Source organism: Musca vetustissima, unplaced genomic scaffold, assembly GCF_032173495.1.
Source record: "Musca vetustissima isolate MV318-11 ecotype Yass unplaced genomic scaffold, APGP_CSIRO_Mvet_v1 utg3273, whole genome shotgun sequence".
NCBI lineage: Eukaryota > Metazoa > Arthropoda > Insecta > Diptera > Muscidae > Musca > Musca vetustissima.
In genome coordinates, this window is record NW_026887631.1 from 450,101 (window position 1) to 573,553 (window position 123,453).

A 123,453-nucleotide genomic window follows, 5' to 3' on the forward strand; every position below is an offset into this window, starting at 1 on the left:
TATTTGATTTTCAAAATTTAATCAATTTATCAATGATTTCACTGTTCTATAAAGAGAGAGAGAGAGAGAGAGAGAAATTAGATTTTCGAGTCTCCCACTTATCATAAAATGATTTTTTCCCCAATAACATAATTTTGATTCAAAATTCGAGAAATTCATTTCTGATCTTTATTTTTAACTATGACCACCGCCAGAGGGCGTTTCATACATATTTTAACTATTTTTCGTCTATTTTCTGAGAACAAATACAAGTTTTTCGGTAAAATTTATAAAAAAAATCTAATTTTTAATCAAAAAATTGTTATAGGGAAAAAACATGTTTTGAAAAGTGGGAGACTCGAAAATCGAGATAGACCTATGGCTACTTCACCAAAGTTGCTAGGGGCTGGATTTAATCGATTTTTTTCTGCTCCATACAAATTGGCCCGCCCTAATATATACTTGTGGCTTCTTTCCTTATTTAGAGTATAGAAAACATCATCTCTCGATATTAATATCAGTGAGATATTTTTTGTGACGTTTGGAGAGAAGCATATTGAAGTTCAAAATGGCGTCTGACTGCTTAAATCAGGTCTGCGTCAGATTGTTGCAAAGGCTAACAAAACTATCTTTTACAACAAAGCCCAGCTAATTCATGGCATCAACGTATTTTTAGAAGTGCTTATTGTTGGATACATGCCGTCCTGATTCAGCGACATACGGGAGGTCCCATAGAATATATTTTATATATGGTTTTTTATTGTTGTATTTGTAAACTTATGAAAACTAACCCTGTATATGGACATGCCAAGGCAATTGGCATTTTGGAGGCTACATATAAATGGTATTCCCAAAACGGTTGGTCAACTTTCATTTAAAATCACATGGTGCCCATGTTCCTATCTTCCAATTCTGTCCAAAGTAATCTGTGAGTCTCAGTAATGCATATTTTGCTCAATCACTATCGCATTGAGTCAAAAATGAGTTTCGTCACTAAAGATAATTTTGCGATGAAAACAATTCTATATTTTGGTAGAATAATTACCAAATTTGATTATTCATGTCCTTTGCCATGATGAAAATGTAGAGCTTTCTTACTGAAATAGTTGACAACCACAATTTAATCCTCATTATTGTCAAATCCGTATTGAAAACCCCTATGTGTATTCGATTCTGATTGTTTGTTGAGTTATGTATGTTGATATACATATCCCTTGCGTTTTGATTCGTATTTTATTTGGAATCCGTGAAGTCTGCTCCAAGGCTCAATCATCCCAATGGATCCAAGACCAACATTAAGAAAATGCCTAATTTCGATCTGAAGGTCAATTCACACTTTTATGGATCAACGATCTTTAAAAAGTTCACCCATACTAAATGAATTGTCAATAAATGAAAATGCTATCATTTTTCAATTGTTTTGGACCGGGACAGGTCATAAAGCTTTCTTTCCTTAAGTTCATATGCATATTTTAAAGATCTTCAAAGTGTATACATTTACTCGCAACGCACATACATACACACATAAAAAGCTCTTTTATTAATAACAAAGAGCCTTACACAGACTCACACACACACGTTCATACATATTTATATTGACAGTTTGTTGTATTTGGGGAGAGGACATTACATTTCATCTAAACGCAAAGACAACAAATATCCTTGAACAACAACAACAAACACACTCCAACCGAGCAACCATCCATATCCAGCTTCTACAACCATTCATCCATGTGTACGAATGTCTGGCTCTAATTTTGCATCAGTTGGACCATTAGAAGATATCCTGTGTATGCAAGTGTGTGTGTGTGTGTTTGTGTGTCCTTATCTACATTACGGTGTCTTAATATTATGTTGTTGTTGTTCCTTTTTTGTAGATTCCCTTTACGATGTTTACTCTTGGTCCGTCTATCCGACCCACGGACGCAAAACGACCACGCTTGATGGTCTTGAACCGACACACGGTATTCCATTTTCATCAATTGTCGTTGTCACCATCGTCCTTTGGTCGTCCGTTCTTCACATGGCAAGTCGAGGCAATGGCGTGGTGCTAGAAATTTAATCAACAATTTTCCCTCACTGCCAGCCCAGGTCTGGCAATTCGCAATAGCCTTCGTACCCCTGGCGTTGTTGTGTTCGTCGCCTCTGCATTTGTCTGGTCGGCCATGGATTTGTGTGCCAACAGAATTGTGTTTTTGGATGGATTGTTGGAACGAGCCAGGGTGCTCAGCTGTGTGTGTGTATGTGTGAGGGGTTGTTGGCCTGCGGGATGAGTCGATTTTTGGGCGCCTGTTATCCCCTTTGTATTGTTATCGTCGTTATTTCAAATTTAATATGTTTAGGACGAAGGATAGAAGTCGATTGCGGATCCAAGGCAGGAGCTGATACAGAAGCAACGACATCGACAATTGCAAATGATGAAAACAAGGCAGTGAAGAAGACTAAGGAGCAGCCGAGCAAGGATGCCATGGCTGGCTACTGTTCTGTCGAGGGGTTTGGTATCCTTGCCTTCCTCTTCTAATGTTTTAGTTAGATACACTATGTCTGTGTGTTCGTTTGTGTGTCATTGGTTTATTACGGGCTGTGTTGTATGCCACATCGTCCCCCTCTTGCACGGGTTTGCTTGTTCTTCTTCATGATGATGGTGGGTTGAATGTGTATCTGCAATCGCATCTGTATCCTTTTGCCAGTGAGTGAGTCACAGACATTTGCGACCTCACACTGACTAACCCATATGTATTTGTATCAACATACACACACAGACAGACAGGCCGACACCAATGGCATCATCCACACCAACACACACACACACACAATGAATATTGCCATACTGTGAATCAACTGGCATCCCCCAATGTTCGTTCGCTCGGTATTGTATGGTTTTTGGTCTCGGTTCGTCAGTCTGTTGTAAAGTCAGACCGACCGACCGACCGACCGACCGACCGACCGACCGTCTGTCAGTTGAAACAATTGGTATTGTCGTTGGTTGTAGTGACTGCAGACACTATGGGGGCGGTGGGTTGAATTGTCGGTTCGATAAATTCGTATTTTTACATTTTGCCTTAAATATGCTCGTGAGTGTGTTTGTATTCCGTATATAACTATGTATAATGGTGTGTGTGTCAGTGAGTGTGTTCATGTTATATTTACCTTGCTAGATGGTGAATAGGTTAACTCACCAACTCAATATCGTAACCATAGTCATCGCCGTCAACGTCACCGCTGCTGCCGTCATCATCTTCACCTTCCCCACCCCGGTGCCTTCCGCCTTGTGTCATAGTGTAATGGCTGCCAGCATTACCGAGTGGAATGGTTGATGTGGGCAGTAATAGTTCTGTGTCATTTGGTGGGTGGCATCTTTTTTTGGTCTGGCGCTGGATAGAAGGTCTATTAGGTACTACACATCAGTGTTGCCACTGAAGTTATACTTTTCGTCGTTTTGAAAATCCCTTAGACTATTCACGAAGATTGTACGTGGAGATATTCCAATCAGAAACCACAATTATTACATACCAGGTATTGATATTACCCATCCAAAGACTAAGCTGTTGAATTGTTGGTATATCTATATTGTGACTACCTGTGAGGCGTTCAGTGCACACTTCGATTGACTCCACTTTTTGAAAATCAAAGGCCTTGATATAGTCATATATTGCTATATATATATTTATATCTTTCCTGAATAATAAAGATTACATTTGATCGCCGCTTTTCTCAAGTTTTCATTTTAGGGAGTTAATCGATGTGTACACTGAGCGGTTCAAATATATAAATTATTAAGGATTTTGAAGATATATTCCAATAAATATTTAAATATCACCGAAAAATGGAAAAAAATCGAAAAAAAAGTTCAATAAGGCAACTCTGGCTGGGCTGCCAGCAATAGAATAGTGCTGTTGGCGATGGTGGTGGTGGTTGTTCTACGTTATATTGCGGCAGTTTCATAGTCAGTTCGACTGACGTGCAAGCTAGCTGGCGAACAGTCATTTCACTTCAAGTTCTACATTCATGTTCGTCGCATTTGCTCAAATTGAACAGAGAATATGAAATGTGAATGTGTGCGGTGGCAAACAACAACAAAAGAAACAAAAAAAAAACAGGGTTCCCAGGCATTATTTCTTGTCGTAATTCAATATACATTTCAATACACTGGGGACGGGGTTGATACGAAAAACACGACGTCACCCTGTATTTCTCTTTTTTCGTTGTCGTTTCGTTGGTTCAGTGGTTGATTTTAGTTTTTGCCATGACCGTTATTGAATTTTTCAGTTGTTATTGTTGTTGTTATTTTTGTGTTTAATGTTTAAAATGTAGCAGCACTCGACAACGCTGAACGGTGCTGCTGTGCGATGAGGCGATAGCACAACACAAGGAAAAAAAGCTCCACTTGGCAACCCTATGTACTTAAATCCAAGGATGCATTTTTTGCCTTTCAGTGTTGCAGTTGGAATTGAACAGTTGCTCGGTATTGGGTATATTATATGTCATTGTTGCTCCTGTTGTTCTTATTGTTCTTTATTAATTCTTTGAAATCTGCTTAAAAAACACACCACCACATTTTGACTGTGCAAAATACAACACTGTATGTGGATCAACACTTTTTCTTCTCGTATTGTTGAGAACTATTGCAGGGTTTTTTTCTAATTGCAAATATATAACAAAAATTGTACTTAGTTTAATTTCAAATTCCTTTGGATGAAGATGTATCCCAAAAACATGTTCAAAATTTGATTCAAATCGGTTCACATTGCTGGATTATTAAATAATAAGTTTTAAGCGCATAAATGGAAAATAGTTTCTAATTTGTAGTTTAAATTATCTTTTAATAATGTTATAATATTATCGTGTTGCAAAATTTTACAGACACAATATTATTTGAAGCCAAAGTATTTTTTTCTTAATGCCCACACTCATAAATGGTTATCTATTTCGTGGTTTCAAAAGTTTCAAAAGTCTGACATTGATGGAAATGGATCGCTTAACTAGTAGCCCGCCTATAAACGGTGTGCAGTAAATACGTTGCCATGCAGAATTATTTATTAACGGAGGCGTTGCCGGATGTGAAGCTCAACAGAACATCTTTCTTACACTGGCAACTTCTCCGAATCGTGTTTGCCGGATTTAACGTTTACACCATACAATTCACATTTTGTCACACAACGGCTATACTCACAAAACGGCCATACTCCTTCGTTGGCCATAGCAATGACATTAAAAAAGACTAAAATAATGTTTTCGTTCCATTTCATTCCCTAAACATCATCTGATTATAACCCAAAAATTGACCATAGCCGGAACTTCGTGTAAGGCGATCAGCGCGACATATACCCTACACAACAATGTTGTCAGGGTATTATAGCTTTGTGCAGCCCCAAGAGTTTGTAATGCCGCGAAATATTGGTCCTAGACCCACCTTTAAGTATACCGATCATATCTCGACTAGCTGAGTCGATCTGGACATGTGTGTCCGTCCGTCTGTCCATTATAATTTGTGAACACGAAATGACCGAAATTTTGCGGTCAATGAAGACCCTTATTGTTTTTGGTAAAGATCAATTAACTTTATGTTTGTCTGTTTTTCTGGTCGCTCTACAGGCCACAGTTATGACCCGAATATCACGAAATTGAAGGAAGGAATGAGCATGACTACTTTGAAGAAAATCGGTCAATATTTAGCGGGTGAAATTGACCTTGACTTTTGTGTGGAAAATTACAAAATTTTTAATATGGGGCGTATATACTTACTCCTGAAGGACATATACCCGAGAAGTTGATAGTGTATCCAAGGGGAGTTTTTGACCTTCAAATTGATACCAATTATATGGCTGTATGTACTCTGATGTGGGAGTTATGCGTAAATATTTAAAGAGGGCAGAAACGTTGCGCAGATCGCTTTGATAGTGTACATGAATTTCCGGTTATGGTCAAAGACGACGCCTATAGCTTTTGGTGAGTTGCACCCCCTGAATATCATATTCAGGGGGTGCAATGAACAGAAAACTTTTATTTTGTCAGATTTTCTAGTCCCTCTACGGTGAAGGGGATCTGACCAAATACATGGAACGACTGTTTAGATGATGATAGGTCAATATTACGAGGGCCAAATTAACCAAAACGTAAAGTGACAAAATTTTTATTTTATAGCGTAAATATTTGCCTCGAGAAAACCAGATTTGAAAAAGTTTAGTTTAGAAAGTGGAGTTGTTCACCTATAATCGGTGAACCAAACCAAAACGTAAAGTGTCAAAATTTTTATTTTATAGCGTAAATATTTGCCTCGAGAAAACCAGATTTGAAAAATGCCCAGTTTAGAAAGTGGAGTTGTTCACCTATAATCGGCTCAGAATTTAAAACCGCAGAGTTAGCTTTTCGTGGTAGTTGTGTAGGGTTTCATATGGTCGGCCAAGTCCGACTATACTGCTCCGCTTACAGGTCTCATAATATTTTCTAAGCAGGAATTTTCTAATTATTTCATTTAAGTGATGATTTTTTAAACATTTCTTTTGGCATAGATTTCTTTAAGTAAAATTTTCGACGAAAATAGGCGCCACCGCACAGTGGGAAAAATGCAGATCTAGCGCGCAGAAAATAAAAGTAGATGTTTTACTGTATGCTTATCGATATTTTTGATAAGAATAGATTTAGATGGACAATTTTAATTATGTTATGAAAAAATTTGGCAATTTTTATTTTTATTAACCCATTAAGCGCCGATTTTTTTTTGTAGAAAAAACTTAAATTTGTAGGTGAAAATTGCTATTTTGAAGTATTTGAAACATTTTTAAATAAGCAACATTTTTAGTTATAACTAATAGTACTCCTAAAATGGGAGCTTCTTTCAAAAATTCCGAAACATTTGGAGGGTAAAAAGTGGGGTAAGGGCGAATACTATTGTTATTATATATATCTTTATTATTGTTAATATTACATATCTAAAACATTAAATTATATATATTTTACAAAATTTAGGCGTTACTTATTAAATACTAATCACATTCAGAATCCGAGTTTTGATCTGAATTATTTGGTAGCATTGGATCCTCCAGTAGTTTAAGTGCCTCATTATATCGATGGTTAAGAGATGTACTACGAGACAAACTTGATATTTTTGGATCAGAAGAAAATAGCAACCTATTGAAAAGATCCCTCATTGTTTCCTCACGGCTAATTTTTCAGGTGGACAGTTCCCTGTAGTTCCGAAAGTCCTTATTTCTGGATTCCATGGCTACTTCAGACAACATTCCTATGGGCAAAGCTGCACATTTAATTATATCAGCTCCATGCACTAATATTTTGTGTATGCTTGAAGGCATATAGAACCAAGGGTATAATTCCACGAAAAAAATAAATGTTTCCTCAGTAAGTTTTTCAAATGAATCTGCGTTAATAGTATATCCACAGGCCATGGTTGAAAGGATGACACTACAATTTTTAATTAATTTTTCATCAACACCAGTTATAGACGATGTCAAGCCAGGTTGGCTAAAAAACGCCTAGCAGTATTGCCATCGTTTGTTGTTCCGGGTATTGACTTAGGTGTGTCAACAATAATGTGCATTACTTCCTTCAAATCATTAATGATACGTGCCATCCTTTCTTCGAAAAGTGGCCGATCGGAGCTATTAATTTTCCACCTTTTCAAAACCAGACGGTATGAAATGTGCAATATACATCCTAAACATCGAATCCTTGCATGTGAGGTCATTGGAAAACCCATAACAGGTATAATAAAAGTCGATAAACTCCACCTCCACGCACAAAATTTCCGTTTGCTTATAGCGAAAACCATATATGTAGGTAAAACCATATATGTAGGTAAAAACTTGTTTTTTTTTCTTATCTGCTATGCTGTAATCTATTCCAAGTCATATTTGATCAATTATTTCAACAAAATTCACAAAATTTTATTTTTATTTAAACAAAACCTTAAAAAAAGCTTCCTACACCAAATTGTCATTTAAAAAAAAAAATTGGCATAAATCCGAGAGTCGCAGGAAGTCGCAGGAAAAAAATTAGTATGATGTTCTAGACAGACACACAAGAAAAATAAAACAAAAATCAACGCTGAACTCGACTGCACTCCATACTAAACCCCTATTTTAATTGAAGGAATGTAAAAAAACGGACCTTACATATATTTAGCCCGAAACACCTAAATTAAAATAACTTATGGGTTATATAACTATACCATTTAATTAAATACCAATACTATATATCAAAAATGGACAAAATTTTATAATAATATATTCACAGAATGCACACGACCATCGCAATTTTATAGCCAAAAAATACCATTTTTAACATTGGAAAAAATTTCTATTTTAAATGTACCGTTATTCCGTTCTAGCTTATTGATTCGAATTATTTTATACGGACTTCAGTACTCTCAACACTCTACTTTAAAACTGCATTAACATTTTAAAGTTTCCTTCAACTTCATTTTTTTTTATTTTCTGCGCGCTAGATCGGTATTTTTTCCCACTGTGCACCGTTTTTAAGAACGTTCTGTAAAGATTACTAGAACTGTAATAGTTGATTTTTATAGAAAATTTTTTTCTTCAAGGATTACCAAAACAGTTAATTTGGATTTTTTGAAAGCTATTTCCTGATATGAGCCTCAAAATCTTGCCGCGAATTTTAATCCTCTTACATGTTGCGGAGGTGAAAGCCCGCAGCTTATCAATTTCTTTATTTTACTAACTGCCTTTCTGGATGCCTGATATGTTTGTGGAATTTCCGAAAGGAAGTATCCACTCCACTCTTTAAACCTGCCTTCATTCACTACTCATTCCTGCACACTGCTATTGTATTAAATACTATTAAGTAGATAGTTAATTTCTTTGTACTTGAAATAAAAAAAAATATATAAAAACAAATACTTCAAATGTTTTTTTTATTTATTGATGTCAAAAAATTAGTGAGGGTTCTCAATATTCGTTTCTTAGAAATATTATCTGCTTAGCATTTAATTGTAAAATCGTAACGACACACGTCTAACCCCGGCTCACAATGAATTTAAAAAACCCAAACGTTTTTGAGCAAAATTCACAGAAATACCAGGCGCCCAGAATAAAATAGCAAGTTGCCCGCCAAAAATAAAAATTTCGAAATTTTTTGGTCTGGCAACACCCCACCCGCGCAAAAAAAATCGAGCTCCTAAAAGTATGCTACAAATTTTGTAATTTCTTAGTACGGCGTTGCAAGATTAAAATTTTTCTATTTATTTATTTTTTGGGGGGCTACTTTCTATTTTATTCTGGGCGCCTGGTATTTTTGTGAAATTTGCCCGAAAAATGCACAAAACCAGATGAAAGAAAAATTGTGACGTCATTACATAAATATATATCGCACCCGTAGGGGCATGTGTACTTACCGCATTGGAATACGTAAATAAAAACAAACAATATTTTTAGTATGTTCGTTTTTTCATTTTTTTTATTAAACGTTTAAGAAATATGTCTAAATTAATTTTAATAAATAATTTTCTTAGCAACTTAAGCCATCTTTCCTTGTAAAACTTTATGATTGATAATAGAACATGATAGCATTATTCCAAAATATATAGTTAGGTTTACAGGTGGGCGGGCCTGCCATACCTTCAAATTATTTGTTGGTCGTTTTCGATGTCGTTATACGGAAATCCGAGCGTATACAAGTCACAATAACCAGGAATGAAAAATAAAAGTTGATTAGAAAATATATTTTTTGGGTTAAGGAATCATAGTATTGACCGATCAAATTTTAAACTGCGGCCTCACTATGTTGCCTCAAGAAGTTCCTATATAAGAATCGTAGGAAAATCTCTTGTGTAACCCGAAATAATATAGTCGGCCCCGTCCCCCTTTCCTTACTGGTTTCGCTTCAGAGTTTTCCACAGCCTATAACTTTTTTACCGATTGCTCGATTAACAAATACTTGTCAAGGCAATACTTGTCACGATTATATAAAACCTAAAGGATCCTTTTTCTTTTATCGTAGAAAGCTCCCTACTAACGCTTGGCCGTATTTTGTAGAACTATTAACCCAATTATTATCGTGATCCGCACAGCTGGTCATCCGCTTACATTTTCCAAATATTACAATTCGTAAAAAAAGTTATTTTAATTTTACCAATATATTGATACGTTCTGACGATTTGGCGATCGCAGCGTCATCTATTGATGCATTAGATTAAAATAGCGAAAATAAAAAAAAAATTAAGACTGGTTTTTGTGCCATAACTTTTGAACTACTTGGGGGTATTGTAATAAAATGTGTGCGGTATGAATGCTGATAAATCGAGCTATTTCGAATAGGCAGATTTTATAACATATATTAAAGAATGATTGGTAACTGATACTTCAAAAATGTTCGTTGGTTGGGCAAAATAATTTCAAAAGTCACTTTTATGACATGTGAAGTATTGACTAAAGCTGTTGTATGGCATATTCTCCGTTTATAGGACCTAATTCTACTGCAAACGATCTTAAATTGTGAATGGAAGCGGAATTTTTCGTAAATTGAAATAAGTCGGAACCAAATATGTTTTCGAGCTAATAGTCTAACAAATGAGACATCTATATCTTCAGAATATAAGATTTACATTTTAAGATGGGCCATGTTTTTTCGTTATTAAACTTATACGAAATTGATATTGTTAACTTCGTCTGTTTTATTTTTTTTTTGTTCATATTCAATTTGTTTATCACTTTTTTTGTTTCCAAAACTCTTTCACACAAATACCATGACGCTTATAGTAATTTCGTTGTTCCATTGGGTTTTTTGTTTGTCTGATATTCCATAGAAGTCATAGCGTCGGGGTGTATCACTCCGCTGTGTGCCGCTTGTGTCGTCGGCGTTCATTCGGCCTGGATGGATACAGCAACGCTCGCATACGTTCGTTCGTTCATCTGAATTCTTCGTTCCTAGTACTCTGAAAATAACACTCTGACGAATACGGCATTGTCGGACCTGAGGAATGTATCATCGCATGACGCATTCGATTCTTTGTCCATTTCGATTTGCTGTCGTTCTGTTGTTAAGTGCGCGAGTGAGTATGTGTGAGTGTGTAAATATGATGTATAATTGTTGCTATTGATGTTTTTGTTTTCGTTTACGTTTTACAATTGCCAGACGCCACCGCAACGGCATCAGAGAATGGCATTTCTATCTGGTTTTCGCCAATATCTACGTATGGTAACACCGCCACTTGGTTTCAGCAGTTAAGATGGCGGGATCATTATTCAATATTTAAAAATGTCACAAACAATGCATTTAAAAAATACTCTTCGAAGATTACTCTACTTTAGAACGAAATACATATTCTAAAAAAATGTGGATCGAACCTACAGGCCAAAGATTTACAGGGAAACTATGTGCAATTGTGATATGTAGTTAGACACTAAAATGCATATAAAACAAAAGTATTTTTGGGAAAAGCAATATTCTTAAGATATCTGAAAAAAATGTTTGTCCATGTATCGAACTCACTAATCTCACTTAGATAAAAGGAAGTTAAAGTTACCGAACGAATCGCAACATATCATTGTTGGTGATGTCAAGGAGGAAATTGGGGTGATCGAACAGATAATTTGCAGATGTTGAATGTAAATTATTTGTAGTTGATTGACAAATTCCGCCTTTCTGCTTGGTGCGCACGATAACCCTCGAAGGGAGTAACCGATTTTAACTTTGTTCATCGCAATAGTTCTTCCAAACTTAAATTAAATTCGAAGATGGGGAATATCGAACGACTCCTTCTGGTACCTCGTCGTATTTTTTCCAACTCTATAGCAAGTTTGAAGATGGGACCCATCGGTCCATTTGAGTAACCATTCGCAATATTGTACCAAAACCTACTTTAAATGCGAAGATGGGTTCTATAGGGCAACCTATTCTAGTGTCCCTCTACATATATCTTTTATACAACGAATAATAAAACCTGTGTATAAGTTCGCAGACTTCCGTAAACCATATGTTGAGGGTGTATGTCTGACGGCAACCCCGACTGACACTTTTTTACTTCTTTAATATATGCTCTTCATGTTTGGAAAATAACATGCAAAGAAGAGTTAATCTTCACTTCGGAAACATATCCAATATTACATCACTAAGTTGTTCTACCCAATTGAAATATATTTTTCTGTCTAATAGTACGTTTACATTTAACCGGATTTCATTAACCCAGTGGGTTTCAATTGTCAAATAAATTCTCATAAACCCGGTAAGCGGGTAATGTATATCCCGTTTAAGCAGCATTGAACTAAATCTTAATAATGTGTAATACTCTTTCCGAACTTGATCTAAGTTGTACGATGGGGCGTTTTGATCCACCCTTCTGGTAACTATATCTTACAAAAAGCGAATGGCGCCTCCAATTTGGTCCAAATGTTACTATGTCGTCTAAATATGTGGACCTCTATGTCTTAATAATTCTTGTAAGCAATGTAGTCTAAAATTAATTATTATGCGAAATGAATCTGCGATTTAATTTACTCAGACTCCGCATACCCAGTAAATTCTGTACAAAATATTACACAAATGCCAGGACAAGTGTACCTATCTGTCAGAAACACACTCGGTTGTTAAATAATTAATTTGTGGGATATTTACCACACACATATAACGTAATCCCTCAGACTTATTCTGATCTAGGGATCTATGTTAGAATATAAATAAGCATTTTAAAACATAAATCCTATTTTTATTTATAATTATAAGCCATGCTATATTGTTTATTCCATATGGAGTATAGATTATCTAAAACACAACTTCTGCATGCAGAGTATAATACTAGAGTTTCGTCATTCCGGAATGAATTAGTTAAAAAGGCCTATTCCTATTCTTTAATCGAATGCTTTTTCGCTCTCATTCCCTAGCTTATTTTGATGCAACCGTTTATCTTTCCGTTAATTGACCGAATTAACTGGCGAGTAACAAAGTTCGTAGCAATACAGGATTACGATTGTCCTCCAGCTCTATTCCAAACGTATTATATATCCTAATCATATCTATCACAATAGTTACAATATTGTGACTATCTATGGAGAAATGTGTTTTAAATTCCCCCTCCGATTCCGCAAAGACATAAAAGTATAAAGATAGGACAATTGATTCGTAAACAATTTTCAACAGATCAAACAATATTAAACGTTTTAAACGCTATATTGCAAGCTTATAAAACAAAGACATATTTTTTGAGTACAGATCTCTAATTCTATTTACATTTTATACACACATTATCGCGTATTTGCGTCTTTATTGTTAACATGCCTCTGTTATGCCTGACTCCCCCTGGATATTTTTTCATAAACTATTTTGTCAAAATTCATTTTGTCGAGTCTTTACGGTTTCTATGTCTTTGGATTCCGTTAATGAGGTTCTAGCATTTATAGTTGCCACATATATTTTTGTTTCTTTTCAAAAGGGATCAGTTCGACACTTCATGCTGATGTGTTAACACAAAATACAAAAATGGAATGTGGGAATGAATACCTTTATGACGTTGTGTGGGAACTACCAATGCCCTCTGTCGATCGATAAGGTTCCTCTTAGATGGGCCATTTTAACTTTCTTACTCCGGCTGCGAACAACAAAACCTTGCAAACTTGTAAACAGAACGAATATTCTACGAACCAGCCATGAAACATCATCATCTCCAAAAGCAAAAGCTACAACAACATCAATATCGTCTTGTTGTTGTTGTCGTCCATAACAAACAAAACGAAAAAATGGGGACGAAGTAAACTGCGCATCGTCGAAATAAAACTCAATAAAAAACAGTTTGTATTTTGGGGGAGAATACGACGAATTCGATGTACGTTATTTTGCGAATGGTCGAAATCTCAGCCTCTACGGATTTACTGCAAAGATGATAAGAGCACGAAAAGTTGTACTTTAAGTCATTGTCGCACTGAAGTGTAGTGTACACGGTAACCTTCCAGAAAATAATTCCGCTTTTGCCTTGGACAAAACTAGATAGCTTTGTGTCGCCGTACGATGATTTCAAGAGGCAGTAGCTAGGCACTAGCACCAAGAAGACATTGCGCTCCTCAATGATGCCTCACCACCATCATGCAAAACTTCGGTGTGGTGTATGGGAAGCTATGGTTCACATTTGGCAACTACACTGAACAGTCAGTGCAAATCGTTAAAGTATAGAAGGAATGGTCTTTGGTTTATTAAAGAAGACCTCGGGTGCAAATTCGGCACAGTGTTCTTTTGGAATATGTTGTTTTTGTTGTTAAATCCAATCGCTTCCAAATGTTGACAGGATTATATCGTATTAACAAGGATAAAATGATTTTCGATGTTCCAGTGAGAAGTTATAATAATTATCACTAAAATCTTGAAAATTTAAAATCGAGATTGGGGTGGTTCCCCTAAGAAAACCTTTACTTTTCATAGTTGAAAAAGTCAGAGCAAACCTGCAAGTCGGACATTAAGACTTTTCTATTCACTGTGCCAATATTACATTTTTCCGAGTTTATTTGTTTGTGCAAAAGTATACGCGTGTATCACATAGTATAGCAATCATCCATCCACTCATCCCACCCATCCGATGAGGTTCATATTCCAATTCGTACAAGAAAGTTTTTTTTTCTTCGTACTTGAACTGTGGATGGCTGACTGCTTGCCTGGCTGGCTGACTGGATGGATGGATGGCTCCATAAAATGTGTACTCGGATAGAATGGCATTTCCTTCAGATTGGGATATGACAGTGGGAGGAGGGTGGTGAGGTGAATATTTGAATGTGCTCATACTCTTTGGTAAGTTCTTCGCCCATGCGGCACATAGAAACGTTTGTTTGTCGGTCGATACGTATATATGTACGTATGTATAACATCGTAAGCAAGTACGTCCGTACGTCGTACATAAATGCTTCTTTTTATTCTGGTGTGTCTTGACATTTACGTTGGAGTGGAGTTACGATATTTTATAAAGTACAGTGGGATACTATTATTGTTGTTCAGTGGACTAGCATTCATCGGACATAGTTACCAACTTTTAGTCCACTACCTGAAAGATTCAAAATGCAATTGGGCGCCAATGTTGAGATGAAAATTTTATTAAATATGCGAGATTTGAAACTTCCAAAATGGGGCTGCTATGATGGTAACTGTAAATAAATATTCAAAATTATTGTTAATAACTGTAATTTATTATTTATTTCCGAAACTTGTTGCAAGAAAACACGATTTTGATGTACATTAAAAAAAGCGTTTCATTGATCACTTTTTTTAATAACAAATGTCTTGTATTATGATGTGTCTGTAATCTGTAATTTTTGATACCTATTGTATTTTAAAATTAATGCATTCATTTTTTATTTCTAAGTTTTTATAAAGTTATCATTGAAAACTTTTGTACGCTCTTGGTACGCAATTTCTTTTAAAAAGATCGCAAGAAATTATGATGTTCTCTCAAAAATGTTTAAGGAAAAATAATAATATCCGAAGACGTGTAAAAAACAACTTCGTTGAAAAATTGCGGAAACCTATTCGTCAATGTTTATTTTTACGTGCAAGAATGCTCCTCAAAATCCTTCTAATCTTATTCATCCGCACCAATGGAACATGGATTCATAATAAATATTATGCCCACAGTACCCATTTAAGTGAGTTTTCATTTTATTCTGATTACGAATGAGAAAAAATGAAAAAAATCAACATTAATGCCCGTTTGTACGCTCTCCCCTCCATAAGTTGTTTACTTGCTTTTGCTTGTGCCCTAGTGCTGGCTGGCTGGTTGGTTAGTTGATGCGACGTTCGTTGTTATATCTGAAAGAAAAAAAAAACTGGGGTTGGCTGACGTACGTACGAACCATCCACATATATATTCAGATACATACAGACATACTTGTGCGCGTGCATACACACAGCCATACCTACCTACTTCCATCTATATAAGTACAAAAATATCAATGAATGGTTGGATGACTGGCTGGTTTGTTGGTTTTGCTTTGCTGTGAAGTAAAGTTGGTTTAGTTCGTTTATTCGGTACGACAGACAGAGTTGCCAATGCTGTAAGATGTATTAATATTCGGATTCCTAAGATATTGATAATCACACCGTATTGTGATTTGGCGCAAATACGATGTATCAATAGGAGTGAAATCATGCCTAAAAAATAGTCCGGTGTACACATATTGCACTACATGAATTTCCCATTCGATTTATATGAAGTAGGCTATTTTCAAACAAATCTGATACACGACGGGTTTTATTAGATATATATTTTGTCAGCATTTTCAGAACAAAATTCATCTAAATTTAATAAAAATATTACAATGTTCATAGTTTAAACCAACATTTTATATAATTTTTATAACGATTCTCTCTATGAGGGGTACCTGACGGAGTGGATCGATACACCTCAACGTAGCATTGATTTAGTTTTTATTTAAGACTAAAGACTTACCATTCTTATCCCTAAGACGACTGCTGTTCAAAATGTTCATTTCATATTTAAATCGTATGAAGATAGCCTAGTGCTGTGGTTATAATAAATATTGTGTTTGATTGCCCTGATCTGTTGTGGTGGCAACCCTGGAATATTCAATGTTGTTTGCCTCGATGTTATTCTTCTCGGTCGCTCGATGTCGCTGGCGTTGTTGTTTTTATTTGTGTCGTAGAGAGCTGCTTTTATTACAATTTTTGTGATGTCTTATGTTGTTTTCTGAGTTTTTTCCTTCAGTTCGGTTCAGTTCAGTTTAACTCAGATCGTTCGTTTGCTTCCATTCGCTGAGTGTGGCTTTCATGTGCCGAAATAAACACACGAACAAGGGGGCCTTTAAGGGGCGCTATGTTTCGTGAAGTGAAACACTGATGTTTACATCAAAAGTAGTTTCAATGGCCACATCAAATTGAAGTAACCGACTTATTTCATCATAAAAGTCATGTTATCAGCACTTAATCTTCAGAAAAAATATAAACCACTGTCTTTAATTAACTGGGAATGTCGTCGGACAATGCCCTCTCGAAGTAAATATAAAAAAACTGTCATGCTCCATCCAAACATTGTTCGAACATCATGCTTCTTTTTTGGTCTTCGTATTTAATTTATGTTGTGGTAAAAATATTACAATGTGCAAAGTTTTGATAAAATCAGATGCTTCGTTTGCTTGTTGACACTTGTTGGGGGAGGACTGGATCTGGGTTTTATTAACATATTATGGAAAGTTCTCTGTTCGGATATGATCCAGGTTCGCTAAATGTGTTTATTACGAGGTGGATCCATTGGATACTCCCTTCAAAAGTAGTGGCGTGCACCAGCCAATCATACACCCGGACGGTGGATGGATATTCCCAATAGTCTCCAAATTCGCTGAAACCCATATGGTCCGAAGACGCTTGAGGTCTAAAATCTATATTTCGATTAGGCAATGTTCTTCAGAACAAACTGCAGAGTGAGTGTGTGAGCGTAACTGAATATTCACTATCGAAAACGACTGACGAAAAGAGAATAAGTGGTTACTCAGATCAGCTAACGTTTGTTTTTCCACAGTTGTGTACATCGATACTAGAAATCGTACAAAGGCCACCCTTATTTTGCACCTTGATAATGACGACACCGCCTCAGTGCTCTGTGTGATGTGCGCTTTAATGACTCGTTCCTTGTGCGGCCCTCCCTTATCTTTTTCGTTCCGTTCGAAGTGTATTGCTTGCTAGCTAGCTGGCTGCCTCGTTGGCTTGCCTGGTGCTTGTTTTTCCATGCCATAGAGTCGTCGTCGTCCATAGTTTCTTTCTTTCGATGTCGGGTTGTTGTCGTCGTCGTAATTTTTGTGTTGGTTTTTTTCCTTCTCTATGCCATCCAACTGCCAACCTCCAAGCATTCACCATAAATGTGGGATATACAGACTAACAGAAATACACACATACATATTGGCATTTGCTTGTGTGTATGCTTGTCTGTATGTATGTGCTTCATTTGTATTATTTTGTGCTCGTTTTGTTTTCTATTCGAGTTTAGGTTTCGAAAGATATTCACTTTAATGTGAGCACTCACGGGCTGGAGGGTTTTTTGTGATTTTGTTTTAAGGTCTTTAAGATTTGGAATAGTTTCTAGACCAAATGAAATGCCTGGGTTGGATAGATGGGGGTGGATATTGAGGGCATTGGAGAAATTCCCAATGTGGAATATACACCACATTGCAGATCCATTCGGAAAGCGAGAGATCACACATAAATTCATATTTCGTTCTTCATTGAAATGTTGAATGGTTTCTGTTATGTTTCGCCATACGGAATTCCATTTAAATGTGCATCACATTGGCGGGTCCTACTGTTACGATAACTGCTGGCATGTGTCGGAGCGTTATTGCATTGTGTGTTTAGTTGATGCGTCGTCATTAAAGGATGTACACATACTAAAAACAAATGTTTTTGAAGCTGATGTTATATAAAGTATTGAGATTATAATAAAAACCTGGCCTATACAGGATGCTATGCACACCCAATTCTTTTTAAAAGAATTGTCAGCAATTAAAAAAGCCAAATTCAAGAACATTATAACTAATGGTTTATATGTATGGATATATCAACTTTTTATTGTCGCATATACATTTTATATTTGTTTATTCTTTGTATTTCAAATAATTGGATTCCGTCTTTGTAACTAATGTGTCGTTAAAATATATTTCGGCTGTATTACTTTTATTAATGTGTATGGTAAGGGGGAACCGGACATGGGGAAACGTGGGTCTAGGACCAACATTTCGCGGCTTTACTAACTCTTGAGGCAACACAGGGTTATAATACCCTTACAACATTACATTGAGTAGGGTATAATAAGCTTTAACGAATAGCCTATACCAATTCCCTCCAAAAAAGAACGAAGTACGATATACATAAATGTTCTATACAAAACGTAGAGATTACTGAAAATAATCGTTGTATTTTTTGGCAGATATTCAGGTTTGTTTTGGCATATTATCGGTGTTTTACATGGGATGTCCATGCTGATAATGTATTGTGGGTTTACTATTACGGCTGCAATAACATATCTGATAATGCCGTGAATTGTTGATATGGACCACTCCTATCTCTTAACACGATTTGGTTTTGAGGACGACCATAGACGTTTTTAAATTCTTACATTCCGCTCTCTATGCATAATTTAATTTATATTCTCCGCACATAGGCATGATTTAATTTTAAATTCCCACACATAAGCTTGTGTTAATCCCAAATCTCCGCCCTTAGGCTATGTTTTATTCGTAGGCTCCGACAATAGGCGTGGTTTTATTTCTATGCTCCGCCCAAACGCATGGTCTAATCATTAAGCTCCGTGATTTTTATGTTTAAGCTTCGTCCATAGGCATGGTCCAATTCTTAACCCCCGCCCATAGGCGTGGTCTAATATTTATGCTTCACTCATAAACTCCGGCCATAGGTGCGGTTTAATTCATAAGCTCCGCTCTTTAATTATTAACTATTTTAATAGTTTGTAATTATGAAAAAGTCATTCTTTTCGACGGCCGAGCTGATCGACCGATCATTGTAACATCGGAAACCGCGAATGGCGATTCCCTTTAACTTTATTAGTAGATTAGTATTTCTAGAGTAAATGAAACATAAAATTTTCAAATAAAGGTGACCCCCCCCCATTCTCGGTGTCAAAAATTTAGTTTGAATCTACTCTTATTCAAGAATGTCCCTGCAAAATTTCAAGTGAAAATCTCAAGAACTCTTGAAGATATCGCCGATCGGTTCCAAATTTTACACGTTTCTCTGGGAGTATGTATCTATCGTATGAACTGGGATAAAGCAACTCGGTGAATATCTTCCTTATTTTTTAACTTAGTTTGCGGTCAAAAAACGGCGAATTTCCAAGAAATTTAGGCATTTCTCGACCTTTTAAAAATATGGGTTACGGCTTACTCTCTATTTGTTTAGAGGCTAGAGTGGCTACAACAGACAAATGGACTTGGTTAAATTGTCATAGAATTTTACGCTGGTCAAGAATATATACCGGTACCAATGAAAAAACGAACTTAATATACTCTCCATACAAGGGTGGAGGGTATAAAAATAGTCTGTTTGGTAATTTGGAAAGTTGGTGTTAATTTAACAGGATATAATTGATTTGGAAAAAAGGATCCCTATGTGAAGTGTGTGAATTTTAAAACGTACATATATTTTTGATGGGGGTGGACTTTTCGCATGAGAGTCTCATGCCGCTTCTTCTAATTTATAGTCTGATCTATTCCGATACCTTTTTTTGTTAAGGACATGCTTGTCGTTAAACTCGAGACTAGTCACGGTACTAAGTTTGGCAAGTATTTAACCTGTTCATATATTCACAACCACCATCAAACTGCAATTCCGTTCATCTTAACAACCACCACCACTCTGTGCATCTACTAACTCTGCAAAGATGGTCATGTATGAGGGTGATGGCCAAATTCACACACACACGCAGACTTTATGCAAAAAACAACGATGCCTTAGAGAAGCGGCAAGTTCATCCTGCATCATTGTAAACGAATGATTAGCCGAAGAATATGTTAGTTAAGCAACGCAGATGGATTAAAAAAAGTAATTTAGTTAATATTTAAGTAACCTCAACAAATATGTATAGAGGGCAATTTTATGAGGCTCAATACCCAACTTTGTTATAAGATTATTATAGCTTTGTGTGACCTCAACAGGTTATAGCTTTGTGTGGCCTCAACAGACTAACCTTGTAATATACCGATCGTTATATCTTCGTCCGTATATCCTTTATAATTTGAAAATACAGCACAGGCAACAGTTATGGACCAATCCTGGCAACAGTTTCCATATATGTACGTACGTTCGGTTCGGCTCAATGAAGATTATTATATATATATATATATATATATATATGTATATATATATTTGGTAATGATAGGTTAATATTTAGGGGATGAAATGGATCAAACATTTTTTTGTCTGCTTTTTTGGTCGCTCTTTAGATATTATTAATTACCCGATAACTACGAAATTTAAAATGAAGTTAGTTAGAAGTTAGCGATACACAAGAGGAGTGGTTGATTCGGATGCGGGAGTTATTGGTTAATATTTACGGGGGTCTACCCATTTTGCTATTTTTTAGTAGTACCATTACCACATTAGGGAGCATAGCGCTGATCGCTATGAAATTGTTCATGAAGTTCCTGTTATGGTCAACGACGACGCCTATAGTTTTCTATGGTAGTCTAATGATATTTGTTGGATGAAATGGGCCGAATTCTTTCTAGTCACTCTGGAGGTTACAATTACAAGCTTAACACCACAAAATTTCTACGGGAAAGGCAATCTGACCAAATAATTTTAATGAATGTTCTAATAATAATCGTCCAATGAACAAGATTGTTGTGTGAAAAATACAAAATATACATCTTATGGCGTAAATTTTCAAACCGAGACTGGAAAAGTTACCTGACTATAACATAAGACCTATTGTCCTTTAATATAAAGACAATTATATTATAGGTGTCATATGGTCGGCTCCGCTCATTGCTTTTAATTACATTATATTAAAGATCATATCTTTGGAAATGCAAATAAAGTTTTTCATAAATGTACATACATACATATGTAGTATGTAATTTGTTAAAATAAAATAGCAATCGTCGAAATAATATCTTCCTATTGTGGAATAAAATAAATCCCTATTATCTAGGTGTTATTAGCAGAACTATTTTATTAACCTTGCATAAGAACGTATTAAATTAGGCACGAGAATAAGAAATATTTTTATGCACATAATTATTATTATTGAAAATTGAAAAAGCTGTGACGGAAAATGAAAATGTTCATTTATTGTTTTTTTTTTTTTTTTGACGCAAGCTGTATCTAAACTAAATACGTCTTGTTCTGTATGAAATACCCAAGTTATAAGTCAAGATTAATAAATAGATAACCATGAAGTACTCAATTAAAAATAAAAATTTCGAATAGATGTGCATTATTATGTAAAACAATGGTCTACCAAATATTATTTTTGGTGGGCGATTTGGAAACTGACATGGGAATTTAGCTAAAATTTAATACTAGCTCCATCTATAGCAAAATATATAAATCTATGATTTACTTGTGAATGTTCTCTGTATGCTGATAAATGTCGCCATCTACATTTTACTATCAATAATGTTTTTTGTACAATTTTATTGAAGCTGTATTGGCAGCACTGTTCTATTTACTTTCGGCAGCACTTGGTATCACTTTCATATGTTTGCCAGTAAACAGCTGATAGAGAAGTAGAGGCGCGTGTGACTCGTGTTTTACGATTGTAACCAGAACGCATTTAAAATAAAAAAATAACAATGAATTCTTTGATAAAACAAACTGGAGCATTGGTACGTATCGTCCCTTTAAGTTTTATTTTGTTTTATTTACTTGTTTTTCTTGAAAACTAGATCCGGCCAATTTTAACATCAAAAGCATTGATACCGGCAATTAGTCGCTGTTGTTCCAACGAACCCCCAACTCGCACAGAGAAAAGTAAGGAAATAATGCATTTTCTGTTTTGAAGCTGTAACTAATTCATTTGTTTTTGTACACAGCTATTAACAACATTACCCTGTTGGGACGTATTGGTGCCGATCCCCAGTTGCGAGGAAACACAGAACATCCGGTAGTCACATTTTCCTTGGCCACTCACACAAATTACAAGTATGGTCTTGAGTTTTATGTAATTGATGAATTGAAAATAATTGATATTGTACTTTTTGCTCACCTCCAGATATGCGAACGGCGATTGGGCTCAAAGAACCGACTGGCATCGAGTCGTTGTTTTCAAACCAAATTTGCGTGAAACTGTAATGCAGTACCTGAAAAAAGGTCAAAGAGCCATGGTACAAGGAAAAATCACTTATGGTGAAATAACGGATCAACAAGGCAATCAAAAGACCAGCACCAGTGTTGTTGCCGATGACGTAATTTTTTTCCGAGAGACAGCTTAATAAGATTTGATTTGTTTTTACCTAGGTTAAGCATCATTCATAAAATGTTTCATTATTCGCAAAAGTGTATATCATTCATATATTTCATAAAATCTTAAATTACACGCTGAGTATGTACAAAAGTGGAAACAAAAATATATTTACATGTATATTTGAAAAATATTTCTAACGTTTGTAGTTATTTGTTGTGCACCTCGTGGTTTTTATGGGCACTTGTAAGTGGTCTTCGAAAACAAGTCTGATTCCATTTTAGAAAAGTGGTTATTGCCAACAATTTATCCGAAATCAAGTCCATATTCCGTTCTGTATTGCATAGAATTTCACGGTAACAATTTATAATACGAAAAACCTAAAATTATTCATTATCAAAAATAAAAATGTGTAATGTTTGTTTGATTTTCCAGTATTTGTTACTTAGTAACTTTCTTTGAGAAATTAATAAAGATTATACATTATCAAAGAAACAAAACAAACAATTTGTTTACAAAGTATTGAGTATGTAGATAGACTTAATAACGGCCTATAGTCAGATATGACAAATGATTTTACTTACAGTATCGTAAGTAGTCTGTTGTGCTCCAAAATATTCCTTAATGTTTTCAATACCCAAAGGAAAATCAGATAATTTGGATATTTTAAATGAGATATTTTCTAATAATTCTATGAGAACTTCCCGTTCAGTTTTTCGGTCATTTCTGCGGATACTACATATATCACAACGTGGCGAATTTTCCATTTCTTTTATTTTATCGACGCACTTTATCAAATCAGTTTCAATTACAAGTAGCTCCTCCTCGATGTTTGATATAGTAAATTTTAATATTTCCATGAAATTGTGTATTGTCATCAACTAAATAGAACGACTATATATTAAAAGCATTTGTTTAAAGTAACCGTTACCTGATTTTCATTTGTGTTAATTTGGCCAGTGTCATTGTTTACATATTGAGATTTTAGTAAATATTCCTGTTGAATTGATTCAGTTTCCAAAAATAACCCTCTAGTTAATATATCCAATTGTTGAAAAGTGAGAACATCCATGGCCTATAAGTATGCGAATTTATGCAATAGTCTTCCCTTTTTAATCGCCAGATACCAACCAGAACAGGATTAAAACTCAAAATATCTTTCACAATATCGTAATTGAAGTGATACACATGTATATTTTCGTTAGAACAAAACAATTTTTAATTTATTAATTCTAGAAACAAACAATTTTGACAGACAATGAAGACTTCAGGTGGCCTCGTCGCTTAACCCAGCAAATAAGCCTTGGGTACATCGAAATTATTATACATACATACATTTTTACATATATCGGCCAGACTACAAAAGTACTACTACTACGAATTTAATTATAACTTATGCGATATGGATCATTAAATAGCAAAATCGCCAGCGAACATTCCCAAAATTGTTCACTAATATATTACGCTGAGAACACTATTCAGGAATAAAATTTTTGAGCGTTGTAATTTGCTTAGAGTACTTTCCATATGTGCAATTACTAATCAAAGGTATTATCATAGGATTTGGGTCTTCATAATATTTGTAAAATTATTCTTTATTACAAACATGCAACAATATGAAATAGCAATGCTCGAGAAATTCAAACGCCTAAACATATGCAATGTATGCAAGTAAATCTCTTTTGGGGTATGTTTAATCGAGTGCTGAATTCAAATACAAATCAAATACCAATATAATAACGGGGTGTTCTAACATGATAAATATATGACTTAGTTTTTTAATACCAAGGAGCTATTTAAATGGGATTAAAGAGTTGAGATGCATAAACCCGGAATAACTTATCCACCATTTCAACCAATCGAGATATATGATGACAGTAGATACAAAACGAGAATACGATGAATATTAACAGATTTATAACAATTACATCGATAGAATTAAGGTAAGGCATTGATATACTGAATGTCTTGTATGGATTAGTTTCATTCTAATCAATGTTGTTCCAATTGAATATTGCTGGAATTTATATTTTTTATCCTTTCATGTAATAGGAAATTAAACGCCTTATCCAGAAATCTTACTCAGTATCCGGGACATTCTATCCTGTCAACAAAATATGTTTATACATTTTATAAATGCATCTCTTAAAGTGTCTTCTTGCGGGGATTTACAACAACAATAAGAAGGAGTAAATTACGTCTGAATTGTGTACTTTCCATAATAAGTTAGTCACTTCGTATTAAATTGCACCAGCCTGGATAAAACTGGAAAAAGAGCAAACTCAATTTAAAACTGTACGTGATCATTACTTTCTTACGCAAAGTATTTAATATCGCCACTGTTTGGAATACCCTAAAATGTTGTATATTAATTTCTAAATTTCTTAGGATTTTGTTATTCATTTCATTTATTTATTTTTCCAGGCCTCATGTTATAATGAAGTCCATGACGTCAGACACCATTGTGATGGGTATTTAGTGCGCATTTGAAATCAGCAGCAAGAAGCAAGTTGGAAAAAGTAAATTCAATTCATGTCTTACAAGAAATTGTTAATGTCTATTTTTAATGGGGCAAGAGCTACTTTGTCGCAATGACAAATGTAATCTATCAACAACTAATAACACTCGTGCTGCTATTTTTGCACTCTTTTTAACAAGTCTGGGACCATGTCTCCCATTCAGCGAAACCAGTTTTATTATTGGCGTCATAACACCTAAAACAAACTGTCTTCTAGTGGAGAGCGCAATGTGACCAAATATTCATGTGCCAATCGTCAGCTGAGAGTAGGAGGCTTGGTTGGTATTAGCCCCATAGAATAGCTCGTAAACTAATTGTAATTAACACTTCTTTTTGGCAAACAGAGAATGGAAACAAAGTCTCAAGCAGTCACACAATACAATGAGAATAACAACTGATCGCCAATAAATGAGCGTCGCTAAAAAAAACAAAAAACCCACATCGAACACGACGGCCAAAGATATTGTTTATTTCGTTCGCTGCTACTGTTGCTGCTTTCAGTGGAAGATCCACCAACAGCAACTTCCAGCGACCTGCTTGGTGTTCGACTTTAGTTGTGTTATATGTGCGTTAGGTTTCGCACGCGAATCGGTTGGCGGTTGGCTGTTTATTGGCCATTTCAGAGTTATTTGTTTTCCGTTTCGAGTTATGTTAGGAAGCGGATTGTGATAACCGAAAAAGTTACAATCGAACGTTATGTTCAGATTTAAATGATAATTAATAAGTATATTGATACTGTTGCCCACACAATAAACAATTGTAACTGGTTCGCGAGCGGGTCATCATCATATTTTCAAAGGTTTAATAACCCCGGAAATGTGATTTTTACAAAAAAAGAAAGAAACGAAAAACTCCTGTATCTGTAACAAACAAATAAACTTTATTGGTGAACTTCTAAAACAAAAAACTCAAAAATGGCTGTAGATTACGTACTTGAAGATTTGATGGGCAAATTAGGTAAGCTCTTCATCCGCGTTTCGCACATCTACGTTTGATTTATGGACACATACTAAACAATTGATTACAAAATGTTTTGCTTATCTCGCAAAGAAAACACGCACACACACAAACACAATGAGGAGGAAAGTAAGCCGCGAGAAGTATTTCCCTTATCATAATGACTGGTCTGCGGCAATAGAAAACAACTGACATGTTGCTGTTGTTGTTTGCTGCTGAAAAATGTTATCAGGGCGATTAACTTCCTTACTTAAAATATTATCCTAATTATATTTGCATGTTGCGCTTGAAAATTTCCATTGATCCATAGGTGGGAAAGAGAGTTGGCGGAATGCAGCAATAAACGCTTCGCAGCATCAATTCGTTGTGAAGTTATGGCCGCGTATTGCCAGCTAGCTTTGTTCTCATGTGACTTATAGCCTCTTAATCAATTCCCACACTTACAAATAAATTATCCCAGTGGTGACTGTTTCGGATTGTTAATGGAATTAAATTGAAGGCGCTAATTAGTAAAGGTAGCAACTAAATCAAATTCGCATGAATCGAAAAAGGCAAACTATTATTTTAAATCCCTGGTATAGACACCAACTGGAGATACCGACTAAAAGCGATTATTAGCACTTTAAGGAATATCACGTTTTCAGTAATTTTTTTGCACTTGAGAACAGAAAGATTACGAAACTCAACGTGATATATTGAATTTAAGTTTTGATCGGTACAATCGTCCTTAATTTCGGTGATATGTCGCCGGTCTCTGTTTATCAGTTTGTTGGATCTTGATACCATAAAAAGTATTATTTGATAAAATCAGTATTCAAGGGGTCTGAAATGGAGGATAGATGGAAGAAAAATATTGTAAAACTTGTCAAATCTCTCGTGTCTATTTATAGATGTATTATCAAGAGTGATGGGAATAAACTGTCTATAAAAATATTCCTTAGTTGGGAAAATACTGATAATGCCCAGCAGTTAAACTTTTAAATACTGGCATCCCTAATTCCACTTTATTTGCAATTAAATATTTAAACACATTTTTTGTTTAAACAGCCATTGGGTAAGAGGCGAGAATTCCAAGTGGTATCAATGAGAACGTGATAATAGAGTGAATGCTTCGGCGATCTCTTTTCAGATTAATTTCAATTAATCTATTTTCTTACATTGAGTTATCGCAAATTATGACAGTAATTGTTTTAGAGCTTCAACGATGGGAGGGGGCTTCATTTTTGGACACAAAATGCTGATCATTTCTAAGTGTGTGTACACGAATATTGACAGCTTAAGCTACGAAATTGATACCATTGCTAATACACTTCAATTCGCCAACGAAAAATTGTTCCACATTGATAACCAAGGGGTCAAATAAATTTAAGCACACAGACATGTTCGAATTTATGAGTCGTGTTTAACAAAAATAAAACAGCTCTTAATTCAAACCAAATACAAAGTTTTATGAAAAAAAAGAAAAACGTGTAGAAGAAACACTATTAATTATCAAACAGTATAGACAATCGCATGAATCATGTTTATGTTGCATCACATTTTATAGACCATGAAGTGAACGTGGTTCTCTGACGTTGCTACGTATTTATGAAAACCTAATTATTGCTTAGAGAAAATCCTGCTTCATTGCAACAGAGTAAATAATGCAAACAAACAATGAATGTCCACTGAACGGAGTAAAAATATGACAACGCCATGCTAAACAAGATAAAATTAAAATGAAATTAAAATAATTACATACTTTAATTATCGCATAAAACATAATATTGTTTTTTTTCTTCTGTTCATTTGTACAGCTATCAGTAAATGACCTTGCAATTGTCTATTGAACCATTCGTATACTCAGCTGAACCTCTCAAAATTTAAATTACACATTTGGCAGAGATTTTGTGAGGGGAATGTTTTGATGGAACAGATATGGATGATTGGTTTCCAATGCAAAACAAAACTATTGAGCGGGTGGATCTTATATCGAAAAAGTAATACAGAACCAATTTCATTTGTTTCATAATATGTAAAATAAAATACATTAGGCAATTTCATAATGGTGGTATAATTGAGAAAAAATGCCCCATATTCCCAGATTTGTGTGCTGAATTATTGGATACTTAGAGACATGTTCGCTCTGTGTTATATAGTTGTTACGAAATACAATGAAGTTGGATTGTTTTGCTAAGAAATATGATATTCCTTTACAACTGACACGGATTCAAGGAGGACATTTGTAATCACGTGACAACTTGTAGCAACTACAAAATACATATTGAAATGTCATTGAAAATTTAAATTTCTATGTGACAAATACATCTCTTTTACACACTTTTTCCAATGATCGATCCAATAAACATGCATAAATCATCTCTTGGCCTATTTTAGCTTATCAATTGAATTGAGTGCAAAGACTTTCAATTATAATCAATTTGTATGATTGTAGGCAAGATAAATAATTGATTTAAATATGTTTGCCATTCATACATACAAAAAAACATACGCACACAATCAAATATATTACTTATATACATATAAGGGTAGAATTGTTTATATTGGCGCCCAAAAAAAATCAATTTCGATGTCATTATTCATTGAATTTTGAATATTTATGTGCGTATGTATGTAGGGGCAATAATCATATTTACATAAAAAAGTTAAGCAATTATTTGCAAAAAGTCTACATCGAATGCTCAATCGAGCATTAAACCAAACATTGAATAGATTTTTGAAACGTTTTCGTTTGCGGTTGTCTGATATTTCATTTCATTACGCCAAAACCACAATGGCGTTGCTAGGGAAACTAATTTTCCGTAACTCAAGTAATATTATCAGAAGAAGAAGCAGAAGACACAATTATACAGTTGTAAATTGTCATAGTAAACAATGAATGCTGTTTAAATGATAAGTATACATCTGTAGGTTTTAGATATAATTACTAAAGTCCCGTAACGACTGTCTATAAATGTTAGCGATGAGCAAAAAATGTATAATTTGGGATAGAATTTTTTCTACAATATTCGTTGTGAGTTCCATCCTTTAGAAATATAAAAAATATATTGATGAAAAGATAAAGATAAATGCATCTAATTGTACAAATATTTATGTGAACTCATTTCAAAAAGTTAATCTAAACGATTAAACAATTTACTATTTTCTCTTTAAAGTAGAGGCTATCATAAAATCATGATTTGTAATCTGATAGTTTTTTTTTTTTTTTTTTTTTTTTGTTTCAATTAAAACTTCAAGCCGTTCATGGCTGACGTCTGTCTGGTGGTTTTCCTTTCTTCGCGGCATAATTAAACTTTGAAATGTCTTGTCGATTTTGAGTGACATATCGATCATTTAGCCAATCATAACTTGTTTATGTCTATTCCCGATAATCACTGAACATGAATATTTGTTCCAGATTGTTAGCATTTTCTATTGCTATGACCTCAAAAATGTTATTTTATAACATATTTATGAACTCTTATAAAATCCAACATACGTTTTACATACATACATGTATACTGTTTGACCATATTCCGTGTTGTTTGCTGTTATTACAATCTTTTTTTATAAATTCTGTTGATATCAGCTTATCATAGTGTAGAAATCACCTTGAAAAGTTCATTTAAATTGCTATGTGGGATATGTTGACTTCACACATAATCTCATTCAACAAGAGATTATGTTGTACTTGCAACATCTCTTGTGGTATGGAAAATACTTGACATTGTTTAAAAATATATTTAAATATGATGGTTCAGTTTAATTTAATATCACATTGCAGATGTCAAATTATATTCAACTTTTGAAATTACGTTTTTAATAATTTAATATTATTTCACCACCGTTGTAGTTGTTTGTTTTGTTTTGTTTAGTATTAAATTAAATACACTTGGCTAATTACCTTGCTGCATATAGAACGCATAACTGATCCTTGAAAATATTAATTCGTTTTATTACTTATTCACATTATTTGTACACTTTATTAGTAACATTGGCTAGCTGACTGAATGACTGACTGACTGGCCATCGAATAGCATTTTGAAAGTTGATAATTATGAATGAAATAAAAAAAATCACAATATAATCGACCATATACTAAAGATAAAAGGCTAAGTATTTGATTGTTTGCAAATCTGTTAGAATTATTATTTTATTACAATAACTGGACAACATTTAAACAAGCCTTAATAATAGTTGATATTCGAACAATTGAGCATTGCTTATCTTTAAACTTGAAAAAGGGTATTTTACACAAGTTTTGGTATTCTAAACGACAATTGATATGGTACTTGTATATTCGTCAATTGCATCCCCATTAGAGGATCCTGTTGGAGCAGTTCAAACAAAGTTGCATTGTCACTTGCTCTTGAAATCGATAACTGGAAACAAATACACAAAGACATTTCAAATGCGAATTGTGTGTGTGTGCGCTGCTCATGGTCACTGCGGTCTGTTCTCAAGGAAAATCGTTTCGACAGCTGTCTACAGTCCACAACAATACATGCGTCTGCTACACTTGAAAATCGTAAATCATGCGAACGAATATGCAATCGAATTGCTATTGGACGACTAATGCGAAATAGCCTGAGAAAATTTATTCGAAAATGACCGGCATGTGTAAAACTAAATTACAATTACAAAATTTACACTGCCTAAAAATTGATTTGAGGCAATTGTTGGTAACCGCATTTCGTTACACTTCGTAATACAATAAATTTAGAAAATTAACACATGTAATTATTTATTTATACATTTCTTGTCTGGAAACATGATATTGCTTATGTAACAACGATTATAAAACTATTGGCAGAAATATTTAAAATTTACAGACACATTCGAATACCGAACATGCCTGACCTAAGCTGGGGTGTGATGGGCGAATATTTGCAACCTATCTTCTTTGGGAAGGATTGGATATAGTCTGAGTAATTTGCTGATATGGATATATTTAGTAAAAAATCACATGTATTTTAAATAAGATGCTGAAGAGAAAATTGCATATTGTAGAGACCTAAACTAGAGGTTAATGACCATCTTTAAAGAAATTGTATACCACAGGTTCGGATCTTCCATTGAATATACGTCAGCGATTAGCAATGGCTTTGATAATGCCACATATGACATATGGCATAGAGGTATATTCCGGTACGACTGTTAGTAATATTGCCCGACTGAGAATGTGTTTTAACCGTATATTACGACATGTGTATCGTCTGAATGTACAAGATCATGTAACATCGTATGCTATTCAGTTCTTGGGATGCACTTTTGATAGTTTTATCAACTTAAGAATAATCTTACTTTTATTTGAAATACTAAAGTTTGGAAACCCACCTCATTTGGCTTCAAGATTTTCTTTCCTACATTCCACAAGAACTCATTCGCTTTTGTTGCCTCTATTCAATACATTAGTAATGCAAAGATCTTTTATGGTGCGCTCTATTAGATTGTGGAATACATCTATTCCTTATGAATGTACAAATTTCTCATTTTCTTTAGATAAATTTAAAAAATTAGCAATGGTGAGAGTTTGTTTCTATTTTTCTATTTTTTTTTTTTTTTCGGTAATGGTCTCATCCTTAACTATTTTTTTTTTCACCTATATATACTTCAAAAATTTGTTTTATTTGATCTCATCCATAATCGTGTTATAGTAAATATTTTATTTTAGTATTTTTTTAGTTATTAATTTGTTTTTGAAATACCTTAGTACAATATCGTGTGCCATACAATTGTAATATATCTATTAATCGAATGCGGCCTTCATTGGCTTATGGATTAAGCAATAAATGAAATAAATTAAATGAAAACACACAGAACATATTTTATGCGGTTTTTAGTTTTCTTATCTATTTTTGATTAAATCCACACATTTCGTTTTATATTTGCAGGGGAATTTGGTCGCTATCAGGCTTTTCAATTCTTCCTACAAGTTCTGTCCGGCCTTACAGCCGGTCTTCATATGCTGTCACTGGTCACTGTACAAGCTGTACCCGAGCATCGATGCTTCATTGAAGGTGTAGATAATTCGAGCTTTTCATACGTCCCGTGGAATTCGTCAGAAATTTTGGCTGCCATTCCTCTAAAGGAAAATGGTGAATTGGACTCATGCCATATGTATGATAGTAACAACAACACCGTTTCATGCGATGCTTACGTTTACGATCGAACATATTACGAGACATCACGGGCAATTGATTGGAATTTTGTATGCGAACGTCGTTGGATGGGAAGCATAGTTCAGACGGTTTTCATGTTGGGCGTTTTTACTGGTGCCGTCACCCTCGGAGGTTTGGCCGATAAAGTTGGCCGTAAAACGGTCTTCTGCTGGTCAGCCCTGTTGCAGTTGATTATTGGCGTGTCTGTTGCATTCATACCCGAATACTACTCATTTATGGTTGCTCGTTTCCTTTTGGGCATTTTCGGATCGGCTGGTGCCTACATCTGTGGTTTTGTGCTAACGATGGAACTGGTGGGACCTAGTAAACGTACAGCTTGTGGCATAACATTCCAGGTACATATACTAAGTATGACTTGTCTTGTCAAATTTAACCAAAATTGTGTCGTTTTAGGCTGTCTTTGCTGTTGGTATTATGTTGGTAGCTGGCTGGGGTGCATTGATAAAGGATAGACAATTGTTACAAGTTGTTTATGGTCTCCATGGTGTTCTGTTTCTGGCCCATTGGTGGCTTTTGGATGAGTCTCCCCGTTGGTTGTGGATGCAAGGTCGTGCCGCAGAGGCTGTTGATATTGTTGCCAAGGGCCTAAGAATGAACGGATCTGGCATTCCAGTTGACAAAGAATATTATGTACAAAAATCAAAGGCCCAACAGGCAGCCGAAGAAAAGTCCAGTGCTGGTCTAAGCGATCTCTTCAAAACACCAAACTTGCGCATGAAAACACTGAATGTCTGTCTCTGCTGGTTCGCCAACTCCATAGTCTATTATGGGTTATCTTTAAGTACTGGAAAACTATACGGAAATCCATTTTTGATATTGTTCATAATGGGCTTGGTTGAATTCCCCAGTTACTTTACCATTGTTATGGTTCTAGATCGATTGGGCAGAAGACCCATCACAAGTACATTGATGATTGGTGGAGGTATATGCTGTATAGTGGCAGCTTATATTGCTCAAGGTAGCACCACATCCACTGCTATTGTAATGGTAGGAAAACTTCTTATTGCCGGTTCTTTTGCTGTCATCTATAATTACTCGGCCGAACTGTTTCCAACTGTTGTGCGAAACTCTGCTATGGGCTTGGGATCTATGTGTGCTCGTTTGTCTGGCGCTCTGACACCACTCATTACCCTACTAGATTCCTTCGATCCCAAGATTCCTGCCGTCCTATTCGGCGTGATAGCGCTCATTTCCGGTTTCTGGGTTATGTTCCTACCAGAGACTATGAACAAGCCCATGCCCGAGTCCATAGATGATGGTGAGAACTTCGGCAAAGGTGATACCTGGTTCAGTCAATGCGCTGGCAGAAAACCAAACAGAGACAGCATCTACCAGGATGATCCAGAACAAATGGTGCCACTAAAAACTATTGAAAAGAAGTAGAAGGTTAATGGTAGCAGCGCCGCATTGGTTGCCATCCGACACTCACACACTCATACCACAGAAAAACTCAATTTGTAAGTGCCTTAGTCCATGTGTGTTCTTAAAATTTGTTGGACATTCCAATACATTCCCCTGTCTTGTTATATTTAATTTCTTTGTTATCATTTATGTAAGCAATCGCTATAATCTTATTGTTTAAAACATATTTTTATTGGATAAATATTTTGTACGAAATTAAAAAAAAAAAAATCATATTTATCGATTTAATGTAATTATATATAGATTTTTTAAATTAATATTTGGATGAAATAAACGTTAAAATGTGTAAAATAAATTCAGGTTTTATTATGTACGATGTATCCATTGAATGAACAATACTATAATTTATTTTCCCCGATTTAGGCTTCGTAATGATAATAGGTTGTGCGAAATTTGCTTTAAATCGGATAGTCCGTTTGCATCTTAGCAAATTTTTTACCTTTTTGTGAGGGAGGTACCAGAAAGAGTGGATTAATATTTTCCATCTTATTGATTTAACTTTGATAGAAGTTATACTGTGTGTGATGAAATTGTTTATACCCTCATAGCCATCGGAATTTTGTTAAATTCCCAAACAAATTTCGAATTATTTTGTATTAAAGTTATGTTCATATATTCATCACTACTAGTTTCAAATAATCGACATGTTATTTTAGTTAAACAAAATTATATATTAATCGATTTGATTTACATTAATAAATTGTTATTTCGCACGTTTCCGACAATACAGTGGGAAAGTTATACGAAATAATTTTATTTATTAAAATATTACAAATACACGGCATGGTTAAAACCATTCGAGAGGAAAGCCACTCGAATGAATCCGACTTTAGAATTCTTATTTAATATCTTTGCCAATGTTTCATATTTATTATCTTTGTCGATGGTATTTGTCCCATTACTTTGTCCCATTACTGTATCACAAAATCAACTTCTCCATCCCTGCCAGCCATACAATTAAGCAATATTGGATTCTAATTAGAAAACAGCCCTTAACATAAAATTCTTACCTTGAAGAAAAAAGCTCATGTCCCATTTCCTTACTCTCCTAAGCTCACGAGAGCAGTGGAGATCAAACGACGACGGCGCCGGCCACTGCGACGCAGCGATTGTTCAGTCGACCGAGGATAACACGAAAAACGTAAACAAACGAAACCACGAAATGACCATTAACAAAGAACAAATGGTAGACAAGAAAACATAGCCCATTTCATTTAAAACAAAATTGATATTGTCCAATATTTATATGTTTCAAAGGGCAAAGCTACGCACAAAACTTAAAACGTAATAAGTTTAACAGTTTTAATAATAATATCGGATTCACTAAATTGGTTTAAACTAATTATAAAAATTTTTCATATGATGGATCATTAAATTATTACCGAAATTAAAGAAAACACGACTCGCGAAACAGCCGAAATACAAATCGCGCCCGGCTGAAAACACAAAACAACTTAAGAGACAATCATTTTAGAGTTGCCCTAATCAATTTAAGTAGATCACAAATGGGATGATGGAGTAGATAATATAAATTTTACATACTGAATGAATTATTGTAAAAATATATAATTATTAATTGTATCCCATGGCTAAAATCGAATTTCGTCCGATTTGATGCTAATAATTTTATTCAAAATTTATTTGTCTTCCTAAACATAAAATTTTCTGAGCAAAGATCGGGTAAAGTGTAATAAGTCAAATATCGATTTATTGTATTTGAGGACCCTATCAAAAACCTTATGGGCGACATTTTTGTAGAATTGTAGTTCAAAACTCTCGTCAAGTTTTATTTATTTAAGATTTAATAAAAAAAGCACGAACAAGACGCACAAGGACTCAAGATATGTGGGCATTTTTTCCCCGTGGCAATAGAACTATTTTCTTCGCACATATTTAATGCAATCAACTTGAATAGGATATGAACTTGTTTTTTTCCACGTCATATTTGATCAATTCTATCAACAAAACTCACAAATTTTTAATTTTATTTGAATACAACTTCCTACACCAAATTGGCATTTTTTCAAAAAATTGTCATAAATCCGAGAGTCGCAGGAAAAAAATAGTATGATGTTCTAGACAGACACACAAAAAAAATTAACACTGAACTCGACTGCACTCCATACGAAACCCCTATTTTAATTGAAGGAATTTAAAAAAACGGACCTTACATATATTTAGCCCGAAACACCTAAATTAAAATAACTTATAAGTTACATAACTATTCCATTTAATTAAATACCAATACTATATATCAAAAATGGAGAACATTCTATAATAATATATTCACAGAATTCACACGACCATCGCAATTTTATAGCTAAAAAATACCATTTTTAACTTTGGAAAAAATATCTATTTTAAATGTTCCGTTAAGTTTACTCAAAACTCTACCTTAAAACTGCGTTAATGTTTTAAAGATTCCTTCAAGTTCATTTGTTTATTTTCTGCGCTCTAGATCGGTATTTTTTCCCACTGTGTGGGGGACCAGTGCATGAACTAGATTTTGTTGCGTAATAGCGTAATTTAGAAATAATTGCAAATATAATTATAAAATTTGATATTATATGAAATGTAGCAAAATTAACTCCATATCTTTAAAATTGATCTTTGCAATAATGAGAATAATTCATAGTAAGGAAATCTGATAACTGCTAATACATTTAATCCACTTTAGCATTTTGCAATTAATCGGTCCCGTTATTTGTCATCACATCATTGATAATGGCAACTCTATTATTATTCTGTCATTAGTTCATTGACATTTCCATTGCAACAGGTTGCACAAATTTTAATTTGGTCGACGGTTTCGCGAGTCGTGTTTTCGGTAACTGTTTTAAGAAATGTTAATTGTAAAGTGTTATTAATAGTTTATGAATCAGTAAATTTGTTTATTTTTGTAAAATATCTAATTTTAATGCGCTAAAAAAGACATTTTCGAGATGTCCATCTATTCTTGTGTTTTAATATCGTTCTGCCGACTTAATTGCCGAATTTGGTGTGTTCGTTCGTGTTTGTTATTTTTGGCAAGTGAAAATTTGTCTCTGTGGTGATTTTCGAAATATTGTAATTGCATTTTCAAAATATTTCTTAATTTCATTATTAAAATTTGTGTTAAAGAAATTGAAATATGTTTGGCAAAATTGTTCTGTTGTTCTTTTATTTCGATGGTCATGTCGGTGTGTGTGTTTCTGTTTATCTCGTGTTTTCGTCGTACGTTTACGCATTCGATGTCGTCTCAGTCGCAGTCGCCGCCATCACCGCAGCTTTAGGGAGAATCATTGATGCATAGGTGCCCAAAATTAAAATGCGTTAGTATGTGTGAGAGAAAACAGAACAGTACCGAACAAAATTGTGTGTACATTTTGGTGGTCGGAAAAATTATTGAAGAATTTAATTTTTGTTATTATATAAATTAAAATCATTATTAAAATTTTTTTATATGAATTACAAATTGTATATGTCACAAAAATCTAATAAAGATTATAAAGTAGAATATATCGAGATAATCATATTGTAATAATAAATATTAATATTAAATACTACGATAATTATCAAATATTTAATTCTTTTAAAAAAATAGCAATTGTTCTGTTGTTTTTAAAAATTTTTAAACATACAAAACGCATTTTGAATAATAAAATAAAAATCCAAATATACTGAAACACTTTTATCCCTAAGTGTTATTTCGTTGATTTTTTAGTTCTGCGGACTCGACGTCGTGCGCGCACCCCAACATGTGTTCATTCGTTGCCTGTCAAACAACGACTGACTGAAAGAGCATAACAATGCGTGTGAGTAGGCAGCTACTTTAAAGTATACTGATGGGCACCTATGCATTGATGTCAGTTGAAACTTCAAAGGTAAGTGAAAATGAATCAAAGTTTTTCTAATGCAGGAGTGCTCGGAAATCTCGATTTTTTTGGGAAATTTTGATCACAAAAATATATGAGTTTCATGGAGGAATTTCGTACTTCCCGCGATATGGCCCTCTGAAATTTCGCAATTCCTATGCTTATAACTTCTTCATTTATGGGCCGATGAAGCTAATATTGATATGTTTGTATATTTTCACTTAAATTGGTTTTAGTTACAAGTTTTCCAAAAAAGTTTATTTTATATTAAAAATTTGTTTTGATATCCGGCCTTCGTTCATCTGTCCTATGTACAGATGGAAAATTCGGAAAATTCTTTTTTAATTAACATGTTTTTCTAAATAGCCGCCAATATTTTCATCATTGGTCCTTAACTGACGAAGTTATACGCATATGAATTCTGGTCCATATCTCGGAAAGTATGGACTTACCCCATTAAAGTCATATATTTTCGCTATCAGGCAGATGAGATCTACCTGTGGCAAAAATGTCAAAAAATTCGGAGATGTGCATCTAAACTCAACTTAAGCTGCAACAATATTATCTTCAGTTTACATATGTCGATCTCATAATATATGTAGTGCAGTCTTTAAATCCATGTTAGATTTTTTTTTCAATTTGGGAAACTAGGAAAATATTTGTACTGGTACTGTATACACCGGCATATCTGAGTTAAGATTGTTTATGTATATGCAGTTTGTGTTCATCCCAGAAATTTGAAATTGATATTGATTGGTCTTTAGTTAAGTAAATACAATTGTTATTACAATTATTTTCAAATAATATACACAAGTTAAACATGAAAATATTTAACATATGGTCTGTTCCCGTACTGCAAGAATCTACTACTTTTTACTACGATAACGAATTTTCCTTTATGATATCGAAGAAAATAGTAAAATCGAGTAGATTCTTGTGGTACGGGACAGCCCAATTGTAAATTATGCCAGTGTTGTGCTTTAAAATTTGCAAATAATATACATTTGAGTTGTCTTTTTTATATAGAATTCCTAACAATACTACTACCTAATGAAAACGTAAGTGTTTTTGTGACCTCAATCACACTATTTTAAAGTCACATGCGATTTAGTGTATATTTGCAATTCCAATGTGGTCGAGTCGTAATATTACAAATAGTACATGTCAGTCTTTCAAACTAGTCGGACTCAAAGCAGCGTTTGTTTGTCTATAATATAAAAATAGTTGTCCAGTATTCTTTCAATAATAAATTACAGTTTTTAATATTGCTTTTGTTTTATAAGAATTTTGTAATTCCCAAAGATTTTTTACCTCAGACAGACAGGATATTTATTAATAGGTTTTCACATTTACTCGCAAATAAAAATATTGTTTTTTAACTAAAGATGTATGTATATTTAATTTTTCAGAATCAGCGCCTTTATTAATTCGTTCATATGTTAATGATAATACATATATTTTTCTGTTTTTTGTTTAAATTTAAAATCTTATAACAATTAATGCGAACTCAGAATCATTTGCAAATTATTGGCTAAATTCCAAAGGAAATCGAAGATAATAGTAATAATTCTTTGGATAGTTTAATTCGTTTTTTTTATTTGCAAACAATATTTCTCTAGTTTTACTTCTAATTCCTTTGGAAAGCACAGCGTACTATATTTCTGTGCCGTATTTTTATTTTTTGCTTCTATGAGTATGTGTGTGAATTTGTACAATAATAAATTACTAACTAAATAACTTAAACTATACACGAACCATTATGAGCTCTTGTTGTTTTATAATATATTTTTTGAGTATCTACATCAAAACAAAAGGATCACAATATCTAAATGAAATGGTCAATGCAGTTGCATTTGTAAAAATGACAGTATTAAATAAATTAAATAAGGGCTTTAAGAATACAACTAATTCGATTCGTAATGATTGGTTTTGGAAAATGCTCAAGGTTATTCATATTTGTAACTTGTTATAACTCTTAAACAATTTGTGTACAGCTTCAGTTTTAAAACAAACAGCCTCGTTCATACCTTTCAATTCCAATGCATGGTCTGGAAAGAAAGCACTATTCAATTACATGGAGACAGCATCTAGTGTTCGGGTTAGTTAAATAGTGCCAGTTCTCTTTGTGCATGTGGGAATGTCCTCCACTTGAAGAAAGAGTCCATACATACAGAAGATAATTCAATAATACCCTAAGATGAAAATGTGTATTTACGAATCTAGGGGAAATCCTTGTCTCTCTCCCACTCTTTTTCAATCAAAATCAATACAGACGTACGTTCATGCAAATATTGTTATTTACGCCCTTTCTGGACGTTTGGTTTGAACAATGGGCAACTTTGGACGCACTGCACTGTCAATAGTAGCTTCTGGCAACATGGCTGTGTGAACTACTATTGCAGGTTGGTCTTCAGTTTGTGGATGGAGTTCATGAGATTCTCCGGGCGTGAGACTGGCCAAAGCTGCCAGTAGATCATGGTTCACTAGCGGTTCATTTTCTTCCCTGGGTTCCCAACCAGCTGGTGGCGAAGCTGGAGGCGATATTAGGAACTGTTTCACTGGAGCTGGTGGCTGCAGATTTTTGTTCGATACGGGTGTTACCGGCTGCGCAAAGTAGCACGTTATCACTGTCTTCTTATTGAATTCATACTGATGCAGTTTGATGCGTGCATTTGCCGCAGCTATAGCGTTATCATAGTTAACACGTAAACGTCTGAAGCTGCGCAGCCATTGAAACGTCGCCGAATCGCAAAATGAACGGAACAGATCTTCCATTTCCTGCTTCAACTGAGGATTGGAAAAAACTTCTGAATGAATATTGGTGACTATAATAGACGTTGGCAAATCGTCGAACGAGTCGGGATCCACTTCCGGTTCGCTGTTACTGTCGACTTCTCCATCGGGCAAGGTGGGATGCTGACTGGGCAGACCATCCGTTGGATTTATGAAGACATCCTGATCGGGAGACAATTTATCAATGCTGGTAGAACCACTGCTGTTATGGCTCGATTTTAACTTGCAGTTATTTTTAGGTGGTGTAGATGTCATATTTTCTAAAAGGAAACACATAGTTTACATTATTCTTTGTTCTAATTTACAGCTGACAAGATTAACTCTACAAATAATTTTGTATTACCAACGGCAATAAGTTAGATTTATGCTGTATTTCCAACGTAAATCTGTTCATCATAGATCTATTTAAGATTTCGTTCATAATGTATCCATCCATAAGTGGGGATATTTGATACGTTACACCCAAACACATTCCCTTCTGTCCGCAAATGAAAATTGGAATTCCGTGCCGATTATTTCCATCCATAAATTTGGATATTCGATACGATACACCCCAATACATCCCCTCCTGTCCGCAAAATCCCAAAAGACAGACACCTCATTTGTGATGTGAATTCCTCACATATGATTTATGTACGTACGTACAAAATCACGTCAATGCACGAAATCGGTTCTAGAGCACCATCATCACCAATACATTGATGTGACTTGTTGAAAAAATCTTAAAAATAATTGTAAAACAAGCGATAGACGTCACATCGCCATTCAGCCGTCATCGTACGTACACCCACATACCACCCCCTCCCTGTTACTGGCGTTAAAGATGTGTCGTACTATTCGATCGATCGTCGACAATCAATACCAACCAAACCAATACATGTCTGTATGTATGGGAAATAATTTTGTTTTCAATTTGGAAGGACATCAAATACACACAGGACCAAGTCACATTTTACCGAACTTATATAAGCCGCGGACAATCAGACCCAAAATAAATATATCAAGCACACAATGACAATCTATTACTTACAGCCGCACAAATGCGATATACGATAATTATTTTCTTTTTATTGAAACGCAAAGTCAACAACAAACCGATGCAAAAACTATTTTATGGGTATGTTCAGTGACAGTAGGGCTGAATGTGGTTACCGAATACATACGAGTAGTAATTGGTCGACAAGTTATGGAATAGGAATATATAGTTGCGGGAAGCTTATTTTAGAAAATAAATCATTCGACCAAGATATATTAATAAGGTCACTAAGATAGCAATCGAAAACGGAAAACAGCTGTTTTTTCTCAAGTCTAATGTCAAAAATTTTGACTTTGTTTAGGTTTTCATAATGGAAGTCAATTCACAATAATGCATTTTGACAGCAAACATGAGAGGTATCGATAATCAGCTGGTCTCCCTTGGTGACCTTATTTATAGGCCATGCTTTCGACTATTCTTGATTGCCCTCTCCAGCATTTCGGGGAGATTCTCAGACATTATATACTTTGAGTACACATTCTTAAAAATCACAGTAAACAAATGCAATTTCTTCGTTTCAGCTCCCTTCGTTAAGTCCATCATATTCCCTAAGTGACAGCACATATGAACAACACCTATTGTGTAGTGCTGCCATTATTACTGACTTGCGGTATCCCTAATTTACAATTTTCTCCCCATGCATTTTTCTCAACAAAAAAGTTGACTTTTCGATCTTTCGATTTTGTCAAACTTGCTCAAAATTGATTTTTGAATTTTACCGACTAAAGGGCCCCACACACCATAGGGCATACATGAAAGCTTTTGAAGTAGAATTAGTAATTTTATGAATGTATGTGTGGGAATTTCATGCAGTACGAAAATCAAAATAATTTTGATTTTGAAAATGAACCCCTTTTAATCCGATGAATTTCGGCAGTACGGCAGTATAGTGTGTGGGGGCCATAATGCAAAATCGACTAAAAACTTTATTGTTGTCATCAGACGAAATAAAGTTCTGGAATATGTTATTTTTGGGAAATTAGTTTTTTTTTGATTTGTTGTGTTGTTGGACGAGTACCCAAAGTATTCATAGTTCACGGCTTAAAGAAGAAAATCGATTAATACAGAAAGGCGATTAATCGATTAGTCGAAAGTCGATTTACTTATCCCGACTTGAAATGTTTCCCTTTTACTAGCTTTACTATTAAACAAGTGAAAAAGCGTTAAGTTCGGCCGGGCCGAACTTTGGATACCCTCCACCACAGGTATACTGACAGGTATTTGAAATGAAAAAGTGGACCGATATTTATAATTTTAAATAGAGATATTTGGTACCCAATATGAACCCACTGTACCAAATTTCAGCGAATTCGGTTGAAAATCGCGCTTAAGAACCTCAAAATACCGAAAATTTGGGGTGCCCTTATATGGGGGCTACCAGAAAAAGTGGGCCGATATTTATAATTTTTAGTAGAGATATTTGGTACGCAATATGAACCCAATGTACAAAATTGCAGCGAATTCGGTTGAAAAGCGCGCTCAAGAACCCCAAAATACCGAAATTGGGGGGTACCCTTATATGGGGGATATCCGAAAAAATTGACCTATATTTAAATTTTTTTGTGGAGAGATTTGGTACCTGCTAAGAACTCAAAATACTAAATTACAGCCAATTCGGTGAAAAATACGATAAAAACCCAAAAAATACTGAAAATTAGGAGGTACCGTTATATGGGGGCTACAAGAAAAAGTGGACCTATATTTATAATTTTTTGTGGATACATTTACTACAAATTCGCTTGAAAAACGCGCTCAAGAACCCCAAAATACCGAAAATTGGGGGTACCCTTATATGGGAGCTATGCCTAAACGTGGACCGATATATCCCATCTTCGAACTTGACCTGCCTGCAGACAAAAGACAACCCTATGCAAAATTTCAGCACCCTATCTCAATTCCTTCAGAAGATAGCGTGATTACAACAGACGGACGGACATGGCTAGATCGTCTTAGAATTTTACCCTGATCAAGAATATATATACTTTATAGGGTCGGAAATGAATATTTCGATGAGTTACAAACGGAATGACAAAATTAATATACCCTCCATACTATGGTGGAGGGTATAAAAAGTACTGGAACAGACCATTTGTTGGCGAAGGTTTGCGTACGACGTCGCTTGAGTCTTGGCAGAACGACGATTAACAAGCGAATTTTATGAAGGCTGGAGTCTTGGAGGCTTCCCACTGTTCTTTTGAATCTCTCTCTCTCTCTTTTATTATTTTTTTCGTTTTTCCATATATAGTTCCTTTGCTCCATATAGTTCCTTTGATCCATATAGTACCTTTGCTCCATATAATAGTTCATACAATTTCTTTGCTCCATATAGTTCCGACTCCTACATAGTTCTTTTGAATCTCTCTCTTTCATCATTCTTTTTTTCGTTTTTCCATATATAGTTCCTTTGCTCCATATAGTTCCTTTGCTCTTTATAGTTCCTATGCTCCAAATAGTTCCTTTGCTCCATATAGTTCCTTTGCTCTTTATAGTTCCTTTGCTCCATACAGTTCCTTTGCTTCAAATAGTTCAAAAAAGGAACTGGATCAGAGAAAGGAATTATATTAATTAAAGAACTGGAACTAGTTCCGTTCGTTCCTTTCTCGGAATAGTTCCAATGAACTAGTTCGTTCCGGAAGTAAAAATGAACAGTGCTACCAAATTTCAATGAGCATTTATATCAAAACATATGGCAGTGCTGTTAAAAAAACAAATATTTTTAAGGATTGTGGACGTTTTTTAACGAATTAATAATAAAATGGAAGAAAAATAATTTTTTCAATAATATTATCCAAGTTCCTTGACATTATTGTTTATTAAATAATAAATTGATTTTGGTTTGCACAACGTAAAATTTTCTGTCAAAAAATGAAAACAAATAATTGACATTTTGTACCGCTAACGCTAAGAGTCTAAACGCAACCATAGAGTCTAGAGTCAGCGACAGTCGTTTGCCGTGTGTTTCTTATAGGCAACGGGAAATCGCGACGGCTGACGTTCGCGTCTAGCGGCATGACGGTAGAATAGATTTTATTCATTTTTGCTCAGCGTCATACTCAAAATTTCTCTCTTGCTCTCAATTGAGTTGCCATATTTTAGGTAAAAATCAACAGTGCTACCAAATTTCAATGAGAATTTTTAAAAAAAACATATGGCAGTGCTGTTAAAAAAACAAATATTTTCAAAGATTGTGGATGTTTTTTAACGAATTTATAATAAAATGAAAGAAAAATAATTGTTTCAATAATTTTATCCAAGATCCTTGACATTATTGTTTATTAAATAATAAATTGATTTTTTACAATATTCATATGGCTGGGGGGCCATTCCCATTCTCGTTTATTATTTTTTTTTATTACATTATTATATTAACTTTATTACAAATAAAATTATTTTTCTGCCATAGTTTTAGCTTTATATTATGTTAATCTCTCAATACATGTATAATTGGCCTTAAATGGCTTTCTTTGTATTGAATGTAAATAAATAAAAATTGAAATTAAATTGAAAAAAATTTTGGTTTGCGCAACGTAAAATTTTCTGTCAGAAAATCAAAACAAATAATTGACATTTTGTGCCGCTAACGCCAACTCTTCCGTTTGGTTTTCACGCCGGCGAAAAAGTATGACGCTGACTCGTGACTCTCTGGTTGCGTTTAGACTCTAACTCTTTTTTTTGGTTTTCACGCCGGCGAAAAAGTATGACGCTGACTCATGACTCTCTGGTTGCGTTTAGACTCTCTAGCGGCATGACGCTAGAATAGATTTTATTCATTTTTGCTCAGCGTCATACTCAAAATTTCTCTCTTGCTCTCAATTGAGTTGCCATATTTTAGGTAAAAATCAACAGTGCTACCAAATTTCAATGAGAATTTATATCAAAACATATGGCAGTGCTGTTAAAAAAACAAAAATTTTCAAAGATTGTGGATGTTTTTTAACGAATTTATAATAAAATGGAAGAAATATAATTTTTTCAATAATTTTATACAACTTCCTTGACATTATTGTTTATTAAATAATAAATTGATTTTGGTTTGCACAACGTAAAATTTTCTGTCAAAAAATGAAAACAAATAATTGACATTTTGTACCGCTAACGCTAACTCTTTCGTTTGGTTTTCACGCCGGCGAAAAAGTATGACGCTGACTCGAGACTCTCTGGTTGCGTTTAGACTCTTAGTTTGTTACTATAGTTGCCTGCCGTGCCACCGTTCACCAAACCGAAAAGACAGATTTCTTTATTCAATAACAACAATTTGGACAACATAAAATATGGCTAATGTGGAATCTATGATTGTAGAAGAAAAGCCCCAAATTAAACAAATAGATCGTGAGAAGGTAAACATTGAACTGGCAAGAGGGCAATTTAAGTTAAAGGGCACAGCTCGTGTCGTTCTTTACTGCAAGATACTTTTGTCGCCCTTATCAATCGAATGCGTTTGTTTTGCAAGGGAATCTATAAGAACCGGCAGTTTCTGAACAAGTCGAGTTTTGCCCCTCTTAAACTCAAAATACACTCTAGAAGCCAGGTGAATGACCGACCATGCAAAATATAACACTATTCGTTTTCTTTGCAGACATGCCCATTGCTTTTGCGAGTATTCTGCTCGACTGGTAGGCATCATTCGGTGTCGGAATATATGTACGGAAATGTTCCTACAAATGAGTTACAAATCTATACATGGATGGATGCTTCGCTGCATGAACTCACCTCTTTGGTTCGCGACGTTAACCCGGACACCCGCAAGAAAGGAACATACTTCGACTTTGCAGTGGTGTATCCTAACTTCCGAAACAACCACTTTCAGATGCGTGAAATCGGTGTTACATGCACGGGTCAAAAGGGTGCCGATGACAACAAGACGTTAGCTCAAGCGAAATTCTGCATCGGAGACTTTCTAGATATTTCCATAACTCCGCCAAATCGACTACCACCCATTAGACGCCAACGACCATACTAATATGTCTCTAGTAACCATTCATTTCATTCGTACAAAAACAACACTATGCCACTGTCTGTCTGTCTGGCATTCTATCGATCCATCAATATAATAAACTAGTCGTAAGGAATACATACACTCTTTGTCATATCATTTAATTTATGTTGAAGGTACTGTTTCAACGTCTGAATACGAACAATTTGTATGATAAATGGTAAGACTTTGTATGTTCTAAAATAATAAAACCTAAACTTTACAAAATATTATGGATACAGTGCTGTACTTATGAACTAGCATGTTATGATTGACACATCAGTTTCGGTAATTGACACCAGGTCTCTTTGACTTTTTCTTGCCCAGCTGGGTCATATCTATTTCAATGCCGTTTGGCAGTACGGCTTTGTTGTCGTCGTAGTTGATGAAGCTGTTCTCTTGATATTCATCGGTCTGGTCACGTTTGTTTGGGTCACATTTGATGCCAGTTTCATAGTGGTATTCGCGTTTGTTACCATCAGGATCAATGTAGCCATAAGTTCCCCTAAAATACAATTCAAATCCGTTTGTTGGGTTCGGTAAATAGGTGGGGGTGTGAGGTTTTACTTACTTTGTTATACAGTCAACGCCAATAACTTCTTCCTTAAAGGAGCCATCGTCGTTTTCATAGCCCCAAACGATTGTGCCGTCCTCATTCTCTTCACGCCATTTCCTTGTGGTTTGTGCGACAGGCCGTTGACGTCTGTTGTTTTGCTGGTTATCTTCTATTTGGTTTTGATCATAAAGTGGGCGTGATTGGATGGGTTTGGGTCTTGGTCTTTGTGGCACTTGAACAGGCTGGGTATCATACTGAGGTCTGGGTTCACGTACAGCAGTTGGTCGACTTCTGATCACGTTGGCACGTTCACGTTGTGGTATGGGGGCTTGAATTGGTGGTGGAGGTGCCTGTCTCTCCTGACTAAATCTGGGTGTACTAATGACATTAGAGCCTATGCCAAAATCGTTGAAATTGGGCTTCTGACTAGGTTGTACCGTTGGTGGAGGCTGAGTCCTATCTGGGAACCGAGTTGTGTATGACTCAAAGTCGATTGATGGTTCTGGCAATGCATTCACACTTGGGTCGTTATTCAAAAAGGCCGAAGCAGCTTGTTGGAATTGTGATTGTTGTGCTTGAGCTAGTTGTTGCTCTCGCAACAGATTTGGCAAGAACACATCGGGTGTTTCATCCTCCGCCGACTCAGTGACCGGTTTCGCTTCTTCAATGCGAGACGGTATATTTGCCGGAATGAAATTGTTTTGTGCTCTTAAAGTTGGTGGCCGAGTGCGACGAGCTTGAGGCGCAGAACGTGGTGCGGGCAAAGGTATGGCTCCGGGTATTAATAGACGTGGTGGTAGTTGAGCCTCAACCACACAACAGGTGAACAGAACTGCAGCCACAATAAGCAACTGAAATTGTAAAATGTTGGAATATAATCATTTAATCGATTGGATATTGAATAACAGTTTGATTATAATAACTGAATCGATTGGATACGAACAGAAGTACTCTTTATTAATATATAATGTGCCCATACACTTGAATTAAGAATTTACACGGGTCGGTGTTCGTTCTCTCGGTTTGACTGTTTGTCTAGTGTTATGTGTTTATTCACATTTGAATTTTGTTGATCTTATAATAGATAGTTTCATAAAAATATACATGTATTTATTTCTTGCATTGCATAAATTATAGTTGAGTGAGGGTATGGCCAAACATTTAATTTTTCTTATGGGCGTATGTTTTTATAACCCTTAGTGACCACCTGCTATGGCGTAATGCAATATGAATGAGTAGTTAATGTTTGTTGTATTTTTAAAATGCCATTAATGAGCACTGTTCATTGATGCATTTATTTCTGCATCACTACCGGCTACCATCGACGACAAGTGGACATCCACAGGTTTTTCTTGATTTTTCTTTCTTTCTCTTGTTTGAGGAAATATATAAAGATACAATTTAAATTGCAACGACTTTCCTTCAATGTCATTACCAGACATCGGTATTAGCTTGCAAGTTTTTGTTTTCAATCTTTGTGTGGTTTATTACCCCTTTTACCACGCACTATGCAATTTGAATTTGCAACATTCAACTTTCTTCTGGTCGCGGTTGTTAAATAAATTCACCAGTTGGACGATTACGTCATTGAATACCTGACTGGCTATCTAACAGACATGTAGACAGAATGTAAGGCATTGGAGCAGCAGATATTATAAAACTAGTTTAATCGACATAAAAAATGCTTGTTTGTTCCCTCCTTCCGTTTGCCAGCTCTTGCTAGTACTCCAATAAATTGCATTTCATTTTTGTGCAGAAATTTGGCGTAGTTTCATTTTCGATACTTGAATTCGTTCAGGTGGAAAATTTACCAGTAGATTGAGTAACCACAAACAAGGAACTTGATTTTCCATCAATGTAGTTGTTTGTTTTGGTTTTGTGTTTAAGCCTACAATTTGTAACAAAAATAATGCAAAGCTTTGTTTTGAATATGGCATTCATTTTGCGAATTGTATGTCCCACACCCATATGAAACTTGCGAAGAACTTCTTCTTCAATGAAACTGCAAAGTGTGGGTTTTGTTAAGATATTCATGATGAAATGGAAAATGATTTGCTAGCGAGATGTTTGTTTGATCATGCACTATGCTTGTATGAGTAATATGCATGAGCATTTGTTAGGATCTAAGATCTAGAACTGCAAGAATCTACTTGTTTTATGGATGTCATTAAATAAAAATAATTATTATTATAATTGTGTAATTGTGTTTAAAGGTAAAGTACAAATGACAAAATAAAGCAAACTTTGCAATTCTACGGTGGTTCTCTGATTAGCTTAATATTGGCAATTATTTTGCGTAAACAATTATCCAAACGTTTAAAAACAATCAGGTTTTTATAATAAAAAATAAAAGTAAACTGAATATGAATTTAAATAATTATGTTTACGCCGTTATATCACTTTTGAAATCATTTCGAAGGCATATAACGTGCAATAATTCAGCAAGGTAATACAAGACATATTTCTATTATTTTTTCCAATACATGCATTTTAATAACTATACCAAAAACGAGCATTCCACACATAGTTAACATCACAACGAACGGGTCAGCTATACAATTTATTCCAACCGTCTGCAGGCACACAGCACACCGACGTTACAATTTTATATATTTGAGTTTCAGTTGAATTTCAAATAACATAAATGAATTGTTTCGAAACTGGTTTGTTCAGTCAGATTTTCTTGGCATGTCCCGCAATTGTCTTTTTTTCTCAGTAATCGAAAGTGTTTTTGTATCAAAAGAATTTATAATAGGACACAATACAATCACACACAGTAATAATAACAGATTGTACAGACGTTCGATCAACTTTAGAAGTTATTATTCTTTTACAAAATGACTAATGGCTTAAGACTGCTAACATAAAAGTATGCGGAAGTATGGTGGGAAAGAGTATTAATTAGAAGTGTAAAGGAGAGTTCTATTGTTCGTAACAACTGTTTGTTAAAAAATGTTATACCCATTACTTTATTTTGCATAACAAATAGCCGTTTTAGTGTCAATATTTAGTTTTCTTAGCTGGAATTACATTTTCTGTTTTAACAAAACAGAGCAGTTCCATTTTCACGAATGACGCTTTATTATATAACATTTTTTCGTAGCAAACCTTGTTGCATCCGTTTTCTATATTAAATATGCACGACCATTCGGATGGTTTTACAAATTAATGTAGCAAAATGTATTAAAAATCATCCAATTGAAAACAACAAAAAAAATTTTCATAATTTTTAATGCATTTTACTGAATCATGCACAGTTAGTGGCTATAGAAGATTTGGGGAAAATGTAAATTAGATTTATGTTATCTTATATCAATCCTACCTTCCACATACACAAATTCAGCGACTGTTCGTATGTTCTCCTGTACCTAACGTCCAAAAAAATGAGTTACACATTTATTTCATAATACACTAGTATTATTGACACAGATCTTGCTGTACATTCTATACAATAACAAAAAGTTCGCAATATATCAGTCAATTTGTTTATGATCGCATTATACCGGTCGATGTCAAACAACATTTTTGAACTCACTTTCAACTAGCGAGCGAAACACTTGCGTACAAATCCAATAGATTTACCTTGTAATTGTTGTGCATAGTTTATTTTTTATTTTTCTTTAAGTTTAATGTGATCCATTTGCCTAGTTACGCTCATATGCAATTTTGAAAAGCATGTGTTTAAAATCTTCATACAGACATATTAATGGAGATACATTTGGAAGTGTGGACGTCCTTGGGTGTGTTCATAAAATATAACATTTTGTATATGTGTATTGCTCATAAACACAGACACTAACGTCATGGCAAATGCTATTCTGAAAACTGTAACAGTTACTGCACTATATCCAGCAGCTGTCATATTCTTAAGACATGCAGAAAGAAGAAAGGGGAGAACAGTTACAACAAAGACTGTAACTACTAACAACCGATTGTTTTGTTTCGGAGCCCAAAAACAAAAAATAATAAAAAATCTAGATCAAGAAAAACAATATTTTTAATCAGTTTCTTCGGGGCTGTGCAAGCCGGCATTAAAGTTCCACAGCAACAACCGATCTGAACTGAAGCAAAAACACTCCAAAGGTACAGAGAGAGGCAGAACATAACATTCTTTGGGCATTGCCGAGAGCTTTACCTTCGAACGGCCAATGTAAAATCTGTGGCCGGAACAGACAGCTGCGTGAATGCCAACAGCAATTGTGGAACACAAATACACCACTAATTAATCCACCGCTTAAAGGTCAATCCATTGAAATTAGTTTCATATTTCAGTTCGCACTGTCATTCATAGTACGCACGCTGGGTGTACGTATGGACCAACAAAACAAATTGGCTAAGTAGCCAGCATTTGGTTGCCGCCCCACTTCATGGATCTCAGTGTCGTTGTTGTTTTTGTTTGTGGCCAACAAACATTTGATTGGCATGATATCTTTTTGTTCGCTGTTACAATGGCACGACTGTGTGGCCGACAAGAAGTTGCAAAGAGTGATCAATGGCCAGCTATGTAGTTATTGGATTTATTATTGTGACCGCGTACTTCTGCATGCATACCGAACATTGTTTTGTGAAATTTATTGTTGTTTGTGGTTTCTTTGGTAATGTAATTACAAAAAAACAAGTAACTATCAGTTGTTGCTGTTGTCGTTGTTGGGACAGTTATCAGACCTTGGGCTGGGATAATAACAATTATAGTAAAAGAGACAATAAATCCGATTTGAATTGGCTGTATTGAGATAAAATTTTAATGGGCGCACTAATTACCGCTATCACACTCACACACACACACACACAATACACTTTATTCGAAATAGATTGGCTATTATTGTATTTTCAATTCTGTGTTTTGGTTAAATAGGTAATCAACTTCTTTGGCACTCCACACCAATGACCATTTGGGTCTGTATGAATAATGACGACTTATGCCAAAAAAATCCAATCCGGTTCAACATTCCACAATCATGACTTAGAACGGAGTAGCGAGTAGCCCAATGTTCGCCCAACACATGCACAAATCCGTTTTAGTAGTCCAGTTTGGAGTATTTGGGCCGTGCTGGCTGGTGGCTTATGTCTAATTAATTCTTACTTACCTGTGGATTTTGCAATATCATTTTGGTTTTTTTGTATGATCGGCGTGTCAGCGCTCTAAATTTGTTCAATTCACTTTTATTTTTTGGCTCGATCGATAACCGTTACCAACAAAACGCTTTGATAAAATGTCTTCCATTTGGTGCAGCTTTGCAGTTTTATACGTGGCTTCAAATGAGCGCGTCTAGTAACTGCTGTATAACAGCAACCAGAGCTTTTTAAACTTTTCGCTGACGTTGTCTTTCTTAGAGCCCTGGCTGGGTGTGCGCAGGCGTGCGACCGCATAGAGAGTTCACAAAAGGAATACCATTTTGCTCTATTTCGCTCATTTTGCGCTTGTGTCATAACGGTTTTTGTGCGATTTAATTTACTTTTTCTGAAGCTAATTTGCAAATTTATCCGGTGGTCGGTCATTGGGAACATTGTTATGAGTTAAGATATTTCATGTGGTATTGACGGCAGAGGTGATACAGTTCCCACCACAGCTATGTGCGTATTTGTTGTAAATTAAATGGGCAAAAGTGTTGTTACTGTTTGCATGTAAATAAAAAAGAAATTGACTTACTTTGAAGACAGTTCGAAAACGTTTAAAGCATTTTAAATAGTTGTGGATGTACAGCAGCATGGAGACGTTTGCATTCACAGCAATGATTTAATATGCCATTGACAATAAGATTATGACGTAACTGGCATTATCAGTTGACTGATTATAGGTCGAATATGTTTCTTTTTGCAAAGGGGAATATCCACATAAATAAGAAAGCGAATGCCTAGTGCAGTGCATTTTGAAACGTTTAGTACAATGGTAAACATATACAGTGGTGTTCACAGAATTAAAACATTTACTGTGGTAAACATTTTTTGATCAGCCCTCCATTCGTTTGAAGTATTTTTGAAATTTTTTTAATTCAGAACACTTCGATATACTGCACTTTAGAGATTTAGTCTGAAAATAGAAAATTAGTGCATGCAATTTTTCCATAAATAACGGTTTTTATGAAAATACATCGACTTTGAAGTGGCCATATAATTAAAACATTGTGTGGGATTTTTTACTTTACTGCATTTTTTTGAAAATGTTTTTAGAAAATCTCTTTAATTTAGTTAAATTATGTAAACTAAGCACCGATAAAATCATTTACAGATAAAAATTTTTGAAAAAATCTGTAAAATCTATCAAAATTGCCAAAAATTTGTACAGTACACCTTACATTCAGATAATCACCCTTATTATAAGAAAAAGGTCGAAATGCACCAGAAATTGTTAGAATTAGTAGAAAACAATAAATAATTTTCAAAATAAATAAATATTTGAAATAAAAATTCAAAAAATGGGAATTAACCTAAAGGAACGATTCAATTTCAATAGCCTTTACTGAATAAGGCCGGAATATTTTTGCAGTATGTAAGAAAAAATCGATTGATATTGGTATTTATTATATCAAATCGACTGTTTGAGTAGTACAGAATATATTTTATCAAAAAATATATCTGTCAGAACAGAACGAAAAGAGATCAACGCCTAGGTTGACGAGTAAAAGTTTCTGGCACACAGCAGCATTTTTGATGTTCAACACAAGACTTCAAATATTCCTTGATACTAAAATAGATTAAGTGGAAGTTATTCGATTCAAAAAATATTATTTTGGAAAAATATTGTCATGTTCAATAGATTTTAAGTGTCCATCGAACATACTGCTGTGTGCAAGAAACTTTTACTCGTCAACCTAGGCGTTGATCTCTGTTCGTTCTGTTCTTACAGATATATTTTTTGATAAAATATATTCTGTACTACTCGAACAGTCGCTTTGATATAATAAATACCAATATCAATCGATTTTTTCTTACATACTGCAAAAATATTCCGGCCTTATTCAGTAAAGTCTATTGAAATTGAATCGTTCTTTTAGGTTAATTCCCATTTGTTGAGTTTTTATTTCAAATATTTATTTATTTTGAGAATTATTTATTGTTTTCTACTAATTATAGCAATTTCTGGTGCATTCCGACCTTTATTTTCTATAATAAGTGTGATTATCTGAATGTAAGGTGTACTGTACAAATTTTTGGCAATTTTGATAGATTTTACAGATTTCTCAACAATTTTGATCTGTAAATGATTTTATCGGTGCTAAGTTTACATAATTTAACTAAATTAAAGAGCTTTTCTAAAAATATTTTCAAAAAATGCAGTAATGTAAAAAATCTCACACAATGTTTAATTATATGGCCACTTCAAAGTCGATGTATTTTCAAAAAACCGTTATTTATGGAAACATTTCATGCAATAATTTTCTATTTTCACACTAAATCTCTTAAGTGCAGTGTATCGAAGTTTTCTGAATTAAAAAAATTTTCAGAAATACTTCCAACGAATCGAGGGCTGATCAAAAAATGTTTACCACAGTAAATGTTTTAATTCTGTGGCCACCACTGTATGTATAAACACAAAATAAAATAGGACATATTCGCTACGAAATAACCGTCTTAGAAAAACGATACCCAAAAATAGTAAACGTTTCGTTTAAATTTAACCCTACGGTCAATAACCGGTTACATTTGTACCTTTTTGGAATATAAATGCTGTAAAATGTTTAATATTGGAGATATTTGGATCAAATTTTCTTGAGGTATGCTTAAATGATAATCTATCTAAAATAATTATAGTAAATTCGTTATAGCTTTCGAATGGGTTAGGCTTTTTTAGTTATTTTTTATTGGGATCTTATTTAGGTGTTCCTCAACCCCTTTGTGGCCTTGTCACAGGGCCATTAGGGCGACTCGTGGAAGTCACAAACTACCCTGGTTTTCCCTTGGTATACAGGGACAAAAACAATGATGGATTTAATTATATATATTTTATGGATATAAATATATATTATTTTAATGTATATATGTATAATTTTGAGTTCCTACATCTAGATCAGATCCGTATAGACTAATTTAAAACAAGAAACCTCACGATAGTCCAATTTTTTAATGAGTTACAGAGCTATCTTTGGATGGGTACAAATGTACCACGGTTACTAATCTACGTATACTTTTTTTGGTTATTGACCGTAGGCATAAAAAAATGGCATCTTCTAATGACATATGGCACGATTTATAAATTGTTTTTGTTTTATAAATATTTATTAATAACAATTTTCTTCTCTCAACATAAGTTGCTGAATAATTTTTATAGGAACATTTTTCGAACAAATCGAATGGAAAATGATTACAATTTTTTCTCTTGGTATTGGTTCTTCCATCAAATCAAAATACATATACATACATACATATATATATATGTATTGTTTTGAATAAATCTTTAATCCGGAAGCTTTGTGAAAAGCTAAAAAACTTTGAAAGTTTGCTTCTATCTATTTCAGGCAACAACCAAAAGTTTTTTTTTTCAATTTTCACGGACATTTTTATTATACGTGAAAAAAACATGATTGTTCATGGTTGGACTGTACACACAAATTTGGACAAAATGATACTGTAAACATTTTAATTTTTTAAATTTAATTTTTTATTTTTATTTAAAAAATTACACCACTGACTGGAATAGCGCAAACGATTAGGAAAGGAAAACAACAAGTGGCTGTTGTTTTTTTATTGTATTTTTTCTATTTTGGCTTATTTTCTTAGTAATAAATCATAATAAATAAAGCAAACTATATTAATTTTATTTATGAAAGCAAACTATATTTATTTTATTTATGGATGAAATAGTAAAATGTAATAAAAATGTGTGTGGGTGGGCTAAACAATTACGTAGTTGAAAGAAAAAAGTCTATCTATGCTGGACGGGTAGAATTGCATTTCATATGAATTAAAGTCTCGATTTGTAATTTCGGCGATTTTCAAATGAACGTACATTACTTGAACGGATGTATCTTTGTATATACAGTGGTTATAGCCCTCAACTATAGTTGCACAATTTTTGTGGACTTAAAGCGAATTTGGACTATATCCGAATTTCGTTTTAAGCCCTTTAATAGACTATAAATGAATCCTAATATAATACACGTCATGGACTATATTTTTAAATATAATTAAAGTTTTTTTTTTAACAAATTCATATATTTATTTAAATTAAATCAGTTGTTTAAACAATAACATATTATTTGATTTAGTTCAAATGCTTCGAAAGCTTATTGTAATGAAAAAAAATAAAGTACGAAATTTATTTAATGCTTTTGGAGAATTAAATCAAATGTGAATTGTTCACATTTTTTAAAACAATTCTGTAATCTTAGTACGCTTCTTTTTTATGGAATTTACAACAAACGGTTCTATTTTTTTTCCTTTTTTTTGAAAAAAAATGAGTTTTGTTAAATTTCGTTATCTGTACAAAATGTTTTTATTATTTCAAAGTAATCTACAACTTCTTTAAAAAAAAAACTTTGGGATGTTTGCAATGAAAAACTTCAACAGTGGATTCATCATCATGAATCTTATTATGACATTCTTCAACAGATTTGTCCCAAACCACATCGTTCAAAATATCTGCAACATTTAACATTCCATAGCAAATCAGTTCATGACAATGCTGATATTCTGAGGAAAACGGACAGCCACCACCGCATTCTACCTACCCGTTTCATTAAACCATACATTTTTAGATTACACGAATTTGAAGCTTATTTTTAATTTTAAAACTAATTTGCATTATTTTATAAACAGTTTATTTAACTACTTTGTATTTGGCGCTCAATTGTCCACATTTCAATCCATTTCCTTCATAGTCTTTAAATAACTTCAGTTTTTTCGCCATATTCTCCCATTTTCGCAACTTCTATGAATTTAGCTATTTTTGATAGTCCAAGATCTTCCAAGAAATATAAATGGCATGTCAGTACGAAAAGTACTGTCTGTATGTAAATAATAAGAAAATTAATTAGCATTATTTTGTTGTTTTCTGTAAAAAGTCTCAATTCTCGACGGACCGACCACTGGAACATGCAAATCAAAGAAAAATTGTTTTTATAGTCATGCCTGTCTTGCAGCAAATGAGCGATATATTTGAAAAAAAGTAATAATAATAATTTATTCAATTTTTTTGGAAATGAATGGTAAAGGGATTATTTATTATTTTGTACTCTCAAAGGAGAGAGATTTAATTATTTTCTGTTTATTAGACTTACTATGAAAACAGTACGGGAACAAAACAATTTAAGATGTTAAGCATTCTCTGATTTGCTGTCACTTCTTTGTCGTATTAAAACCACTGTTTTATTATGCTTAAATCATTTTATTATTCTATTCAAACAAATTAATCGTAAATTACAGGAATATAACTTAAAATAACTCAGAAAATGTGAAATATGGGAAAGGTATTTGATTTCTGAAACAATGTTGAAATATTTTCACTTGCACCTCTGCTAGGGAAAGCAATTAAGCGAGATTCATCTTCATTTGAAAGTTTGCCCTAAAATAATGTAGAATGAAGACGGAATTGCCCACGAAGGCAATGATTTAATTTTGTATTAAATCGAATACTGTAAACACATAGCCAAATAAAATTTTATAAGATAGGCTTGTTTTGTTTGTACTACTAGTCAAAGGTCCTTTTCTTTTGCCTTTTAAAAATTTGTGAAATATCTAAACAAAGTAACACACAAAACCAATTCCACAATGGTTTGGGAACAACGATTTTCCCAATTCTGTTTTCTTAAATATGTTAAGAAAATGTTTTTTCCCACAATATCACTAACAACAGTGGGGGAAACAGGTTTGTCAAATCTGAATTCTTAAAATATTCACCTAGGATACAATACCAAATTAACAATACAGAAATGTTAACAAATTTTTTCTGTGCCACCGATTATGATACCCTTTTTATCACAGATGGTTGATGATTAATATTAAGCATAGTATATACACATAAACACAAACACACACATACATATGTGGACAGAGGACACAAATCACGGATGAACATCTTTCATCAGAGCCAATGCTATAGCTCCAATAAGGCCGCAAACACCCATGATACTCATCGGCAACAAAGGATCGATGTGTTCCTATTGGAAAATAGAGAATGAAAATGAAAGCCCTCCAACGAAATTTGAATTTTGTTCATCTTACCAAAAGCCACATATATGGTACCAGAATCAGTGCCACACCAGCAGCCAAATTACCCATTCCAACGCCAAAATTACGCACAACAGTTGGATACTGCATGGCCGTGTAGGTGGGAATAATGGCATTGTTTGCCCCAATAATACATTTAGCTGTTGCAAAAGTTCAAACGAGATACAGATTATTATTGAATTGGCATCGGCACAATAGATCACAGGCGAGGCGAGGCGACACTTACCAATCATAGCCAATGCTATCACATAAATAAAATGTTCATCCCCCTTGGGTACAATATTGACGGCCAAACAACAGATGCCCGGTATCAGCATGTAGGCGATTAAATTCAAGCGAATACCCAATTTCAGGACAACAAATACGCTGAGACATATTGAGACGGCTTCCACAGCGCCCGCTATGGCCTATTTGAACAGATTCCCGAAAGGAAGGCGGCGCACACATGTGAATGTGTGTATTTGTTGTGTCAGGTGTTAGGCCAGGATATGTTTGTCAGAGTCAATAAATAAAAAATTGCAATAAAAGGAAATGGAGATTAAATGAAAAATTTATATTCGTAAATTGTTGATATGTATCCAATAGAAATGCTCGTTCCGATGTGAACTAAGTCGCATTTTAAATACTACACCATTACTGTAATTTATGTACGTATGTGTCCAAAAAGAGATACTTATCGGTGTAAAGTATCTTAAATCGGTGGTGGAGCTTTATAAGGGGTCTATGTCAAAACATTGTAAATTGGCTGCCACATGAATGAAATACCAAATTACAGACACATGACACATACTAAAATGTAGGGGGACATCGGCCAATATACAATATTTCCTGTAAATAAGTCGCGGCGAACTAAGAACCATGAATTCAAAAATTCAGCTACTATGACCATCAAAATATCTAAAATGAATGTGGTACATTTGTATGGGAGCTACATGAGCCTATGTGGCCCTTCAAGAGCCCCAAATGTCAAATTACAGCGACTTCGGTTGGAAAAGGTGTCCAAAACATTTGCATATTTCAGTTTGTTTTATGCGGGCTACACCAAAACGGGATGGGGTGCTTAAAAATTGCTGATATACCGAAAAATCTTATTTGCAATACCAAACAGCTACGGTACAGACAGACATACAAAGGGACATGCCCTAATTGACATAGAATTTAACTCTGATCAGGAATATATATTTGCATGTATGTAGTCAATCGCATAACATCTTCAAATTGGACCCTATTGAAAAGTGTTGTGTCATACTTTTAAAGACTAATTCTTTTCAAGCTCTGTCAAACCTTTACTATCTTTTGACTTAGTCCGTTTCTCAAACCAACATCCGATATGATTGTGTGAATAAATACATTTATGTTTCGTTGAATGTGAGTGTGTGTGTTAGTTTGTTATTTAAAAATGTCAATAGATTTCATCGTTTTATTTTTTGTACGGAATCAAACATTAATGGAAATAGACATGAGAGGACCTGGCGACGACCACATTCATTTCACAAAACTTATCAGGGATACTCAGATATATATATTTTTTTTTAATGTCAAGGATGATGGGGGCTATACAGTCTGGAGGATAGGTGACACTTACCGTATTCACATAAATGTTGCCACCAAGGTTACTCAGATGCAATGTCAGGCCGAAATAAATAATTATCAAAGTCAACCAGACAATCAGTGTCAAACAGGTGGTACGTAAATAGGTTCGACTGAAAACCACTACCAAAGGACTGGCATTGGCATCCAGTTCTATGGCATTTGTTGCATTCAATGCCGGACGGCCATTGTCTTCCGCAGCGTCATTGGCAGTCGTTACATTTTGACAATTGGGCGATGAAGGTGGCACGGCGGCCTCTAGAGATTTTTTGTAGTTCGGCGGCAGGGTGGTGCCATTTAGACGAGCCGCCCTCTCAACAATGGCATACAGCTCTTCTAGGCGACCCCTGGCCAATAGCCATCTAGGCGATTCGGGAACACAGTACCTGTTCGAAGGGGAGGACAATGAAAATTTAATTTGACCACATGAATAAAGTTTCAGCAAATGTTACCCACCAAATGCACAATATGGCGAACCATGGCAACGATATGGTCAGCTGCAGTGTTCGCCAATCTCGTATGAAGTAAGATATACCCGCTGTTAGAACATATGTTACCGCAACCGGCAGAATATTCAGAATGCCAATCACGGTACGCCACTTGCCGGAGACCAGTTCGACCACCAGCACGAAACTAACAACGGCCACAGTCATCGAGGCGAATCCAATTATCACACGTAAAGCCATGTACATGGCCAAGGATGTTGAGAAGGCCAATAGAGTACCTGATGTATATGTTTAGATGTGTATGTAACACATAATTTAATTTCAGTGCACATGTGGATAAAGTCATTGCTTGAATTAAATCTTACCAAATGTTGTCTGCAACAAAGCAAAGCCCATTAGGGTATGTTTGCGTCCAAATTTGTCGGAAATCCAACCACTCGAAACACTGCCTACTGCAGCACCGGCCAAGAAACACATTTCTACCACACTCAGCAGCTGGCGCCGAGAACAAACTAAACCGAATTCCTGGACCAGCGTCATGGATGTATCCCCAGCAAATTCGAACTGTGTGCACTGGGTGTAATTTGGCGGACTTCCTGATGCAGCTATATGATCGAAAAGAGATTGTATGGAGTCCATAGTAGTGAAATCTATATTCCATATGGAACATGAATCTGATGTTTGGGTAACATTTTTCCATTCGCTTGCATTCATGTCCATCATATTTTGCGGACGCGCACACCAGAAATCTTTGTCGGCCGTCTGGAAAAAAATAAAAACAAGAACAGTTATTAAAAAAAAATAGTTTCTATTCGGAAACGAGGTCATACGTTAGGGTTTTGTGGGGCATTACTTTGATATATGATTCCTGAGAAATCTTTGTAATAGCCTAGACAGACGACAGCCTTAATTTGCTGGTGCCTCACTTCGAGGTATGGTATTGTTTGTAAATGCCTTGTTAACCTCGAAGTGAGGCACCAGCGAAATTCTCATGCAGTTTATGTCGTTGGTCAGCTAAGTGCTTCGCTTTGTTACAAGAAACATTTGGGTTTGAATGGTTTTTTTGTATAGAAGCAATAGCTTCTGGGGAGAATATCCCAACAAAAAACTAAGGGAACTGATGAGGATCAGTGGCGTGATCCGAAACTATAGTCTTCCCTGCCTTACCCCTCGGCAAACAATGGCATACATTCCCCACTAATAAATAGTTGTTTTTTTATAAAAACAACAAACTGGGATTCAGAAAGTATTTTTTTTCTTAATATTAAAATCGCCAACAATAAAACCAATTATTATAACTTTGTTTATTAATAAATGTGTCAACATAACCGCCAATAAAGTACGACAAGTGTGGTCGGTCAACTACGTTGACATGAAACCACGAAGCAGGTAACGGGTAACATATAGGAACATTTGTATCTGATGTAAATTTACATAACGATCGAGAACGTGACCAAATAGATCAATTCTTTGGTATTGAGAGGTAAGAATGTTTGTCGATTTTCATAAAGCAAATATCAAAGGTGACATACGGCATGGTTGCATGTTGGAGTTGTGGTAATGCCTTGGCACTGCGCTGAGTTGCAACAACAAAACTTATGGAGATCTTTAATTGTCTTCACAGCTTTGGAGGTACTCAGGTGTCAATGTAATTATTTGAATGAATTCAATTTGCGACAGACACAAGGACAAGACCAAACACGGAGTCACTAGGCCCTACTTTTCAATAATTTATTCATCTTGATCGCTTTTTAAAGAGGTTAATCGTGTATACTGAATTGACTAGCATTCAAATTAAAATAATAAATAAATAAAGTATAAATAATAAAGTATTTGATAGATAAATAAATAATAAAGTATTCGATGTAATTGGTATTGAATCGCTTCCAAACTGAAATAACTAAGGGACCGTTCAAATATTACGTAAGAACTATGGGTGGTGGTGGGTTCATCGCCTTGCTTATTTTGATCGCTTTCGGGCTAAGAGCTATGCTTTGATGATACATGAACGGCTCCTAAGGTTATGAAGCTAATTTCGTACTAGAAACATTAATGCATTGTGCCAAAGTCTTACTTTCTTATCTGGTGCAATGAAAAATGCCATGCAAATTGTTGGGACATTCAACCTGGGTACATTGACATTGGTTATGTAAGCACAGTCAAAATTGATTGAAAATCAGTTGTTGAGTTCACGTTTTCATGCGGTTTTATCAATAATTTATTATCGTTTATTCTGTCAAGCCTCTCAGTTAACTTGATTCGTTTTATAATTTTGCGTGAGCAGCACCCACGAATGAGCGAATATTATTATCAAAATGTGTTTGGGATATTTTCACAAACATCAACCACATTCATAACATACAGACATATCTGTGAATTTTGTCGAATTAACAATCGCGATCAACAAAATACCACACTTCGATTCCAGAGGCGATTGGTATTAAACGGAATTTATATTAGAAGTGTTTACTGGTTAACCTACTTCATGGTGGATTTGACATATATACAATGGAATTGACAGTTTGTACACATTGGGTTAACGAAATCCGATACAATGTAAACGTACTATTAGAATTGAAATAATTCCTTTTGGAAGTTCATCATATTTTTGTAATACTTTTTTTCTAAATTTATGAGGTAATTATTATATTGGTTGTTCAATTGAGTTCTTTATTTGTATTAGGTGAACGAACTGTCCGATTTGAACCAAACATTGCACAACCGAATATTTTTTAGCCATTCCTGTATAATACTGGATGATGGGGCTCATCGGTCAATTTTATTAATAAATTGAAGGACATATGTATGTTTTTAACAATGTGACAGCATCTGAATAACGAGGGAGAACGAATGAAGAATATGGGAATAAAGGAACGAGATCAGTGAAAGGGACGAGAGCTGAAAAAGGAAAGTAGACCTCCGCAAACCATAGGCTGAGGGTTTATATCTCAGGACAAGTATGGACATGAATTGAATCGATTTTTACGAATTATTATTTAGACAGACCTATATTTTCTTCTATAAAGGCTCAACTCATTGTCAGGAAACATGTCAATAAATTGCAAGTGATTGATTTCATTGCTGCATCAATGTCAAGTGGCGTATTGTACTTGTAACAGAATTTGTTCGATAAGGGAACCAATAATTACTGAAGCGCCAAACAATTACAGAAGTACAAAAAACCAAAGGAAAGAAAACGAAACACTGGGCAAATGAACAGTTAGTAAATATGTTGCATGAAGTCATGTTGCGAATACAATTGTTATTACCTGGCGAATTCTGATATTGTGGTAAATAATTTGCCTTGATTACCAGGTGTTGTAGATTTGCCCTTCCCCCAGTTGTTGTAATAGTGGGTGAGGGCTATATAGTAATAACAACAACAACAACAACCGAAATGACGATGGTGTTCCCGCTTGCAAAAGCTTGTAACCATCAGCCAACCATCCAAACAACCAGCAAACAAGTGCAATGAAGCCAAACCAAAAACGTACAACAACTATTTATTGCAAAACCTCTTTCAATATCCATGAAATATAATCACAACAACAATAACAACCACAGGCAACAACAACAATATGTTAGCGGGTGCAAGCAAATAGCAACACTCAAAACACGGCAACTAATTAAAGCGGCAAATTTGAAAAAAAAACCGAAGTCTAGCATTACCAATCAATCGATCTATGATGAATTTGTGGCCTAGTAAGTGAGTGTGTGATTGTGTTCATATTTACAATTTGTCGATTACAGAACTACGGCGGATGGCTTCATTATTCAGTCATTCTTCATTCATTCAATTCGTATGTGATGTTGCAGTTGTAGTGTTGTTATCTTCTTCTTCTTCTTATTCTACTTACTTGAAAGACAAACGTGAAAATATGAAATGTGGATACACCTTGAAAGATGGACAGTGTGCAACACCAAATGGCTTGCCACAAACCACCATGCCGCAAAACCATCGACAAACGTTTCGACTGCAGACTTTCGATTTCGTCTTGGCTAAGTTGGCCAAAATCTATCTTCTCAGCTACCAAAAATAATTGCTCCTCTGCACTTTGAGCCATGGCACTGAGTTAAGTTTTATTCTGAGTCGGTGGGTCGGTGGCGGCAACGATTGCTTTGTTTTTCTTTTAGAGGTTTGGCTGACTGACTGCTTGTAACTTTACCACGTTTAAGGTCGTTTAGTGACTGAGAACGCTCCGAATGAGAAAAGTGTTAGATACCCCAGTTGTGCCGCCAAGAATAGAAATAATATAACGATTTATTCATATATGTATGTATGGATGTGGTGGGTACACGTAGCTATATGTGTTACTACATTAGGTCATATACTTCCAAACAATACCAACTCATTTATTGGAAAGAAACTACATAATTGTTTTCGTCATATTTAGGCTGGTTGACAATTGCCTAAATTACGTCTCAAAGGACAATTAAAAAATCACTGATACTAATCGGGAAGATATGGCCCAATGTATCACCTCAGCGGTTAAAATATTTGTACGATCTTCTGTGAAGTAATTACGTCTGGCCGTATATAGAGAATTGATTATAAAAAAATTAAATAAATAATACATAAATTAAGTATCGCAAATGCAATTGATACACCCAACATTCATAGAATTATTGGTCATCCAGGTTTTGGATTGCAGCAGCTATGCCAGTATGAGTAATTTGAACTATCTTACACCGAACAAAACAAATTTAAATCGAAATTGTTTTCATAGAACGCCAATGAAGAACAGTTAAAATATGACGGAAATTGTCATAACCTACCCCATACTATTTGATGTTAAGCTGATAATTTCTTTAGATGCAATAATTAATGCTCGAATTTTCGCAGGAATGTAGAGTCATATTGTAGAGGATTCTGTGTGAAATATTGTTTGAAGTTTTGAGTCTGTATTAAAAGTTTGTTCAAATATATTTTAAGTATATCTTCAATATCACCTCCCATTCAGAGTCTAAGAAGACATTTTATAGAATTGCTTTGTAATACTAGTATTGTTTCCCTGATATCTGAACCGTTTTTTCCGAGAGAATGGTCCTTGGCACCTAAAAGTAAATTCTTAAATAAATATCGCAGTTATAAATGCAAATGTATGTTGCCATTTTTAATGAAATAATGTGGATTAAAGTCGACACATTGAATTGCTACGGAACTAACCAAATATTTGACTAAAACAAATGTTTTTAATAGCTAATAATCTGAGCTGAAGTTTGTACATTAATTTCATGCTAGAGGCAGACTGACACACTTGATCGCATACCTACTCCTCACTTTGTTAGCTCGTTTGGCCCGCAAATGATTTCAATTTGCTGTGGCATTTGGATCGAGGCATTTGATGTGCCCTGCACAGCACAGCAGCCTTACCTCACATATATTATCAAATATTAGGTCAACACTGGTTACGAACGACATAATTATTATGATTTTATATTTTTGTTTTGCTATTATTTCTTTAAGTAAACAAATAAATGTGTTTTGTTTGTTTGTAATATTACCTCACATTTTCCTAAGTGTAACCTTTTGAATGGTACCAGTGCCAGTACCGATATCAATGACGACCGGTTTTTAAGTTCGAGTAGTTATTTGGTTTGAACGTTTGTTGTTTAGAAAGTTGACAAACATTGAAGTGCGAAAATTAATCAGTGGCAAAACTACATTAAACGGAAGTTATTGCAATCATCAGTCAACGATATTGGTGAGGGGGGAGGGGTGAATAACTTCCTTAAAGCGACACTAAGAGTACATGCGTCGTACTTGCCGTTATGCAGCGAGGACGTTGCGTTGCGTTGTTTAGTTTATTTTGAGTTTGACATTGAAAATGCAAAAAAATGTATAATTGGTCCCATATTGTACAATGTGTGTGCGTGTGTGTGTATGTTTAGTGTTCCCCAATAAATTGATATGCATGAATATCATTTAAGGTTGAACGTTCACCCACCTTTACAAAAATATGTAGTTGCCACAAATCTCCAATGTTTTGGTCAGCAAAACCTGTTCGATCTCAATTACAACACTAACAACAACAATTTGTGTAATTATTTTGTCGCACTACTTACACCTCATTGTTTGCTATTATTGTCGATGTAATTGCCAAATTGTTCGTAAAGTAATAGGAAATATCATTAAAGCGTCGGTGACGAACGTGAGATGAACGATATTGATTGGCTGCAAGCGGAGCACAGGCCATTGTCGATATCTTCGTCATGGATGCAAAGAACAGCATTGCATTGCGTTAGGCGCTACTCATGACGACATCTGACGTTAAATTTGCAATGAGAATTTTTTGTTGTAAGATTTGAAATTGCAAATTGGATGGTAATGAAATAATGTGATTTGTAATTTATTGGCGTGTGTCAACACCCTCGGTTGAATACAGCAGGCGTGATTGAGGTGGTATGCAGAAATGAGTTATCTTTGAATGATAACACAAGCAGGGATACTCATATAATATTTTTTTACTTTGAATGTACTAAGTCAACTATTACCGTCCGCTCATTAGTATCTAAACCATTTATACCCTCCATCTTGAGGTTCGCATTTAAAAAATATAATATTAATCGGGATTGTCGTACAGGAATGACAAAATCCATAAAAAAAAATCGAAAAGTGTCGGTACTGTTATTATAGATTACATTCCAAATATCAAACATGCTGGGAGTAGTAGCAATGTATGTTCACAATTCCAAAGCTCAATTTTAAATATTGCGATCTCAATAATGATTTCAACGGACAGACATACCATAATCGACACAGAATTCAATTCGGATTTATAACATAAATTCAGTTTATGGGGCCTTCGACTAACATTTCAAGGTGTTTAGGTATTTAGAATACACCACACCTTGTGTGGGCGGGGTATATGAAAATTGCAAATGATCGAATTCATTAAACTTGGTTAAAAAAGTAGCATTTGCCATAACTTTACGACTGATATTCAGTGTTCTCTAATATATTTCTTACAAATTATGATATATACTTATTTATTACTCCCACTGTATACGAAATAACTGTCAATTTGTTAAAACCAGTTGCCGTTGATATTTTACCGGAACTTATCGTACATTGGAAGCATGCGGGAACTCATACGAGAGTGCATCTGTTCGATGGCAGAATGCTTACGAGCTTACGAGATGTGATTGTTTGTCGGTATGTCTGTCTGTTTGTCGGTCTCATGATTTGCATGCGATGTGTGTTTGTAAGTGGCAACGCACATCTGAACGGTTTGCGATTGATTGACTTGTTGAATTTTAAGACGGGTGCGTGCCATTGATAGCCGTCATTAGTTTGGTTATAACAAAACGTAATTAGATTTAAATGCTGGTATTAGTTTAACCACTGCATTTTCATTATCAGAATAAAAATGTATGCTTGTCGAGATTGTCTCCACAAGGGACTCTTTTATGTAATCGAAGAATACAAAACGTTTTTGTTTTTGCCACTCAATGTGGTAATTTAAGATGATTGGTTTTTATGGTTCTGTGGCATATGGCATATCACAATATTTGGTGTCATGTGGGTGCAAGTGAACTTGATTTAATCATTAGTAGGGGTGATAACAAATAATACACATAATAAGCAAGACAAGTGGTAAATTTGCTAAGACAACAAGTAAAATCATTTGGTGAAGAAACCAATTAGCTATAATAATTTGCATTAAAATGTAGGTATTAATAGATTTCCTGAAGAACCCATATTTCAGTGCTCTTAAAGGGTTACTAAACATTGATGTATGTATAAAAATCGCAAACAAAAATACTTATATTTATTTTGTATTACTATACTGGCTAAACACTGTAGACGATTTCAATGATAAATGAACACAAACATCAACACCGCACAGAAAGAAACGATAGATAACGCCTCATTATCTGTATTAATCGCATTCGAGAGGCCATTCCGAACCGTTCTTTGCAATAAAATTTCCACATTGCACACTCCACTCAATACTATTCTCCAATTAATGTTCTGAACACGCACATTATTGACAGGTAACGACATTTAGATGAATCAAAGGCATACACATCGAATACGCCGAACAAATAGAATTGTTCCGATAATGTTCGCCGAAAGGGCAATTGTAAAATTCTAAGAATAATTAACATGTTTTTGACTTTGTGTGGGAAGTGTCGTGAACACTTGACGATTTGATATTTTGATCTAAGGGAAATTAATGTTGTTTGTCATTTTGTTTGAAGAATGCAGATTACATACATATATACATACAATGTTGAGACCTATATATATGAAGAGTTAGGCCGTAAAATCAAAATTGTGAAGGGATTGACTCATTTCACTCAAATGTGTCTGCAAATGTCAAAATCAAGATTAACATCAAAAACTACCACAATTATGAATTTTTTAAAGGATATTATTTTGATGACGTAAATTTAAATAGTACCAAAAGAGGTTTTAATATTGATAACCATATACGGACATTTATCAAAATTAAAATTAAATATCAACAATCTTGCCATAGACTGATGCGATGCTATATCAAACATAATCTTTGAACTTGACCGAAAGATATATAGACACATACATATATAAATAGCTAAAATGCAAAAAGGCGTAACTAACAAAAAAATTAAAAATTGACTTTTTGAATGAATATTGTGAATGTCAATAAACTACATGTGTTGACAAAGTTTTACACGTCTGCGGTCAAAAAAGGAGCTTCTTTTAACAAAAAACAAAAAGCCTTAACTACAAGTGGGTTTATTTGATGAATGCAAAAAGGCGTAACTAACAAAAAATTCACGTTTTTTACTTAATTGTTATGACTGCCATTAAACTAAATAACTAAATTTGTTAAAAAAATTATAGTCGATTATTCGTCACATGCAATATCACCCTGCCGGGCATACTTTTTCATTTCACATGACATGTTTATAGTTTTCATTCAAAACTGTTATTTGCTTCTCCTACACAATTGTGGTTTTGTTAGTTACGCCTTTTTGCATTTTAGCTGACGATATTTGTAAAATTATTCAGATTTCTAAATAAAATCATTAGGAACTTTGTATGATTTCCTTAACCCAGTGGGTTTAAATTGTCAAGTCCATTGTATATATATATATATATTTCGTATTTGTTGACATTATATACATACATATATATTTAAATGTGAAAAAACAACAAATAAAAAAATATTTTGGAAACCGAATTGCCTTGTATTGACGCATGGAGCAAGTTCAAAAGAGAACGATAAAAATTGCCGCAAATAAACTCGCCTAATATAAATCAGGACTAAATACCGTTTTATATATAGGTAATGTACAATTTTTATAAAGTTTGAAAAAACGTACACGACTTTCATTTTGGGTGTGTCTGGTTTTTAAATGAACTTTTGTGTTGGTTTTACAAAACTCCTTCCGTACATGTTCAAGGACCTATCATAAAGACGGATACGGTAGTCTAAGCAAGAATTCCTTATTCAAATTCATAAGGTTGAGAATATATAAAATAGTGTCGTTTCCGAATTTCTATCAATGTGTCATTATATTCTAATTTAATTTTACCATCAAACTTTATCAAATAGACCCAGCCGGTGGTCATCTTCAGCACTTTTTGAGTTTAACACTCGAATAACGAACAAACCGCAAATATTTTGAATTATTTTTTTGAAATGTTTCTGATGTCTCAATAGAAATATGTAACATGTACATAGGCATATGTGGAGAATATAAGCAAACTATATATATATATATATATATATATTCTATGGTAAGTAACAATTTGTTTTTATCAATATAAGGTTTATTCATTGGTTTAAAATTCATATTAAGAACTGTTTATTTGACCGTTAGTATTTTCAATAAAATTTCGGTTAGAAAAAAATTAAAAAAAAACTTTTTACACCAATTTTATTTGGTGGCGGCATTTCTCAAAGAAACACATTTGCTTTGCTATTTTTCCATTTAAAGGTACAAATATTTAAATAGCAAGGAAACTGACTAACCGCGCACACACACTCACACAAGACCAATCGCATTTACTGGCACATTTTGCTAAGATGTTGACTTGTTCAGCTCAAGTAATGGAAGTTAAGTTCACGATTTATTTATTTACATGTATTTTTTTGATTTTTTGCTCACCTGAAATACAAAGGCAAACATTTGAAAAGTTGGAGTTATCTGAAACAAGCTCAAGATAAAAGTCCAAATAAAATTCCATTTGCCATAGTGACCAATGAAATTGGATATAATGTCACTGTCGGTGTCTTCGCTGGGATTTCTTGGCATATCCATGGGCATCTGTAGCTGATGAATTTGATCACTGTCACCGCCGTTGTTGTTGGTGTGGTCTTTTTTCAAATCTGCCGAATGACGCCGAAAGTCAAAGGATATAACACTAATTTCGGGGGTGCCGGCATTTTTCATATCCCGATATCCACCATATAAATTCGATTCAATGCTGCCGCGTTTCGAGCGATTATCAAGGTCAAAGCTTAATGAGCCTCGTCTCAAGACGCCACTCATTTTAATATATAATAAATAATTTTTTGGTCTAAGTTAATTTATTTCTTTTTAGTTGTTTTTGTTTTTTCTTTTTTTTGTTTTGATCCGCAATTTGAAATTTGTGTTGTGTTGCCTTCGATAAGGCTGGTAACGATCTACTTTCGATAACGGTTAGCTTGTTGTTTATAAATGGCGTGCCAACAGTTCCCCCAATGGTTTAGAAATAACAAATTGCCAAAGAAAATCACCACCAGCTAAATATGCAGGTTAACAACACTGATTTTGGCGATCGCAATTTTGTTGCCAAATGGTTAAATGCTTAAAGCTATTGTAATTTAAATGTTTGAAAGTGAGCTTTGCAAAGCTTAGATGGCTGTTAAATTAAAAAAAATTGGGATACGAAGAAATTGTTTCTTGTTTTATTTCAATGAATTTCATATTTTAGGAAATTGAAAATATTAATTAAAAAAAATATTTGATTCATTGGGCGATGAATATTCCAATAGGGAGTGGGTGGGGGTGAGACTTCCTTAAAGTAGTCGTTCCTACAAAATGAGTGTAAGGCATTTCATACACATAATATGATTAACGATTATTTTATGTGATTTTAGTAGAGGATATCAGCTATAGAAATGCCTTTGGGAATTTGATTCTAATATTACTTGTATTACAAACTTAACCCTTAACCATTTCCACTATTCCAAAAGTGTATTTGTTACTTGTATTGTATCACACAACAAATTAAAAAAAAATGGATCTCATGTCAATAAACAATTCTTTTTCATTGGACGACTCCTTCACAAAGTCATCAAAATGAAACAAGAAGTCAGTTTCTAGTTCACCCTGCGAGACAAAATTACTTTCGCTTCGATTTAGTATAGGTCCCATCCGTCTGTCTGTTGAAATCACTATAGAGATCGCAATATTTAAATTAGAGCTCTAATATTTTGCGCAGACATTGCTATTACGCCTAGGATGTTTGATATTGGATATGGGATATATCGGTTCACGTTTTGGTATAGCCCCCATATAGCGGTAACCTCAATATTCGCTATTTTGGACACGTTTCTGAATTTTGGATTTGTATCCGTACCAAAAATTATTGCTCCGAGTTTCAAGTTTGCCCCCATATAACGTTATCCCCCATATTCGGTATTTTTGGGATATTGGACACTTTTTTCTATCAAATTGGCTGTATTTTTTTTATTTTCATTGTATAGCTCATACTTGTGCTAAAAATCGTTTTAACTTGTTTTGATTGCAAACAGATTTTCCAATTAAATTCGGTGACATCTTTGTGTGTTTCACGTAAAAATTGCTTGCAAATATCCAATCTTGGTTTGTCGGCTTTATTTTGTGAATTTGTTAATCTGGACTCACGCCAAGGACCCAAGGATCATCGTCAAATGGAATTGTTGCATAGTTTAATCTACATATTTCTTTTTTTGTATTGAGGCAACTTAAATAAATTATATTTACAATTTTTCATATCGAACTAGCAGCACCGCCACCTATCCCAAAATGAATCTCCCTAGTGTCGGATACAATATTTATTAGATATAAATAAATCAACGCCAAAGGATACTAAAAGTAACCACAAAATCATATAAAAACTTTTCTCCCCACAACACTCGTCCCACCTATGCTGAGTGACAGAGCGGTGCTTTAGACATTACCAACAAATCCAATCCAAAAACATCGCTGTTTTCTGAAAATCTAAACTTACCTTTCGATTACTTTTCACTGTCCCACACACACACACACACCCAATAAAGGCATTCGAATAAAGTTCTAAATTTTTAACATTTTATTTTTTTATTAATTTGATCAATTTGCAAACTACACAAACACTTATACAAGTAGTTTCATTATTTTTCATTTTCTTTGTTTGAAATGATGTTACAAAAACAGAAAAAAAACACATACAAATATGACTAAAATTATTTATTACTTGCTTATTAGAGTTTTCTTTTTTTAATTTTAATTAATTATACTTTTATTAATTTTAATTTTAATTAATGGCTTACATTGTAAGTACATAATTATTTGACAACAAAAATAAATCCTCTATTAGAGTTTCAGGGATGTGGTGGTGTTGGTCATATTACTTTGAAGGTGGGTTAGTTATATGTATATGTGTGGGCGGGGTGGGGCGGTATGCGGTGGTTTGTCATCACGGAATTAGCAAAACAATATATCCAGGTAATTAAGTGTTAATATCTTAGAATGTCCTATATGCGTGGGGATTTCTTAAGTACATTTTTTATTGTTATTAATACGGGGTTCATATTTTTATTTATCTAGATAAATTTGTTGGTGACAAAGCAACATCTAAACATTGTTACATTACTTTACAATGACATTACGATACAATGCATTGGATTAGTTGCCGTTATCGAACGACATTCAAGCGGGTTTTCTGCAGTTTGATGTTTGCTTCTGCATTTCGTTTTACAATTTTCAACAATTACACGGTGCAACAACAGAATGGAAACAACATTGCATACTGCCAGAGGTCGTATCCCTAAGTACAGGCATTCGATGTTTCCCAACAACAGTTCACCGTTTGAAAAAAGGAAATTTGGAGAGACCATTAACTGGGTCTGGTCACTTATTTGTTTGGCTGTAGCACCGTATTACTTATAAATACATATATTGTGTGTGAATGGACAGTGTGTGAGTGTGTGCGCGCGTGTGTGTTTGTGAACATGGATGTGCATGATTTAATACAAAGGAATTATTTAGTATATATAAAGAAATTAAAATGTAAAGAAATGCACAATAATAAATATTCGATTTTTCTTGTTGTTGTTTTTTAATTAGAATTGATACGAATTGAATTGAATTGGATTGGATTGAGTTATTAATACACATCTATCTACGTTTGTATGAGTGTGCATTGTAGATTTATAATTGTTGTTGTTGTTGTTATTATTCTTGGATTAATTGACAAATATAACATCATTCTTTCTTCATCTGCGTCTGGTTCATTGACAATAACTTTGAGTTTTTCATTTTTTGTTTTTTAATTTTAATTTTGTTTTTGAACAATTAGTAAATAATTGACTACCGACTAAATGTATTTGGATTTTGTGGCTTGCACTTTTTTTCTTTTAAAATACCTACTAGTAATAGCTTTGTTTGTATGGATGTGGCAATGTAAATATGTATAAATGACGAGTAGTACTATCTATATACATGTTTGCATATAAATACTTAATTAATTCAAAATATCTTTACAACAATGTGTGTTGTGTGTTTGTTGGGTGGGGTTTCATCTTACATGACAATTGACAAATTCACGATATAATCAAAGTCCTTTGACTTGTGTAAACGTTTGTGTAAGTGTACGTGTGTTTGTGAATGTTTAACTTAAAGGTCCTGCCTGTTTGTGGTTATGCGACTAAGAAATTCAAAATCAAATCAAAGGAATTCTTCTATTTTAGTAACAAATATACTGTACGGTTGAGTAACAGACACACATACACACAGACATATGTGGCTGTGTGTGCGTGTTCGTATGTTTATGTATTGATATGCAAATGTTGTATGTATATATGTATAAAGGTGGGGATGGGGGTTTTCAAATGTTTAAAAGCCATTGAATAAAATTCTGGACCAGCCAAAATCCGAGCAAGTCGTGTTATACTGGAAAAAATGAACTACAATTTCATTTGTCACTGCTGCTGTGTTTCTAACATCTGTAAATAAATAAAAAGGAAAAACAAAAAAAAAAAAAAAAGAGATAATTAATAGGAGATTTATGTAAATATAATTGGTATGTAAAACAAAAATGTTATCACCACAATCAATGATCTTCAATTCACATTGTGTCTATACAGGTTTTCATAATGACTTTTATTAATTTTTGTTGTATCATTAATAGCTTTGCTTACTTTTCTTCCTTTGCCTTTGTGGAGGCTGTGTGTTGCTTCATAGTTTCAGGCAGGAACAGAACCACAAATCCGCCAAATAAACACCAGGCCGTTAGAAGCGACATCAACAAATGATCCTCGATTTTGTTCTAAAAAATAAAAATGGAAATCAGATGAGAGGGGGGTACTTAATAAATTAGCCGTAATATAGTTTATTCATTTGGTGTCTTACCAATAGAGACAAATACGGCGTTAATATCAGAGCCAGTCCAGCAGCAATGTTGCAAGCTCCCACGCCCACATTGCGTATAGCTGTGGGATACAATTCGGCGGTATAGACAGGCATAATTGTGTTACCAGCACTTATAGTGAATTTTCCTGCAAGGCAAAGAAGAGGCTATTAATATAAATCTCTTTCTATGGACCGTCCACCTCTCTCACCTATCATAATGAAGGTGATTTTCAACCATAAAATGTCCTCCTTGCCCTCAGTTATGGCAGCACAACAGCAGGCAATGCCAGCGCAAATTAGAGTGCCACTGAAGAGCCACTTCTTGCCGACCTTCGATATTATGTACATGGCAATTGCAATGGCTGGTATTTCCACCAGTCCAGCTAGGGCCTAATATGTAAATGGATATTGGATAAATATCAAAAAATAGACGAAATTAGAAAATAAAATAACTATCGTTAATCATTGTTTTGTTGATATGATGCACGGAAAATTAAATATTTCATATCGTTTGAAATTCATGTCTAGAACAAAAGCCTGAAAACATCTGCCTGCCGTCATCCATCATTTTAATGTGCGAAAAATAAGCAATGCGCCTCCTAAACATCGCAATGGCTAACTTAAAACAACAAAAACACGCTCACAGCCAACGGCATGAATTTTCCATGTTTACACGTTCTTCTGTCAGACGAACTGATTTTTCACATTGTGGACAGTGTCTTCAAAGGAACAGAAGCAAATACACGTTGCCTTCGGTTAGAATGGATTTTTTTAATACGATTTACTCCCTACCCTCAATGCATTATTGATTGGTATATCACCTGAAACGATCTTTAATTACAGAGACATTTTTCCCTTGAAGAACGTGGTCCTTGATGAAAGAAATCAGAGCTAATTTTTGTTTTCAATATTGTCATGGCTCATATAAACCACGATGTCTCCCAAACTATTCAGTAATTTCAAGTCTATTAAACTAGCATAAACACATTTTTCGGTGAACTTGCAGGTCATTCTAACAATTATTTCCAGTATAAATTCGTATACAACCCATTGGTTTTAATGCCTTCAATTATGTCTATTTTTGTGCCAACCCAAATCTATAATGATTGTATACGAAGCTTCTAATTGTTATTAATATACATACTCCACTTCAAACCACTGTATTCGAAGTCGAACGAAACATAATTTTATCAAATTGTGGGCATTTTGCCAAAATATTGCCCCCACCCACCCTTAAACTTGCGATGTTGTTGCTGTGTTATCAATATACAAACAATTATGTGGAATAGGTGCTTGTACAAATGTGTGTGCGTGTGTGTGTGAGTACAGAAGAACTGTCTGGGGAAACATTCCATGTAAACATTTTCCACATGTTGAATGCTGAAAGTTTTAAATGTTTATCGGCCGATGATGGTGTTTATTGGCCGATGAAAAAGGCCATTAGAAGAACTCCCGGCCCCCGTTCAACGGCATATCAATGCCGTGGCAATTTTAATTTGTTCTCTTCTTGGTGCGAATAATTAAGAAGAAATAAAATCAACAAGTGCTTAATTAATTGTAGAGGCGGATGATGAATGTGGGCAGTGTGTGTGTGGGTGCGTTTCGGCTGCCATAATTCACTTACCGAATTCAAGTAAACATTACCACCGAACGTGTTCATGTTCAAGATGAAGCCATAATAGGCCAAATTCATGGTAAACCAAATGCAGAGAAAACAAATCGTAATACGCCTCAGGTAACGTGATTTGAAGAGGTAAAAGAAATCCTGGGAGTTTTCTTCCTGGGGAGGTGGTTTCAGCAGGCTCTCGTAGTCACTGGGTAAGTCACGTTTATTGAATTGGGCAGCGGCTTCCACAATTTGTTTGACTTCGTCGATGCGACCCTTGACTAAGAGCCAGCGTGGTGATTCGGGCACTACAAACCTAGGCAGAGAAGGCGAACAAGACGAAAAATATATGGAAATGGTTTAGTATTGTTTTTCACAGCGTAACATGGCGATAAATAAAAGCAATTGTCAAATGTCCACTCACCACAAAAAGCAAAGAAAAATGCCTGGAATTCCAATGCACAGCTGCAGCCGCTGATAATCTTGCGTTAAATAGGCAATACCGGATATAGCCATGTAAGATATTGGCAGTGGAAATAGGTTATACATGCCAGCTATTGTACGCCATTTGCCATCGACATATTCAATGGCCAATATCAAGCCCGAATAGGTCACCGAGACGGACACTAGGCCCAATAGGGCTCTTAATGTTATGTAGAATTCAAAAGAATGGGGGAAATATAAAGCCAAACCTGAAATGAAATATACAGAAATCGATATGTAAAACAAACAATTAAAAGTGTCATTAAATTCGCCCAGGAAGAACTTTAAAATTCTTCGCCATTGGGGAGGACCTTAAGAACATGAATCTAAATTGTAAATTCTGCCTAGTTGTATTTTTCATCTGAAAACGCAAAACATCTATTTGTAACCAACTCAGATGGAATATGAGACGTATAATATCGGTCAAAAACTGTTCAAGCATGTTAAGACCAATATTTAATTTTGAAATATGTTTGAGAATAAAATTGCAGTTTTGTATACGTCACCGTTTGTGACGGACCATCTTTAGGTATATACATAAGCTTGGTATATACATTCGATTTTCAACATCAAAAAACATAGGAGTTGAAAATCTAGAATATATATTCGAACACGAACTCATCTGATTATCCTGACTGCTTTGACAAAAAAAAATAATAAGAACAAAATAAAATAAACACAATGGTATTCCAGCAATAATAATGGTTCCTCAGTATTCTACAATGAACTTTCCAGTGTGGGTGTAGATTTCTTAACTTGATTGGCTATCAACGAATAGTCAGAAATAAGTGTATTCTCTGAAACGAACAACAAGCCCGAACATACATCTGGATGTATATCTTCCTTGTTCGCATTTCAAGAGATTCCTAAAATCAATTTCGAATATTTCCTAGAATTGTTTTTCTCGATTCGAATAATTTAGTACGATTTACCCACTGACTCCGAGTAGCTCTCCCTCACTCGCCCTCCGATTCCTTGTAATCGATATTAAATATAGCCGCATTTATTTCAATTTATGCACAAACACAAGTATTCAGCATGTCACAACCTTTTTATGGTTAGTGAGTGTGTGCATGTGTGATATCCTACAATGTTTCTATTTTAGTTTGAATTGTTTGATTCGGAATACAAATTAAAAAAAAAAAACTGTTATTTTTACATTTCCATTAAAGTCATGGCAACAATGCGCCAATTCTGTTGCTGCTTGTGCTCAGCAGTAGCCATAGCAATGGCATCACAAAAGAACTACTGTAATTGCTTTGCATAGTCGGTAGGTGGGATGTGGATGTGGCTCTGTCTATATGCGAATGTGGGGGAAAGTTGGGGGGTGTTCATTCACTTTGTGGTTTCGACAATCAAATGGGTGTTGGGACACCTACTCGATTGTCTGTGTGGGCGTTGGAATAAAACATTGATATTGCAATTCAGCCATTTATAGTCAGTCATGCATTCTGCATTCATTGCAGCATCCTTCTGAAAGGTCCTTCTCAATTAAGCCTTGTTCTTCAAACGGTTGATAAGTGACATTAAAACAATTAAGAAGACATACCCAGTCATATACCAGTCAGTCAGTCAGCTAGCTAGCAGAAATCGTTTAAATGTCTGTAGTGTGGGTGTATGTGTGTTTGTCTGAATGTTTAGCCACATCTCAAATCAATGTCCTTTTGTGTGTCTGTGTGTTTGTCATTGGCCAAGTGTAAAGGTGAACACCGCAAAGCAGGCTGTCAAGTTCAAAGTCATAGAGAATCGTACACCGGTTGCTTCCTCATTGTGTAGCCTTGTTTGTTTCTGTAGGTTTGTAATTTTCAATTGGAAAAGGGTCGCACTTACCGAAGATGGTCTGCAGCACAGCCGATATGAAGAGCATGGTTTTGCGGCCGAATTTGTCCGAGAGGTAACCGGAAATGATGCCACCCGTTGCCACACCCAACAGGAAGAACATCTCGGCCACGTTTTTCAAATACTCCTTGTCACACACCAGATCCCACTGGGATGTCCAACTATTCCCCACGTTATCGTCTACGGCATACTCCCAAGCTGAGCAGGCTCGCCGTGTCTCATTGTTGCCAACAAAGCTCTTGAATACAGATCCTTGCTGTAACGACACAAAAGGCAGACATGCCAAATACCAACAACCACAACAAGATTTTGCTACAATTTTACAAAATTCCAAAGGGCTTACGAGCACACGCGCCTAGCCCAATGCCATACATACCTGTTGCAATTGCTCCATGGTTTCGTTGCTTATGCCACCCCAGTCGACCAGATTCTGAAAGCAATTGTCATTGGAATTACTCAGATTACGCCACACATCCACTGGCAAGTGCTGCAGGTGAGTGGGCCGCTTACACCAGAAATCCTTGCTGGCCGCCTTTAAAACAGACATGACAATCAGACTTTAGAGAGAGGGGAGAGAATTATGTAAATGTCAATCAACGAACGCACTTGGTATATGGACGACGATATGTGAAAGGTGTTCGGTACTTGGAACAGTGACAGCAGCATGGTCATCAGAAACTGCCATTTGCCAAAATGCCCCACTAGGTCGCCAATGACATCAGTCTCCTCGCCCGCATCCTCGTCACCGTCACTGCCACTGCCACCGCCTCCTCCGCCCTCGGGACCACGTATATAGAGATCTACCGCTTTGCCGCCGTTCGAGTCCCTGGACCCACTATTTCTGTGTTGAGTTATGGCAGTGCTACCCGCAGAACCTCTGTGTTCGTCGGCATTGTTTGACTGGGAACCTCTTTTGGTCAGATTCGATTCAGTGAGTCCGGCGGCTGTGGTGGTCCTTTGTTCATTGCTCGCCTTGTTGGGCGTACTTCTATTGGGATTTGTGCTATCGTCATCATGCTCTAACGAGGACGGCTGGGTAGTTGGCATTTTCCAGTTGCTTGCTTTAAGAACGGGTGAAAGGGGGAGATAAAGAGAAACTAAACTTAATAACAAATGTTAATCCAAGGAAAAGCTTCCTTTTAGAACTTAGTAATTGTGTCGTTGGCGATTACAATCCCAAAAAAGGTTTCAAATTAATCAAATATCGAACGAGCCAACAAACGAACACACGTCGAAAACATTACATTGTGTGTCGGGCAGCACACACTGTTTGTGATTAACTGCAGCCAAGTAAGTAATGACATTGCTAACCTAGGATTACCCACATCGTGGTAAAGAATAACAACAACGACATCACAATTCGTTATAACCCCATGCATGTCCAAATCGTGTTTCCTTCTATTGTTCTATTCGATTTTCTTAGGCTAATGTTCGTTGATGAAATTCCAACGTCCTTTCGAATTCTGACGTTAAGTACAATTGTACGTTTCCCCTTTTTGTGTTATTTGGTTTATTTTCCGGTTGATTTTCTTTATATCCCATTTTGATTTGTTCCCTCGGAAGAAAGTCAATCATATTAGATGAGATTAAATACGCCTGGCTGCCAACGTTATACGAAGGTGGACTCAACAGTTTTAGAGTTAATAATTATTGTGAAGAAAACTCGTCGGAAAATCTGGTCGTGAGATTTTTCTTACCTCATAGTTCAAAAAAAATTGTGATAATTAATAGCAATTCGGTCTAAGAATATGTAGACAAGCCCATAGTAATGGTCCATACATGTTTCCATCACTATTTTTGACTATGCTTACACTTTTTCATAATTTCTAGAAATATAACCGTGATTGTTGGAGAGCGTATGAGTTGTTGTTGACTTTTGTGAGAAATTGTAATATAGTTTTCTGGAATAAAGGCCGCATACATAACTTGCAAAATGTAATTTATTGGAATACTTTGTTTTAGGGGAGCTAAACCGATTATGGAATTTCGGATTGTATGATTAAACTTTTTAAAGAGGAACAAAGTACTAGGTTCTCTATAATAATCTTTAATATTCTTGAGATTCTTTTATTCACTGTCTTTTCGCAAACTTCCAAACGGATGCTACGTAAATAGTACAGGCATTGTTGGTAAGCTAGCTTACGTGTGCACACCAGCATGTACAAAAGATAACATGTATGTATGTGTGTACGCGCTTGTGGGCTGGCGTGTGTGTGTGGATGTGTATTGGTTGTTAATCAATTTGTTACTTATTTGTAGTCCTTATGTGTGGTCGCTAAATAAAGCCAAAAGGACGAACACGTGAGCAATGTTCGTAATGGACTTTTTGTTCTGGATCAGTGATGAAGATGATGGTTCGGTCGTTGTATTCAACGCCCCATCTCTACATTTCTGTTTGGTTTTCTTATTGTTTTGCCTTGCTTTTCTTTCTGTAAAACTCTAATCCTTTTTCTTTTCCTCAGCTACGACAAAAAAGGCTTTGGATTCGATTTTTTTTGTAACAATGAATGATTAGTAAAGCCAGATCTCTAACCGTTATAGCACAATATACATTACATATAAAAATGAAAATGATTTTGCGATTAATGGTGAAGCTGATTTCTGCAGGTTAAGCATGGGCATGTTACAAGTAACCAATGGAAAAACTATAAAAGTTCAATTACTAAATGCAGAGAAATTTGTAAGCAATGGAATAACAATCAGGATTTTGTTTTGAATATCTGTTTGGATATGATGTCTAATTAGCAATTGGACCTAAAGAATCTGTAGGCATGGGGATTCACTTTTACTTTGGAGACATTTGTTAGTACATAGCGTACCTTTTCTGAATCACTACTTGAATTTGACTGATTGTTTCCCTCGTTTATTTGTATTTTCGAACTTCCAACAATGATTTTATATTTCCTTGTGATATGGCAAAACTTTTATACGCATTAAGCTGGATATGAAACTATTGACAGGAAAATAAATTATCCTCCAGAATGTTAACATAAAACGACAGATATTTCCCTGCCCGTGAACCACCCATCTGCCTAACACACACAAATATAAGTCCTGTCCACCTAATGCAATGACCACCACTGTGGACAACACCAGCAGGAAGTTAAATTTTAGACGCCTTAAAACGCTACTCGTTCGAATTATTTACATACTTACTCACTCACACACACACACGAACACACCCACCTACACATACATACACTCTCACGGTATTCTCATCCATGTAATGTCACAGTTAATTGTTGTTAAACTATAAAATACAAACTAACCGCCATGGCCATATGGCGACCATCAGTGAAGGTCGTCCAGTGAGTGCATGGCATATGTGTGTGTGTGGTGTGCGGACTCAATGTTACAATCTACGCATGCAGCGGTTTCACCGGATATTCCTATAAAATAACACAACTGCAGTTGTCCATGGATAGCAGTAATCGCATAGACCAGCATCTCTGTCGTAATATCCGCACATGGAGACAAATGTGGTTATTTATGGAGTGTTGCTTGGCAACGGATGCGTTTCTACGGGAATTTAGTTGAATTCATGTTTTGCAGTGCAATTCCCCCCCAAAAAAAAATTAAATAGCAAATATATTGTTGGTTTTGTTGTTCCATGCTATATTTTTTTTTACAAAACTTTGAATAAGGCGTATGTGTGTGGTTACAACTTTTATTTCGTTCGGCTTGTTTGTCCTTTGACAATTATGTTAATTGGAAATGTGGTTAATTGGAAATTATAACATTATAAAATACACAAAAATAACCTTGTGGTCTGTAATTGTTTTTTTTTTTTATTTTTAGGAGTCTAGTTAAGGTTCTCTTTGGGAAAATATTGCCGCAATTCGACCTCGCCTACTATCATTTTCACTCAAAAATTAAAACAGACACCTATTTGATTTGATACTTTTGTTTTACAGCTACTGTCGTAGTTTAGATCATATTAGCCGACATTGTATCAAACAGTTGTTGTGTCAAATTTAATTACACAAACTGTCAACATTGGCTACTGCTACGACTATTTGATATTGGCCACTTGCTGGATGCTGAGCTTGTCACGCTCCGCCATTGTTGTGGCAGTGACAACAGCAACACTTGTTGATCACTGTCTAATTGAGTCGGACCAACAGTCACGAATAGACAATGGAAATTCCAACACGGCCTGCTCTCGCTTGGCCTGGTGTTAACTCAATTTATTTATTTCATTCATTCATCCATTCTTGTCTTCGAATAGGCGACAGTGTATCATTTATTTGAAAATGATAACTAAATAAATCGGCGACACACGACAAACATAAATAAAGAGACACGCAGTCGAATGGATGAGAAGTCAAGTGGATGAGAAGAGTCGACTGACTCCCTATTTCAGCGATCATTATTATTTTTGGATTTATTTATTATTCGGACAAACCATCTCCTCCACCTGTTTCTCTGAAATTAGACCATGACAAATATAATTAATTTGAACTGTCTTAATGCTGTAGTTTATAGGGAAGAGAGTTGAGGAGAATGACAAGCCTTCTCACCTACAAACTGAGAATTTTCGCAGTTAAAATTGCACAAATGCAAATTTGGACTAATCTAAAAAGGAAATATTTTGTGTGAAAAGAGAAATTAGGTGCCCGGGCCCATTCTGAATTTTGACACTGGGGACCGCTGTAATCACGTTGTACAAAAGACCCTTCACGTCTTTTGTGAAGGGTCTGTTCATTGTTTTCTTTGATAGCAGAATAAATGGAGCCGGCCAAAAACCAAGCTGGAAAGTACAGATTTGTCCTAGATCATTCGAGAGCTATAACGTGTTAAAATTTGGAACCGATTGGTTTAATAATTTTTGAGTTATTGTGCCCGCCAATCGTTAAAACGCTGTTTCGAGAAGAATACGTTTAAAGTCTGAGAAGCACACTTGCCGTCGCATAATGCCGACACAATAAATCGGCTATACCTTAAAGAGTGATTCTAATTAAAATTTTAATGGGACGTTCTTGAGAATTTATAGGTTCATACTAAATAAAAATATAGTTTTTTGAAACCGAGAATGTCGGAGACGGCTTTTAGTTTTTATACCCTTTTAGAGCTTTCACCTTGCTAGCCTCCTAGATTTTTGTAATTACACTAGAAAAATACCTGAAACACAAAAATATCATATACACACATACACACTTCTAATATAGTGTAGAGCCAATTTCGATTCGACCTATTCACAGGTTATAACATGTCCATGTGTGCTTCCACTTGAATTGGCCATTCTCTCATCTGGTATTCACAATACAAAGCGTTGCACAACTTTTAATGGAACCTTGAATGGGGAAAATGTAATGCAAATGGCCGCCACTATTTACTTTAATTGGTATTGCTCTAGAATTCTAAAATTATTTGCAAACAATGTCTAAAAATGTTAACACTCAATGTAGATTAAATTATATTCCATTATCGTAATGGATGATTGGCCCGGCACCGTCGGCCCGCCGCCCTACTCTCTTGCTACAACATTCATTGACAAATGAATTGCCGCCGCCAATAATAACTTACGAACAAAATACCGAACCCGCCAATCTGCATATTACAATGTAGTGCAAAGAAAAGAAGCGTATTTGCGTTTTGTTTTCATCATGGCCTGCTACTGATCTCTGGTCTAATTTAGTTTTCTTTTTCTAAATGCTGCTGTTTTGTTTTAATTATCTGGCATGTGAATATTGGAAAATGTGTTCGGAATTCTATGTGGCGTCACCTGAAAGCAGTCATAAAGTCGTTCAGCGGCCATGCAGGAGAAAAACGCCGCATTTGAAATGCTTATCGTGCAAGTCCATTGACAGGAGGGACTAGTCGTCTTTGGTTACAAATTAAGCGGCGCCCCCAGAATTGTCTTAATTTATTTATTATTATTGGTGTGTGTGTTCCTTTTTAATTTCATTCAAACAAATAACCGCGCCGCCAATGTGTGCTGTAAATTATTAATGTTTTGTTTGTTTTGTTCTTGATTGTTGAGCGAAAATAAACAACTCGGCCAATGGGTTTTACTAATTGAACTGAAACTACAGGCCAATACAATGTGGAAATGTGCTCTATGTGCCTAATGGCTTGTTTCGTACAAAATTTATTCATTTTCATTGTTTCTTCTAAAAAAAATGTTGTAAGGACGCCAATTACAGAAACAATAATTATTGTTTAATTCGATATTGGTTTTAATTTTCGTGAATATCCAATCTATATTTTGAAATATTCGTATTTAGTCTCAGGGTGCTAGCTAACATAAACTGTGATAAAAATAGATTTGGGCAAATAAAATTGTAACTTCCTGATTTTTAAATATAATTCATTCGTTACCAATCGTATTAATTGAATTATATAATATAAATTATAATTAATATAATATACATTATAATTATATAATATATATTAATTGAATTATATAATATATAATATAAACGTTTGTTTTTAAATGACTAAAAATAAAATTTCATTAATATGTGGAATCAGGGGGAACAATAATTTAACATGCAAAAACAAAAAAAAAATATTTAAAGGTGAGTCAGAACCTATTTTTCCAGAACAACACAACATGTTGCCAGACCACTTAGACTTCTGAACCATCAACTGAACCGAAAAGCCACTTAGCCCAATATAGCTGCTCAGTTTTAAAACGGAGAATTGTACAATACAAGTTATATATATATGAATCACAACAATCAATCTGGTTTATATGTTCATAAAATACATTGTTGGAAAAGTGTAAAACCGTCGTTATGTTCGATCGGAACGTGCCTTTTTCAAATTCACCATGATTTGGACTAAAAAAATAACCAACAGCTTTTTGGGGTCCATACATGAGGACTATGTCAAAATATAGGACTATATCTGCTAGAACTATATCTGCTATACATATTTTATCTTCAGAAAAGTCCCTCTTCATAACCACAACAGTTCTTCCTTCTTAAACATTGGGAGATGTATGGTGACTTGAAATGTCAATGGAAAATTCCATAATAGGATAATTTAAATATCCCTTCTGAAGTCAATACAATTTTAATAAATCCTTAAACATCGCTGATATTCCAGAAGATATTTGTGTGTTCTCCGAAAAATTTTCATAGCGGGCTTAGCTATTTACTCAATTTCAAATCATGTTTTATCATTAAAATGAATTTGATGTACTGATCTTATCGCCTTTTTTCCAACTGGAAATTCATATTCACCATAAAATATTAAAATTAGCGATAAAATGAATAATCACGACTTTCGTTATTGTTGTTATTTTGCTGCTCATTTACTATTCACAGAATGCTGATTGGTTGCCTAATTTGATGGTATCTCATTAGTTCGGCCAAGCGGAACATTGTAAGTAAGATGCGTGCGAAATGTTTACATGAGCTTAAGGGGGACGCGTGTAATTAGCTTTTAATTTAAGCAATTGGTTTTAATGTAGCCGGTTTATTTAGTGAAGTGCATTTGTAGCTCCCCAAAAGTGTCACAGAACTGAGCACAACTGTCGCTTTGTTTTTGCTTTTGCGTAATAATGTTGGCCTGAGTACAAAAGAGAGGCGCTTGCTGATTTGTTTTTTTTTTTTTTTTTTTATACACACGACTGTCACAATCCTTTATAAACAAAAGTCAACAGACAGCCCACACCCACACATAGGTGCGCGGCGAGGCATAGTGACAAGCACTTAGCCACAAATTACGCGAAAGCTCCATGTGGCAAAATAATCAAAATCGACTGCCGACAGACGACATGTAGTCCAATCTTATGACAGAGACACATCATCGTACAACAACAAACCAGCCTGCCGGCCGGCCATGTCTGTCAGATGAGCAGCTGCATGTGTCGTCACCTGCAGACAGCATGTCGTTGCCTCCAACAATGGAATGCAGCAAAACATATTTCGTGTGAGTATTTCCTGTGATTTTGTTGATGCATTTTGGCCTAGAGTGGTGTACCCTTGTGTCAGGTGTTTTGGTGGTGAGCAAATATTCCCCATACGCACCAAGTATTTATTTGAGTGACTCTGTCACAACGAAAATTGTTGGAGTAGATACAAAAAGTCGACTGCTGAATACAACACCCTTTCACTTTCAGTACACCCTAATATTTTCACTCACATAGTTTGCAATTTGTTCGCACAATCTTCTCCATTTATTCCACTTATTTCTGTAAAAATTCACGAATGACGGTGTGTCCTTATTATGAGAACTCATTTCCACATCCTGCCACTGCTGGCAGCGGTGCAAATAAAGTGCTCTAATTTTTGTTTAACGAGTTAAAATTCAAACTGCCAGACAAGTGCAAATAGTCGCTGTTCAGTGTTTGACTATATATGTGTGTGTGTGTGTGTGTGACAATTTGTACGTTATTGCATGTGTAAAGATAAGAGTGAACTAAGTAAAAGGAATAACAACAAATGATGAAAGGAATTAAAATTAAAGAAATGTTCATTTATGGGGACAGGGGAGTATCGTAATTATTTGTGTAATATTTGAATCGAAATCAAGTGGGCTACTAAGGGTATCAATAAAAACATTTAATCAATTCAAAAATATTTTTCGAAACGTATGTATTTGGCAGGAAACAGTTTGATATGGATAAATATATCTGCTCTGACCTTTTTTCTATTACGCGCAACGGATTATTGTATTTTTTTACCATACCGGTCGACATTGACCTAAACGACAACTTATTCAATACTGCCTGCCTTATCACCATTTCCGAAAAATGAGTTTTTCTAATTAAATATTAAATATAAATAATTAAATATTTCCAAACCTATCCAAGCCACATTGTTTTCTATTTTAATTCGGAATAAAAATGATTTGCGCTATTGTGCGGGGCAAAATGTCACACATCACGACATAAATAATCGATGACACAAAATAAACATTTCAAGATCTTGGCGGAATGTTTTCGTCGTTATCGGCTGACACTTTTCTTGAACTTGAAATGCTGAAATGTATCTTCGTTCACCAGCGTTCAATTCTTTGGACCAGCGTTGCCCCTACTGCCTGCCAATGATTAATATTAATTAAAAAAAATTCTATATTCTCACAGTAGCGAAATAAATGAAAAATTACCACTCACCGAAATGTCTATGACTGTGAGTGAGTGTGTGTGTGTATGTGCGCTCAGTAATTTTTTTTATTAGCGCTTAACAATGATAACACCCAAAGCTACTGATACATGCCATGGGGGACAACGTTGGGGCACAGCATCCATTCACTCTGTGCGTCATGAGAGGCCGGCTCCAGTGCGATAAGTGAAAAACAAGGGAATTTTCTGTTTTTGTTTTGTTTTTGCAAACAATTTCAAATGCTGTCTATCCAAGCCGGGATGCGCTGTGTCATAGGAAGAATTGCTGTTGTGTACACACAACTATGGGGCAACTATGCTGGACTATTGAATACATGAATTGTTGATTGTAAATAATCTTCAAAACTTTATGATCTTCCAAATGAATTGGAAAATAAATCTTTTTTTAATTAACAATTTAGATTTGTTAAAAACTATAAAACAAAACAGTTTGAAATTGCAGTTGTTGAATTTTTTTTTCGAATACAAAATCAATAGTAAATAGATTAATATTTTTATAACATGTTGACAATTGTTTACACAATTTTTATGTGAAATGTAAATAGATCTTCACATATTATTGGTAAGCTGACCCTTTGATGGAATTCATAAGCACCAATCCATGTTGACACCACGGGTATATTTATAGGTCATAGGATCCGAGGGCAATCTTATGTTGGTGCGTTATGTTAATTTTCCACTTGCCTTTCCACAGGTGTTCGACTAGCCCACAAGTTGACAGTGACGCCAGGCTAAATACACTTAATGGCATATTGCCAACATTACCGGCACATAAAAAGTCCGCCGCCATCACCCACCCTTTTGCAAGAAAAGTAAAAGTAAACATTTTCAAATCGTGACCCCCATAATGTCGGCACATAAATATACCAGACCACTAGCATATGGCAAAATCTGCCAAGATTATTTATGTGTCTTCTGGGCTTTGTATTCAACTATTTGGTGAATTTCCAATAATTCACATTATTGAATAACATGAAAAAAGTGAACAGCTAATAACAGCAGATATCTATCCAAATCGATAGAAATGCTAAATTGATATTCATCGTTGTGTGATCCATATTTGTGTGTGTGTGCGTGTATGTTTGATTGTATTTTCGATATTACGATCTGCTTAAAGAAGCTCAATATGTTTAATGGTTGGATGGGAACACGGACTTAAGTTTGACGTTTCGGATTCGATTGATTCTACCCTAATATAGATAGAGATCGTGTGATGGGTGTGTATGGCGAGGGGAAACGATTATTTATGTTTGGAATAAATTCTTTTGAGGTTTTACACACAAGTGCAACAAAACAAAAAACCAAAGCAATAAAAATGAATCATGGCAATCAGGGGATTATTTGGCCACAAATAATAGATTACATAGATTTCAATTTCGCAATTTCTTTGATTTGTTTCTAATTCCTGTACTGTTTTATTTCATTTGGATGATAAGTATTCGCATCTCGTTTTGTAAATACAAAAAGTATTTGCTTGTATTTCTAAATACTAAATACGTGTGGCAAATGTGTATACAAATTAGATAAGTTCAGTTCAATCTCTTAAAATATTATAAATCAATTTTAAACACCAAATGTTTAATACATCAATTGTTAATGCAAAGAAGAGGATGCTTAACTTCGAGGCTACATTTATATTCTAGCTCATTATTATGATATCTTTGATGTATATTTGTATGCAATAATCGTCAAATTATTTAAAATACATCGGTTAATAGGCGGATATTTATATGGCCCAGCAAAAGTATAGGAACTGTTTTCATGGAGTTCAATCAAAATCGTTTAAAACGACCCACTCGACCCATCGCCACTATGGAGAATTTAAAAAAGTCTGATGCGCAATGCAAGTGTTTAATTAAATAAAAACATGGATATTTGCAGGCACATCAAATTTTGAAATAACATATATTTTGTATATTTTGAAGATTTTAATTTTCGTTTCGTTTTAATTTGGAATATGAATTTTAATTTTTTGTAGTGTCTGCATATAGCTACCATGGAACTCTAACATTCTGCGGATGTTTATTTCAAGCTTGTCAAAATTTCTTGCCCGATTATAGGTCAACAGCACATCTTCCTTATACTGACATATTCTCCGAATATTACTAATATTCAGGATATACCTGCTAATCTAAATTCCCTTCGCCGTGGGTTGTGTTGTGATGTTCGGCTTATAATTGCGGCCTATAGGCCGACTCGAAAAACACAAGAAATTAAGAAAATTTTTTGGGTCATTTCATCCTAGCATTATTACATGATCGTCACCGAAAATTAATGGCGTTGTCCTTGACCATAACTGGAACTTCATGGAAGATTTCTAATCGATCAGCACTATATTTCCGCCCTCCGGTGTGGTAATGGGTTACTAAATAATATAAGAATACGTAGACAGCTGTACATATTTACGTGTAACTTTCACATTCGTGTACATTCAACAAAATACTTGGTATCAATTCGAAAGCCAACCACTCCTCTTGGATATATATCAACTTTTTAGCTTTATGTCCTTCAGGAGTTAATACATAATCCATAGAACCCCAAATGTTCCTATTTTTCACACAAATGTCAGGGTCCATTTGACCCGCTAAATATTACCCGATCATTATCAAAACAAGCATGCATTCCTTAGCCCTGGAGCGACCAGAAAAACAGACACAAAAATTAAATATTTGGTCCACTTCATCCCCTAAATATTAACCGATATTTTCCCAAAGCAATAGAGGTCTTCATTGGCCAAAACCGGCCTTACGTGCAAAATTTCATGAATATTGGTCCATAACTGTGGCCTGTATCGTGTTAATAAATTATAATGGACAAATGAACAAACGCACATGGCTAGATCGACTCAGCTAGTCGAGATATGACGATCGGTATACTTAAAGGTGCGTCTAGGAGCAATATTTCGCGACGTTACAAACGCTTGGGCCTGCACGATGCTATAATGTTCCCATACCCCGTGAACTAATTTCTACATAGCATAGGGAAATCACAAATACTAAAAACTTCGTTTCGGAAACTTCGTTTTCTACTCAGAAAATTGTTTTGCCTGAGTTCGAGTCTTTTTTGGATTTATAGCCCTTATTAATTGAAAAATCGTCGTTAAAAATAAAAATGGAAGTAAATATTGTATCACAATGACTTAATATTAATAACAAACAATCGGATATTTTAAATTACTAATTTCTTTAATAATAACAATATTAAAAATAAAACAGATACACTAACGGAACTATTCATTAATAAGATTCCGCACGTGATGTACACAAAGCTTATGAATATTCAATAAAACATTTGAATTACTTGCGTTTGTGGTTGCTTTTACTTTTTTGTTTTTGTAAACGGGAAGGTGGATGTGAAGCAAAATCACTCAAAGATAAGCAAAAAATCATTTCGTTAGACCGGTCCCCGTTTGTCTACGTAAATGTGTTGTAACTTAAATAATCAATTATTTGAAACGAAAAAAAAAATAATAAAACTGCAATATCCAAATTCCATTAAAAAATAATATAGTTGACGACTCAACGACATTATTGCCAGTTTATAAACAACAACACCTTAAAAACGGTCGTAAAACATTTATGACGACATTTGCCTCGCAGAGAGGCGAACATAAAAGTTGGGCGCATTCATTTATATGCCGTAAAAATTGACAATGTAAAGATGATGTTAGCCAACAAAAGAGGTCCAGCTAAACGATATACAATCTATGTGAAAATAAATAAATCGAATTTCGACAAGATGGAAAAACATCTATTAAATTATCTTAAAATCGGTTAATACAAAATTATATTCGATCAATTAAATTGTTCGATCAAGGTCTATGGAATTGGATGAACATCGATCTAACGAACATTTTACTAAAAAAATTACCTCAAAATTTTTACTAAAAAATGCCTAAAAACGATGCGTAAAAACAGCAATATAACGAATATAGCTGACAGGATGACAAACAATTATGGCAGAATAATTCGTATGTTTACATACAATCTCACTATTCCATGGGATTTTTCCAAATCCCAACAACAATTACATTCAAATTGAAATGACACTCTTACCATCACATTTCGAAATCATTTTTCATTTGTGTCCAAATGCCGGCGGTAAGAGTCCATTTATTTACACTGAAAACGTTTGCACGCAGCGCAGAATGGGACGTACAACGTCGTACCGAATGGGCCTTAATCTTTCCGAATAACTTAATGCTTTCGAGCCATGGCCTCGAGAGTGTGGCCAAATGCATGCATCCTCATACCAGTTCGAACTATCTTTCGGTTTAATGTTATTGATATTTACGAGAGACCCATGTGCCCTCTTTAGGGCCTTGGCTGGTACATACACTGTGTGCTTTTGAATGTGTGTACCAAGGCAACTTGAGCAATGCTCTAAAGGCATTCTGTTCCAGCCATGCCATTGTGTGACAATTACATGGTGTAAACACTAGACAGACGTAACGTGTTTTGGGACGAGCGTAAACGGGGGCCATAAAATCACAGCCGTATTTAACGAGAGAGTGAGCGATACAAGGAAGTTACAATTCTTTGACAAACAAACAGGAAAATCCCAACTCCCCTCTACCACTGAGATCCCATACGAACAATAACAACAACGACAACTACATCATCTGTGACAGCAAAAAGATTGAGGAAAAAGACAACAGACAACATGTTGCCAATGTCCTTGAGGCAAATTATCATTAGGAGAATTTTTTATGGGATAATAACAAGAACATCAAGAGCTACAACAACAACGGAACGGAAATGAAGTGAAAGATGGTTGACAAAGGAATAAAAACAACAATGTATAAAACAAACAAATGAGCAGACATATAGATCGACCACAAGATGACACTACTCGCAAGCACTGGCAAACATTTTGCGTAAGGGACCGAAATTGTGTTTATATTTTCTCAGACATTATGTGTAGGAGCTAGTTCTGCGGGATTTAGGAGGTGCGATTTTTCTAAATATCTCGATAATAGACTAGGGAAATTGTTATCGAAGATTGGACAAAGAGGTTGTTTGTTTGAAGTATCCGTAGAGAATATATGTGTTCCGAACCCCTAACCTGCCAACAATTTATACGCTCAATATAATCCGGCAAGTTGTGCTATAGGGTATAGAAATAATAAAACAAAACCAAAGCAAAGCAAAACAACGCAATGTGAACACACAATTTGGTGAAGAACAAGCAGGAGCATCGGCATTTGTAGCCCTATGGGAAATAACAACAGAAACAACCGAGAGTATTTTATTTTATTTCTTTATTTCTCTTTGAAAGTTTGTGTGTGCGTGGGGATTTCGACAAACACACATCCTTGATGGACCTGGAGTATGTACCGTGGAGTGAATGAGAAAGGGGTGCATATTTACACTGCTGAAATGCTGCCTTGGATTTTTGTTTTTGTTGTTGTTTTTTTTTCTTTTTTGTTCTGCACTGATTGCAAGCTAATGCGAAAGTAATGGGAACAGTTAGTTGGGAAGTTCGTTTATTTTATTTTACAGGAAGGAGTTCGATTTGTATTTTACGACTTTAATCACAATAACACTGATTGTGTCTAAACATGGGTGAGTGTGTGTGGCTGTGTGTTGCCTAACGCGCCACTCACAACGTGTATAGGTTCACCAATTGTACACTCCAAGCAATGAATTACTCCAATTGATTAGACAGAAGGCGGAAGGAAATATTGGATGAATGTGTGTGTGTACTTGCATGTATCGGAACATGGGTTGGTATAAACACTTGGAATTAGATATTGCTCATACGTCACCATAACTAATTATAGCTACTCGTAGCAATGGAACTACTTTCGACGTTTAGATATGAGTATGTGTGTCTGTTAATGTTCATATTTAAACGATGACAATCAAAACAAATTGTCAATCGAAAAGACCTATACCAATAGAATGTCTTGGGAAAACATGAAATTTATTTTTAACAAACAAACAAACACTATATTTGGCCAGGGAAGATACGTCATTGTTCTCATCATTATTGGCGTTCGAAAATACTTCTGTGGGATGACAACAAAGAACAACAACACAGGTCCCCTTTTTCCGAACTGTATTGTGTTTTTACTCTTTGTTAGGTTTATTTGTCTGTCTGTCTGTATGTCTGATCGAATGGTGGATTAATGGGTGGTTGGGGGTGTAACGCTTATGGCAGAAGCACAACAATGTGTTATTTAATTTTTCACAATTCATTTTAGGACCATTTCGTGTTTTTTTATTTATTAAATGTTTATCACAGACCGTTGTCCATCGTCTATGTCGTCCAACGACAACGACAACGGCCAAGACGATATCGATGCTGTCTACGCTTTGAACTCTTTATTGGTCGGAAAAAACACTAAAGAACAAAACGAAATAGAATGAAGAAAATGCTCGTGTATATTACCGGAATTTTTCTATAATTTATAGCGCGTCAATTTATTAATGTTTTCTTTTTGTTATTGTTGTTGTTGCTGCTGCTGTTTTCCTTTTCGCCGAAGATGTGCGTTCGCCGTTCGCCTTTTCAAAAATGTATTTCTATTTATTTTGTTGTATTTTGTTTTTCGTTTTCAACAATAAAAATATTGCCCGTATTTGATGTTGGTGTTTTTCATTTCTTTTTTTTTTTGTGGCGTCTTGTCTTGTCGGTCGATTTTGTTTCTTTTACTATTTTATTATTGGTCTTAATTATTTATTTCTGTTATATTTTGGCTGGTTGTTCCAATGATGTTCGCACATTTGAGTCCCGAGAGATACTGAAAACTCAGATATTTTGCAAAGTACTTTTATGCGTTGCTCTGTGGCTGCAGAGCAGACTGTGGACGTCGACGTTGCGATGCGATGCCTAAGCTCATGGAGCAAAACAAACATCACACAGCTCACAGGCATGTTTGGTAGATGTACATCATCGGCAACAGCATCGTCAGCATCAGCATTAGCACCATCGACATCACCTTCTTCATTGTCAAGATTCGGTAGGCCATATTTCAACCTGTTATTCTGTACGTTCGGTTGGCGAAACGTGACTAGGATAGATGCCTTGCGGGCTGTGTGTGGCAGTCGTCGTTACCTTTGTAGGCCTTGTGAATCTCTTTGTTGCCTCCAAAATATTCACTTTTACTTTCGTGTGTCGTTACTGTGGGCCATGGACGAAGAGAGTCAACAGAACTCTTAAATATTGTTTATACAGAAGGTGACAAAAATGATTAACGTACGAAAGAATTTGGCAAAAATCATAAATTTTTTCAGCAATTCTTTGTTCGAATAAGATCAGAGAAAAGCAAAAGATATAGGAAGCACCCTCAAATGAATAAATAATCGAATAAAATCCTTCAAATATAAATAGACACATGTTGGCTCACTACAGGGAACCAAAAAATTTTATACAACTCGATTACGAGGCTATTCAACCTAATACATATTTATATTAAATACAAACACTGTAAGAGCACTCGGATGAGAATGTCGATACATTAGGAACGGAATGGCACTCTCATCTCATGGTGGATAAATAATAACCTACCCAACAATAGTTACCAACTTGCTGACAATCCGGCTATCAAAATCGCTGTTGTCATCCTTGAATATATATCTCATAGGTTAGCCAATTTACCGGATGTTCGCACACTTTGAATTTGTCTGCTAGTATGTAAAAAGTGCTGCAGCTGTAGCCTAACTTAATTTAACATAATGAGTTTGAGGGCCATTAAACGTTATACGTGACGACTTAACAGGTGTCATATATATAATAATATATATCACTTTTTTATGATGTGCATTAATATTCAAATTATTTAAATGTGTACTTCCATATTCATATTAAAAATACTCTTGCTTTTATTAAATTCTTAATCGGACACTGCCGGTAGTGTTACTGTATAACACGGCACAATAAATTCTTGAAATCAATTCGGAATTTGGGTTCAACGTAGTTTTTAAGTACTTTATGTGCATACTGCCGGAAAGTGTTTAAATTGTCGAAGTGCCTTGAAATACCTAAAAATGTCGTCTTATATATTTTTGTATTAAATTTATTTTTAATAACTATTTAAATAAACTGGATTCCTGATTGAATTGGACGCGTAATTTGAAACATGTTGGCGATATTAAGCATAGCAAAGCAAAACCAGTTTCATTTAAATTTATTTGAAAGTAAAACTTCTTTCCGTATGATAGCCCGGAGGCCAATAAACAGAAATACAAGAAGCAAAATAGAACTGCAATAAATGATGATGTAGTTTGAGCATCATTTGTCATGCTGTTATAAAAAAACACAAAACAGTGTAGTTCAGAAAACAGGTGGTGTGGATTCTGTTGTGCAATTTGTCTTACCCAACTCTGTAATTGGAATAAAAATATCAAACACATAATAATAAAAGAACATAATTAAGGAAGAGCAGAAATAAATTCTATTTTATCTTCATATATTCTTATATCATTGTATATATGTAAGATGCTTCTTTGGGTAAGGTATTATAGATATAACTGGATTGATTTTATGTTTAATTGTGAGTGTTTATTCGTCATACACCCGCTGAATCCCTATTCATGTATACTGTCTATTTTATATACTAGACTTCAATACAGCTGTAAATAACTTCAAAAGATATGTCAACGGAAATCCAAATTCCGAACTCTGATTGTCTCCCCAATACGAAGAGCAAAGAGCATAACAAGAATGAACAACTCTTTACTTGCTATAACAACAGGCGGTTGCAAACAAAGAGATTGATGCCAAATATTTTTCTCAGCATAAACACACACATACCCTCGCACATTACCTTTTTCACTTCTCTTAACGCACACACACGATGCCAAATAAAAATACTCTTAAACGAGAGGACGATGTCTACGTTGAAACGGATGTCCATGAATGATACTGGCAAAATATAATTTTGTGTGTGTGTGTGAATTGTTTTGTATGTTTGGCCCATTGGTGTGATAAGCCAATTCATTGTGACAATGTTCTAATTGAATTTGTTTAGCTGTTGCATATCGGAATTCCTGCTGATTAGCGCCACGTCCGTCGTTTGCTTTTTGAGAATGCCGGCACTTGCTCTGTGAAACGATGCAAACGAACGTGTCACAGAGCACAAGGCAACACATCGTAGTAACCATTCATACACACTGACATACGTACAAGCAAATAGTAGGCATCTCGCGACAGCGAAACGTCACCAAACATGTGATGGGAAAATGTTAATGACTTATTTTTGAAAAAAAAAACACGCCGTGGTTGTTTGGTTAAGTGGCACCGGTGGGTGTGTGTTCGTTTAAATGCCGACGTATAAGAGTCGTTAAGGCACACCGAAAAGGTGTTCGACACAATGCCACCTCATTGTTTGTTGGTATTAACCGCTTAACACCACACACATCGACGATATTTGCTTATAGAAAATTGTCACGGTTATTGAGTACCAATTCAGAAGTTGAATTTCGTTGAATATTCTCCCTGGTGTTAATTGTTGACACAATTGCTTTAGAAAAGCCATTTGTGAGTTGTGACCGCAAAATCTAATTAAGGAAAATCGGCAATAGTAAATAGTTAAACACTAATTAATCAATGAATGCGTAGTGAAGCGAAGCGAATATATAATTATAAATAATATAAATTTCATATATTTGTTGTTGATGGAGATGAGTTAATTGTATAGTTGGAAGACTATTTTATCAAATCAGTTGGGTTAATGGCCGTTTTTGTAAAAAAATAAAATAAATAATAAAAAAAATAAGAATACGAATAAAATTTGCTGGTGCAGTGATTTATAAGGAATCATGACTTCTTATTGCGATCAGTCGGCAATGCCAGGGATTGATTATTATGGTTGGCCAAACAACTTTTTACGTACAATGAAAGTCATATTAGGGCATATTTGGTTTTAAAAACTCAGCTATAAATACCAAATTACTGTCAATTCGGTTGGAAAAACGTGCTAAGAATGCCCAAAATACTGAATATTTGAAAGGTTACACCAAAACATGGACCGATATATCCCAATGTAACCGATATATACCAATAATTATGCCGTGGTTCCCATTTTCTGTCGAAAGAACAACTCAATTTTAAAATTTGTGTATGAAATGACTTGAATATAGAGAGAACATTAAAAATACTTTCAAATTCAGTTGCAAAAAACCATAACATTTTTATAGTATGTCAAATGTTTATATGTAATGTATGACACGGCCCACGGCCCAAATATCAGGCCATCCAGAAGGCGAATTTCAGGAAATACACAACATTGTATCTACAATTTTTGTTGTGGCGAAAATATCTTTGAAAAAAATGCGATTTACAGATTTTACTTAATTGATTTTTCGCCACAATTGATTAACATTTTGTGTATTTGAGGATACTTTTTAGACAAATTTAAAATGTTGTTAAAATTATTGGGTTATCAAACAAACTATTGTAGTAGAATTAAATTAAATGTGGTTACGGATGCCAAATTGCAAGTTGGACCCAAATGGATAAATAATTGCAAAAATCCTTTATCAATAAAACAACGAAATGTCAAATTATAAACCTAATATGTTTGAACATTTTCGGATTGACTAATTCCACCCAATTCGGTTGGAAATATGTTGTGGGTGCCAGTATATGAATCCATTCTAGAATTAATATAATGTATTTTCAACAGCGATTTCACATTTATATGATAAATTACGATAAATCGTTTTACTGTCAAGGATTTAAGATTGGTCAAGATTCTGGATTGGATTCTGTCGTTATAGCCGATATGTCGTTATAAACTTTGAATTAATACACCACATTGTGATTTTAGATAATGGCGGTCAACGTATGATCAATAGAACAATTAACTCTATATTATGTATACGTCATGAATTGTGTTTATTGTTGTTGACATTCTCAATTTCAATTTGTGTGGTTTAATTTCGGAGTATTCTTATGCTCAAAGTCGCTCTCCTCCCTGTTTGTTGATGTCGGCGAGTACCGATTGCTATGTTAGCATGCTATATCAGAATCTATGCCTTCACTCTTGTTTTCATGTTTACAAAATACGCCAACATATGGTACGTATGTGTGTGTGTTTGTTTGTACTTATAGACTGTGGGACCCCTTCTTTTAATGTGTCACATTACTCAATTACTCACGGTCGATCTCCAAACAAATGAGGGTGGGAGTCCTCAGTCGTCAAATGTAAAATAGCAAACCCAGTCGCTGACCGCATTATTGCCTCAAATGGATTATTGTTATTGTTGTTGTTAGCATTAGTTAGTTGTTTGTTTGTTATCGTCGTATAAACTCATATTTATGATGAATTTGTCTGTTTGAGTAGACTTAGTTGTAAGAACAACGATGATGATGTTGACGATGATGGTCCGTGTAATTGATTAAATTGAATTTAAGTGGCAATGGCGATGTTTACAATGTGTCATTCACTTGCAGTCACATGCATGCCACAAAAATAAACAAACGGACAGACAGACACATAATCCTAATGCCGGTGATTCTGATATCAAAATTTATGCCAGTCTGTGCTTTTCTTAAAGGGAGTTAAAAAAGTTTTTATTTTATGAGGAATTTATGAAACTCAAACTAGAAATCCAGTAATTTTAATTTTTTTGTTCTTAGACGATGTTCCAGATGGCAGGGGTCTCTGAACAACAAGGTTGAAAACGATTTGCAGTCATTACAATGACCTCTTGCTGGCACTTACCTCTAATCACATTTTCCCCATTGGCGGTATTAAATGTCTGCACTACCGTTGATCGCCCCAGGAGTTCAAGGACTTCGTCCTCGTTCGCATTACTGCTTCTGCGTCTGGAAATTCGTTTGGTTGGCATTTTTTTGCTCATTGTGTATGTGTGTGTGTGAAGTTTGTTTTTCATAAAGAGTTTCAAATTACGCCAAAATAATATAAAATATTCACATTCACAAAACACTCGTTGTTATCAGCCGTAACGGACCTCGCTCTTACTCACGAGTGATTAACAAAACGCAAAAATAAAACCAAATTTGTTTGTTTCGTTTCGCTTCGTTTTATTTTGTTTTTCATTTTCCTTCTTTACTTAATTTCTTTTAGCACATTGAAGAATAGTGACGTTGTGTGACGTGCTCCTTTGGCGTTTTTGTTTTGATTGCTGTCGTTGAGTTTTGTTTTGTAAAACGCAATCACACTGACCATGTGTTCTATATTTTGTTTGTTTTTTTTTTTTTAATTTGTACACTGGGTCACTTTCAATATTTTGATGGTGTTTCCTTTTTATTCACGAGTTTTTTTTACAAGGAAATAACAACCGATAACAAGTAACGAATTTTAAATATGTTGCATTCTATATATTTAAATAGTAGGGTATCAGTATATGACCAGACAAAAGAAACTTCAACATCTTAAAATTGTGAAGCTGGCAAAATAAACGTTTTTCAATTTGAATATGGTTTTCATAAATGGCCAGAATTATTATTATTATGAAATGGCACACATCAGTAATTAATTTGTAATTGGTAGCCTGATTGGTATACGAAACGTTTTTGGAAATTGGCTCGAGGAAAAGATGGGCATTCCTTAATGGTAAAAGGGACTTATATATCCTATAATGTTACCCCGCATAATAATAATTCATTTGCTATTGACAAAATGACCAATTTATTCAATGTTCATAAAATATTGAATTTATTGAAAAAATATATATAGATATATTTATATATTTTAAATATATTGCACTCCCCTTGCCTTATCATTGAAGATAAGTCATAAATCTCAACAAAATAATTTGTTCTAAATTCCGCCGCAATATTGAAGTCATATCAATTTTTAAATTCATACGCACGCACACACACCTATGTATGTATATCAAAGGTATGAGAAATAAATAATTTATCAATCCGATTGATCTTCCAGCCCTTGTGGCTCAGATAACTCGCAAGCATTTTCGTTCAATCGTATTCTCTCCCCCTCACTATCTCTCTAGGCCATGATTCTATTACCTCTGGGTTCTTCATTGACTAATCCATTCAATGTTCATTGACGGTTGATCAGATCGTAAAGAGGAGATAAAACGATTCGTCACGCTTCTTTTGTTTTGATATTCCTCGCACTTGTTTCTATTTTTTTTCCGATTTTTTGCCAATGTTTTTGTCATTGCATTTGTAAATATCTTCTCTCGGTAGATTTAATTGATTTCTGATCGACGATACACTTGATTTATTTTTTTATGTCGTTGATTTGTGCAGCGCGGTATCATTGCAACAATATGTGCCACTGACTGTCATCACTGCCCTAGAGCAAGTTGCGTTTAGCAACTACACTTTTGTTTTTGTTTCGATCGACTTGCGGTCCACCGGGTTTGTGCTGTGCCGTGCGGTGTTCTACAGCGCGAGTGCTGTTCAGTGATATGGAACGTCCGTAACCGTTGTTTCAAGATTCGAGACTGAGCAGAAAAACTGTAGACCTTAACTGATATCTGTGTGCTGTGGTGCGATGTGTCCACTCGTTTATTTTGTTTGTTTTTCTTTTAGTTTTTTTTTTGTGTTTTCATTCTTCTTTGCACACTCAGGCTTTAGAAGTGTACGTCAACAAAGTAGCCAGGCGCAGTCTGAGCTTCACCAGGCAATTTATTAAATGACCCAAAATGCCTGCCTTATGGCTGTGACTGTGTCCATGCTAGACAAGAGAGAACATTTTTTTCTTTATTTTGTTTTTTTTATTATTATTTTTTTTTTTTTGCGTTTTGTTGGACAGCCTTTAGATTTGTGTTTTGTTTTCGTTTCGATCAGAGTGGCAGAGACAAGGTATATGTCAGTGTTTCTTTCTGGGTGGTTAGGTTCGTATCCCTCGCTATGTGTGTGTGTTTTTTATTTGTGGGCACCGTTCCCAGAGTACGATCACACATATTTAGCCACATGGACGACTAAATGGATGGATGGATAGTTGGATGTGTGTACATTAAAGCATAGATGTGTCAGTATATTGGTATATCAGATCGTTCGAATTTCTGCTCGATTACAATTAATGTGACAATAACACACATAAGCAGCGATGCAAACGTCAACGACGATGACAGCAACATCAACAAGTGCAAAACTAAGCAACAACAACCACACATAGCATTATTCACAGAAATGGTTTAAGCTATTTTTATAGATCGGTATCGTCCATGTAGCTGCAGTTGTTGCAGCTGATATTAGTTCTCCCGTGGTTGGGATTTAAAAAAACTTGTCACACTTTCACTGGATCTACAAAATAATTGGGCGGATATTGCAGATGATATTAATTATTATGGGAACATCCATAATAATTAATAGCTTAAACTTGCTCTAAATATTTGATTTTTATAAATTATAATATACAATAAAAATAATAATATAATAAAAAATAATAAAAAATATATTCACACATTCATGAATCTAGATATTCAAATATGTAGTTAGCATTAGCTAATAAAATATGCACTATGATAATTTGTTCAGTAAAATATTATCAGTAATTTACCCAAGTAAAATCCAACAAAAATTATAAGATGTTCCGCTAAATGTATGCATCAAAACTTGGTGTTGCTGAATAACTTGCAACTAAAATATAATTTGTAATGGTTGAATTTTAAATGCAATGCAAAATACTTAATAACACCAAAATCATGTAAATATTCTAAGTGTGCACTATGGGTCCGGAATCAAACTTTTTGAAAAAAAAGTAAATTTAAGGTAGAGAAGAAAAAACGTTTATATCTGGAGTCTTTGAGCTTTTCACATAATTGTACATCACTGTGGGTCACGGTTTCGCAGAATAAATGTTATATTTCTAAAATGTCAATGCTATGACATGTATCAAAAATATTAACATGCATTTATAATTAATTAAACGGATCCAACTGACGACTAAAATGAAGATAATTGAAGAAGATTATTGAACAACTTGTTATAAAAATAGGATTTTTCCAAAAACTTTGATTTTCAGAACCTAGTGTCAAGCAGTGCTAGGGGATATTTTTACGGTTATATCACGGTTATCGTTCATTAATTTAATTGTATGAACAAATTAAAATTGACATTTTTAAATTTCAGAATTTTAAAGATTTTGGCATATTTTTTCGCCAATTATCAGTAATTTAGTATTGTGGATTATCAGTGCGTAGTAAATCTTCATACTAAAAACTATCAATATGGGCCTAAGTTTCGTCGCATGCCCCATATGAACGTAGACCACCCATTAGTATGGACAACCATTTTCTTTTTTTTTTTTTTGTTATTGTGGGCGTATCAACGGTAAAAATGAAAACAAATTGTTTTCACGACATAGTAGATTTCCAGGTCAAACATTATATATATATATATTAATATAAAAATGTTATTGCATTATATTTAAAAAAACTCAAAACTGCGAATAAAAACAACTTGGCGGGTAATGTGGACCAGTAGTAAGTTAAAATGTAGGTTGTGGATTGGTTGTGATAAATGTCCATTTATTGCGGTATTTTGAAGGTCCTAGATTCAATATCCACTCGAAGCAGCTGTATTTCGAATATCCAGTTTTCAGAGGATAGAATACCTCCTCATAGAAATGTTTTTAATATGGGGCCATGTATGGATCTTGTCCCCATGAAAATGTCCCTTTTTAATAGTGGTCCACATTACCCGACTTTGCATTTTTTATTTATTTATTTATTTTTGGCTTAGAAAATAAATAAAAAATTAAAACTAACCGATTGTAATTACAACTAAACGGACATTTTTATTGAAAAAATAAAGTTCTATATAACTTCTTCTTGTGATAAAAATACTTTTCAAATCACAGATTTCAATAAGAGCTTAACTAAATTTTCAACATTGCAATTATGTACTAAAAAGCGTGTTCGATGTTTGTTTTTACTAATTAGGAAAACATATATCAAGGCGGCATTAACATATTTCAAGCATTTTCTTAGATATGGGGGTGGTCCTCATTAGACGCATAGTCCACATTACCCCAAGTTACTCTATTAATTATTTTGGGGATTTTTTAAACGTTTTTCAAGCCTGCAATGCCGCTAAGAATTTAAATATTTAGTTTTTCTAATATGTTATCAGCTATTTTGAATTCATTTTATTTATTTTTCAGGATCTGATTTCACATTAAGTACTAATGTGAAATCAGATCCTGAAAAATAAACAGGCCTACAAAAAACAGCTTAAGAAAATTACACCGATTTTGGATCCGCCATTTTGAATTTTTAAATTGTTCGTGCAGAATCGTAAACAGCGTCCCCGAGACCCACTGCTCTAATTATGGCCACAGTGGTGTGATTCCATTATTTTATCAACCCCCCTTGAAAGCATTTGTAAACTCTCGGTAGCACAAGTTCTCGAGTTATTTTCGTTTCTTATCAAACACACACCTAATGACAGGACAATAACCCCGATCGTCACTAACGTTTGCGGAAAGTAAGTAACGACAAATAGGTTATAAATATATATCGCACATTACTTACAAACCTGTTATTTATTTTTGCACACAGATGTTGGCAGGATTTATTTATATATGTATATATATTCATTTAAAGAGAAATATACAGATAATGTTTATTAGTGCAAAATATAATTATAAACTGATAATAAAACAGTCCATCCGTTGATAACGAACAACAATTGGAATTAAACATAGGGTATGTTCGTTATGCAAAATTTATTCCATGAAAATATATTGAATTGAGGAAACAATTGTATTCAGAAATTCTTGCTGGAATATATGTATATACGAGCAATATTGCCAATTTTTTAATATTCCATTTTCAAAAAATCAGCTTTTTTGTTTTTGTGGCACATCAATGATTTTGACCAAAAACGTTGATATATATCTTCCTCCGTAAAATAAGAATATGAATATATTATAATAATCGCGAAAAAGTTGCACATTTCCCGAAATATGAGAAAAAATAATAAAAATATAGGAGATTACGTCAATATTTTCATTATATTAATGACATACACACACATAAAAATAATTTAAAAATATCTACATAATCTATACACCATGATGAATCAAATGATATCAAAATCACACGAGTCCGTGTAGCGGTTTGTAAATTACACCGACAACAAAACAAGATATTGAGGAAAAATACTTGTTTTTGGTTCGAAGAAATAATGTCATCATATTTATTTTTAATTTTATACAAGAAATTTTTTGAAAAAATGTTGGGGTTATTCTGCTATTTTACCCGAATTTCGCCGAAAAATTGACATATATAAAAATAATCACTTCATGCGTATAAGTATACACCTTGCGGATTATACCAAGACCCTTCCGATAAATCTTGGGGTTCTGTAAGTAGAAATAAGTCTTAAAAAAAACTATATTATGAAATATACATTTTAAATTGCATCTAAATCGCGTAATTCTCAAAATCATTTGATGCGCATGCGGTTTCCAGGAAGTACAGAAGTTTATCTTCCAATACATATATATTTTGCGAAATTTTACTTGACGGCTAAGATGTGCCACATGTTGGATTGAAGTACCCAAAAACTCGTAAAACGCGAATAATTTCCGAAAACTCCATATGCCATTAACGCGCATCCAATTTCGGTGTGCACCCTAAAAAAATACATTGATCTAAACCGATTTCAATGTGGTCCATTAAGAACCATGGTTGTGCCAGCTCACACTATTTTTGAGATAAATTGGGTACATCTCTCTTTCTGCTGAAGTTTTTAAAGTTCTCTTTTCGAAAAAGATCAAAACCGTATGAGGTCATTTATTGAAGCGGAAATGATCCACAGGAAAAACAAATAAATCCGCGATATTTTTAAAAACATTTTTTGCCAAATTTCGTGTTTTTGGAAGGTCAGTTCCCGCAGTTCTAGTAGATGGATTTTCACGAAGAAGATTTTATATCATCCGAATCGTAAAAAACCTTATTGATCGCGGGTACCCATATCATTCAGTTGACAGATCCAAAAATTTGGCCCGAAAAATAGGTTTTTTAGAAATTTGATCGCACAAAATTCTCAACTTCGGATGAGTATTACTCTGAAGCTGTGCTTACTACATACAAAAAATACATATCAAATTACGCCGATTCGCGACTACAATAATCTTATAATCGATTTTTAGAAATTCCTGTTTGCGTATTAAAGCTAGAAGTAAAATTAAAAAAAAAACTCAAAAACGAGCTTCAAAATATCAGCATCATTCAAAGGTAGATACAGTTAAAATTTTGAAAAATAATACATAAAGGGGCGTAGTCCCCATTTTGTTGGCTTCTAGTTTTACTTTGACACGAAGACCGTGAAATGAGTGGCTTAATCACAAATCGATAGAGAACATAAAAAAACTGGTTCGCCTCAACCTGTTTTTACAAATTTTTTTACATTAAAGTAGACACAGCTTCCACCAAAATAAAGTTTGGAGGTCAATATCATGAACAGTTTGCAACGACAGATCAATTAACCCAAAACTATTCACTTTTGTTCATATACTTAAGTAATTCCCGAGTTATAAAGGAGTGAACCTCCGCTTCAGCTATGTTAAAAAATTGCAATATTGCCCATATATATATATATATATATGGGCAATATTGCCAATTTTTTAATTTTCCATTTTCAAAAAATCAGCTTGTTTGTTTTTGTGGCACATCTATGATTTTTGGTACACATATAGAGAAAAATGTTCTGACTCCGTAACCGTTCGCGATGAAATTTTTGGTTGATGCGCGCAAAAGTTATCGAGGTTTTAATTTTGGGCATAAGAAAAAATTCTTAAAATTACGCCGTTCATTATATTGACCAAAAACGTTGATATATTTCTTCCTCCGTAAAATAAGAATATGAATATATTATAATAATCACGATAAAGTTGCACATATTCGCGAAATATGAGAAAAATAAACAAATTATAGCAGATTACATCAATATTTTCATTATATTAATAACATACACACACTTAAAAATTCGGATGAGTATTACTCTGAAGCTGTGCATACTACATACACAAAATACATATCAAATTACGCAGATTCGCGACTACAATAATCTTATAATCGATTTTTATAAATTCCTGTTTGCGTATTAAAGCTAGAAGTAAAATTAAAAAAACACTCAAATCGAGCTTCAAAATGTCAGCATAATTTAAAGGTAGATGCAGTTAAAATTTTGAAAAATGATACATAAGGGGCGTAGTCCCCATTTTGTTGGCTTCTAGTTTTCTTTTGACACGAAGACCGTGCAATGAGTGGCTTAGTCACAAATCGATAGAGAACATAAAAAAACTGGTCCGCCTCAACCTGTTTTTACACATTTTTTACATTAAAGTAGACACAGCTTCCTCCAAAATAAAGTTTGGAAGTCAATATCATGAACAGTTTGCAACGACAGATCAATTAACCCAAAACTATTCACTTTTTTCATATACTTAAGTAGTTCCCGAGTTATAAAGGGGTGAACCTCCGCTTCAGCTATGTTAAAAAATTGGCAATATTGCCCATATATATAATTTTTTTTTTTGCAAATTTTTAGCCACAAATCTAGCTTGTTAAAAAACTTTCTCTCAAAAAATAGGTCCAGGGTTTTGGCATATAACCATATTAGATAGATTCAATCAATACAAACAAGGTAACCGAAAATGTTCGTGTATATAATATATATATATAATCCTAATCTTCCCATATTATATGTATATATATTAATTATATATATAATAAAATAAAAAACATAATCCAAAAAAGAAAAAAATGTTCAAAATAAAATTTGAACAAAAAAGGAAAGCTTTGCTCCACAAAGCTGTTAACGAAACATTTCACACGAAACATAAAGTTCTACTTCGACATGGTCGCGTTTACCGCGAACACAAACCAAATGCAAAAGCTTCAACTTTATTTTCCCGATATTTGTTTTTCCCATGTCGCCTCAGCGCACACTCATACATTTGCCATGGTTGGCTTTAAGCATCAAAACAAACAAATAAACAGGCAGATAAACAAATAAAGAAGCGTAACCACAAACGGGCAGACTGCTTATACATTGATTGTGTGTTAAGTACCACAGCGAATGAAAACGGATGAATAGGTAGACAGACGTTGACGTTATGCAAGCAATTAACCACACTTAAATCTTCATAACACGCATGCAGTACCATCAAGCAGACGAACACAGATCCACATACACACGCACCCTCAGCACAAAACTATATTTTCCAGACATTACCGTCAACCTTCACAGATAGAGAAACCCCATTTCCATTACAATTGTGGGAAAATATTCTGAATAGGGATGAGTATTACTGTCACATTACCTAAGTCATCAGAAGTAATGGACCCGTTACGAGATACAACATTCGATAAAGACTGTAGTTATCAATTATATCCTCAACGTATATAACAGAGTGGAGTTGCAAATGACTGACCGGTAATCAATAACCAGACGAAACAGCTTTGGGGCATAGATGGGTGATATGGTTGATACAAAATATTTTATTATTTGGAACTTATGATTAGTTAAATGTTATACGCATCGATTTTTTCCCCGGAAAATCGCTCTAAAATGTACTTAAGGGGGCCCCCCCATTCTCGGGGTCAAAATTTTTTCTGATTTAATTCGATCCTACACTAATTCAAGAATGTCTCTACAAAATTTCAAGTGAAAATCTCAAGTACTCTTGAAGATATAGCCGATTTATTGTGTCAGTATCAAGTGACGGCTAAAGGGCTTCGAAACTTTAAACGCGTTTTTCTCTAAACATTTTTTTGCGAATGGCGGGCACGATAACTCAAAAACTAATAACCCAATCGATTCCAAATTTTTACACGTTTCTCTGTGAGTGTATAGCTATCGTATGAACTAGGATAAAGCCAATCGGTGAAGATCTTCTTTATTTTTTAACTTGGTTTTTGGTCAAAAATCGGCGATTTTCCAAAAATATTTTTTCAAAGGTCCGCGATTTTGTTAATTTTAGAGCGAAGTCAATAATCCTAGTTCATACGAGAGCCAGACATGTACTCTTTCTAACACCGTTGGAATTTTCGGATTCCGATGTTCCAGTGAGGAGTTATCATGCCCGCCATCAAAAATAAGGACTTTTCTTTAATTACAAAAAACAACAACAAAGCAATAACAAAAATTTTTTATAAATTATTTTTCTTCTCTCTTAAATCTTCAATTATATATGTGCAAAGTTACAAACCTTAACAAGCATTGGTATTGATTTACCAGTCCATTGAAAATCTTGAAAAATTAAAATCGAGAATGGGTGGGGTTCCCTTAATGCACATATGTATGAAATTTGATACCTGACTTTAACTGTGACAGATGAAATATTATAAATAAATATTGTTTTTGAATCATTTTTGGAAATAATATATTTTATAAAGCGGGAAGTTTATAGGCGGAATTCATAAAAATATATTTATAATTGTAATAAAATTATAATTAAGTGTACTAAAAACCACTAAGCACTGTATACAGTGGAACGGGTATTTAGAAAGGTGTAAGGTAGAAATTTAGCGTGTATCTTTAACGTTAACAAATAGAATGATATACTTAAATATTTATTGGAAATTATTCCTAAAATGGACTAAATATTGTACCACAGAAATTTATTAATTGAGGGAAGTGAAAATGAGTACTAAAGCGTACGATAGAAAGAAATTAAAGAATGCTAAGTATGTAACTTTAAATATGATAAATAAAGAAGCTACGCACATATTTCTTCGGACATTAGTACCTTATATTGTGCCACAGCGGTAGGGTGAGAGATCTGAAGCTAGTAAGTGTCATTACACATGATAAATAAAATGTTATAAAAATTGTGTGTAATTTCGTCTTGAAAATGCACAAAAATTACTAAAAGGCACTACATATTTTACCATTAGTACTGAACGACCGATACGAGTAGTAATTAACGAGTGCTAATTAACCTAAATAAGGTACCATTTAAATTCCAGGCATTATTGCAATATGAAGCAGCCTATAAAGTAAATAAAAATGTACAATATTAGGAATCTTTCAGAAAATATAAATTTAATAGGTAGGTATCACATCACGTATAGAAATATAAATAATATACTTTTGTGTTCTGAAATTTGGAGACTGGTATATTTCGTATATGATTAACTTTTATCGGCAGATAATCGGCATTATAGAGTTTTGATGATATTTTACTATATGGAAAATGTTGTTCTCCGGCAATAATATGTACATATCGCTCAAAAATCGTGATTTTTGAGTTAATAATGCAGAATTGTTCCCCTTATCAGACCTCATATTGTGTACAAAATGCAGATGATTATATCATAGATACTCTAATTGAGAAGCTGTAGAAGTTCTTCTGTCCCATATAAAGTGTGAGTAAATTGACAACTTAAATCGCCTTTTCTGCAAAATCGATTTTTTTGATTTATGCCGGTCTTGCAGCAAATGAGCGATATGTCGATTGTCTTCGTCATTATAGGGGACCATGTGGATAGCCAATCTGTAATGTTCGGATGAAACACCTCAGAACAATATTTCGTGTTGAGACAATCTAGGTATTCAAATACATATTCACATTTGTGTTGCAAATTTAAAAACAAATATTCCATGCCTATTTTACTAAAGACAATGAATGGTTCCGATTCTACAATAGAAGATGGATTTATGTAAACTTTCTATAGGATGAATACCACATTACCTATCAATTGACATTGAATTGGCAAAATGTCAATTCAAAGAAATATATCATTGGAAATAGATTGAGCGCTAAAATTATAGATAAAATAAGTGTACTGAAATAAATGAAATTAATACTGAGAATAATATGGACTTTCGAATATCCGACATTTAAAAAATTTTCCAAATACTTCAGTCTCAAACTTCACTACATATCCTCTTCAGTTCTCTTCGTCGTATCTAGTAATACGTAGGCTTGACCTCATATAGGGAAAAAGAGGTTTTGTTTAGTGGAATTGATAAATGGCTTCTTAGGTAATATTTCTAACTGAATTTTTAAGAGTAGGCCAAGTGTTGTACTCTGTTTCCGAGTGCACTTTGCACTAGATAAGTATTTGCGCTATAGTTTAACTTCTAAATCAGTTATTAATATGTCTTTGGATCTATTCTGCGTAATAGCAAGGCTAAATTTATAAGGAATTCCTTTCCAGTGTCCAAACAATTTTGTTCTCAGATAAATATATATATTTTTAATTTATTCTTAGGAAAGTCCCAACTAAACCCACATCCTTAAACACATGGTAGAGTCTAGTGGGTGACATCCGACTGTGAGTAAATGCCTGTTTTTGACAGATTCCATTTATGGTCGTTAAACGTATGTACCTCTCCAACAACCCCACCACCCCTGCTTTACACTTGAATGCACATCCACACAGGAAAAATGGGGGTAGGTATGGAGTATAGCAATTTCTGTGAGTATTTCACCTTGAGGTGGAGCTTATTTACACAGAAAGAAAATCGTAGTAAAATAAGAAGAAAATGTTTAAAGATGGTCAGAGTATCTCTTCTTTTACTCATAAAATAAAAATGTTTCCAATTAAATAACGTCATCTGTAGCGGTGCACTCGTAATTAAACCCGTACAAACGTTTGTGAATCTCTGATATCTCTGCATTAAAAAAGTACTGGACACACAAACGATTTCCGCAACTGCAAATTCCTAATATTCATTTCCTTTAAAAATAAATTTGAAAATTTCAAATTTTCTTTGGTACTATTTTCAATATTTCCCACACAATTTAGGAAAATACTTAATGTCATTAGGAATTCTCAAGCATGAAACTGGTTAACCACACAACAACAACATACATACATTTCAAACAAAAATCAACTATTTTCTGACTGACGCCAATTTCATTTATGCGTAACGGAAGCCAGAACTTGCATTTGCCTCGGCACCCACCCTCCGCCTCATCATCGTCCTTCTGCCTGTCATCGACAATTGTTTAAACAGAATTATTGTTATTTTATTAGAAGCAAAACACAAATTAGCTACGTCAACTTCAGGGTGTCTGAATGAACTTGGCTGGTTCCGCCTACCGGACCTCCCCTCTGTTGCGACTGACTTTCAGCGTGTGCTGCATGCCATGGGCGCAAGAGCTAGTGGGTACTTACAATTGGCGAACATCGAAGCGATCAAACAAGTTGCCGAGTGTCTATCGGAGGACGAGCGTGTGCTCGGCACACGTTCCCAAGATTGCATTTGCCGGTGATGAACACAAACAAATTTCCCGAGGCGAGAAAAACCGCTGTAGTCAAACAATAGAACAATATGTCACCGAGCAATGAAACGGAAACAAACCTTTTCATTACCAGCAAATTGCCCTGTAACACTCCGTGGCAAGCGTCTGTGGACGCAACCACTCATTGTCGAACAAATAATAGCAATAAAAACACGATGACAGTAATCGCATTTGATGTAGATGTATCTCTGAGATTGAGCGGCGATCACAACAACAACAACAACCCCTTGTGTATGGTGTGCGAGCGGGATGGGCAAACCGAACGAAGCCGATTCCGATGAGAGGAACAAGAGTAATTGCCGCAAGGACATATTCAAGTGCGTACACAATCCCCTTTACGAGAGCCATGTAAACACGATTGTTAATCGGGATTGAACAATTCTCAGGAACTGAACAGGAACACAAGACCACAATTAAATTATCGCATTTCAACGAAGCCAACAAACATGGGGTTAAATGACGTTGTTTGTTATTGTTGTGGTACTGCATGCGTGCGCCAAGTCTATGAAGGAATTAAGCCATTGCTGGTGGTTTTAGGCCAAGGTGTGACTGTTGAAGGATTTGCACCAAACCAAGTGTGTGGGAAACAAAAATATTGAAGGACACCATATCATGCCGACATCAAAATGTAATTTAATTTTTAGAATTCAATTTTATTATTTGTCACTGCGCCTGTCTACGTAACGTAAGCATCATTTTAATTTTTGTAGTATTAATTCGAAATAAATTCGTAATGCATCCAATGAAATTAAGTCATTTAATTTTTATACATTGACATACATATATTTTTCCCACAACATCTTATTTTTCTGCAGCATACTTTTTGTATTAAGCCGACCTCCCTCATTCTGGATTTGAAATTTCGGAGATTTTCAAACGGCGCACATAGCTGAAATGTATAGTAAAGGTTAATTATAACTCGTAAAAGTCGCAGTAATTATCCGATTGATATAAAAATGGGCCAACATCTTCTTAAATTATTTTTTTTTTATTTTTGATTTGCTCGCATTTCTCAAATTTTAAATATGAGAAACATATGATATTTTCCATATTGGCGCAAGCTTATACCAAATTTTATGATTTACCTTGACACATTAGAGTTCAATGAATATATAGGGGGAAATTAGAGCTGCCGAGAGATGCCAGCGGATTTTTTTACGCCTAAAAAAATAATATTCCACATTACAAGTACCTTGTGAGAAAAATTTGATAATTTCTTGCAGACGCAAATATGCAAAATTTTTATTGAATCTAATGCTCTAGAGTTTGGTGCAGAAAACAATAGAAATAACTACTATTGGCAATCGCTACAAAGAAGATGTACCACAACAATTAAATTGTGAAAAATCATTTGGTAAGCTGGTGTTCCTCAGGAAATATAACGAAAAATTTTTTAATAAATATAAGTTTTCGTTAAAAATATATGACTTTCCTGTTTACCTAATTTTATAGTTCCAAACATGTACTGTTTCACTTTCAATATCGGTGCCAGATATTTTGGGATGGTTGTAGCTAACGGGGAAAAGTGTTAAGTTACTGATAACTCAAAGAAATTAAATAAAACGCGATTTTAATTTTAATGTTAGATAAAGAGAATTAAGGAAAAATGGGCGGGCAACGCCCCCAGCATGTTGGGTATTTTGGTAATGTTGGCTGAAATTTGGTGTTATGGGTTCTCAGTGTATAGAAATTCTCCCTACCAAAAATTATGAATATTGGACTTGTTCTTCGGTTAGCCCCCATATAACGGTATATCCCATTATTCGGAATTTTTGAGATTTCTTTTAACAAATAGGCTGTCTTTATGTATTTTAGGTTCTAATTGGGTAGCAAATCTTCCTACCAAAAACTATCTATATTGGACAACATGTTAAAATAGTTCCCATATAACGGTACCTCCGAAATTTCGGTATTAAGGGGAATTTGGGTACGTTTTTTAACCATGTTCGATATAATTTTATATTTCGGATTCCCATTTCTTGGAATGACTGATGTCACAAATAGGGACGGATCGAAACTATCCGAAGTATTTAAAAAAAAATATTTGTTAAACAAAGCTATGGCTGGTTGAACGATCAAACCCGTAGTTCAAAACTAGGACCTATTCTTCAGCATCCATTGTACACAATATTTCATTTCTAAATTTTTTCTCACTTCTGTTGTATACCAATATATTCCTCTATATTTTATCAGTAATATTGCCGGAGACACTACATACCTAAAATTCAAGGATTTTAAGAAATGACAAATCCAAAATTATCAAAATTCTTGATAAGGGGGAATATCTCCCCCCTTTTTAGGTTTCCTCCCGACGTAAAGTTACTGTAAACAATGTGTTACAGGAACTATTTATATATGATTGTTTGTAGAAAACTCTAGTTTTATGTCATGCTAATATTGTCTGCTAATAAACTAACTGCTAAACTAAACTAACTGCTAATAAACGATTTATTAATATATATGTAACTAAAATGAAATATCAGTAATATTGCCGAAGATGCAAGGATTTCATGAAATCACAATTCAAAAATTATCAAAATTCTTGAAATGAGGGGGCAATATTCCCTCATTTCAAGAATTTAGGTTACCTCCCGACGTAAACATTCAAAACGCTGATACACACACGTGCCTTCCTTTTAAAGTCCCTCTTTCATAATCAGTTGGAATTTCCCGGTAATTATTTTTTGTGTTGCATTGTATAATTATACCAGTATAAAACCTATTGGAATTGGGCAAGCATGGCTGATTGAGAAGAATTCAGTGTGTCATGTTAGTTTCAAATCGGTTCATATTTAGATATAGCTCCCATATATATTTATCCGATTACAGAATTGTGCCTAGGATTTCGTGTACGAATGATTGGTTCAGATTTAGATATAGCTTTTTGTGTCAATATGTGTCGATATATTGCAACATTATTTCTCTACATCACTGGAATATGTATGCAAAGCTAACTAATGGGTTGATTTTTTTCTTAAATACATTTTACGATGTTGTGAAATTATTAAACTTTCTTTTCTTATTCATTGTCATCATACAAATAATTACTGTGTATTAAATGCTCTACTTCAGAAACTCCGCCCACTTTGGTCGCCATCGACGAATGCAATGATAGAAGGCTGGACAGCAAGGGCAATCACAGCCTTCGCAATATTTAGGGGTTGCAAAACTCGCTGCCATGATTTCAATTTGTATGTCTGCGAATGATGTTCCGCTATTCTTGTTGGAACATTATCCTGCCTGCTATAAAAGGCTGCTGTATTCCCAGGAGATGCTGTTATTTCACTACTGGTCTTATTAGAGTGAGGTTGATATTTAATTGGATTTTGAAAATAAAATAAAATTGAAAAAATAAATCCTGCTATGTCGCGCAATCAATTACCGGATTCATCTTCTTCGCCACCTATTAGGTTGGTAATTTTTAAACCAAAATGGACTTACAACAACTAAATAAAGTTATTAAACTATCGGAAGTTTCGAATAAAATACCCAATTGAAAGTGAATTGAATAAAAGATAAAGTGATAAATTAATTACTAACCTGAAGTCGAGTGTTTATTAAAAATAAATTCTGTCTGAAAAATGTTTTCATTTGTGTTATTGATTTTCGAAATGGAAATTTCCATGTATGTGTACGGGTTTAAACTGCCATTTTGTTTGTATCTTCTCCAAGAAAACATCAGCCACCTACGGTCCCTATAGGAATATATAATAATCTTCATTTATTTAAGAACATAAAATTTTGCACAGAGTGCGTTTTGTTCAGGTCACATTTCGATCCAAGTTTTTGGTGTAGAACCCATATGCACCTCTTGATTTTTTTATTAAACGTATATGTTTATATCAATATGGATGGTATAGGAAGTTCGGTGTGAAATATATTGTTTCATTTTCAAAAATGAATTTTGTCAGTGCATATATTTTTAATACAAGTGTAATTGAGATTGTCACTAAATGTTTTAATATTTTTAATAGGTTTTAATATTTGTATGAACCACTCAACGACATATTCGGATTTAATATACATTTTTAATTGGGGATACCATTTGTGGTTGGTCTTTATTCAAAATAGAGGGTACATACACTTTGCTACGACAAAAATGTGTTTCATCCAAATACGATCCCATGTTTGTTTGGACCAAATCCGTTTCAGACAAATTCGAGTCAATTTACAAATGTCCGTCTACCTGTGTGTCTGGCTGGCTGGTGCACACATAAATCTCGAAGGGAATTTCAATCAAATTTGCACATCGTAATATTTCTTCCAAACTTAAATCTAGTTTGAAGAGGTTCGCTCCGTACCTCCCCCACAAAATGGTCAAAATGTAGCTGAAAATAACTTTCTGATTTGAACCAAACTTTGCACAACTTAATATCCAATCCATACTTTGCACATCGTACAATTTTTACCAATACTAGATCAAGTCCGATTATAGGACCCGTCGCCCCATTACTTCATGTACCTCGCCCCTAAAGGTTAGCCGAAGGGTTGCCCGATTTGATACAAACTGTGCACATCGTTTTATTTCTTTCAAAATCAAATCAAGTTCAAAGCTGAGGAATTTTGGTCCACTCCTTCTGGTACCTCCCCAACAAAATGGTCAAATTTTTGCTGAAAACTAATTTTGTAATGTCATGCAAATGGACTATTCGGTTTGAATCAAACTTTACACAACCGAATATTTTAAGCAACCCTCAATAATGTTGGAGGGTGGGATTGATCGGCCCACTCCTTCTAGTACCTCCCCCATAAAGAATTAAAATTTTGACAATTCGTTAATCACTTATGTAGCAAACGCTATATCTACATTTTATCCAAACGTTGCACAATATTGTTAACAAGCCAAGATAAGACTTATCGGTCAACTCTTTGTGGCATTGGGGTAAGGCGGGGAAGATTGGATTTCGCCACTGATCCTCACCTTTCGGATTTCTCCACTGATCCTCACCATTTACCTTACTTTTTTGATGGGTATTTTCTTCCCAGAAGTTATTTATAGCTTCTTTCCAAAAAACAGATTATATCCAAATATCCATTACATAAATTTGAAGTATTTATGTTACCAACGAATCCACCTCCTTCGTTGTGGAAAAATATATACCGTCAACCTTATGGCTAACGATATTCTACTGGTTCCGAATTCGTTTAAATGTACAAAATCTAGTTCGTGTCAAAAGATGGGACCCATAGTTTATTTTAAAATCTTATATGAAGCGAATTGGAGTATCAGAGTAAACTTGCTGACCAAAAAAAGTTATTTTTTTGTATTTTAGTCACATATCTTTCCATAATTTTGATGATGATATGATAAGCGACTTACCATCCTGTGTGTATGCAGGTGCGAATGTTGGAACCGGAAATGGAAATTTGCGAATGAATTCAAATAATTTTAGGCAAATGCAACAGCAGTACATGCAGCAACAACAAAGTAATGGCAAGTAAAGAAAACATGCCTAAATGAATAAGAATCTATATTTACATTGGACCGCTTCATATTTGCAGAAAACATTTTAGACTCATCGAGCAACAACATCGGATTAAATTCAAATAACACTACATCACTGATCTGCGGCAGTAGTCCAAATCATAACAATACCAATTCATATAATGCGACATCGTATAAAATTCAGAGACAGCAGGCCAATGTGCGAGAAAGGAAGCGAATCCAGAGGTCGGCACCAACTGGGTACAACAATATATGGTCTTTATATGAATATTTAGAAATATTTTTTTCCATATGACATATCTTAAAAAATATCTAGTGTAATATTTCATGATTCTAACCAGTTTTGTTTTGTTTCTATGTGATTCTAACCTTGCAGTAGTATAAATTCAGCCTTTGATGAATTAAGGGTCCATGTGCCCACATTCCCCTATGAGAAACGCTTAAGTAAAATCGATACTTTGCGTTTGGCCATTGCTTATATTTCGTTGCTGCGAGAAGTTTTACAATCTGACTACGACCCATTGACATATGTGGAGAAATGTTTGAGAGGTGAAATCAAAGCCGACAAAGCCAATTGGAACACCAGTGGTAAAAATTCTATTTCCAGAATGTAAACATGATTATAGAACTTTGATATGATTTTATTGCAGATTTAACAGCCCGTTTGTCATGGATAAACTGGGAGAATCTGGGAGTACATCCAGGAAGAAGAACTTTATTGACATCATTGGCTCTTTCATCAGAGCCCATGTGTGGAGCTCACTGCGGCCCACCATAAAAACCGCTTGTCATTGATGAGACCAGTTTTTTACCCAGTTTCTAGTCTTCCAACAGAACACAAAATGAGTGGACATAGTGAATATAGTTAGGTTTTTCTGTTTTTGTTTTTATTAGTTATATAATTATTATCTCTGTTACGCATTGCGGCATAAATTACAATGAAGCAATGAAAATTAAATTATTTGGATTTTTGGTCTTATTTTATTTAAGCTACAAAATATTGTTAGGAAAAAGCTATGAAAACAATAAAACAAACAAAATCGAATGAAACGTAACAACAAAGCAGCAATAGAAAACTGATCTAGTCTTCTCATATGTGTAAAAAGCTTAACTTATTGTGGAACTTAAATAGCATAAATATATAACAACTAGTATTGTACTTTGAGTCATTTTTACAGTATCCGAGCCTTGTAGTATTTTGTTGGTTTGTGGGGATCTGTTTGTCTTTGTTCGCTACGTAAAATAATCTAATCAATTATTTTTTAGTGATATTTTACTTTTTCCCTGTCAAACTGCGCTGTGAGCGAGCATAACATGATTTCTTCAGGCATACATATACAGTATGTACGCCAGTTTATTTAATTTTTGGTTTATAACTAAATCGACTCATGAAGGTTTTTGGGATAAATGAATACTTCTCTGGCATTTTTGTGTACCTATTTACGGTACGGTTAGTTAAAATTACTACTTTTGCACGATTTAACTGCAAATTTCAAATACTACTAATAGTGCATTTAAATAGCACCATGACGGGGGAAACGTATTTTTACTTTTGCGATGGACACTTTGTAATCGGAATCGCATGTGATGTTGTCTTTTGTCATTTTAAATGTGTCGATTATTGCGCACCTATTTGGCAGCTTATTTGAATTATAATAGTCATGGTTACGATGTGATAATGAAGTCTTTTAGGTGTTGTTGCGTCCAACGCATATTTTTCGTAAACTTTCCAATTCGCTACGCTTCAAGCGCAATTCGAATACCTTTTGCATAAATGTGTGACAGTCGGTAACAATTTCGTCATGGATTAAAACTTCGCGGAAGAAATTTGCCAATGCGCCTATATCATCTGCTGCTAAAATAGCCGATTTGTGCGTTTTGAACATCGTCAGCGCCACACGGAAAACAATCTGTAAAATTAAGAAACGAATACTTTGCTTTTATCACATAAAATCGTACTTCAGTTGCCACTAACCTTATAGCCTTCAGAAAATACACAGTCCCAAATCCTTAAAACAGTCTCAGCAGGGAGTACTTCGGCAAATATGCAAATAAACCATTTGCTTGCTATTACGGCATATGGCAAACCTAAAAATTGGAAAAAAATTTTATTAAGTTATATTTTATTCTTCCTCTATTTTTATTCTACTAGATTCCATCTATAGTTCAAGTGCAGCCCAGAAATACTGTTCATTTTACCTAGGTTTTCAATGTGTTTATTGACAGCAGGAACTCGACGTATAACCATCTCCTTAAAAACTGCCATGTCTCGCAAAAGATTAGCCATATTCTTGGTATGATATTGTGGTACTATATTTTCCACCATGTGTTTGAGCAACCAAAATGACTTCTCCTCATCTTCGGTGACAATAAGCAGCAAGCCAGCTATATAATTTAAGCCCTGGCAGTAACCCACATCACGATTGTGGTGAGCATAGGCAATTAGAATATTGTATAAACTATCTTTTTTCGTTTCAAAGAAGATATTGTCGGGAAAAGTTCGAGGTAGATCAATTGATATGGAGTCACTAATTTCCTTTTCATGTGGAGCATTTAACAAACTGCGGTAGAGATCAGGCGAATTTGCTTGCAGCTTATAAGCACCAGATATTCGCATCCATACATCGGGACGAAATGGACCTACGGAAAATAATATTTATTATCAATATGCACATTAGACTTAGTCAATGTAGTTACCGGGAATTCCTTTCCTTATGTAGCGCTTAATTTTTGAATTTATATTACTGAGATCAACATTTTCCTCTAATATTTCCTCCCACCGTTTACGCCGCTTAGCCAGCGTTTTTAGATAGTTTGACATAAACTGCTCATACGCCTTATAATCGAAATTCTCTGGGCGTTTGAAGCCATATTCATCCACATCGCTGTAATACAAAATAAGCATTTGTGATCAGCGCATAAAGTCCGGAAATTTTACAACAACTAAGAAAGCTACTAGGTAATGTACCGTATTAGAATACGACCACTCGTGTGGGTATTACTAAACCGCTAAGAATAAATACATACAATACCACGAACTATGTACGTTTAAGATATGAACACATACGCACGTTCGCGTTGCTAGAATATTAATCAATTTTCGAACATAAAGTATGACAAATTTTGGATTGCAGTAACAACCAACCTGTAAACTCACCTGAACTTCGATGATACCTGTGTGGTTGCAACGGCCATTTCGTTTAGTGACAATTTCAAAAAACAGTTAATCTATTCCCACTTTGATAAACGAAATTTCTTAGATAACAATAAGACGTATATAGCTTCTCAGGATGGGCGGCAGGCAATAGACTTAAAATGCAAACATTATTACTAGTACTGGAAGCAAAATGTAACAGGCGGTATCACGTCTAAAAACTGATCTGAAACAAAAGTAATAAAAAGTCGTATTCCTTCTATAGACTTAGTCCGCACGTACAACTTACATTGACTTCATATGTTTGCTTCCAATTAAGGTTTGCAAGAACTTTTTTGTGGGAGTATTTGGTACTCTTCGAGCGCGTTGGATTTAAGGTGGGTTGATATCGATTTCTTCTTCGTATACTTACGTGCCAATCTTTACATTAACATTTTCGCTTGTTCATTCTGGCTATGTACTTTTGAGTCCGCAACAAATTACTGATACCCAATGGATTTCGAAATATTGGCATGTTCCAAATACACCGAGTTTAGCTGTTCAAGTTAAATAAAATTTTCTCATTTTCCATCGCTAAATGTTCTCCAGCCATTTGACATTTGATGTTGTCATACTATTTCCAGAGTCAGAGGTGGCGTAAACCGTCTGCTTATTGACGCCGTTTACAATTATACGAACAGCTGATTACAAATATTTAACATAAGTTGTGTTCCGGAACCGGCAGTACCTGCAGTATCATAATCAATGGTTAGCTTCCAGTTCGTCTTCGGAGGGCTAACAAGGACACAATTTAAAAAAACATAAAATGGTGATTTGTTAAGCCTTCGCTTAACTAACACGTGTTTCAATAATCAAATTAGACGAAATTCTTCGTATACGAAATAACCTATCAAGTCTTACAGCCTGTTTTTATAAAATTCTAAACGAACGAATTCGAGTGACTGACGACCAAACTCCTTGGTTTTGAAAAATATGTCATTTATTTTTGTTTTGAATCAAGAAACATTTTTTTACATAAATAAAGGTTTGGTAGTAATTCGTTCGAATTGTTTCGTTTCGAATTTTACAAAAACATGCTGTTAGTGGGCCTACACAAAATATCAACTTATTGAAGCTGAACTAGATTTTTTACATTAAAGAACCAAAAAAAAAGGTTACAAATTTTTAGCCTTGACTACGCATGATGCATAGTATTATACCTTCTATACTAAATAGTAAGTAGACTAGTTAGGGGAGGAGTAAAGCGGAAAAAATGTTTAGCATTCTTTGAGTTAAAAGTATTTTCAATTTTCTTACGCTTTTCATTTACTAAACATAATAATGGTAAATTCCATGGCATATATGAGGCATAGTATTCAAAACAGTACACGTAAACAGTAGAGACAGATTTTTTCAGTCGGTAACTATGCCCGACCTTGAAGTAACGTTATTTCTTACGCAAAAAAACACCGATATTTTGTATATATGAATAACTACACTTTAGTTTCGTATATAAAGGCCGGCTTGTACGTTGTTTACACATACCGGCGTCAAGGTCTCACCGACTCTGTTGTTTTCTCCATTAATTTTGACAGAAAGCGGCAGCATTTCTTATTCCATTATGCAATTGTGAGTAAAGATAAACTATAATTCAATTTTTATCATTTGACTTTTGTTATTATTGTTGTTTTATAATTTCCCTTTGTCTAGATATTTATAGACTTTTGGCCGGCATCGGATTTGATATTTGTGATCGTCACGTTAGAAAATGTTCCGCAAATTGACAGTAGTACCAACAATTTTCGCTGCTGTGGCTGTTCAGCAAGCTTCCGAACCAGCCAAGCAGCAGGAGGAGAAACCCCATTACAACTGTAAGCCTAGCGAGCTGCCTTTGTACGCTCCTCTGCATTCCTTTGATGCGTAAGTCCATCCTGTTTTTTATGTGAAGTAGGAGAAGTAAAAAAGCATAACTATTTACAGGCCCAAGAGAAAACCACATCCACCAAAGGATTCGGAGCTTCGTAGTGCCATTGAGAGTGGTGTTTGTGCTGTCCGTACTGAAATTCAAGCTGGCTATAAAGCCTTAGAAAAACAAACGGACACTGTAAACGATTACATTAATACAGCAAAGGAACACACACAGTCCACCATCGATTACTTGAACCAACCACATAATGTTATGCCACGTACTGGAGCCATAGCTATGGGCGGCTTATCCGGTTTCATTTTTGCTGCTAGAGGTGGCTTTATTAAGAAGGTAGTATATACCACCGTTGGTGCTGGAGCAATTGCTTCTTTGTGTTATCCTCGCCAAGCTGAGCAATTCGCAAAGGACGCTCTCTTCGAAGCTCGCAAGGGCTATGCTATTGCCTACAATTTCGTAAAGGGTGTTAAGCCGGGCGAGGAAGTGCCAGTAGAGCCCATTAGCAAATTCCCTACCACTTTGGAAGATGTGAAGTTTATGGTATTCGATTTATACGACGAAGCCAAAGAGGCTTTATTCCCTAAAAACAAATAGTTCATCTACCATCACTCCTGCCGAGAACGATATTTGTGATTGATTCGTCAATCGAATACGTAAATTGTGTGTGCGTATGCAAAAACGAAACGTAAAATTACATAGTCAAAAAAAGATAAATGAAACGAGAATAAAATTCCAAAATTGTAAAGATACCTCAACATTGAATATCCTGCAAATGTTTTTTCTTTATTTCGAGCATACAAATTGAATCAGCGTCGGTATGTTTTTAAAATATTCAATAAACCCCTTTGATGATGACAGTGGCATATAATCATAACCATCGTTCCAACCACAT

At 34.7% G+C, this 123,453-nt stretch overlaps 10 protein-coding genes across 13 annotated transcripts; 5 read left to right on the forward strand and 5 right to left on the reverse strand.

Annotated features, from left to right (window-relative positions):
* The first annotated feature begins 22,250 nt into the window (after window positions 1-22,250).
* Window positions 22,251-22,889, forward strand: LOC133335262 (single-stranded DNA-binding protein, mitochondrial). Its single transcript, XM_061543552.1, has 4 exons — window positions 22,251-22,283; window positions 22,344-22,428; window positions 22,491-22,599; window positions 22,670-22,889. The coding sequence occupies exons 1-4, from the start codon at window positions 22,251-22,253 to the stop codon at window positions 22,887-22,889; spliced, it is 447 nt and encodes a 148-aa protein (XP_061399536.1).
* A 3,401-nt stretch (window positions 22,890-26,290) lies between these two features.
* On the forward strand, window positions 26,291-33,877 carry LOC133335318 (organic cation transporter protein). The gene is made up of 3 exons (XM_061543607.1): window positions 26,291-26,333; window positions 32,207-32,829; window positions 32,888-33,877. Exons 1-3 carry the CDS (start codon window positions 26,291-26,293, stop codon window positions 33,875-33,877), a joined length of 1,656 nt encoding a protein of 551 aa, XP_061399591.1.
* Window positions 33,878-40,053: 6,176 nt separating this feature from the next.
* On the reverse strand, window positions 40,054-40,832 carry LOC133335254 (protein sarah). Its single transcript, XM_061543545.1, has one exon. It carries the CDS (start codon window positions 40,816-40,818, stop codon window positions 40,069-40,071), a length of 750 nt encoding a protein of 249 aa, XP_061399529.1. The 5' UTR covers window positions 40,819-40,832; the 3' UTR covers window positions 40,054-40,068.
* Window positions 40,833-45,841: 5,009 nt separating this feature from the next.
* Window positions 45,842-46,559, forward strand: LOC133335298 (histone deacetylase complex subunit SAP18). The gene is made up of 2 exons (XM_061543587.1): window positions 45,842-45,936; window positions 46,176-46,559. Exons 1-2 carry the CDS (start codon window positions 45,871-45,873, stop codon window positions 46,557-46,559), a joined length of 450 nt encoding a protein of 149 aa, XP_061399571.1. The 5' UTR covers window positions 45,842-45,870.
* Window positions 46,560-46,707: 148 nt separating this feature from the next.
* Window positions 46,708-52,235, reverse strand: LOC133335263 (uncharacterized). The gene is made up of 3 exons (XM_061543553.1): window positions 52,215-52,235; window positions 47,143-47,978; window positions 46,708-47,076 (listed from the first exon to the last, which is right to left on the reverse strand). Exons 1-3 carry the CDS (start codon window positions 52,233-52,235, stop codon window positions 46,851-46,853), a joined length of 1,083 nt encoding a protein of 360 aa, XP_061399537.1. The 3' UTR covers window positions 46,708-46,850.
* A 5,892-nt stretch (window positions 52,236-58,127) lies between these two features.
* On the reverse strand, window positions 58,128-70,817 carry LOC133335307 (organic cation transporter protein). Its single transcript, XM_061543595.1, has 7 exons — window positions 70,434-70,817; window positions 60,695-61,091; window positions 60,340-60,607; window positions 59,879-60,269; window positions 58,520-58,700; window positions 58,288-58,433; window positions 58,128-58,223 (listed from the first exon to the last, which is right to left on the reverse strand). The coding sequence occupies exons 1-7, from the start codon at window positions 70,815-70,817 to the stop codon at window positions 58,128-58,130; spliced, it is 1,863 nt and encodes a 620-aa protein (XP_061399579.1).
* Window positions 70,818-74,490: 3,673 nt separating this feature from the next.
* Window positions 74,491-79,809, reverse strand: LOC133335264 (organic cation transporter protein; the record flags this gene model as incomplete). The annotated part of the gene is made up of 9 exons (XM_061543554.1): window positions 74,491-74,497; window positions 74,693-74,820; window positions 74,904-75,049; window positions 75,113-75,293; window positions 76,528-76,825; window positions 76,934-77,201; window positions 78,823-79,087; window positions 79,208-79,363; window positions 79,438-79,809. Coding segments are annotated over 9 exons (1,821 nt in total), but the record flags the coding sequence as incomplete, so codon positions are not given.
* Window positions 79,810-115,412: 35,603 nt separating this feature from the next.
* On the forward strand, window positions 115,413-118,282 carry LOC133335314 (achaete-scute homolog 1). 4 transcript variants are annotated; one of them, XM_061543603.1, is made up of 5 exons: window positions 115,413-115,468; window positions 117,332-117,486; window positions 117,561-117,729; window positions 117,881-118,092; window positions 118,155-118,282. In XM_061543603.1, the coding sequence occupies exons 1-5, from the start codon at window positions 115,422-115,424 to the stop codon at window positions 118,280-118,282; spliced, it is 711 nt and encodes a 236-aa protein (XP_061399587.1). In that variant the 5' UTR covers window positions 115,413-115,421. The 4 variants fall into 4 exon arrangements, with proteins under 4 accessions (XP_061399587.1, XP_061399584.1, XP_061399585.1 ...); XM_061543600.1 differs by having other exon boundaries at window positions 115,422-115,468; window positions 117,561-117,759; XM_061543601.1 differs by having other exon boundaries at window positions 115,422-115,468; window positions 117,561-117,744.
* A 907-nt stretch (window positions 118,283-119,189) lies between these two features.
* Window positions 119,190-120,409, reverse strand: LOC133335252 (growth hormone-regulated TBC protein 1-A). Its single transcript, XM_061543543.1, has 4 exons — window positions 120,202-120,409; window positions 119,704-120,144; window positions 119,480-119,592; window positions 119,190-119,414 (listed from the first exon to the last, which is right to left on the reverse strand). The coding sequence occupies exons 1-4, from the start codon at window positions 120,407-120,409 to the stop codon at window positions 119,193-119,195; spliced, it is 984 nt and encodes a 327-aa protein (XP_061399527.1). The 3' UTR covers window positions 119,190-119,192.
* Window positions 120,410-122,401: 1,992 nt separating this feature from the next.
* Window positions 122,402-123,156, forward strand: LOC133335253 (MICOS complex subunit MIC27). The gene is made up of 2 exons (XM_061543544.1): window positions 122,402-122,557; window positions 122,618-123,156. Exons 1-2 carry the CDS (start codon window positions 122,406-122,408, stop codon window positions 123,153-123,155), a joined length of 690 nt encoding a protein of 229 aa, XP_061399528.1. The 5' UTR covers window positions 122,402-122,405; the 3' UTR covers window position 123,156.
* Window positions 123,157-123,453: the final 297 nt, after the last annotated feature.

What these genes read in the sequence shown, in the direction of transcription:
- LOC133335262 (XM_061543552.1), top strand. Translation starts at nt 22,251, where the DNA reads ATGAATTCTTTGATAAAACAAACTGGAGCATTG. An exon ending in CCCAACTCGCACAGAGAAAA is followed by an intron (nt 22,429 to 22,490) that starts GTAAGGAAATAA and finishes TTTTGTACACAG; the next exon opens with CTATTAACAACATTACCCTG. An exon ending in GCCACTCACACAAATTACAA is followed by an intron (nt 22,600 to 22,669) that starts GTATGGTCTTGA and finishes GCTCACCTCCAG; the next exon opens with ATATGCGAACGGCGATTGGG.
- LOC133335318 (XM_061543607.1), top strand. Translation starts at nt 26,291, where the DNA reads ATGGCTGTAGATTACGTACTTGAAGATTTGATGGGCAAATTAG. An exon ending in AGATTTGATGGGCAAATTAG is followed by an intron (nt 26,334 to 32,206) that starts GTAAGCTCTTCA and finishes TTATATTTGCAG; the next exon opens with GGGAATTTGGTCGCTATCAG. An exon ending in CTTGTGGCATAACATTCCAG is followed by an intron (nt 32,830 to 32,887) that starts GTACATATACTA and finishes GTGTCGTTTTAG; the next exon opens with GCTGTCTTTGCTGTTGGTAT.
- LOC133335254 (XM_061543545.1), bottom strand. Translation starts at nt 40,818, where the DNA reads ATGACATCTACACCACCTAAAAATAACTGCAAGTTAAAATCGAGCCAT.
- LOC133335298 (XM_061543587.1), top strand. Translation starts at nt 45,871, where the DNA reads ATGGCTAATGTGGAATCTATGATTGTAGAAGAAAAGCCCCAAATTAAA. An exon ending in AACAAATAGATCGTGAGAAG is followed by an intron (nt 45,937 to 46,175) that starts GTAAACATTGAA and finishes TTTTCTTTGCAG; the next exon opens with ACATGCCCATTGCTTTTGCG.
- LOC133335263 (XM_061543553.1), bottom strand. Translation starts at nt 52,235, where the DNA reads ATGATATTGCAAAATCCACAG. An exon ending in TGATATTGCAAAATCCACAG is followed by an intron (nt 47,979 to 52,214) that starts GTAAGTAAGAAT and finishes TTACAATTTCAG; the next exon opens with TTGCTTATTGTGGCTGCAGT. An exon ending in GGCGTTGACTGTATAACAAA is followed by an intron (nt 47,077 to 47,142) that starts GTAAGTAAAACC and finishes ATTGTATTTTAG; the next exon opens with GGGAACTTATGGCTACATTG.
- LOC133335307 (XM_061543595.1), bottom strand. Translation starts at nt 70,817, where the DNA reads ATGAGTGGCGTCTTGAGACGAGGCTCATTAAGCTTTGACCTTGATAAT. An exon ending in TTCGCCATATTGTGCATTTG is followed by an intron (nt 60,270 to 60,339) that starts GTGGGTAACATT and finishes CCCTTCGAACAG; the next exon opens with GTACTGTGTTCCCGAATCGC. An exon ending in TACCATATATGTGGCTTTTG is followed by an intron (nt 58,224 to 58,287) that starts GTAAGATGAACA and finishes ATTTTCCAATAG; the next exon opens with GAACACATCGATCCTTTGTT.
- LOC133335314 (XM_061543600.1), top strand. Translation starts at nt 115,422, where the DNA reads ATGTCGCGCAATCAATTACCGGATTCATCTTCTTCGCCACCTATTAG. An exon ending in GTACATGCAGCAACAACAAA is followed by an intron (nt 117,487 to 117,560) that starts GTAATGGCAAGT and finishes TCATATTTGCAG; the next exon opens with AAAACATTTTAGACTCATCG. An exon ending in AGCCAATTGGAACACCAGTG is followed by an intron (nt 118,093 to 118,154) that starts GTAAAAATTCTA and finishes ATTTTATTGCAG; the next exon opens with ATTTAACAGCCCGTTTGTCA.
- LOC133335252 (XM_061543543.1), bottom strand. Translation starts at nt 120,409, where the DNA reads ATGCTTATTTTGTATTACAGCGATGTGGATGAATATGGCTTCAAACGC. An exon ending in CATAAGGAAAGGAATTCCCG is followed by an intron (nt 120,145 to 120,201) that starts GTAACTACATTG and finishes TATTTTCCGTAG; the next exon opens with GTCCATTTCGTCCCGATGTA. An exon ending in TAAACACATTGAAAACCTAG is followed by an intron (nt 119,593 to 119,703) that starts GTAAAATGAACA and finishes TCCAATTTTTAG; the next exon opens with GTTTGCCATATGCCGTAATA.
- LOC133335253 (XM_061543544.1), top strand. Translation starts at nt 122,406, where the DNA reads ATGTTCCGCAAATTGACAGTAGTACCAACAATTTTCGCTGCTGTGGCT. An exon ending in CCTCTGCATTCCTTTGATGC is followed by an intron (nt 122,558 to 122,617) that starts GTAAGTCCATCC and finishes AACTATTTACAG; the next exon opens with GCCCAAGAGAAAACCACATC.